Source organism: Acanthopagrus latus, chromosome 2, assembly GCF_904848185.1.
Source record: "Acanthopagrus latus isolate v.2019 chromosome 2, fAcaLat1.1, whole genome shotgun sequence".
In the NCBI taxonomy this organism is placed as follows: domain Eukaryota; kingdom Metazoa; phylum Chordata; class Actinopteri; order Spariformes; family Sparidae; genus Acanthopagrus; species Acanthopagrus latus.
Window position 1 is genome coordinate 13734278 of NC_051040.1, and position 117743 is coordinate 13852020.

The 117743-nt window shown below is 44.1% G+C and overlaps 3 protein-coding genes and 1 long non-coding RNA gene across 6 annotated transcripts; 2 read left to right on the plus strand and 2 right to left on the minus strand.

The window, feature by feature from the left end:
• The first annotated feature begins 3695 nt into the window (after positions 1-3695).
• Positions 3696-71705, plus strand: npas1 (neuronal PAS domain protein 1). Of its 2 annotated transcripts, XM_037086080.1 has the most exons (13): positions 3696-5687; positions 5787-5927; positions 42630-42800; positions 44233-44471; positions 56650-56717; positions 58573-58662; positions 65933-66107; positions 66197-66309; positions 66732-66928; positions 67346-67452; positions 68424-68571; positions 70076-70188; positions 70283-71705. In XM_037086080.1, the coding sequence occupies exons 3-13, from the start codon at positions 42706-42708 to the stop codon at positions 71353-71355; spliced, it is 2418 nt and encodes an 805-aa protein (XP_036941975.1). In that variant the 5' UTR covers positions 3696-5687; positions 5787-5927; positions 42630-42705; the 3' UTR covers positions 71356-71705. The 2 variants fall into 2 exon arrangements, with proteins under 2 accessions (XP_036941975.1, XP_036941983.1); XM_037086088.1 differs by lacking the exons at positions 3696-5687; positions 5787-5927 and adding an exon at positions 31304-32014 and having other exon boundaries at positions 70283-71355.
• Positions 71706-71854: 149 nt separating this feature from the next.
• On the minus strand, positions 71855-77499 carry LOC119012354. The gene is made up of 2 exons (XR_005072446.1): positions 77259-77499; positions 71855-75681 (listed from the first exon to the last, which is right to left on the minus strand). It is a non-coding gene; the product is annotated as an uncharacterized LOC119012354 (long non-coding RNA).
• A 539-nt stretch (positions 77500-78038) lies between these two features.
• On the minus strand, positions 78039-82512 carry tmem160 (transmembrane protein 160). Its single transcript, XM_037086406.1, has 4 exons — positions 82173-82512; positions 82033-82057; positions 80059-80151; positions 78039-79319 (listed from the first exon to the last, which is right to left on the minus strand). Exons 1-4 carry the CDS (start codon positions 82389-82391, stop codon positions 78988-78990), a joined length of 669 nt encoding a protein of 222 aa, XP_036942301.1. The 5' UTR covers positions 82392-82512; the 3' UTR covers positions 78039-78987.
• Positions 82513-93445: 10933 nt separating this feature from the next.
• egln2 (egl-9 family hypoxia-inducible factor 2) lies at positions 93446-110384 on the plus strand. Of its 2 annotated transcripts, XM_037071991.1 has the most exons (7): positions 93446-94188; positions 94342-94438; positions 94715-96186; positions 105662-105781; positions 106050-106186; positions 107988-108055; positions 108160-110384. In XM_037071991.1, exons 3-7 carry the CDS (start codon positions 94939-94941, stop codon positions 108210-108212), a joined length of 1626 nt encoding a protein of 541 aa, XP_036927886.1. In that variant the 5' UTR covers positions 93446-94188; positions 94342-94438; positions 94715-94938; the 3' UTR covers positions 108213-110384. The 2 variants fall into 2 exon arrangements, with proteins under 2 accessions (XP_036927886.1, XP_036927879.1); XM_037071984.1 differs by lacking the exon at positions 94342-94438.
• The last annotated feature ends 7359 nt before the right edge of the window (positions 110385-117743 follow it).

Consider the following 117743-nt stretch of genomic DNA (forward strand, 5'->3'; position numbering starts at 1 on the left):
GAGCAAACGCTTGTTCCAGATTTCCAGAACACATTTTTAAAATCGAGAAATCATGGACAGATTATGAGAGAGCATGCCGCTGGAAACATACATAAACAATTTCACTTCTTCTTTAGAGGAGCAAACCAAAATTGAAAGACACAGCATCTGTTTGTAGTCATTTTATCTCTCTTTGTAATAGCTGTGTCTTTTGTTTTGTAGTTGTATCATGTCTTTGTGGCAGGTGTGTGTCCCTTCTCAGTACCCCCGTAGTTACTTACAACTGAAGAGGCCTGTCAGATGAAATGTCTTGAAAAGAAATTGAAAGGAGTCCAGATGCCGATGTTACAGCACTTTAAAGTTACCTTGACCTGGATGATTGAACCTTCATCAGTGTCCCTTTTCAGTTGTTTTGTTTCTCAGAACAGTTGTTTTCTTTTAATCTTCTTGTGGTAGTTGTGTGTCTCTGTTGTTGTTTGCTGTGTCTTTGTGTTCATTTTGAGTTTCTACACTTCAACCAGAGGCTCTGGCCCAGGTGCCCCCGGACACATCTGGGCCCTGTGCCCAGTAGACCCGTTCGATAATCCATCCATGCAGGTAACGCAGGTCTATATCAGTGTTTCCCAACCCTTTAAACATGCGGCACCAGAAAATGAAGAGATGTCTATTCATCCTTGATTTGCCTGTTAAAAAAAAGATTTTAGATGCTTAAAGAGGTCAGTTTAACCAGTTGCTAGAACTGAAAGATCAGAGGGGGGTTCTGGTAAAATATAATTAAGAATTAGTTGTTATTGATTAAGTTCCTGTCTATCTTCTTGAATTGCAACACCTTGCCCCTGCAACACCTTATTGGATACCGACCCCCTCATGTTTAAGAACCACTGGTGTTCACTCACTAGAAAAGATGAACATGAGGGGATATGATGTGTAAAAGAAGGTGCAAACAACATGAATAAAATAGATTTAAGTTGGAATATATCACACATGGTATTTGGTGGATTTTGAGTTGAGACTTCAGAGACCACAGACCGGTTTTTCATTGTATATTCACCTGAACTCGTTGACTCACCTTGTAAGCTATATTACATTAATTTTGCAGCTGTTTGGGGCTCTATGTCTTGCTCAAGGACACTTGGACATGTGTAGGAGGAAACTGGGATCCTTACAAACCGTACGATTGATAGCCAATCTGCTCTACCAGCAGAGACACAGCTAGCCTGGATGCAGTTTTTAGGTGGAGGAGAAAAATACCACAGCAGTCCTGATCCGTTTTCACAGAAAGCAACACTACAACACCAGCTCTTCAAACACATACTGTAAGAAAAGATGGGAAACAGCAATTTCCAATGAAATAGGGCGACAAGCGCACATGAATTTCCTCTGCGGCGCTTTAAAAAAGTTTCGCTCCACACGACATATGACAGACTTTGCAGCCCAGATTATTCCTCTGTTCTTTTCTGCACGCTGCTGAGGGGACGCTGAAGCCACAGGGGGACCAAACGAGGTCATGGGGGCTCACGGGACCCTCCTGGTTCTGGTGAGGGCGGCCCCAGAGGGACTCGGGCCTGTGCCATTTTCAGGGTGATGCAAGGACTCTGGTCCCTGTGAGGGCGATGTGAAGGCCTCACTGCCATTTCGTGGTGCCCTCATCTGACCTTTTCATAGAGTCAAACCAAAGGAAATCCATGTCCATGACCTTTGTGGTGCATCCCTCCACTCTGGCACAGGAAGAAAAAAAAAAAAGGGAGTGAGAGAGAGACTGGCGGCTGATTGGGAGTGAAAAGGGCAGGACTGTGTGCACACAGGACGCGCGACCCTTGAACTCTAACCTTTAAGGAGTGTCGCGAGGGACAGAGCGGCGCGCGGTTTGATTGGAAGTCAAATATGGGCAGCGTCAACATCGCTCGGCCGAATATGGAGATGAGGGCGAGGGTGAGGGATTTTTGCGCACTTTGCAAAGTGAAACAAATGACTGCGGCTCGTGTGAGCTTTTTTTTTTTTTTTTTTTTATTTTATTTTTTTTAACACACCACTATCATCTAATATTCTCCCCTTCTGTCTTAAACGAAACGTTTTCTCCACAGGACTACTCTTAGCTCCGTGTGCGTGTACGCGAACGCACCACTAGGAGGCCGACTTGCCCCGCAGTAGCCCCTCGCACGCTGCCCGGGAAGCGGCACCGCTCTCTGCTGTATCCGGGTAAAGGAGGCAAACGCAGAGCACGGACCTAATTGATTGGGTCAAGGTTTGGGGTGTCAACAGCGAGACGACGTTTTAATCCGGCGCTCACAGCCAGATGAATGCCTGAGACGAGCATCTGAAGACTCCTCTCATTGATGTGGGAGCTGCACTTCCCCTCTCACAGTTTGAAGTTGAAGGAGGAAATAGGTTTGACTAAACTCCAGAGATGGTGCAGGGGGGAGGAGGAGGGAGGAGGAGGAAGCATAAGCCGCGGAATAAAGACAAAGAAGTTAATTTGAAGTCGTTGCTGCTGTGTGTTTGAGGTGCTTCTTTACTGAGAGGCATGACCGGGAAAGAAAAAAAAAAGTTGGAGGTAGACAGAGGAGGAGGAGGAGGAGGAGGAGGAGGGGACATGTATGTAGAAGAAGAGACCGGTCTTATGATGAGTCGAGGCACGTATCTCCGCTCAACCGTGTCTTTCTGGGCTTCGAGCTCGCAGCTGCGGCGGCGGGTATTGAATTCAGATGCGGGGCCTGTCTGCGCGCTCCGGGGCCGCTACAGGTGGAGATGCTCTTATCAATACGCACTGTCCGAGCCTGACCGCGGCCCGATCCGTCTCATTGATGATTTTAGGTGCCCCTGCCCTCCTCTCTCCTCCCCGAGGAGCCCCATTGATTAATGTCTGGGTCACACCGGTATTTCCATATTGATACCTCGATTGATGACGGCGCTCCAGGAACAGCCGTATTGAGCGGCTCGGGAAAGTGATACGTTTCAAAGTGTTGGGCGGATGTATTTACGCATAATGGGCATAATGAGGGTTATAGATACACGTGGAGGAGGCAGGCAGGCAGGTGGAGGAGGAGGTGGAGGTGAGAGCATCACTAATCCTACAGCAACAACAACAACCTGTTATTATAGCTGTAACTATTACTACTGATGGTGTGTATTAATAACATATAGTGTGATGATTAGGAGATGAGATTACATTTATTGACACATTTATTGATCACCCAGGGGAAAATAAGGTTTTAAAAAGCAGCAGTGGAATGTAACTATAAGTAAATTTACTCAAGTACTGCACTTAATTGCACTTAATTGTAATTTAATATTTCCATCTCCTGCTGCTTTGTAAGTGATAATGGCAAATATTTTACTTTTTACTCCACCACTTTAGGTGATTACTTTAATTACTAGTTACTTTGCAGATCACATGCTGCATCAAGTAGAGAATTTTTAAATGCATTTATCGGTGAAACCTAATTCTGACAATCAGTCATGTAATTATATGAATCATTAACTTTTACTCGCACTTTTGATACCTAATTACATTTAACATCGAATACCTCAAGATTTTTAGTGGAGTAAAAGTACAATATTTGCCTCCAACATGTGGTGGAGTAGCAGTCATTACATGCTGGAGGCAAATATTGTACCTTTACACCACTACATGTATTTGATAACTTATAACATTTACTAGTTACTTTGCAGATTACACGCTGCACCAGAGCCAAACATCAACATCAGCCGAGCCACAGTGCGCAGTATAGACTTACATGTAAATATATGTATAACTGACTTTGTCTTGTACTTTTGATACTTAAGTCTTTTACTTGAGTTTGGCTTTTGGGATTTTTTCTCTCAGTTTAGCACAAACATTCAACATCTGGAGATAAGTAGGTTTCACCGGCCAGGAAGGTAATCTGAAAAGCAATTAGTAACTAAAACTGAGACAAATGTAGTGGAGTCAAAGTATAACGTTCAGTAAAGTAAAGCACCTTGAATTTTACTTAATTATTTATCATGTACTAAGTTACTTTGTAGTTGAAAAACACTGATAATGTAGTGAAGAAAGAAAAATAGAATACAGGGTAATTTCCTCAGTTACACAAAGAACTTTGGCTGTTTCCGCTGATGAAATTTGACAGAGTACATTTACTCAAGTAATTCACTTACTTACAGCTTTTACTTTCATTTCCTGCTGATTTATTATTATTTGATTACTTTAGTTTCTAGTTACTTTCCAGATTACATGTTGCATGAGAGCTAAATATGGATAGAATTTACTTTTGATATTTAAGTACATTTACTGTCAAAGTACTAGTTGTCAAATAGTCAAATACTGTTGGTCTGGGTGACTTTCACTTTCACCAAAGTAATATTTTAACACAATATCTTTAAGTGAGTTTAAATTTCACCTGCAGGACTTCAAACAGCAGCTAATAGAAACCAGTCAGAGAGGAGAATCCTTAATCTTCTGTTGAACTTCTCATCATATCATCATCTACAGAAGGGGTTTAAAGGATCACAAGCCAAACATTTTGGGAACCAGCATGCAGTTTGCCAACCTTGTGAGGTTTTTGTAAAATAAATACCTTGAAAATATAAACGAGAATGAGCACAAGGGCCGGAAGGATCACACAAACTCCACATGAGAGGAAAGTGACGGTACCTGACAGTCGGCTCTCTGATAAATGAGTTTTTAAAGCAAGATAACACCCCTAACAGAGCTACAAATAAGCCAAATCATGTGTGCTCGACTTGCAGGTGCATTAATAAAGAACATGTTCAATTACTACCAGTCCTGAAAACCACGGCAAAACCAGAAAAAACAAAAAAGAGGACTCGCTTTCATAAAGATGCGGTATGATGATGTTTCAGTGCTCAGGGTTACACAAAATGACTTGTAACCTCTGTAGCTATGTTTGTAACACTGATTTTATGATGTCTTTGTATGTTTTTTTTTTTCTCAGCTCTTTACAACTATGTGATCATATTGCTGTGTTATTTCCACGCCGTCTCTCTGAACGTGGCTGTTTTTTGTTTTTTTCCCCCCCCTCGTCGGGTCAAGTGCACACGCTGCATAATGCAGAACAACTCCACAGAGAGCCCGGAGTTGTGAACCCAATTTTGCAGACACCCTAATTTAAAGGACAGGGAGACAACAACATGATTCTGTGGGACTTGTTCTGCTTGTTGTGGAGATTACTTTGGAGGCAGAGGGCATTGTGTGGAGATGATAGTCAGGGAGGAAAAAAATAAAGCGTTGAGCGGAACTGATCCCACTTTACACTTTTAGGGTCAGTGGTCGAAATGGGCTCTCGGCCTGCAGGTCCCAGCGACAGGGATCAGGGGCCCAAACGTATATCTGCTGATTACATCTCCTGAAGTGGAAAACATGCAAATAATAAATGTATGAGCAACGTGCTTGTTTTTTTGCTTGATTAATTATGCCGTTTAATTCCGGATCCACCACGCCGCTCCACCGTATAATTTCCCAGTGGTCTTGGCTGTTTCTTCTCTCACATGCGCTCTCTCCTTTTTTTTTTTCTCTTCCTCATTGCAAAATGAATCATGGATCCAACCGTCTGTACCCGGGGGAGAGCGGCGAGCTGGCGAATGGGCTGACCAATCATGAGCATCGGAGGCAGACACACAGACGGAGGGAGCCTTTTGTTGTGCGCTGCACTCATCAAGTTAGGAGACAACTACCGATTTGGCCTGAGGAAAAAATGAAAAGATGGAGTGTAAGGAGACAAAATAACCAACTTCATCTGTGTTTATCTGTTTTTTTTGTCTCTTTCTAGTTACATTAAACCTCCTCTTCCCTCCTCTTTGCCCTGCAGATTATCCAATCAGACTGGCCAGTGTGTGTTTATCCGAGTGGGTGGCAGAGTTTCAGTGCCATTCATAATGTCAAGTGGGACCATGACTGCTCTGCTATTCCCAGCCTGGCCAGCCCTCTCTCAGCCTCCTGACAGTTCCAGGTTAGCCTTCTCTCCTCCCTCCCTTGGCCCTACTCTTCTCTCTCCTCCAGCTTTCCTCTCCAGCTCTCCCAGGGGCCCCCACTGAGAATACTGCTCAGATCCAGGCCTCTGAGCCCCAAAGCCGGCCCTAATCCTCCGCATCGATCGCCCTGAGAATTTCCTCCCCCAGCACAGCAGGTCCCGCTTCCCGGCGCTCACACTCCTCAACCCTGAGCAGCCAGCACTTCTCAGTTAGAGAGACGGAGAAAAAACAGGGTCAGGCACATTACCTGTGTCATCTCAACAGATGGGTCTGGTTGATGCGATGTGTGTTATTATACGGTCATGGCAGGCGGCGTGTTGCTCGTGAGAGTGTTGGTGCTGCTGCCTCACCAAATGCAGCCACACTTGGCTGTGACGGGCTCGATGAATGTCTCTCAGTGTTTCAAACTGAGCAATCTTTTTCTAACATAAGCTGTAGTCAGATTACCGGTCTAGATCAGTTTGCCATTGTATTCCTCCACAAACAAGCTGTACTTATCCTGGGACGTACTTATGCGACTGCCACTTGGAAAGGTGGAGGTAACAGCTCGACTAATTGTTGGGTTGTAATTAAGAATGCGGGTAAAATCGTTAGCAAGCATGCTGGGAAGTCTAAACACTTGAGCTTAATGTAATGGATAAATGGTTTGAATAGTTAGCAGTTGCTAAGTGATCAAAATGGCGGAAACAGTTAGCTGGAAATAAAAGCGAAATGTAAAGATAAATGTTTGAAATAGTCAGTGAGAAGTGATGAAAAAGGCTGACATTTCTTAAAGTAATGGACAGTTCATGCTTTTAGCTAAAATGAATGTAAAGCTTCCAAAAGTCATATAGAAATGGTTAAAATCATTATCTAAAAGTTATGTAAACAGGATTATGTAAATCTGTGAGAATAATGGATGCATGTTTAAAAAGTCAGCTTTAAGTAATGGATCAAGGTATGAATATCCCGGCTTCTGCTATTTATGATGTAAACTTGAGGAATAGTAGCCTAAACACTGACGTTTCTGTTGCAGGAAGAACTGTTACATTATCCACTTTTATATTATCAATAGAGTTAAATAACCTCCATTGTGTCAGTTCAAACCTGGTGGGGTCAATAAAGGGGCACTTCGGCTTATCTAGCAGGGTTGTTGTGTATCAGACAAAAAAGATTGGTAACCCCATGATCTACTGTTTAAAGCACCAGATAAGTTTGAAATATACAGTTCATTGTTGAAAACAGCCACCCTCCGAGAGATCTAAAACACAGATCTGCTGGTATGAGGATAGGCCACATTTTCATCCATCATACTGATGAAGACGGATTAATGGAAGGTGGTGTATGGGGTACAGCTCTGCTGGAGGATGAGAAAGCATCATTACTAGAGTCCTCCTGGGAAAGCTCCCAACCAACAGTCTATCCCGTGTAACATACTTGTTCATAATTTATTAACGTGGCAAGCGTCCCCCGGACTCCGCTGTGTGCTTTACTGCAAGTGTGGAGGTATTCGAGAGGTATTTTCCTCGATCTCTGTCTGCTTGCGAACAAGACCAGCAAAGCTCTGTATCCAGTACAATGGTAGATGATTAAACCTCATACTTTATTAACACTTTGGCTGTGTGGTTGGCATGCTAAGTTCACCCCAGTCATGAATGAGACTGGGAACATTTGGCCCTGTCAGAATGCTGCTCTGTGGGCCAGTTAGAGCGTCTCCGTCTATACTGGCATTTTAAGAGCCAGTACAGATGGTAATGTATCAATACTCTCTGTTTAAACAGGGCTCGGAGCCACATTTCTAAATCAGCCCCAGAGATGTTTCTGGCAAAATCTGTTTCCAATCCTTCATCGGGTGAATTTTGCAAATTTGCTTGACTTGTGGCTCGTTGTATCGTCACGATATACTGCGGGATGCATCTTTTATATGCATTTTTACTGCTACGGACGAATTCAATACTCATGCACCTTATACTCTCTCTGCGCATCTTCTTCAGCCTCTCTATACTTCTCATTCATCAGCTTTTTTTTTTCTACCTGAGCTGACCACACACACTTAGCCTTCACACACACGCACACACACGTACACACTCCATTTTTGCAGCTTTCCCCTCCATCCCCTCCCTCCCAGCTCTCCATACTTCAGTGCGTCGCTCTCTCCTCTCATACCTCCCCTTCCCTGCCCTTACCTCACGCTTGCTTCCTTCCACCCCTCGCTCTCTCTTCCCATTTTACCCTTGCTCTGCCTGCTCTCCTCTTGTCCGCTCCCTCCCTCCCTCCCTCCCTCCTTCCCTCCCTCCTTCCTTCCCTCCCTCCCTCTTTCTCTTTATTAATTTATTGGGTTGTTATTCTCCTTGCCTGGCTCTGCTAATGAAGGCAGGATGCAGATGAGGGCGAAGGTCGTCTCCGTAGCGATCGACCCCACCGCCCCGCAGCATGGCACTCTGACTGGCACAGGTCAGTGGCAGCTGTCAATCAAAACACACACACACACACACACACACACACACACACACACACACTTACACATACACACACAAGCGCGTACACACATGCACCCACATTCACCACTGTACCACAAAAAGGATTTCACACACAATGATATGAGCTATTTTGTATTACAATTAACAAGTTATAATTAGCCGCACCAATTCAGATGCTTCGGAGCACACTGAAAGCGGTGGCTCCCAGCCTTTTTTCTTGTAATGAAGCATGCGGTGGTAATGTCTGACCACGGCGACTTTTCCCCATTAGATTTTAAAGGGGTGTAAAACTGTCCAGAATTTCACAAGAAAAAAAGCAAAGATTGGAGAAAAGTTCAACAAAAAAGAAATCTGAGTGGAGGAAATTAACTTAAGGATTGCCTTTATTTACTCTCTTTGGTGTACATATACAGAGTGGACATTGAGACAGCATGGCGTGCTATAACACACAGGACGAGCCATATATTTGCTGTACTGTTCAACAACACCGCAAACTGCAGCCTTTAAAAATGGGCATTAAGTTGCATCAACACATTTCTGAAACATCAGACCCTTCATGAATGTAGGATTTATTGCAGAGCCGTTGTGTTGGACTGGCTGGTTTTTGTGAATTGGTAACTGAGGGTGTTACGTAATGTTGGTGTGTTTTGCACAGGCCGTCATGGTGCCCAGAGAGTGAATACTGCAGACTTCAGTGATCCCCTGACCTTTCCTCAAGTGCCACCAAGAAGTTTTGATATTTTAATCAGTCCATTAATTTGGTTTTACCTACCTGCAAAACTGACTTTCCCAATAGCCTCAGCTGTACTTTGTACTAAGTAGGGATAAGGGATTTTTTTTGTATTTACTTTACTTTTTTGTATCTTGACTCTTTTTATCACGATTCCTAAGTCAAATCTGTAAGCTTGATGCTGACACACAATGGGAACTCCCATTATCATGCTATTAAAAGTAACCACTGCAATAAACTATATTTTCATATTACCTAACACAACATGTCTGCTCATATTTTCAGGAATATACAGTATTGAATTGAAGTATTGAACTGCTGACACTGAGCAGCTACGGGTACCTCAAAGGGTCTCAAAACTGAAATAAAAGTCAGAAAAACTTAGTAGAATATGTCTTTAGAAGTGTATGATTGAACTTTTTTCCATGGACTAGTATCAAAAAAGAAACCAAAATCACAATAAATTGGATCACTGGATGTAAATACCGCAATACGTATCAAATCGCCCCTCAAGTATCTTGATCATATCGCACCAACACATACGCGTATCGTCCCACCTCTAGCGTTTAGTGTTAATTAGCAGCTGTGAGCATGCTTAAATGCTTACGTTCTCAAACAGTGTTTCTTAAACACCTTGGTAATGTTTTCTTGGTCTTGTTAATCATATTACGACCCTTTAGTGCTTCCCGACCCCCAAGATGGGAACCACTCCCATAGAGAACATCTAATGTGAGTGGGAGGCATCACCCCAACACGCACACACACCCAATAAACGTGCCAGACAATCTTTCATTTAGCACATTAACATATGCCTTCCTGCATCCGCTGCTTGAAGTGTTATGGCAAAGTGTCTAACCCCTGCCATGTCGCTCATTGGCCTCGACATGGTGAAGACCTGAGGATCACTCCTCCCTACGTCCCGTATCTCAGCACTTGTAGCGTTTACAACCTCTGCTCTTCATCACAGCATGTCAAGAGATTGTGTGTGTGTGTGTGTGTGTGTGTGTGTGTGTGTGTGTGAGAGCGAGTGAGTGAGTGTGTGTGTGTATGTTTGTTGATGCACTCTGCGTTCAGACATTCTCTATGCGTGCCGATTTTGTTCATGGTTATTGTTGTGGGTTTAGTTGTGCGCTCAGCCATGTTCTTGAGTGTGTTCACCTGCATCGGAGTGTCTGTGAATGTGCACGAGCACAAACACACACGCGCACACGCACGCCACACGCGCATGCACACACATCTCTATTAGCAGTATAGTAGTGTTAACAGTGTTATGCCATGCGTGAACCTCCCCACCTTTCCCTCATATCTATGCAAAGCTGAGGTCCTGTCAATCAGTCACCTTGGTGACATAGAGCCCCACCTCCCCAATTAGAGCTGACAGGGCAGGATTAGGAGGGGGGCGGGCCCCCGCCGACCTGCCTACGTGTCAATCACGCGCCGGGCATCCACACGCCTGTTTACTGTCAGATCCCATCTCCGTCTGTCAGACTGCACGGCAACCATCGCCCAGGGAGGAGAGGGGGAGGGTGGGGGAAGGCGGAGAGGGGGGAGGAGGAGATCTGATCGGAATTAACTATGCTTCTCCCCACAGACCGGCCGTGCTTTTAATTCATGAAAGGGATGAGAGGAAAGTGGGAAGAGAGAGGGAGTGATAGAGGGAGGAGAGCATTTAAAACCCAGAGCAGGGCCTTCTTTAGAAGTTTTCAGAGTGATGTTTCTTCTCTCCCTGACAATCACTTTTCTTCTCTTGCTGACTCTCCCGCCTGTCTTTCTCTCTCACTTAGACTTCTTTTCGAAGGTGTGTCTCATGCCGCCTTAAAGCTGCGGCGATTCATCACCGGGGCCCTCCTCTCTCTGAAGTTGTTATTTGACCCTGGTTTTCTAAAGTCGCACAAATATGTATTAGTGTTTTTTTGACTTAGAGAGCTAAGGTCAATTTATTTAGTTCTGCACATGCTCATGCAAATTTGTGTTTCTGTTTCAGTTCCCGTCTGGGGATGAGGGTCCTGCCTACAGACCTACAGTATGTGAATACATAATGCAGTTATGCTCCTCAGACTGTGTGTGTGCGCTCTGAAGCAGTGTCATGTGCGCACAGTTCACGCAATGCTAATGTGTGTGTGTGTGTGTGTGTGTTTGCGTGTGTTTTCGTGGCTCTGCGGTCCCTGGTGTGTGTGCATTTCTTCTTTTTTAGGGCGCTGTGGTGCTGGCCTCACTTTGACCTCGGTGCCCTCACTCTAATCCTTTAGCAAATGAGGGCTGTGTGGGGCTGAAGGGGGTCTTTGGGGGTCTGCGCCAAGACAGAGTTTTAGGATTAGAGGACCAGCGCGAAGGTCCCGGGGTTATGAGGGATGGAGACGAGGGAAACAATAGATTGTACTGGAAGGCGAGGGAAGGATATTCTTAGCATTGTGCTGGTTATCTGTGGTCATGTGCGTCCTGCTGCCTCCACCATGTCTTGCGTCCCCTGATGTGTTTGTTTTTTAGGATCAAAATCTGCGCGACTGATTTCAGTTACATTGGTACAAAGTTAATAATTGTCACTACAGACCCATGTAGATTCCTCAAGACAAATATTTTTTGCCCATCTTTGCCTGAACAGAATACCTATACATCTCATCATCTCATCATCTCGTCATCTTTTGGCACATAATACACATTTTTTTAGACATAACTTGTGTTAAGTTCTCCGCCGTAATTCTTGAACACAGATAAAAATGTGAACATTTGTGTGTCATCCTTAGTTGGCACTTCAGGAAATTATATTTCTAATTGGACTCAACTGATTGGTCGTGGGTCTGACGTCATAGACGTTACAGAATCTGGGTAATGTGATCAAAGAGTTTCTTATACACACATCCAACACTTACAGGGGGAAATCTGTTTAGTCTCTAAGTTCACCAGCTAATTTTTAACCGTCCTGCTGTTTGGTGATAATAACCCAACGAGACAAATGTGGGACCAAGAGTCTAAATCTTCAATATATCATTTAAATGAACATTTCTGTCTTTCACCTTTGCTGTTAACAGGTGCTTTTGGCTGGTACAGTAGTCTGCTGCTTTTGTACCACCACATAACATTTCTGGTTGAGGAAAAAAATCACGAGTGCTGATTTACTCTCACATGGTTCTGACCTGGAGTGCTGCACAGCGTGTTAGATATTAGTTACTCCAGCTGCTAACTGTCCTTTTTTCTTTCATATTCAGACTAAATGCCATCGCACAGCAAAGACAGTGACCTGTATTCTTTTATCAATCCACCTGTATTTTATGTCTGTGTGGTTTGATTGACGTAAAATAAAACACGTTCCAGCGTTGACAGCCTGGTTTCTCTTGACAGACGGGGGATGAAAGCCAGATTTTAGGAAAGTGTGTCATCTATCTGTCCTGCAGTGGTTTGACAAAATACAGGTCCTCATTTCAATATGTTGGACAAGGGATAAATAGTGCCGTGTGATGTACAGTGGGACACCTGGTCAGCCTATGCTGACCAGCCTATGCTGACCAGGTATTGAACAGGGAATAAAACCCAAAACAGTCAAGTTGCAGGACAAACAGACAAACAATGAGGATAAAACTCACTTTACAGCTGGAGGGGAGCTGCAGATCTGCCTGTTCATCACTGTGAGCGGCACATCATTTTCACACCTTTTGTCCCGTTGCACTGACAATATAGATTAAAACCGATTCAGACCCAACTTAAAATCACCTTCACATTTTTCCGTTATTTAGAACGTGTCCGGGCACGAGGTGTGAGCTCTGCTTTTCAGTCTGTCTCTATTCCCTTCTTCCACATCCTCTCTTAAACATGTGTTTTGCATTCTGTCCGCATGATTGTCAAGTTGAATTAATGAATGTGAGTTTATTTTGAAAGAAGGAAAAAGAAAGCGTTTGTCAGCTATCGTGCAGTATGCGGCTGTCAGGCATACATGTACCATGTCATTTCTGCTGATAGCTGTGTGTTGCCTGTATTTGTTGGTACCAGGCATATGCGGGTCGAACATGTTTGTGTGTGTTTGCATTAGAGATGCGTTCCGGGGCTGTGTCTGAGACGCCGCTCAGGTGTCTGTTGGTGTCTGTTGAACGACCTCGCTGCAGGGAACAGGCTATCAGGCTGAGAGGGAGGCTATCATGTTAATTACTTTACACACACCCCGCCAGCCAAGCGTGTAACACAACTGCTGAGCTCACACGCTCACACACACACTCACGCATGCACCTGGGCACACACACACACACACATGCACACACGCAAAAATCCGCTGTCTTTCTTTCATTTTGTCGTTTTTTCTGTCTTCCCCACTCGCGTTTGTTTGAAGGCCTTGGACATCAATTCCCCTTTGCTTTCAAGAAAGATTGTTTTATATTCTAATCAATTCAACTCCGTCCTGTGAAATTAATTGACATTCATTCAATGATTTTTAAATTCCTCCGAGGCTGTTCTTTTGTTTCTGCCTGTCAGTGAGCTGCAAGCGAGATCGGGCTAAATGTTTTGTCATCTCACACTCCAGGGTGAGCCGGCTCCAAAGCGCGAGCCTGAGGTCAGCTTAACCTCCTCCCAATCCCGCCTCTCGTCGTCTATACCGCTTGTGAGAAGGGGGCGGGGGGACAAGACACATTCACGATCAGAAACTCGTGTGAGGCTCATTCTTTCTGTGGCAGCCTTCATGTGTCTCCTCAGGAGGATGTTTTTTTTTTTTTTCCCAGAATCATGTCAGGGGTTTGGACAGCGGGGTCCGGCGCTCTCAGGCCGGCGAAAACAGAGGAGTGGTATTGGCTGGGGCAGGTTGATGCCTTTAGTTAAATGATGCTGGCACGCAGAGGGATTGCTTTGGGAAGTTGTCATCCATCATGATTTTAGAATGACTCAAAGCAGCACTCTTGCTTTTGGGGTTATGGTCTGGGAATCCATGATTGATGTGAGGCGCATGTGTGCGTCGGAGGGAGGAGCGGAATGATGCCGTGTGCTAAACATGAGTAGTTAAACTCTTCCCCTGGAGAAGTTTGCTTAATTTTCTCTCGGCTGTGTTGTTAAGGACGCTAATGGGAGCTCCCTCTGATTAAAGTTACTCCAAATCAGATAATAATGATCCATTTAACACTTTGTGAATCCGACCATGTGGCAAAATGTCTATACCCATTTATCTTTGGGAGGACTGATTTCTCTCACGTTGCTGTGCGCGCGCCTGGTTGCACCCCCATGTGTGCGTTATTGTATTTCTTTAAGCTCAAGCATTTTGTCTCTGCCCGTCTCCGTCTTCCCTTCTTCCCAGGTTCAAGTCTCACCTAAGTTAATTCTTCAATTAGCGTGATCCCGATATTCCAGAGAGATCATGGAGAGGATCCTGCAAATCGATGTCCAATTAGCGAGGCTCCCCAGCCCAGAGAGGAGCCGGGTGGGGGGCTGGGGGTGCGGTGGCTGTGGTCATTTTAGAGAACAGGAAGTCGGGCTTGGGGTCTGGAGCTGAAGGAAGAGGTTTAGAGGAGAGGAGAGGAGGCATGAACGAGAGATGAGAAGCGGTGGAGAAGAAAGCGTCCGAGGTCTGTGTAAGTGGGCGGAGGTGAAAAGGGAGCGTCAGGGGTCTGAGGAGGTGGGGTGCAGATGTTAGATGCTCAATCAAGACGCGTGAGGACAGTGTAATTAATCCATTGAAGATGTCTGATTGCAGATGACTTTGGGAATACCAGAGTGGTAGCCGGGCCTGGTTGGGGGGTCTGGGGGAATTGGGGGGGTGACCGGGGGGGGGGGGGGGGCAAGATGGATGCAGGCATGTGGGGGAGTGGAAAAGCGGAAGGGCAAACAGAGGGAGAGAGTGAGATTAATTGAGACAAGGGAGATACAGTAGCTTTTAAATGAGAAGGATGAGTTTCAGTGACAGTGTGGAAAAAGGAAAGAAAGGGATGGCGGGGGGAAAAAAAAAAGGGAAAGAATTGATCATGTCGGGGTTAGGTCGAAGCATCACTCACAGCACTGTAGCGATAAAGACCTCCACCAGATGTCACATGTATGTAAAGAAAGAATCACGAGGCCTCGCACTGCTAAAACACTCTCCTACCAGACAAATGAGTGTCTATCCTCTTCTAATGCTAATATGCTTTTAAGGCACTATTAGCCGGCGGAGTTTTGCTTTCATTTAATGGACTATTAATTTGTTTGAATGCATTTTGTCTCTGTGGCTACAGTACAGAGTTGGCTCGGCTTTTGCTCAGCATCCTGAAACGGCACATGATTTACTTACCCACAGCTATTTTGCGGCTAAGCCTTTATAATCTAATTAAATTTGATAAAGCAGAGTAATCATCGGAGTATTATGGCGAGTACTCATCGTACTGATATGGTAATTCTGGTCTATCGTGATTGAATGTTTTCATTAAGGTTTTTTTTTCTTTCTGTGTTTTAAGCTGCATTCACTTTGTTGCGGCATGTGGTCGATGGCAGAGCTGATGTTCGTTGTTTTTTTTACGGGAAGAGACAGACAGGAAACAGTGCTGGAGAGTCACAAGGCGCCACCTTTCATGCATGCAGGTGGAGGAAGAAGAAAAAAAAAATGCTGACAAAAGTCGAATTCTCTAAATGTTTGACTTCTTTCATGGCAGAGAAGACAGACTGGATCTTGACAAGTCAAAAAGCACTTTTTCCTCTCTTGACGATTCAAGTCAAATAGGTGCAAACACCTGCACAAAAAGTAGTGGGACAGTGACACGTTTTTGTAGTTTTGGGTCTGTGCTGGTTTTTATTTTTTATTTGTTTATATTTTTATTCTTACGCTGTGGCTGTGTTGGCTCTACGTCTGTCACTTTTATCTACACACAGATATCCGCATATTATTGCAGAATCTGTACGCCAGGGACAAGACTTTGGTATTGGAAGTGTTCTGGTTCCCATCCGAGCAGGCTTTAGGTGCATGCAGGTAAACAGTGTCTGTGGAGAGCAAACGAGTACTGTTCTTAAGTATAGTTTTGAGACACATTACTCAAGTATTTTTCCTTTTTCTGTTACTTTACACTTCCTCTCCACTACATTTATTTGTTAAGTTTAGTGACCAGTCACTTTACAGATTCATATATCACATCGTGTGAGGGGATGTTGTGTCAGAGCCAAAGCAGCACATTTTTAAATGAGTTTCTTTATCGGCAATCTGACGATCACTGATACCGATAATCACAGTTTTGCTCAACAGCAGCCCGATAATCGGTCCTAAAACCTCAACTCAGGGCCCATCAGCTATTGTTGGATGATGATTTAGCTCTTTATTAGCTCTTTAAAAAAATGTATCTGTATTTAAATGCACTGACCTTGCAATAACCCTCTGTTTAAAGAGATTAGCCAAAATGTCGTTTCCCCCCTAGTCTCACTGTAAGCCCCGAAACATTGGCTACTGCACAGGCTAAATCGTTGTCCGACTATAGCCGATGGGTTTGAAGTTTTGATTATTGCGCAGGAACTTGTCCAAAAAAGGTGCTCTATCTAACTTGCTTAATCCAGCAAATTTGATCAAGAATACAATAATAACAATCTAATTAAAGCCATCACTGATGCCTACGTGACAAATGAAATCATGATGTTGGTGTCAGAGACCCTTACAGTAACTAACAACCAAGCAGACACTTGGTATGATCCCAACAGCACTCTGTGTTTGTGTCAATGCATTTTTTTGGGCTATTCAGCCAGTATTTGCCCAAAAAAGCTCCTTTTTTACTCTGTACTGTGTGTATAAAAATGGTGAAGATTCCCCAACTAGTCGCTTAATATGGACGCGAGCCACCCTTGAAAGCTCAAAGCTGAAGGTCGGCGACCTAAACAATGTTAACAGCCGTCCTCCTATTCATACGCTTACACGCTAGATTTGTCCACTTGCCATTTTCCAATAAAGATAAGGTGCTGGATGAACATCTCTTTCAGTAGCGTCTGAGAGGAGAAGGTACAGTCTCGTGTTTTGGCTGCGCTCTTCCATTTTCCATCTTGTGTTCATTTACAGAAGGAATTCCATTTAATAATTGATGCAAAAAAATGCAACCTTTTAATACATTCAATGAATTATTGAGAATGAACACGATACTATTTTAATGGATTGCTTTTTTATGTATCTGCATGCGTGGAGTGGTCAAAGCTTGTGTTTATTAAAATCCCCATGGCAACACGGAGAGAGTGTGCCTTCTGCCCATCCTGCAGCACATGACCCGTGCGTGGCCATGTTTACGTGCGTGCGACTCGATAGCGTAGAGTTGCATTTAAATTCAAATGCAGATTAACCCTCACAATTATATTTACCGATTAAATGGGAAGATCTAATGAGGCGAAATGGATTGTGACACGCCGTCTGTGCAAGCACGTGTCGTGAGTCTCGCTTGTCTGCATATGTATTTATTCGCGCCATGTTATCGATGGATAAAACTGTTACCTCAGATGCAGACGCATAGCTGCCAACATCATCGTGACACGGTGCGTGGCTTCACGACACACCTCCTGGCCATCACGGCTCAAAGTGGTTCGGTTTTGCTCAGGCGCGAAGAGTATGATTTCTAGGGGAGACTGTTTGGGGGGCACGCAAGGTCTCAAATGAAAATAAGGTGAGGAGGGGAGGGAGGGGGGGGGCCCGATATAGAAAATTTGCGGGGGGAGGCCAGATAAACATAAAGATGACAGCGTGAGACAGAGTGATAGGGAGATGCGAGAAGACTGCGGAGAAAAAAAAAATTGTCCAGAGTGGAGAAAAACAGTGACAGGCAGTGGCAGAGTGGAGGCAGAAATGTAACAGACAGACATGGCGAGAGAGAGACAGGCAGAGACAGACAGAGCGAGAGATAGACAGTGACAGAGGGAGAGATAGACGAGCTGTGTGAGGATGCAGAGAGTGTCCCCCTCTCTCGGCTGCTGCCAGAGGCAAACAGACAGCCTCTCTGCTGGTGGAATGCTAATGCAACAAGCTGCTCCTCCCTTGTCTTCCCTCCCTTCTTTACCTTTCTTCTTCTTTAACTCTCCTCTATGCAGAAAGTTTAGAGACTGTAGACAAAAGCGTAGACTTTGATAATGGAGACCGCGGCCGCTTTTGTAGCGTTTTGCACTTTCCAGAAGCGTCTGCTGCCGTCTCATCGGAAAAATAATGATTTTTAATGGGAGATTAGTTGTGTGTAAATGCGTGCGTGTGTGTGTGTCGAGGGGAATCTGAGATGAGTTATTATATGACCTCTCCTCTGCACCCCCCCACCCCCCCATCAGGTCTCATACTGACATCATGTTTGTCTGCAGCTCAGTAGCCATGGCTACCGCTGTGTCAGTGGGGGGTCGCCGTGTCAGGGGGGGCCAATCGCAGGTCAGTCAGTCGACCTTTCTCTGTCTGTGTCGCAGTCGGCTGACCTCTGACCCCCAGCCCCAACAGAGGGACACAAAGCAGTTGTTCTGGGGACGATATACGTCTCTGGGCTCTCTCGTCCTGGCAGGTTGTTAACTTCCATCATTTAAGACATTCACATCACACGGAGAAACGCCCGTGAGTGAAAGACCACGGCTATTTTTCCTCTCGGCGCATCTTCCTGCTGTGGCGACAGTCATCAGTTCTCAACTTCAGGCAGGACATAACCTTGAGTGGAGCAAGCGGGGCTGAGCCCCGTCTCCCACCCATCCACCCACCCAGTCTGTCTGCCTGTCTGTGTGTCTGTGTGTCTGCGTGGAGATGGCAGCTTCTGAGAAATGGCGGCACACTCTGAAGTGTGATCCATTTAGATAGCGGCGAGGTTCTCTCCCTTGTGCACACGCGCACATGCACGCACGCTCCCGCCAAACGCACACGCCGCGCGTGACGAACAAACGCATGCTAACACACAACCCCTGTGTGCACATGGATGCAAAGAAACAGAAACAGATCCCTCACACACAGACACACACACACACGCGGCAGTCTCTTGACATGCACTTGCTTGGTTGACAAGTCATCTCAGATAAGCTTGAGTGACAGGTAGGGAGTGTTGACTACTAGTGTGTGCAGAACTCTCTGCCAGATATCGCCACCCTGTGATTATTGTGTAGTATTTGCTTAATCAGATTTGTATTATTTACTTCTTAAATAACAGCAATCCATTCCTAACAGATATGGGTCAGATTGTTTTTTTCTTTTCTTTTTGCGGAGTTCATCTTGTGTCGTGTATTTCTTTTCCTGTGAAGACGCTGCCTCCCTCTGTTTCATTTTGGTTGTTAATTTCCCTGCCACCTTTTTCTATCTCTCTTCAAACATATTGCTCTGCCTCTGTCATCTAGAGAGAATCTTGTCAGTTTTTTGGCAGCAGATGTATGTTCACGCTATATTTTGAGGATTCAGGCCTTGTATACCCGCTCGCTTACACTCCCTCCCCTCGCTCCCTCTATCCCCAGGCCTCCCCGCGCTCCATTCCTCTATTTTCTTATCTACTTTCTTCTCCTACTTGCTCCTCTATGTCATTGCCAAATCTCTCCTGTCTGCTCTTCTCTGTCTTCTCCTCTCCCTCCCTCCTACCTCTCTCTGTTTCTTTTACACACCCTCTTCTCTCTCTATCAGTCTCTCTATTCTGTGACTGCTCTGGCTGGTCCCCCTGTGGCACACCGTGTCGTGTCCCTAATTTATTTATAATTAGTGCTCTTTGTCGGGATGTGCGGGGAATGTTAAAGTACACGCCACCTCGCTCTGGGTACAAATGGGCTGGTGTTCCTCCATTCTTTTTTCCGCCCGCCCCAACTGCCCAACCGACACGGCCACTGGGATGGACAGAGCTTATATCCCGAGCCCAGACGCGAGACCTTTAAAATTATAACGACTCCTCGGAGAAGACGGGCCGTGCACTGCGAAATTCTCCATCGTATCGAGTAGAACTGAGTCCTAAAGCACTTACTTTGTCAGAACAAGTCCGCGCAAGTTCTTTTGTATTGAATTTTGAAATCATTTTGATCGAAGTGAGCGTCTTCGAAAGGAGAAAGTGCAACTTGATTATGGAAAACACTCAAAATTCCTCCCTCACCTGCAGATTTTTTTTGAAGAGAGTAAGACTTTAAGGCAACAACAACAACTTAATAATAAGGCGAGTTTACACCCTGACTGACACCTGCTGAGATACAGATACACATTGTCAGTGCGCTCACCTGTGCAACGCCTGCATGCAAAACAGAATAACAAGATGGGACAACATGTAATCTGAAAGTGTAATTTATTAAACATCCTGTTGAATTTTAATGGCCATCACTTGTAAAGTTGAGTTGTTTGGGGGATTCGAGCCGTGGCAACAAAAAAAAAAAAAAAGATATTTCTGTATCACACCACATTAATGTCAACGCCATCTTTACACATGATGTACATGACCAGGAATGACGGCGCTGACAGGACTCGCTGTGTGTGTGTGTGTGATCAGCCAGGAAGAGCTTTTGTCCTTGGGCTGAGAGGGCACCTGGCTCCTCTTCCCGTCCTTGTGATCTCTCTGTTCCCCCTCTCTCGTGCCGCTCTATCCCCTCTCTATCTGTCTCTTCCTCTCTTCTCTCAAGCTCCGATCCCTTCATCCCCCCATCTCGCGCTCTCCCTCTCCTCTGCCCAAGGCGATGCCGTCCTGCAGGCTTTGATCAGGGGGCCAGGGAGGAGAGAGGAAGTGGGTCAGAAAGTTGTGCTGGAGACTGCAGGAGAACAAGGCTGGAATATCGAGTAGGTGAGGCTGGGAGAGGGAGCGAGGGAGAGATGGGGTAATCTAGTGAGAAAGTGATAGAATGAGAGAGAGGGTGAGATACTGGGGGGGGGGCAGGGAGGGAGAAGGTAAAGAGGAAGGGGAGGGGGGCGGGGTGAAATGGGGCAACAGCGAGAGGAAGAGGAGGGAGGGCGGGGGCAGACTGAACTAAAAGAGTGGAAGGAGATAAAAAGAAAATGAAGAGAGCAACAGGAGGAGATAGAGGAGAAGGACGTGGGAAAGGAGAGGTGTCTTCATTTACTGAGAGGGGAAAAAAAGACAACACATTTGTCTTGAACGTGACGCTCAGCATTTAAACAGCAGGTTGGAGGATAAGGCCCTGTTTTAACTAATCTGCACGGCGCAGGACAGATAGTTCAGCTCAGTGTGTGCGTTTGCATAGGCCTCTTTGTGTGTGTGTATCCTGGCAGTATAGCGCTCGACTGTGGCTCTTTGTTTCTTTCTTTTTTTTTGTAAAGATCATTAAGATGCATGGTTTATTAATATTCAGATCAAACCATTAATATTCGGCGAGTGTTTCTGCTCTCCTTGTGTCGTCAGCTCACCTGGGACTGGGGAGGGCAGAGGGGGGAAGAATGAATGGAGGAGTGATGTTGGGCAGGGGGGGATGTGGGAGGAGGGGGGCAGAATTAGGAGCAATTTAGCGGGACGAGGGGGAGCAGAAGGTACAGTGGAGGTGGTGGAGGTCCTGTGAGGGGTCGGGTGTATTGTGATGGACAATCTGGCCGTGAAGGGCTGCGGGGCGGGGCTGTGGAAGGTTGGGGTGTTTGAGGGGTCCACCGCTGGGACTGGGAGGTGAGAGGGGTGAGGGATTTTAGGGGGAAGCAGGGATGCAGAGGGGGTTTGGTTCTGGAGTAATTGGGCCAATGGGAGGCTAAACATAAACGTTGCACACACATTATAAAAATAGGAAAACTCACACGCACTTTTTATATGCACACAGTCACAAAAACATCTATATTACAAATTGTTATGAGGCAGAATAACAAACATGCACACTGACAAGATTCTCTGTTAATTCCTACACATATGCAGACACTAATTGCGTATACACAATCGTTCATTAACTCACATTTTTGGGCTGCAACTAATGATAATTTTAATTTTGGGCTGATTTGTTAATTAATTCCCCAATTAAAAATGCCAATCGCAAGGTAACGTCTAGACTGTTCGGTCCGACGGTCCTAAAACTCAAATATATTAAATGTATAGTCATGTATAAGTGATAAAAGGAGGTAATCCTCACATTTGAGATGCCGCTTGACCGACTTGATAACCGACAATGACTCAAAAATTAACTGTCAGTTCATTTTTTTATCCAATTTCGATGATCAAGTCATTGTTTCGACCTCAATGCCTTTTGTATGCATATATGTACCCCCCCAAACACACACTCGCACACACACTCACACGTGCGCACACACACACACACAGCAAGCACTTCAGTCAGCCACAGATACACTCAGGCATGCACAAAAGCGGACAGCAAATTAAAGTGGTAATTACTTTTAAGCCCAGAAAGGTGAAGGATTGTATGGCAGGGAGCAATGGGTCACTGTTGAATAGAGAATAGCGGAGCAGGCAGACAGTGTGAAAGGCAGATATGCATCTCAATGAAATATGGAGGAGCATACTCAACAAAAGGCGAAATGGCTCCTTAATGGCCACATGCCCTCAAAGAATTATTGTCTGATAGATTTGGAATATTATCTGCTCTATTGCAGTTATCTTTAAACACCCCTTTTATACTTATCATCCGTGTGAACGGCTGAGGGGAAGGTGAAGCAAATGTTTTGTTCTTACAGTCTTAAATACTACACTGACAGCTAAAGTATTTCATTTCTTGTCAGTAAAAAGATGCCAGATAAAAAATAAATTATGTTCAGTGTTGCAGAGATGACTGCTACATACCAATATCATTAATAGTTTGTTTAAAAAAAAAACTATTAATGATGATGATAATGGTATTTTTTAAACACATTTGTATCAAGTTGGGTTTCCTTCTCATTTCTGGTTATTTTAGCAGCCTGACCAGATCATACACATCACATAATGCAATTTGATTGTGTCCTCCCAAGACTACTTATTAGATTTCGATGTGGGAAATTATTTGTTCTTCCCCTCTGAGGTTGCTGCTCTGAAAATACTCCAGTTTCTAGTTGACTATCAAGAATTATCTCTTAATTATTCAAGAGTTAGAATAAGATTGGGGAAAATTGCCCTGCTTGAAATTTAGATGATGAGAACGTACAGCAGTCACGTGGTTAATCATTTCTTTAACATTCACTACTGCATGTTGAATGTTATCCAGAGAAACAGTGTTATCCAAATGAAAAAGTATTTCTAAATGCTGGCAGCACTTTTTTTTCTTGTTGGGGGTTTGTACAGTCAGATATGTTAAAATCAAATTTCAATATGTTTATGTCCGATGTTGGCTTGTTTATTTTTGGCAGTATTTCAGCGGAGCAGCTTCATTCTCATTCAGCGCACAAACGCAGTGTTTTAGCTGTAAAGAATCTGCCAGTTTTCACGATTTTATCTTGCTTTGGAAAAAGAGAGTATACTGTGGCAGTTCAGAAGACACATTTTAAATCTGATCAGTCTTTAGGTCAGAAGTTCTCAGCCTTTCTGTGTTTGAGTAAATACCAGTCACCTATGAAACCTTACAGATGGATGTGTATTATTTATTATAATTAATATTTATCACATTCATGTCTGTGCAGGAAACCAAATGGAAAGCTCAGCTCTCTGAATTTTTGTACTATTTGCTTCGAACTGAATCTCTGGTTTGAAGTTTAGTTTCTCTCTTGCTTCTTGTTTACTATTTCAAATATCTGCTTTCTTTCACTGCTCTTCACGTTCACTTTCAGCGAAACAGTTATTGCGAGTGAAAGCTAAGCATTTCCTGATTTTGAAGCTTTGTAGTAAAAGCTTTCACAGAGCTTTGTAATGGGGGACTTTTATTGTTAAGAATTCATGAAATTAAAGGAGCATGTCGCCAAAGTCCAAAGTCCACAAAAGTCCTGTTGCTTATTCAGGTTGTAGGAACAACAAATAATAACTTGACTTGTAGTTGATCATTTGGAATCAGAAATGACTTATATGAAAGGCAAAGGCCTCTAGATTATGCTTATTATAAAAAAATAAAGTTGTGTATCATTCATTGAGTTTTGTCATTTAATTAGGACAGAAAGGTCAGATTTTGCTTGGAGAAAAGTCTTGTGTCTTTAAACGATTCAACCAATCACAGATTCGAGCTCCATCTGTGACAAATACTGTAATTAACACATTCCCAGGTGTGTATAAAAAGAACCCCAGCACACCAGACCTTCATGTGAGGTGCAACCTGACCTCTAACAACATGTCAAAGATTCAACCACGGACCAAAGTGCTGATCATCAAGAGCCTGAAGACCAAGTCTGCTGCTGAGGTGGCAGACATCTTCAGTGTATCCGAATGTCAAGTGGAGAGGATAAAAAAAAGACTTGAAGAAACTGGTGACGTTCGTGACAAGCCCAGGTCAGACAGACCCCGTAAGACAACTGTCAAGAGGACCGCTTGTTGCTTCCACAGTCCACGGCCAGCCCTTTTTCAATTGCAGCAGAGCTACATGAGTACTGGTCACCAGAAACCTCTGTATCTACAAGAACAGTTTGTTGAATTCTCTCATGCAGTGGTCTCCATGGCCGAATTACTGCTCACAAACCAACATTAAACAGAAGACAACAAGACAAGACAAGACAACAAAAGAACTGTGTTGCATTTGCCAAGGCCCACAGCTTGCGGAAAGGATGGACAGTGGAAAAGTGGCAGAAGGTTGACTTTTCCCAATCGCTGCAAATACTGAAGACGGCCTGTTGGAACCTGCATGGACCCAAGATTCACCCAGAAAACAGTCGAGTTTGGTGGAAGAAAAATCATGGTTTGGGGTTACATCCAGCATGAGGGTGTGTACTTTTGGGTGGAGTAAGTACAAAATGTATTCACCTACAACTAAACTGTTGCTATCCAACATTTCGAGGATGCTCCATCTGTGGTGGTCTAGGGTTATCTTTTCACTGACAGGAAAGCTGGAGAACAGGAGGAACTGGAAAGTGAATCCGCACTTCCCATGGATCAGGAGCAGATTCCCTGATTCAGTTGGACACATCACGGCTCGGTCTGGAAGCTGTCCTTGTAGAGGCTGTGCCCTCCACAACAAGCAACAAATTAAAGGTGGCCATCTCCAGGGTACCACCCACTGACAGACTAAGGAGGGGCTTGCCAGACCCCAAAGTGTTCCAAGAGTGACTGCAGACTGCTATGAAGGATTGATAAGTTCTTTGCTTCTCTGATAGTATCTCCAGATGATGCACTTAGATCTTCCCACCAAAGGCTATAATATAAAAGCTCAGATGGGATGTATTGGAAATTGTCTTACCCACCTTGTTCTAACTCTGTTGCAGTCTCTCGCAGTTGTTGCCTTGATCACTCCAGCAAGCATCACTCTGCACCAGACTGATGCTTCCAGGTTTCTGTTTTCACGATGAAAGAGCTCGACAAACTGATGTCCACTTTGACTTGGGCCAGCGTCTAAAATGGCTTCCCCAGTCCCCCTTGTCAGAGGGGTACAGGAAGATATCTCTGCATGCTGGCCATCACTCCAGACCAGATTTTTGGGCCTACAGCCAAACAGACCTTGGAGCATAGTGCACAAGAGAATAAGGTCAGGAAATAGTTTGCTTCCTTATGCCCTGCGCCATGCAGCCAGCACTCAGAGTCGCCTCAGAGCCAGAAGCTCCCCTTGTCAGCAGCGTGACCTCTAGCAAAGTTTCACCACAGCTTTTCTTGTGGACACAAAGGGATAAGGCACCCAGAGACGACATTCCTACCAGACTGCTTTCTGTATGTCTTTCCTTCACTTCCACTACTCATGTTGATACTTCACTGCATGTTCCACTGTAGGCTTGCTACTGAGTTCTTGGAATCAGGCTGTGATCCAGAACACATGAAACATGATCGAGCATCCTAAACTAGGGTGCTGTATATCAACAGGTGGAAACTCTTCAAGTTAGTGCAAGTATCACAGCATTGCTCTGTGATGATACCACTCAAATATTTGTAGATGTTGCTGGTTAAGGGACTCTCCATCACCATTAAGGCGTACCTTGCTGCCGTCTCAACTCAACATGTTTTAGTTGACATTGGAACTGTAGGGTAACATCATCTGCTGGGCTGGTGTCTAAGAGCTGACCTCCAGCTAGGTGCCTTCTTGGGATTTGCCTTTCATCCTTGAGACTCATGTTCCCACTGTTTGAGCCCCTGTAATGAGCTGACCTTTGAAGGCTGTTTGGTAACATGGCCTTTCTGCTCGCTCTTGCATCTGCAAAGCAAGTCGGTAAGCCTAATGCCATGTTCGTTGCCAGGGACCGTTTGCGTTGGAATTCTGGGATAGCCAACTTCTCATTTCTTTCAGGTCTTGTCTGCTCCTTAAGTCCTGCAACTGAGGCACGTTGAGTCCAGGTTTCCTGTGACCTTGTCCGTTTGGGTCATCCAAGTATTACATACCATCTTTGGCAGTCAGGAAGACTGGTGCAGAACCTGGATCACCAAGAATTCTGGATCACTGCCAGAGTCCCTCGTTACTTAGGCTCTTGACGAGAAGATTCTGTCAGAGATGACTGCCCTCTATCAGGTCAATTCCATCACTCAGGTCACACATGTGACATAGCTGGTATGATGTCTTGACCTTCTGTGTGTGCACATAATGCATTTCCAGTCGTAACATACCATCTCTGGCACTGATCCAGAATTAATAGAATCTCATTCTGAATGGATGACTTGTACCTTTTTTATGGTTTTGCTACTTTATTGAAATGGAGGTTCTGAATGTGCCTTTGAGCACTGACCTGTTTGAACAGCTTTTCTGAAAAAGGCTGCTTTCTGTCACTACATCGAACTGACCACAGTCGATAGCATGTGTAGACAGGCGGAGAAACAAGGCCAGACATGGGTGTGACTGTCTTGCTGACTGCAACAGTCGTCACACGCTATTCCACATGCGTGTGCAGAAAAAACACACGCAGAAACACACACACTCACACACCAACTTAAGGGTTTTTACTCTTATTTACCCACTCGATTCAATTACATTTCTCATTCATCAGGCCGGGTTAATTCTGCAGCCTGCGGTTGTGGTTTTTGTTACTTCCAGGAGCACCCTGATTTGTGAAGGGAACACCTGTAATACTGCTCCGCGAGGCAAGCCTCCGGTACTAAACTAAGCCTGTGAGGGCTCAAACACACACTGACACACACACACACAGAGTCAGATATTCCCTGCCAGTCTCCTTCAAGGACGCCTGGGGAAGACTTGGAGGACAAAATCACACACTCCCTCTCCCAGTGTCTCAGACGCGCTGCACTTCTAATGCAGACAGAAAGCCTCCTCCAAAGAGAATAGGCACACACAAACTCCCTCTCCCGCGCAGACACACACTTACACTTAAACACACAAATATCCCTGAAAGGCCCTTCCACCTTCCCATCCATGTGAGAAAAGCAGGACATTTTCTGACTGTGTTGTTTCTCTTATTGTCGCTCTCTCCTGCTCTCAGCTGTTTCAAGCTGTTGAGTGTTATGTGTGTGTGTGTGTGGGTGTTTCGATGTGTGTGTGAAGTGGAGGGGGCTCACTGGGACTCTTTGACGACCTCATTCACTCCCTTCTTCTCCCCCTCGGCCGCGCCATAGCCGACATGCCCAACAATGAGGCGGGAGGGTGGGAGTGGGACAAAAAACACTGAATGCGTCTTCATTTGCCTGAACTTTTCACACGTCTTTTTCCTTTTGTTGCCGGCCGCCCGTTCACTACGGTGCTGTGAGCCGCTCGGCCAGTTTCCGCTGGCAAGACAGCCAACCAAAGCAGCCACTTTTCCTCCCCCCCTTCCTCTGTCACCCCTCTCCGCTCCTTTTCCACAATGTTAAGCCCATTTTTAGCTTGACATAATCTGAAATGGTACTTAAGTGAATTTATGTCTACCTCAGTGCATTAACTTCTGCTATTTCCCCCTTTATGTTGCTGTTTTTTTTTTTTTTTTGCTTTTTTTTTTTTGCAGTGGGTGCAGCAACGGAGGGAGTGAGAGGGAGGGAGAGATTTGAAACTCAGACCACGGAGTAGACAGCCTATCAGTATTCAGTAGAGAAAGTGAGTGATGGAGGGAGAGAGAGACGGAGAGGGAGAGCGAGAGAGAGAAAAAGGAGGAGGGGGTGATGTATCAATATTCTGAGTAGTGTTTGAGGGCAAGGGGAACGAACAGAGGAGAGGGGGAAGGAGGGGGGAGATTGGTGGGAGAGAGAGTACTTGAGTGAGTCTCTGAGTGATTATTTGTTCACGTATACGCTTGCATGTGTGTGTATGTGCATCTGTGATCGTATGTGTTGTTTGCTTTTGTGTATGAGGTTGCGGGTCTGAGCACGCGTTGACCATAGGTTGTACACACAGTACCTTTACTCAATCACTGTACTCAAGTACGATTTTAAGGTACTCGCACTTGACTATTTCAATTTTATCCCGCTTTGTCAAACGTGTCTACAGAACATATGTTAAATACATGAGACCATAAATTTTATGCCGACCAATAAGTTGAATCAGGCTTTTAGACAGGCCACAGTTCACGTATTAATATCAGATGATTACTGAATGTTTCATATACGTTCGCAACAGGGAGTAATGTGGTTTTGTGGTCTCTGCAGATGTGGAGAGAAGCCTTTGAGCACGTGAAACGGCCGAATCCAGGGGCCCGTCTCTGAAAGCATTTTTCATCCTTAGATCTTAACCCAGAGACTTAGCTGGGTTCAGACTACACAATTAATAGTCCGACCCAACAGATGTAGTCGGTCAGGAATGAAAATGGGCGATAGGCGTGATGACTGGATGCTTTATCCTGTGCAGTCGTCGTCCTAAAACAGTGGACGACAACTGGTGCTGTCTCATGATGTCCAAACACAAAGACAAGCACCGTTTGAATTATTTTGCCCTCTGAAACAAATTTCACAGTGGGTGAAATGACAGAGAGACAGAGAACTCCTCAGTTCACAAGTGTGAACACGGCAGAGCAAGAAAAATGTTGTTGGTGCTGTGAGGTGGAACTGTGAAAAAGGGGAAAGATCACTGATTTTTCCAAACAGGAGACATATCACGTGCTCATACACACTGCTTCAGTGAAGTTGGTCAATAGTACCTCCTTCCTGAAAAACCTTGGTTAAGGACCAAAGCATTGCCTGTCGTGTCTCCTGGTCAAAGTCTTGTTCAGAATGAATAACTTTATAATCACCTAATCTGACACAGTGATCAATCTGTTTTAACAATGGGACCTTGGATTATTACTTTGATTATTTTAGTTAAACGTGCCCTGTGTTTGTTCAACAAACAAAAGTCGTGTTTACATTCAGTGTCAATGATCAAAACATTTAAATAAATGTGCTGAATGCATTTCTTTTCTCATAATCCCAGTGTTTTAAATCCAGCATAGTTTACATATATGTTTAGTAATTTACAGTCTTCTTCTGCCCTGCCTTCTTTGATATATTTTGACATCATGAAATGTTTCCACCTGTCGATTAGTGGAACAATGTGAAAGGATGCGTGCGTCCTCGTCCGCAAGACAACCAAAAACTTATACAAAAACAGCTCTGTAGCGCTTGCAGAGGTCAGAAATACCACATCGAACCTTTCAGGTGCTTTTGGGAAAGGGGGCTTTGTTTTGTTGTGACCTTAAAGTGCATTTATATTCATCCAGTGGCGGTGGCGGTAACAAGTAGTGGTGTTGGATGTGAATCCAGAGGGCTGCCAGAGGCATCAGACGAGGGTCTCGGCTGCTGTTTGCTCTGGTAATCAAGTCATTCGCTGAGGTAATCTGGGGTGACGCCGCTTAATACTGCCACTCCTTTACATTGAGAAAGGTGTTGTGCTTTTTACTCAGCTTCATTAATTTTGAGTTACTTCTCAGATCAAGATTCCATCATCTTTTAAAATGTGATGCGCTGTTACAGTATACTGTACAGAGTGGTTGGAATTAACTCCACCTCCACAAGCTAAACCATATAAGTGCTGCTTTAATTTGAATGCATCAGTAATATTAACACAAGATTACGATCTCTGTCTTTTATGGGCATAGTGAGCATTTTTCCCTTTGACTTTACTTTGCTGCAAATAAGTCTGTACTTGTACTTAAGAGCTCACATTGTATTTTTGAATGCAGGAATTGTATTTGTGATTGTCCTTAGAGGTAGTGTCTGTGTGCATTATGTGAGGCTGTTTGTTTGGACTAATCTGTTCACACGGTCACATTATGTGGACTTGTCTTCCGTTAAGGACAAAGACAACTGTCTTCTGAAGAAAAGCGACTACATTTATCATTTGTTAAAATGCCCAATACAACTTTTATGTTTACCTGACAAAGACTCTCTTGTGGCGTTGTGAATTAGGTCTTTTTTTCCCTCAGGGGCAAAGTTCAAAGTAGTGTGGAGTTTTTGGTAATTATGGAAGGATGGGTCAAGAGATGTTTTTATTTTTTAATTTACTATGACCTCCATCTCATGACCTTAACCTTTCTTTATAAAGCAGGCATCGCACCTAAATCCGCCCAAATCTTAACTTCAGCTGTGGCAGTGTTGGTTGTTTTGGATGAGAAAAAACTATAATTTGAAAATGTAAGGATACTGTACGGGTAGATATGGAAGACAGTGTCAAATGCTGGGTTTGTTCATTCTGTTTGGATGACTTGTTGGACATAAATCCGTTTACCACAAGGTGAAGCATTCAATTTTAGTGTTAAAACATGTTTTTCTGCTAAGGTTGAGGTCAGATGAGTCTCCGGGTCTCCGGGAATTAATTTAAGTCAATGTGATGTCCTACTAAGTGACAAAAACAAGTCTCTGTGTGTGTGTGTGTGTGCGTGTGTGTGTGTGTGTGTCTGTGTGTTTGCACGGGACAGGAGTCACAGTTTACAATACGTGTGGATGTGATGGAATCTCCCACTTGTTTCAGTCATCCCTTCCCTCTCCGTCTCTCCCTCTCTCTTTTACTCCGGCTGCTAATCAGCATTTGAAAGGCAGCTTTGACACTGAGAAAGAAAGTGAGGGGAGGGGGGACGCGGGGAGGTGGGGGTAAACGAAAGCATGAGACACAGCGAGCGAGGGAGCGAAGGAGTGAGGGAGGGAGAGCCAGAGAGAGACTGAGGCGAGGGGCTGTACAAGCATGCCTTTTATATTTACTAGTGACTGAGAGAGAGAGAGAGAGAGAGAGAGAGAGAGAGAGAGAGAGAGGGACACAGAGAGAGAGAGAGAGAGCAGCTGAAGGCAGAGACAACTGGTGTGCACGGCTTTCCCAAGAGGAAATGAAAAGAAAGAAGCTCAGCGAGGAGAGTGAATGAGTGAGCGGGAGAGAGGAAGGGTGGGAGGGAGCATGCCGGCTGGATAGAGAGAGAGAGAGAGAGAAAGAGAGAGAGACAGAGAGAGAGAGAGAGAGAGAGAGAGAGCAAGGAAGAGATTCTCACACTGGCTGTGTCCTAATCCGAGTCCATCTCCAAGAAGCAGCGGAGCAGAGTGTTGGTGAAGTGAGTCTGAGAGCCAAGGAGAGCTACATCAGCTTCACACACACACACACACAAACACACACACACTCACACACTCTCTCTCCCTCTCTTTCTCTCTCTCTCACACACACACACACACACACACACACACTCACACACACGCACACATACACTCTTTCTGCAACGGGAGACCACGATGTGTCCGGCTGCACGGTCACGGCTTTTGTGAAAGTGAGGGGATTGACGCTGCCCCCGTCCCAGCCCCCTCGGCTCACACACACACAGTGTTTGTTTGCTGTGTTTAAGCTTGAGGTGCCGGTGGAGGTGCCGCTGCTGCTGGTGCTGGTGGTGGTGCTGCTGCCGCCGCCGCTGCTGCTGCTGCTGCTGCTGCTGCTGCTGGTGGTGGTGGTGGTAGTGTGGTGGTGGTGGTGTGGTGGGGGGGCACTGCCAGGGCAGAGCAAGGGGCTCCGGAGAGGAGGAGGAAGAGAAGAAGAAGAGGAAGAAGAAGGAGAAGAAGAAGAAGAAGAAGAGGAGGAGGAAGAAGAGAGAGACAAAGTGGATCAGATCAACAGCAACAGACTGAGCGCTGGAAATGCCCGTCAGGTGAGTAGATGATGGATCTAACAACTTTATGGTCACACACGCATGCATGAGCGTACACACACTTTCTCACTCTCGGGCTTGTTTTTGTCACACACACACACACGCACGTAAAGTTGTCACCTTTTATCATGCAGATTCTCGCTGTTCTCTCAATATACTGTCAAATCTCAAATAAGGGAAAAAAACGAAAGGCATGTTTGATTATAACTTCCACCTAAAGTAGTGTTTTTTAAAAAAAATTATTCTGTGATAAAATATCAGCATGTGCGCAGCAGAGGGAACTTTTTAGTGAGTGTAATTAAGAGCAGAGCAGAAATGCATCACAATTGTGGCATTTCTTGGAATAAATGTGCACGTAAGGAACCAGTAGAAAGTCAAAAATCATTAGGTAATAAACGAGAAAAAAAAAAGAGATTAGAATGTTTAGGAGTTTATTTTCTAAAACTGACCTCTCCTCTTCTTACTGACATCTCTTTCTTTCTTTCTTTTTTTTTTAACCACATAACAGAATAAATGAATACACAGAATATCCATAGATAAATGTGCATATTTTCGCAAAAAAGGATGCCATATTATAATGTACTATAAAAGATTATTGTTGTTTTATTTGATCAGGTAATATTTGCTCTTCCTTGAAAGCACCGTCACTGCTTTTCCCACAAAGTTTTCTCTGTGCGTTTCATCCATTTAGCGTAACGGATAAAACACTCTCCAATCTTTGCACTTCAGATAAGCCAGATAATTATGTGTGTGGGTAATTATGGCCCAACTCTTTCTGATAAATTTTGCATGCATGCATTAGTGTGTGTGTGTGTGTGTGTGTGTGTGTGTGCGCGCACGCTGGTGTTTGAGATACAGAAGCAGAGAGCAGAGCAGAGAGAGTGAGCGGCTGTGTGTCCGTCTCCACCTGCAGAGGCAGAATTGGACACAGTTTACCGGCTCAGTAGCGTTTGGTGCCTTCAGGGTGTTTTGCAGCAGGTGGTCCAAATTGGCAGAATGACTGTGACAAACGCACAGTGTTCGCCGCCGCCGCCGCAAAGTAAATAACAACATCAAACCATCACGGAGAGATTTCAGGTTTTTCTGCCTTTTTTTTCCTCTCTCTTTCTTTTTCTTTTTTTTTTTTTTTTCTCGCCATAATTTGTCGTTTGTCGTGGCTGAAGGCTCGTCACCTGGAGCAAAACCAAAAGTCAGACTCTCAGAGTGGCGGAGCAGTTATTTCACACAGGAACAAAAAATAAAAAAACAAAACAAATTGTGTGTGCGTATGCATGAGGCGTGTGCAAATGTGCATTTGCTATAAATTCTGCTCTGTTTCGTAAACCGCCAACAGCATCATTTGCACACACACCTGCTGAGAGAGCAGGTGCTCAGATAAATTCAAACCAAATGACTACCTGCAGAGGAGAGCCACTCTCTCAGGTGTCAGGATGAGTGAGAAGAGTTACTGCCCGTGCTCGCATGTTTACCCGGCAGTTTTTAGTGACTCTCCGCAATCTTTATTCTCTGTTAAGATCGCACACAGCAGCAATGTATGCGTGTGGCAAAACCGACAGGAATTGGGGTCAGAGCACGTCCGTTGGTACAGTTTATACAGTTTATACCTCGGCCCACTGAGCCACAGAGCCTCTCCATCCGTTTCTCTTCTCGTATGTGCAGGACGCTTCGGTCGTGACCCACCACTGGGCCTTTTATATTAGACCCAGACGCAGGTTTCTTCTTCGAATTTTTGATTTAGGGATCCGCAGCTCGTGCCAGCAGGCAACTATTTGACAAAGCCCGACGTGGCTTGCTTTGTGAAAGTTAAAAAACAAAGAGTCCCGTTGGAAGATGGCAGACGAAAGTTGAAGTGAATTATTTTAATAGAAGGTATTTGGAGCAGCAGGCAGATGAGCGCCGCTTTTTATTTTTCTGCCAAAAGTCAGAGCTTGGGTGTGTTTTCTGATGCTGCTGGGAGGTTCACATCTGGTTTCCTTTGCCAGATTTCTCTATTAATGTTCCATAAATAAGAAAGAAAGTTAAAATCAGTCGTTTTTTAAAATTTAGTTTGCTTGGCAGACAGGAGCCGACTCACTTTTCGTGACTCCTGGGCAACTTCTCAGGTAGACAGACTCCCTCCCCTCCTCTCTTGATATTTTTGTCTCTCTCTGTTGCTCTCATCGACACACACACACACACAGAGGTGGTCAGCGTCTAGTGTGTTGACAGACAGCAGCACACACACGCCTCGCTCTCGCCGTGCGTGCATGCGTGCGTGTGTGCGTGAAGAGCGTTGACAGACAGTGTGTGGGTCTGTGACAGAGGGTGTCAGCGCAGTGTCAGGGAGATGTGTTTAGTGTCACACTCTGCTGACCTGATCTCCGGTCGGACTGTCCACTCCGGCCCCGCTGTGGCTCCTTACATAACCCCCGCTGTCATTCACACACTGGCCTGAAGGGATCCACCAGGCTGCACACACACACACACAAACACACACAGTCGCACACACACATGCATTTACTTAGTGACGTGCGCACGATGTATAGGCATCCACGGGCTCTAAATTGAACGTCAGATCAGGTGGGAATCTGCCTCATGAGATCTCTTTTTCATGTCGTTTTTTTTTTCCCTTCTTCCTCTCTTCCTTGTAGTCCGTGACATAAAGCAGAAGCCACATAAATTAACACCAAATCTGGAAAAAGTCGAACAAAAGCTCCGAGCACTGTGTGGGAATATAGTATGAGGCCAACGGGTATCCTGTTTTTTTTTCCCCAGCGTGCTTGCGAGACACCTACACAACTTGTGCAACTCTTATCAACAGTTTGACACCGCTCTGAACTCTGACTTCTGCACCATGCTAATTGATGTGTCTGTATTAGCATGTGGACATCTCGGCGCTGGCGTGCAGAACGAGGGTGGTGCTTTCAAATCGCCACGCGTGCACACACACACACACACACACACACACACACAGACGCACATGCTGGTGTGTACGTGCATGTGCTGGCGAGAGTGAGTGACCCTGTGTGCTGTGCTTTGGCCTGTGGTTATTTGGAGGTCAGTGCTGATGTGGTCTCTGCCTGCGGGAGTGGATTTACCATCTTCCGCCTTATAGAGACCTGCATCCACTTAGCGGACTTCTCTCTCCACAGTCGGCGGGAGAACTTTTTCTCTTCTTCTTTCTACCTTTTCTGTTTGTTCACCACTAACTTTTTTTGGGGGGGGGTGGAGCATCTGAACATTAGAAAACGCTGTATATGAATATGATCAGTTTTCTCTCTCACGATGCGAAATAAGAAGCTTTTATCATTGACTTTCCTTCACCTTTAGCCTTGCCTTACATCGAGGTCGTGGTATTTAACCTCGGAATAGATCGCAGCCATTATTTTGACTTGTGCTACTTTATTGACCCGGGATCTTCTCTTTCAAGCGGAGATATGATAAAGGTCAGGCATGGTTAACTCCATGATGGACTGAACGTTTTTTAGAGACCGCATTTCTTTTTATTGACTTTTAGATGTTCTGAACTTTGTGCTCATACGTTTGAGTTCATTTCACGCTGACCGTTGATCCAGAGTCTCTTTGTGCCTTTTTACTCATAGCGAAAACTAACCCCAGGTCGTATCACAGTACTTTTAAAAACTGACATTTTGTAAAATTGTATTGAGTTAACATAATTGTACTCATTATGTGGATCATTTTGTGCATCCAAGTGATAAATAAGAATTCAAAGGGGCACTATGTAGATATGGATAGGAAATTCAAATTTTAATATTTACAATATTAATGAGGTAATACAAACTCAGAAATATCTATTTACTGAATATCCATAACTGAATAAGCTAAACTAAAATCTTCTCTCAAAGGAAAATTAAGGTCCCCTGAACACTGAAGCTAGAAAGGTGGCAGGGTCCGCCACATGTAAACAAAGTTAAACACTATGAAACTGTGTTGTCCTTTAAGGTCAGTTTGTTTATTCAGTTTATTCAGTCATAAAAAATAAAGAGAGTTTGGTTATTCAGTTTGTTTCAGTGACTAAAGATCTTTCTCTTCTGATTCCAGCTATGTAGTGCTCCTTTAAGATGGTAATAGTTGCCAAGAATGTCAGTTTATAGGATAAAGTCAATACGGAGCGAGGCACGACATCAGGGCAACCTTCAGAGAACAGAGCATTTTACTTGGTAAAAACTGTAAATATATATGATTCCGTGCGCTGATGCTCCCAGCTTCATATTTAATACAGTTCAGGTGAAGTGCAGCATTTCTTTTGTGTACACTCCGGCTGAGCTGGATGGTAATTATGACAGGCATGGATTGGATTCTGCGTAGCTCCACGCCCGTGAGGAGTGGACATCAAAGCTCGCTCACCAAAGCCCTCTGTAATAAAAGAAGAGGAGGAGAAAGATATTGATTACCAAGGGTGAACATTAGCAAATCTCTTTCTCTCTCCTTTTTTTTCATGTATGTCTTCATCTGTCCATCATTTCTCTCTCTCTCTCCCTCCATCGCTCGCTCACTGTCTGATTTGCCTCCCTCCGCCTCAACTTATGCTCCCTCCATCCCCCATCCGCTCTCCATCCACCCCTCTAATCATTTATTTATCGCTGATCTCTTTATTCCGTATTCTTTCCAGTTTAGGGACGGTCCGCGCTGCGACCGGTCCGCTCGCGCAAGGCTGTTATCATCATTCCTTTACACCCCTCCCGAACACTCCTCTTCCTCCTCATCACCGCAGAGATACCTGGGGGCGGGCGGGGTCACTCTGGTCCAATCTAACGCCGTATTGATTCCATTAGATAATTAATGACCCAGGCAGGGGCCAGGGAGGAGCAAAGAGGGGGTTAGGAGAGATGTGGGGGGTTAGGATGATGGGAGAGGCGATGGAGGAGGAGGGGGAGGAAGAGGAGGAGGAGGAGGAAGGGGGGGACGCCAAGGCCCTTGAGAGTTGGAGAGAACCTTGGGTCGGGAATGATCCAGAGTCGTCAAGGTCAACCGCAGCCGGGCGCTCCGATATGGAAGCAGAATGCCGAGCGAGTCAGAATATGGAATACTGATAGAGAGCGAATGGGCGGGGGGGGGGGGGGAGAGATCTTCATGTCCAGCAGCTGTCGATTGATCAGCGGCTGAAAAATTGTACATTAAAAAGTCTTTTGACTTCCAAATCCTGAGGTCCAACCAGGGCCGTAATGCATGATAAGTAGTTTTCAGCCCTCCAACCAGAATACCAAACTTCATCTCCCCGTACGCTCCAGACACTCATTTACAACTACTCAACAACATGAAAGGCAAGATAGAAAACTAGCTACATCAAATATTCTGTTCGTGTTATTTCCAACCATGTTTTCTACATCTTCCATGATATTGAGCGTGCTCTATTTGATAAAATATTATTCACAGGAGTATCGCGCACCGCTGTTGTATGTGGACTCGACTCCTACCTTTAGTTGGAGATAATTAAAGACGGGCAGGGGTTTGAAGACGGAGGAGGAAGCTGTGTAGAACTGTTAGCAGCGAGATACGATGACTGCTTTGCACAGTTTGATGTTGGGTGAAAACGCGTGCCAGCTTTGTTAGTGTTTTATTATTTAATTTTTTTTTTGCTCTTACCGAGGTGACAGGAGGCACATTGCAAACGGTGCCTGGCAGGCTGGTGTGTGGGTCCAAACTACACAGTTTTGCTCTGATTTGTGCATCGTGGTGAAATAAACGTGGGAGAAAATTATATTAAATTTCAGTCCGCATGTTGAAAATGAGGTGAAACGCTCCCCAGGGATGTTTGGATCATCGCTTATGCTACCAGACTAACCTCGAGTTCTTCAGGACGCCCCCCTAAAATGTCCACTTCTCATTAAGAAAGCACTCATCCTCGGTTTCACTCTGCTTTATTAAGTTAAGGACAAAGAGTTATAGGGCCGCAGCTCACGATTCTTCCGACTACTGAATAATTAATTGATTATTTTTACGTTATTGGATTAGTTGGTTGGTCCATGAAATGAGAAGAAAATGGTTATGAAATGCTGATCAACCCACAGATATTCAGTTCTCGGTCATAGGCGAAGAAAGGAAGCAGAAAATATTCACATTTAAGAAGCTGGAATCAGAAACATTTTACTTTAATTCCTTTAAAAAACTCAAACTGATTTATCAACTACTTAATTAATCTAGTTCTTAGATCTCATATTATTATTATTATTTCTTTCTTTTTTTTTTTTTTTTTACAAATCCTAGTAACTGGAACTATGGCCCTCTTTCCAAACATTGCACAGGCTTGGTCCTTCTCTTCACCTTTGCATGGTCGCGGCGTGCACGCTGTCTCTAGTGGGCCGTGAGCGCTCCTCTGCCTCCACATTCACAGTCTTGGCCAGCCTCTGTATTGGGCCCCAGGGGTCGGTGAGATGAGGCATAAAACAACCATGTCTCTACCTAGGGGAGCTGGTGGCATGGCACCGGGGCTATTGTCTGTCTGCGTGCTGTTTGACTTAAATGTGTTCATTTGCCTGATGCCCCTGACTCCCTACGGGGGGAGGGGGCGGCTCGGGGAGAGGAGGGGCACGCTAACGAACCTCTGACAGCTGGAGGCCCTAATTAAACGTCCCTGCTGAAAATAAACAGAGCGGCAGCCAAAGCGAGCAGCCAGAGAGAGACGCACGGCAAACAGCGGCTGCGAAACGCTCGCCGCAGTGCCCTCCTCTCTGTTGCTGTTGAGCCCGTGCCAAGAGAGCACGGCTCTATAGGGTAGGGGTCTCAAACACACACTATACACGAAAAATGCACACATACGCACAGCCCACTTATGAATATGTAGCACTGGAGCAACACATTACGAACACCTGCGGTCACACTTGATGCAGGTTGATCCCTACAGCTGTGGGCACGGCAGTAGTATGTTCTTACTCCCTCTCTGTCAGAAGTCACACTTTTTTTTTTCCACTTTTCCCCACACATTTCCCGACATCGCACCCCCACTGAAGGCGTCGACTCAGCTCGATTGTTTTTTTTTTTTTTTTTTTTTTTTTTTTTTTACTGCGCTCGCTGTCTGGATGACACGTCTGACATTCAGCCTGTTGTGCGTTTGCTAGCTAGCCGGAGCATTAGCAGTCAAAGTGGCGGGGTCCATTTGGGTGAGTGCATTAATGGGCCGCCCAACCTGCGACAAGGTTATGAGGCTGATTGAATAATTACTGTGGAGGCCCCTGTCCATTACGCCCCTGTGTCTGCCCAGATAGAGGGAGACGCACACAGAGAGATGGAGAGATAGCTGGAGACAGAAAGATGGAGGGAGAGATTAGATAAGCGCAGATAGGGTCAATTAAGAGATAAACATACAGGTAAAGGAAAGGGGAAAAAAAGGCTGTGTGCATGTGTGTGTGAGTGAGAATCGGAGAGTAAATTGTCTCCCGGCCCCGAGTCGCCTCCTTGATCTCTCCGTCCTACAGTACGCCGCCTAATTCGGCATGTAGTGCGTTTATCCAGGTGAGATAGAGAAGGTGACAAAGGTGAAGTTGTCAGACAGAGGTGCGGCGCCCTCGCCTCGACCCTGTCTCCTCTGCGCCAGACTCTCAGAAAAGAGGCAACTGTCAGTGTTGCAGGCTGGAAGCTTCGAGAGGGGAAAAATATAGGTTTCCTGTAGCGGAGTGAAGCCTTACACGTAAGCCCGGGACAAAATATTCTGTCAATGGAAGTGCCCTGGGAAGAGGTTAAAACCAATCGACCCAGATTGATCAGATTAGCGACTTTGCCACTAAACTCCGAGGATCCCTTATGATAAAACTTTAAAGAGATGAGCTACAACTACTGACATCTACGCGGAAGCAGAACCGCCCAGTCGGCCAATAGTTCAGTAGTGCAGGCTAGATATACTGCACAGAGGTGGCAAATGTCCACACATTATTTACTCAAGTAGAAACACAGACACTTGGAAGACGACTGGTAAAACAACTGATTCAACGTCTTTCCTCAAGTAAAAGTAAAAAGCACAGCTCCAAATGGTTCGCTTTAAATAAGGCCATGGGTGGGGAATGTCTTTTTGGAATCTGCTCCATTGTCACCGGCAGTGTTACCTCAGCTGTTAGCTCAGTTTAATCCATGCCGCTGCTTTTGTCACTACATGCCCCACAGTCCCCACACTAATCTCCCCCTCTGTCTGCTTCCGTCGTGTTGTGTCTCCACGCAACCCCTCAAAACTAAGCGTCAAAACTAAAGTAACGCGCGTGTTTTGAAAATGTAAGGAGTAGAGGGTATGGATACTTGATCCCTGAAATTTACTTAGAGTATACAAGTCAACAGAACAACTTCACGCTGTTCACTTAAATAAGCCGATGGGTGGGGGATGACTGTCTGTCTGTTTTCGTCTTGTTGCTCCTTTTTACACAAAATAAAAATAATCGATAAATCCTCTCGAATGCGTTACAGCTAAAGTAACAAGACAGTTTTGAAAATCTAAGGAGTAGAAAGTACAGATATTTTTGTTCAAATGTAGGGAGTAAAATAAATACTCAAATAGAGTTTAGCAAACAAAATCTATTGAAAGTATTTGCACTACGTTGCTTCCCAGCTCCATCTCTGAAGCTCTGGGCATATTTCCACCTTTTAGCCAAGCTATGGTGATGATGATGATTGCGGTACAGATGTTCCTGCAGCCTCCTGACTTTTAATATCTGTCAAATTATTTGGTTTATGATCAAATACCTGTCAAACAGATGCCATTCCCGCCAGCCTCGAATGCACTTTACATTTACCAAATGATAGCATGCTGTTTTTTCTCAGATGTTTGGCGACGCTGACAAATCCGCCATGTTGTTGGAGGTGCAAACAAGAAGGTCATCACCCGGGTTACCACTCCTAAATATTTCTTTTTTGACAGTGTCGGTGCATAACCCTGGTAATGAAAAATTATTGGATCTCCAGATATGCCTCGTTTAAAATTCCTAAGCGACAAAAAAGAGCATGAAAGAAAAAGCACTGTGGCATCCAAGCAATTTGTAGAGATAATCCTTCAGTCGACAAGGTTCTGAGGTAAACACAGTAGTCAAGTATGGTGGATAACATTGCAGGGAGTTGTTGCTAAACATGAGCGTTGCAGCGTTGTCGTTGTGCGCCTGCTGGGATGGGAACGTTAGCGTTTACCTCACAGAGCTGCTAGCATGGCTGCAGAGTCTTAATGTCGTTGGTGACCACTGAGCTGTGACGTTTTAAGCTCTAGAATATGAATATGAATATGAATGCGCTCAGATCAAACTTTGTACGGCTGAAGGCGATGTCAGGAGGTAATTATTCATACCGTACCTCCTCCTGTACTAGCCACTGAAGCCAATCTCTTTATCACTGACGTGGGACCATGTTAGCTGTAGGAATTGTAAATCTCTGCTTTATCGCTGCCTAAAAGTACTAAAGGTAAGTGGCTGACCCGATCTCCCCTTTCAACAACTCCTCTCTCTGTGTTGAATCCCTCATCGACTCTGCAGCCTCTGAAATTGGTCCAAGAAGTTTTCATGCATACATTCAACGTTGGCTGTTTTAGCCTAGATTTGTGAAATGATATCTGCCAAACCTGCCCAGCTTCGGCTGACCCCTCTTAGCCAAGGTCAGCGTAGCCATGCTCAAACTCGAGACATAATCCATTTTCGACTGCCCCGGCAAAGCTCCGCTGAGTTGATTGTGCTGACCCAGCCGGGCCAAAGAAGAAGCGAGTTAGAGAGTGAGAGGAAGTGAGAGAGAGAGAGAGAAAGAGAGAGAGAGAGAGAGAGAGAGAGAGAGAGAGAGAGAGAGGGCATCTCAGGCCCAAGGGCATGACACCGCGGTGCTCGGGGCCACACTAGCCCTTTAAATGTCAACACAGCACAGAGGGGAGGGAGCGGGGAGAGGAATCGGGAGAGGAGCGGGGCTCTCTTTGAGGACAGAGAAGACTATTGGCAACTTTCAGTACAACAGGGAAGCGCTGGAGACGGGCAGAGAGCAGCGATAGATGTGGAGGAGTGGGCAGTGGAAGGAAGGCATCGTCTTCAGAGATGTGTTGCAGAGAAGTTTAAACATCCTCTCAGGGAGGAGCGGAGACATTTGGAGATCTGTGGTTCCAGTTTAATTGTGACTTAAAAGGAGGCTGCGTGTTTTGTCTTATGTCTATTACCTTGGGAACAGTCGGTGACCTTTATGCTTTATGTGGGGAAGTACATACAGTACCTAATTGCTCTCTGTCAACCTCACCGCTTTCTTTCTTTCTTTCTTCTTCTTTCTTTCTTTCTTTTTCTTTCTTTCGCTCTTTTTCTCTCTCTCTCTTTGCAGAATAAGACCTCCAGCCTAGATGAGCATTTTCAGAAAATGCAATTTTTCAGATGGATGAAGTAAAAAAATCACGAGACAGGTTTTCATCCGAGCAATTTTGATGCAAATTATACTCTATTGAATTAAAAGGGGCTGAATGGAAACTGCAAATGGAGATAAAATGTCATCATTTTTCTTTATTGAAAAACGGCTTCATGCTCACTCCAAGCTGAAAAAGTATTTAGTTGGTGAATGAAATGTGCGATGGCTAATTAGAAAATTAAAGGCTCCCGTAACATGTTAAATTCCGCGTGCGCTGTCCCTGACTCATTTTATCTGCCTCTCTTCCTCCGCTGTCTCTCGTGGATTTCTCCAGGTCTGAATCTGTCACGTCCTCAGCCAATCAGAGCCTTCGTTAACGGCGGCGGCGGCAGCGCGTGATTGGGAGAAGGATGGCGACCATGCCGTTCGTCAGCGAAGGGAAGTGCGTGAGCGTGGAGTGGGATTTCCTGCAAGGACTTCTGGCCAAGCCTCCCACCCTGCCCTGGTGAGACACGACACACACACACACACACACACACACACACACACACACACACACACACACACACACCCTCGCACAGATACTGTATAAGCCTCCGTGCATGCCTGTGAATTAATCTGTGCAAGGTGAAATCCATGCGTTAACAACCTTGCACACACCGGCTGCCCGGAAGAAGAATTTCCTATCAATGAAACACAATCCAGGAGATGTAAGCGTGATCTCCTCGCTGGCTACATATAACCCGCATTGTTGCCCACCTGCCAGTCCTGTCAGAGCTGTGAATCCCCTCCCCTTAGTGGGAGATTAAGTAAATTTGGCCGGAATTATTAATGGGCAGTCATTTACAGGCGGATATAAAAACTAAGCAGAATCAATGTGTGTGTATTGATTGTTCTCGGTGGCTGGGGTCGAGGCGGTATAATAATGAGATGTTACAGAGGCTGGCAGCATGAGTCCACAACACACACACACACAGAAAAGCACACACTGTTTTCACTTATTAGAGAAAAGCAAGGAGAATTACAACAGCTGCGTCAGCTGATTAAGACATAAACATATGTACGCACGCTATGTACAGCCTTTCTCTTTGTTCTTTTTCTTTCTTTTACTCACCCACACACACACACACGCACACACATGCACTCAGCGCTGGTGGTCTTTCTTAGGATGAGAATCAACAACACAGACACGAGGGAGAAAGGCTGGTTCTTCTCTCTCTCTCTCTCACACGCACACACACACACACACACACACACACACACACACATTCACACGTACACACTTTATTCCAGCGCAGCGCCGACACAAATTGTGAAGTGGCTGTGACAACATAATTCCACCACTCAGGCCCCATTGAGGAGAGTCAATACCCAATCAGAGAGACAGGCTACCTGAGCCCCGGCCCCCCTCTGTCACTCCGCCCCTCCCTCTCTTATTGATCCCTCAATCACGGCTTCAGCTCACTAGCCCGGGACCAGATGAGAGAGAGAGGGGAGGGAGGGAGGGAGGGAGAGAGGGGAGGGAGAGAGAGGGAGAGCGCGAGTGAGATAGGCAGCGAGAGATCGTGTATGTGTGTTCACATATGGATTTTGGAGCAAATGGCATTATTAGGACTGTGCTGTGGCAGATAGAAGGAGGGAGTTTGTCTGTAATTACCAGGCCGATCTGCAACGGGTCAGAATGGAGATTGTTTCACTTGAATTGCAGGAGCCATTACCATCACATGTATTTATGAAATGAGTTTTCTGGATTGATGCTCAGGTCTCGTCTGTGCCGAGCACGAATCTATCAACAGGTGCTCTCTGAATGGACACCGTGTGCTACCCCCCTCCCATCCTACACAGTGCTGATTCACGCTGTCTTCTCTGCCCCTGTTTTCTCTCCTCCTTGCTTTTATCTACTGCTTCCATTTTCCTCCCCTCTCTTCACCTCTCAGTCTCCAGAACCTACGTAAAGAGAAGTCTCGCAATGCGGCCCGATCGCGGCGGGGGAAGGAAAATTTCGAGTTCTTTGAGCTGGCCAAGATGCTGCCTCTGCCCGGGGCCATCACCAGCCAGCTGGACAAGGCCTCGGTCATACGGCTGACCATCAGCTACCTGCACATGCGCACCTTTGCCAGCCAGGGAGACCCGCCCTGGAGCCCCCTGAGGGAGGGAGACGGCAACTGCAGCAAAGGTGAGAAAAAAGGGAAACATAAAAGATCGCTGTAGAGAAAGACAAGTCGACCACGTGACTGAATTTGGATCGCATTTGTATCAGGGATGTTCGGTGCGGGTCTATAGGTTCATTTGCAGACAGACCACTAGTCCGAGACATGAAGCACACTAAAAGAAGCTCAATGTCATTCAAGAAAGGCAACAAGGTAATACGTGAATTAAAATGTCGGATGCTACTGTCAGTACAGTTGTGCAACTATCAGTACAACAGTGCCTGCTGCCATTTCCTAGGATCGCGTCTCTGCTAGCCACGAGGAGAATGTGTCTGTGTGTGTGTGTGTGTGCCGGTTTATCGGTGTGGTAAAGGGTTAGGGATTCAACGTTACCTCAAGCCAAAGTACGTCATGACGCCGAGAGCTACAGTGGCTAAACACATGGAGGAGCACATCCAGAAGAAGAATGACGAGCCAAAAGTCAAGCGAGCCAGGACAAAGAAGCTAACGTTAGCGCTGACAGCTCTCACTAACCACATCTAACTTCACAGCAAGCACAATTAGGTGAAACTGGCGTCCCCAATTTTTATGTAACTGCTTTGAACGAACCAAAGAGCACACTGACTGTGTATATTTGCACAAATTTGACCACTGGACTATTCAGGCTTTTCACCAAAAAGAAGGCAATTAGCTCTGAGGTGGCTAACGACAGAACAGACCGGAACACTCTGCTTCTTTCTGTTATTTTCCTCCAGCCTCCGTCCTGTTTCTTCGTGTGTCTAATCCCATCTTTCCATCGACTTTGTATGCAATCACGCCTACGCCGAAATTTGATTTGTGTCCTGTCTGAACACCCAGTTAGTAAGAAACAGAGCCACAGCTTCTACTGAGTCCATACTCCCATGAGGATCTGAGGTTTTAGTAATTTGGGAAGTCAACATTCTGCATTTGCAAACTAAAATTTTTATGGGCTGATTCCAATATATATTTTACACTCAGTGTACTTAGATGTAATTAATTTTAGACAGGGAAATGATTCAGAATCCAGCTTTCCACCAGATTTTCTTCTCTGGATGCCTGGCAAGGGCCTGGATAACAGCATTTAGACCCTCGTTAGATAATTAAATGTTGATATTATTGTAAATATATAAATCAAAATGATAAAAAAAACAAAAAACAATTTGTTGTCTGATCAAAATTTTTGTGGTGGGAGAGTCTTAGACTGGTGACCTCAGTGTTTTTAACACCCCTGATAGGAAATATCATTAGAATGTGTTAATTGTTTGCTCTTTTTAATGCATTCGTGCTGTTTTGATTGTTCAGAAATCAAGTTTGACTAGCGCGCAGCGTTAAGTGAGACGTGGTACTGACAGATCACGTCTCAGCTCAGGATTCATGCTGTTCCGCCTTTAGGAAAATTATACAGCAGAGATAAATATGATGATGTTTGTTGCCAATGCACACAAACCGCCTGAATCCATGCTTCAACCTCGCATGTCTCTTTCAATCCAAAACAGTCCTCAGCAGTCTGATCTGCCCACTTTCTCCCGCCCACAGAGACGCCCCACACCACAAAGATTCAGCCCGGACCACGACAATTATCCGGCCCTCTATTAACTGCCATAATTACTCATGCTGCATGTGAGCGCAGGCACGTGCTCACACACACGCCCGTAAACATACATGCGCATATACAGTAATCGCACAAAGGAGGAGAATTTACGTGTTGTGTGTTTGTGTGTGTGTGTGAGAGAGAGAAAGGGGGAGATAGATGATGCACAAAGAGGGAGGGAACTATTGGTGCGATTTGTAATTACAGAAATTAACTATATAACGAGGACAGTGTAATTATAAAGCCTGTCTAATTGCTACTATTACTGAGGGGAAACGATGCAGCTACAGTACAATTAGAGGTGTGTGTTTGTGTGTCTGTGTTTGTGTCTGTGTGTGTGTGTGTGTGTTCACGCCAGTTCTTTTCTATTTTGAGGAAATGTGAGCAAAGAACAGTCGTGTTAATAGCATGTTTCTGTGAGACTGTGTGTGACTTGCTTTACCACAATATGTACAACACATTCCTGGTGAGATATAATGGTTTCATGGTATAAGATTTTGGGCTAATCAGTAGGGCTGATAACAATTAATACTTTTCTCAAAATCCTTAAAGGAGCATTACGCTGTTTTTACACACTACGGACAGTTTAGTCATCACGTGGAGAATGACCCATTGGATGCATTTGGATTGAAATTGCATATTTATAACAAAAAGCCTGAGTTACTAATTGGCAATGTGGCATTCAAAGGAAATCATATTTATCAGATGAAGAAGAAAGGTGTTAGCTGCGTTATGGGAAATGTAGGCCAACCTTTTTCAGTTTGTCTCTTATGAGGTAAAGGATGGAAGTCTAGTATGAAATCCCTGAATTTCTCCTTTAAGTTAAGAAATCTAAACATGTTTTTATTTATCATAAAAAATGATCCAAACTCTTCGAAGCATTGGTGTTTTGTGCTTCTCAACGCGAGAAAAAACATTTTAAAAAAGTATTAGTATATACATGGATATTACACTGAAAAAAACTCAAATTCTTATGGATTAAGTAATTTCCTGTCAGAAATAGAAACAATCGTGTTCCTTTTTATTTGAACTTATAACAGACAAGACCTACCTTCAATTAATTGTTTTTGACTTATTTTAGAGGTGGCATTTTTTCCAGTGCAGTAGTTGTGACAAAATAAATAAAAGCAGCAAAAACAAATGCTTTCCTCAAGTGTTTAGTTGAATCCATTGTCCCACAATAGATCCACAGCAGACATTTTGGCTTGTCAAAGCGGTAAAAAGCACAGACCAATAATGTTAACGATGGCTCCATTCTATTAAGTGTTTCCCAGTAAGAAGCCACGTCAGTGAGTGAGCATGCACAACACCAGAACCCTGGGAGCAGCTCACCTAAATGAAATGTGGCCATTAATGTTATAAATTCCACTTGTGCTTCCTTCTACTTTGACAAGTGAAAAATGTCTGGCGTGAAAAAAGCACAAAAGAAAATGAGGTGCCACTGAACAAGCAGCCACAAAACAATGCAAGAAATCGCTGGGATTGGTGAGTGAACTCCACAAAGACATTTGGAAAACTGCATAAATTAACTTGTGCACTTTTTTTTCCCTAGACTGCAACATTTATAAGGCTTTACAGCATTCTAGCCTGATTAAACAAGAGGCAGTTTAACTTGTCGCTGCAGGAACGAGACCAACAATGATCTGTTTAATGTTCAACACTTGGACCTTGAAATCAGCCATCAGTCTGTCTATATTTTACACCTGTTGCTTTTCCTACAGTAACATGTCAATGTGCCTTACATTTAAAAGGCCTATTGACGTCCATTATGGCACATACTGTATCATTTTCTCTACATTGATCAGGTGCATTGATTTTCTTTGTATACTAATTGCAAAAGCAGTACAGGACAATGTGACAGCCAGTGTAAGTACACTCTGTGCACAGCACAACCTAATAACATGATTATCTCATCATTGCGGTGCTAAACACTCTTTTCAGTCTGTACTTCAAAGCTGCCGAGGTTCAATACCTGGCCATTTATAGGAACACCTGGCTGTAAACCAAAAGTGTCTCACTCATAAGAATCACACTGTAATGCACACGCGGTGAGCCCCAATCTATAGCCACAGTATCAGAAAATATACATTGTTATGGGCGAATCCATTGGGATCCATCGATATCTAATCCGCCATGCGGCGCGGGGCAATCTGAATGTCTGAGTGATATCCATACGCTCGCTCGCTTTACGCGCAGCCGTGGCCTTGACTGAGCGCCACACGTAGTGAATTGTTTTGCCTCGCCGTTCCAGGCTTTTTTCGGCCTTGATGGAAAATACCTGCTGTTTAGAGAAGTAGCCGCGCTGTCCTGTGCGCCGACTGGAAGTGTGGTGGAAACAGACAAATGTGAGGCGCGCTGCTTGCACTACAACGAGAGGCACGTCTCGTTCAAATGTGAGCCATAACTGTGAGTGTGTATAGAGCGACTGGAAACACAAGGTCATGGAAACACATTTCCCAGCCCACGGTCCGAGATATCCCGAGTGTTTTCTTTCATAGTGTTTTATTAAATGTTTGGAGATTTTTACAAGCAGGTCACACAGCCTCAGCGGGGCAGAGGCTGAAAATGCGATGCTAATTTGGACATCAGTTTGAACAAGTCTACCCACAATGCATTGGCAGGGTTTTAAGTGTGATGCATGACTTTAATTCCGTTAGTGGAATGTGGTCAGAGATCCAGCTGAAAGGGAGAAGAGGACGGAGAAGGAGGGGAAAGGGACAAATGAAGAAGGAATAAAGAGAGAAAGAGGAGAGGAAGGAGAGGAGTGCGGGGAGAGAGAGGAGGTGGAGGAGGGGTGGGTTGCATTCCTCCACTCCCCCCCCCCTGTCCGAGGGTTTCTGGATGGGGCGAGGGCCAGCGGAGAGGGAAGCAAGAGGTGGAGGCTGGAGGAGAGGAGAGAGGAGAGGGATGGAGGGAAGGGGAGGGGCCGATGTGGCTTTTGTCTGCTTCCCACGTTTCAAAGCCAGTCTTGAAAAATGAATAGACAGAGGAAAATCAATTGCATGACCTTCACAGAGAGAAAGAGAGAGATTGAGAGAGCGGGAGAGGGGGAGAGAAGGAGGAGAGAGACAGATTATGGAAGGAAGGAGCAAGCGAAAAGGAAAGGCTGAAGGGAGGAAAAGTAAAATGACCCATGATGTTCATTCCCATTCAGTGTGTGTGTGCGTGCGTGTATGTGTGTGCGCACGAGGGTGTTTGTACCTATTTGCACGGCGCATTGAAGGATAAACCCTTTTATTTCAAATCATTTATATTTCAAAACCTCTCTGTATTGAGTACATTTTGCTTTGGGGATCAGTTTTTTTTTTTTATTTCCCTGCCTTTTTAAATGTCACATTAAAGGATAATTCCGTTTTCTTTTTCTGTTTCTTATTTTGTGTAGCTTGCGATAACAATGTGCTCACTCGGCAAACTAATTGAAGAGCAGCAAGATTGCAGAGAAGCAGTCGGACAACACAGCAGGGTCAGAGGACAGAATGTAAACAAGCTAACAGTTTAGTCAGAATAGTTAAACCACTTTATTCAGCTGGAAGAGCAAAACTGAGAGAACAGTTCGAATACGACTGACTTTTAGGAGTAATTTTTCCATTGAGCTTTGCTTTCTTTTCCAAATAAGTTCTTTGTCTAAAGAGTAACTCAAGTGAGGCTGGAAATTAGTGTTTGACTGCACTGAGCTCAGCTGGAGTTCACGTCTCCATCACAGTGAGGAGATCAGTTGCTGATGATCATGTTGTGATTTGAACCTTTTTTAAAAATCACTCTTTCTTTCCCGAGGTGACATACTGGAGCTATATGGAGTGAGAGCGGTGTTAAATATAACCATACTCTAAAATGGTATTTGAGTATCTTTGTGACAAACTGCCACTTTCTTGACCACTTTTGTTGAAAAACATCATATGTGCAAATAATGGCACAATACAAACAGGATCAAAAAGGTCTTTTCTCTCCCCCCACTGACTTCTGTACAATTTCTTTCCGAATAGTCCAATGGGGTGCATCGGAATGATCGGGCCTTTCTATAAAAAGAAAGACAGCATGACCATTAAGCCATCGCACCCTTGTGGCTGGCTGGTACTGAAACCCATTCTGACACGGGTCGGACTAAAAACTCAAAAGTACACATCAAATACATTTTTCCCAAGGACTTCTGTAGTTTGGGTTGTTCATATCACACTGAAGTCTTTATTCATCTGAAAACTTTGGCTTTAAAGGTGCAATATGTAAGAATTGGTGGACTGCTGTATTCACGATGACTAACGTCTAACTGCTGCTTCGCTGCTACAGCTACTACTATGACTCAGTTAGACATGAAGCTGGCGGCCCGGTGTGGGAGCCCAGAGAACCCCGTTGTTGTTTACAGCACCAGCACAGGAGCCTTGAACCTTGATTGACCAGGGCTAGCTGGGTGTCAGGCAAGATAGCTCTGCCTTACCGTAATGTCACGGCTATTATCGCTCCATATTCTGTCAAATTTTCAGTACATTTTTGAATGTTTTTTAACAAAAAGCCATATCTATTGCACCTTTAATGAGTTGTTTCTTGATACTGTCGTTTTGAGGCAAAACCCTAATATTTCTATTTGGGAGTTTTGCCATCACATGTGGAAACATACTTGATATGGATCTCTTCAATTTGTTAATTAAAGAATTACTAAGATTAACATTTCGGTCCTCTATCGGTTCCTTAAATCAGCTCAAACGTATCTTTGGCATTTCTGTGGTGCAATTTCCTGTTTCGTATTAACATGCACATTAGTTAATATCAGCATGTCCGCGACAAGCTAATATCTACAGTATAATCAATAACATAAGCCTGGCTGATAAATAACTTTGGGTGAGAACAGTCTTATCGAAATGAATAGAAGCTCTGGCCAGAACCAGATTGCGAAAAATTTGAATTTTTCCACAGTTGGTGCATTTTGAATGAAGTTATCTGGGTTATTATAGATTTTTTCACTCAAATTTGTTACATAAATTCTCTCTCCACAAATGGGTAGCAGCTCGGCCTTTAACAGGTGCAACGCAGCAGGTGGAGAACTCAGTCTTTTACAAGGTACAGTACAATGACAACTCACTGCCAGCAACAGGGCCAGCTGAAGTGTTTTACTGTCTCTGTTAGTGAGGTCAAACACACCTCTCTCCTCCCCAGCGTTGGTGACATTGACTTTCATTCAGCCCTCCGCTTGCTCCCTCTCTATCCCACCCCCCACCCCTCCGTTCTTTCATTGCCTCCGTTTCCCTCCCCTCCCTTCTGCCTCCCCCACCTCTTCGCGCTCTCTCCCCGCATCTGCCTCCCCTCTAATTCACGGCGTTTAAAGCAGCCGGGGCTTTTAAGGGAAGTTAATTGCACTCAAATTATGTTCGACCGCAAAAGGAGCGAGGGAGCGACGGAGGAGAGACACAGAGATGGAGGAGAGATGGAGGGAGGGATGGATGTCAGAGTGAGAAGATAATTGCGTCAGAGAAGGGACGCCGCGATTAGGGTCACTCTTTCTCCCTCTCTCTCTCTCTCTCTCTCTCTCTCTCTCTGTCTGTCGAGCGACCGAAACGTCACATTTGGATGGTAGTAAACAACTTGGCAGGTGATCGGGCTCTTGTTTTGAAAGGGTGAAAAAGACGGCAGCGGAGCAAGACTTGAGAGATGAAGACTGATAAGAAAAGAGAGAGAGAGAGAGGAAGATCTGTTTGATTCCCCCATTGTAACATCCTGACCTAAAGTTAAAAAGGTCGACACTGGGGGGGGTGGAAAGGCAGCCTCTGTGTATGTGAATGTAGATGGGATGTATAGGTGTGTGTTCTCGTGTGTGTGTGTGTATGTGTGGCCATCACTCATGGACTTAACTGGGACTAAATTATGTATTAGACAGAGGTATAATGGAAATCATTCAAATGAAATTTCTATCTTTTCTTCTCGTGGAGCGCTGGGGAGACCCCGAGAATTGACCTGCGAGTCAGACTATAATTAACGTGTCCGATCGCGCCCGGTCCCATTCTGCCTCCTATTCCCACAATGAAATTAAACCTCGTGGCAGAGTGCTGGGGAGCTAATAAAATGGGAGTGCGACAGAAAAGGGCCGACCCGGCGAGCTGGGGCTCACACACGGGTCCGCGTCCGGGTCCAGGTGCGCATTATTACATGCATGTACACAAGAACAATTCAAGTCTCACTGTCGAGTTTTACTTAATCAAAGTAATTGCCGACATCTGGGAACAAGGAAACAACAAAGTCAGACGGGGCGAGGAATGAGTCATCAGACAAGCAGACAGGTTATAAACAACAACAGTTTAGCTGATTGTTTGGAGGTAAAACCAAAAGTCGGTGCAGCCAAAAAAAAAAAAAAAAAAATGCTGGCAATAATCCCTTATTGCTGGTGCTTCAATTGGGCCATTAGTCATCAGTGTAAAGTGCTGCCTCATTAGATTTCTCTCCAAATGAGTACCATTACTTACTTCTTGACACTTTTTATTGAATATTGAATACTCGGGGTGTATTTACTGTGAATTGTGAGCCAAATAGGTCTGATTTCTGCGAGCCACGAGAAGGAAAATCTACAGCTGTGTGAGGTTAGCGCTCCACTTAAGTCTTTTCAGAGCCCAGCTGCTAATACGTGTCGATATTAAATGATTTAATTCAACTTTATGTGTCTGCCCTCAAATGGGAGGTGCACTCTATAAGAATTTTAGTTGAATACCAGCTAGCCTCGTCTTGTCCCATTCCAAAGCTCCTAATTCAGTGGGGTGAGCTAGCTGCCATTGGAAGCTTGTTTTGAGCATCAATTCGACAGGTGGCCAATTCTCACATATTTCATCTTTAAAACAATGTTTATATTGATCTGTTCATTTTTTGCGTGAATGCATCTGAGGTATCACCCAGGCCACCAGGTTCCTCGGCTCACCAAGAGTTTGTGCCGTGAAAATGCAAAGAACTACAGCAGTGTGTCATCAAAGGCACCAGAGAAGAAGGCTGAAAGATAGAAAACACAGATTTTACCAGTTAACAGCTTTGTACACAACTTCATTTATGAAATTGGCTTCGCAGTTTTTATTTTAGAGGAAGGACGTTAATTTACCAATCACAGACACACCTGATGCATTCTCAGTCAGTGAATCAGTCAATCTTAATTCGAATTGTGCCACTTTACAAAGTGAAAAATCATCTCCAAACTGAACAGGTCTGAACCTTACTCCTCGATTCATTTATTTATAAAGAACCAACATTTCCCCCACGAGCAAGCACTTGGCGACGGTGGCGAGAACAAAAAAAGTCTTTTAACAGGTAGAAACCTCGGAGCAGAACCGGTGGACAGCCACCTGCCTCGAGTGGTTGGGTTTTGCTGAGATCCATGCCTCCAACAACAGCTTGCACTTACAGTTACGGTAAATGCCACAGGTCCAGTTTGAACCAGGAGGTTCAAGGCTTCATTCGTCTTCCAAAAGAGTTTGACTGCTTTGGATATTTGCTCAGAACTTGTATGATCATCTAACTGCTTCTGTTTCTTGTCCAATCCGAATTAGTCTGAGTGACGACGCAGCATTCGCAGATCTTGGCAGTGAACTCGGTGACAACAGTGAAAGTTTCACCCGTAGGAATGATAACCAAAACTATTGAGAATGCACACTTTTTCATCAAGTGAGGGATCTTATGAACATTTTGGGTTGGGTCTGCATTCTTAGATCCCTGCAGTTCACTTAATGAGGATAATGTCATTCCTGATGGGAACGAGAGCCAGAACTAAAAAAAAAGACCCAACAACATTTTCTTGAAATGATTTTGGATGATTAGGTATTACGATATTACGGCGGTGATAATATATAACAAACAGAATCATGCAGGACCCTTTCACTCACACATACACACATGCACACACACATATAGAAGTAGGGGTTCACAGCACCACTACAGAAGGATCTTTGTTCTCGGGGTGAGATACCAACACCGCTCTCTCTCTTCACATGTGCACACATTCGTGCGTGTGTCTAAACACACACACGCACACACGCACACACACACACACACACACCAGGTCCAGTGTTTTGGTTTCCTGGCTGCCCTATTGTACCCTGGCAGTCTTTAATAAATGGTCCTCTGTGTATTTGTGTGTGTGTCTGTGTGTGTGTGTGAGTGCGTAGACTCATCCGTCAGCCCTGCTGGCCTCATGTCACATCCAGCGTTTCCTCCGCCCCGCTGACACTACTCAGCACTACTGATCACCCACCATCACCTTCACTCCTCCAGGGATCTGTGGCACACACGCTCACACACTATATATGTCTCTTTGGTTGTGAGGCATGCACAAACTATCTTCCTTCTGTGTGTGTGTGTGTGCGTTTGTGTTTGTGTATCCTTTTTGATTCATTCTCATCTGGTCATGATGGGGGTTGCTTCCTCCTCCAGACTCCCCTGCGCTGCAGCTCCATCGCAGCCCCACAAGGGAGCCTGACAGGCAGGCAGAGAGCGAGCCGGGCTCCCCATCCCCCCTCCAGGCAGCGACTGGCGAGGCTGAAGGGTCCCAGCACCAGACCCCCTTTCATAGGCCTGAATGGACCTGCCTTATTTATATTCACACTCCGTCACACAGGGGGACCCCAATCTCACAATGCCACTGTGGCTTTGTCCGGCAACTCTGTATTTATGTGTGTGTGTGTGTGTGTGTGAGAGTTTGTGTGTGCGTGCGGGTATTTGTGTTGTTTAATCGGAGGGCATGTTGCCGCTGTGTAGTCTGTGCATGAGAATTCATTGCTGTGTGTATTCCTGAAGTGTGTGTGTGTGTGTCTATAGCTCTAATGGAATGCCTCCCTCTTCTATTCACCGAACCCACATCACAAGCAGGCAGCTGGGCAATATATACGTGTGTGTGATTGTGTATGTGTGTGCGTGTCTGTCTGTGTGTGTGTGTGTGTGTGTTCCGACCCTCCCTCTGCGTTCAGTTGTAACCCAGAGCAGCGCTTTCATTTTTCTGTCATAACGTGTATTGATTTCCCTCAGCCTTGCAGCGACACAAACACACACTCACACGCACACACCCACACACGCACACACACACACACAAACACGTACACGCACATCCGATGATCCTTAAAGTCACGCACACACATGCACACATTCATATGCTCTTGTGCGCACACATTTTCGCGCGCACGCACACACATAGTTTGTCTCTGTCGGATAAGGAACATTGTGTTCAAAAGCAGCCCTGTTGGGGTGAGATTAGTTCTCACGTATGGTCCCCACTTTTGCAATCACACGCTCGCAGGTGCACACACACACCGTCACATACTCTTTTTGACATAAAACAGTAAATACGGCTGATTGCTAAATTAATCTTCCACGTCACTGCGGCCCCTCATGGCCGGCTTTGCTTGGGAGAAAGTGATCACTCTCGCCTTCCTTAGTGTTTTCTCATTTTCCCGGCCATACCCTCGCTGCTCCTCTCGTACCTATCTTCACCCCCCCTCCCCTACCTAACCACCTCCAACTCTATTTGTATTGTAATTGCCTTGGTAAACAGCACCACTTTGGCACTGAAGCAGCTCTGATAGCTTGTGTTTGGGATGCATTAAGAGAAGCGATGCAGACGCAGTGAATGTGTGTGTGTGTTAAGTTTGTTTGCGTGTCTGGCGGCAGTTGAGCTGTGTGCGTCACACAGCAGCCCCCTCCTTATGCTCACTTTCTTTTCTTTCTTTTTTTTTTTTTTTTCCAGACAGCCGCGACCGTTTCGGTCGATTCTTCTGTTTATCAGACATGATTGGTTCAAGTCTCTCACTTTTCATTTCGGTGCAGAGTCAAAGATGTCACAGAGATGCAGCGTGATTACAAAACCCCCACTGAGTCAAATTTACAGATGATTCTGTATAATCACTAATATGTCATAGCTGCATTCATCTGAAAGCAGGGGAGCTGCCAAGTTCATCAATATCGCCTTACTTATAGTTACAAAACGCAGCTTCACCTGGAGTTCCTTCGCCTCGTGTGGTTAATTTCTTATCCGGAAAAGTGAACTTTAACATTTGAAAGGATGCATCTCAAAGGATGCAATGACTGCTCTTACTCTTTCTGACATGTGTAAGGATACGAACAAATAAAAACAAGCCTTGAAAATGTATTTTTAAGCATTTCTTGCATGTCAGCGCCTCTGTCCCTCATCCTGTTTCCTGTCACTCTTCAGCTGCACTGTCCAATACAGAGCCATGAAAAAGGCCCGAATATATACATTTTTATGCTTTTATTAGTGAGTTGGCTGTAGAGCGATGACATACAATCAGAGGAGAGAGAGATTGGAACAACGCGCAACAAAAGGACTCAAGCTGTGAACTTTGCAGTTAAACCCTGAGAGCACCTCCTTTTACAACATTTAATTTCCATCTTATCGAAATGATTTCATACATATTTTTGATGTAACTGCAAATTTTGCGTCTCTAAAGTACATTATGTGCTAGTTAAACTCTCACTGCCTCAGATTTTCCCTAATATGTAATGATAAAATTTGTATGAGTGGTAAGAGTGACCAGGGATCCTAAAACTTCTTCTCTTATCATGATTGTCAAAAATGTATGTAGGTGTCTGATGAATGTTTGCCTCCTTTCTCTCTGCAGTAAGACGATCATCCCACTCTCTGGCCATGGACATGTTTGAGCAGCACCTAGGGGCGCACCTCCTGCAGGTAAAGACCACCGCATCTCTTTTTCTTCTTCTTCTTCTTCTTCTTCTTCATCATTCAAATTATATAGCATCACAGCTGTTCCGCGACAACCACGTTTCCTAAACTTTTCCACAAGTTCAGAAAAACTTCCCCGTTCTCGAAAAACACATTTTTCAGATGGGGTTTGAATTGGTCTGATAATTTAAGAGGTAGAATTTTCCCAACCCATAAAAGCATGATCTTCATCCCTCCGTTTGTCTGAAAAGTTTAAAATCTGTCGGGTGTATTCCTTGACAGACAAGCTCATTTGTGACTGCCTCGTGCTGCACGTGTGTCGCTCCCCGACTCACGTCTTCTTCCCCTTCGGTCTCTCAGACTTACATTTTCCGAGCAAACACATGCTCTCGCGCTCGCACACATGGACGGGCGCACATCTCATAAACCTCAGATGCTCGGACGATATCGCCGGCTGCCAAAGAATGCCTCCCTTTGCACTGACAGATGAATGGAGCCTGAGGGGGATTCTGGGGCAGGAGGGTCTGCGGGGATGACGAAATGTAGGATGTAGAGACAAAGGCTCAGGGAAGGTGCAGGGAAGGTAACACTGCAGATTGTACTTTAGACAAGGAGAGAGAGTGAGACCTTGAAGGATCTTAATGCCTTTTTATGTAAAGTTTAAAGGCCGCTATACAAATACATTTGCCTTTCCTCGTCTGGGAAGGACACAGGTCGGAAGTGGGAGAGAGGAGACGGGAGAAGGAGCCGAGAGTTTTTCGAAGTGAGGTTGTGGTAAAACAAAGAAACGTTACATATGTCTGCTCTCCGCCGGCATTTTAAAAAGAGGAAGGGGGAGGCTTAGGGAACGGCGCTGATAGAAATCAAATTAACGCTCCAGAAAAACTGTATGATTCTTCCCCTCCCAGCCGTCCTCCCGCCGTAATAGCCTGATAATTGCACTTTAGTTCTCCGACATTCAGGCGGCTGGTTTCTCCTCGCCCGCGACACACGACGCCCCACACCCCGGCCACGCATTTGCATACTGGATGTGTCAGTTGCATAAATTACCACTGCCACTTTAAGCACTGGGCCGCCAAAATAGCAATCATTCTTCTAGAGCAAAGTGGCCCTGGTCTGTGCGCCTGTGTGTGTGTGTGTGAGGCTGTGTCGGCTCACTCCTGGATGCTTGTTATGACGATTAGTATTATTCTCTGAAGCAGTCCTCTCTAATGGTCTGGCTGTATACCTTTCACTTCTCATTAGAATCACTGCAGGCTGTAATGACTCTGGTTCTATCTGTGTCTGCGTCTGTACTGGTGTCTGGGTGTGTGTTTTATATGTGCGTTTACGTGTGTGGCCGGAGAAACCAGGACCAAGCTTTGGTTCTGAGTTTATTATAGCTGATTGAAACAGCTCCGGTCCATGAGCTCAGTTCCTCCTATCTCCTCTGCTCTGTTTGTTTATGTGTGTCTGTATGTGCACACTCATCTGAGTTTATGAATGTGTGTGTGAGTGTACATGTGGAATAGCTCCTGTGCTGCTTTCTGTGTGTTCAGTTATGCACTTCTTGTTGTTGAGCTGTTGTGTGTAGCTGTAGCTCGCATCTATGGGAGTGTTTCATATCTGTTCAATTTATTCGTGTGTGTGTGTGTGTGTGTGTGTGTGTGCACATGTTTGTGTGTGTGTGTGCGCGCTCCCGCGTGCGCTTGTGAATTGAGAGAAGGGGCCGAGGGGTGACGGCTTGTTTGTTCTCTGGCTCATTGTAATTTGTTCGATACACACTAATTGCTCTAATTTGTCTGTCTTGTTTCTGTTTGCCTTTGTGTGTGTGTGTGTGTGTGTGTGTGTGTGTGTGTGTGTGTGTGTTTTTATGTGACAGTCTCTGGATGGCTTTGTGTTCGTGGTCAGTAGCGAGGGACGGTTCCTCTACATCTCAGAGACAGTTTCTATCTACCTGGGACTCTCACAGGTAAGACGACCTCAACGCACACACACACACACACACACACACACACACACTGGAATAATCCTTTGTATACGAGTGCATTTGCACACATGTGCCTGTCTTCTGCTTACACTTTCATATCCCCTCCCAGGAGTGTGTGTGTTTGTGTGTGATGTGTGTGTGAGTGTGAATATCTTTGACTGCACTCTTTGCGCTCATCTCTGGAGTGCAACTCTCTCGGGGGCAATGCTATTCTCTCTCTACCTCTCTCCACCGCCCTCTCTCCCTCTCCAGGTGCTCACCTCTGTTGATTGCCTGTGGCCTCTTGTACTGTGAATGTTAAGTCCTGCCATTTTGCCCAGATGCATAAATAATAACAGTAATTACTGGCCCAGCAATCAAAGTGTCGCCCCAGCGCGCTGGGCCTGTCTAGGGGAACAAATCGATAGGCATCTTAAAAGCCACATTGATTGTAGGGAGGGGGAAAAACACCAAGGGGGATGGGAAGATAGATAGAGACAGCCGGAGAGAGAAAGAGAGGGGGAGGAAAAGGAGGAGAGGTGTGATAAGAGAGAGATGTTTGGAAGTAAGAGGAATCGGTACAGCATGAGAGAGGCAGAAAGAGAGGACAGTTAGTGCTACAATAACACAAGTAACTGAGTGTTTTTTTAAACGTGGACATTTGCTGTGATTGAGGGTCTGCCCTTGGCGACTTTAAAGCTCAGTCTTGGGACAACACGCACACTCTGTATGTACGTTGAATGAGTCATCGGTCACTGTAAACACTGGCTGTGATGAGATGGCTGAGACGGGGGACAAAACCCACCGTCCAATTCTGTGTAAAAATGCACTGTAAAGTAGGGCAGACAAATCAAGCGGGCATCTGCCAAAGTGGCAGCCGTTTTTGGTACGACGCGGCTGTAATGTATGAATATGATACGGGCAGTGCTTCCCTGCCAAGCCACGGCAGAAGGATGCTCGCTGGTAGGTTTGTTTCCAGGACACGACACGGACAAGTGAATACGTTATTTTCAACTGAACTTTGAAAAAATGCCCTCCCTTTCTTCAGCTAAACACAAAGAACTAACTGAAGTCCCAACAGCACCTGACGTAAGCGTAGGTTTCAATTTATATTTCAGCACTGAATTTCACCCATTGATGGCACCAGATGGATGTATTATACAGGCCATATTGTTCTTTAATTATACTGCTCACAGTTACTGTGTTGGCAATCAAGGATATAGAGCAACGATGGGAAGACTCCCATTTCCTCATTACTCAGTAGGAGACTCGTGCCAGTACTGCTCCGTGCAATCACCGTTCTCTCCTCCTTTCACTCGATATGATATAGAGCAGAAACTCATGCAGAGGAAGTTTTCATTGGAGGGCTTTTTGTTTGTTTAGGGTTTCTTTAACTTCCTCAAAGAGTGTGCGGCTAAAAAAGCTCTAGTTTGTGTCCTCTATAGTTGAAAGTTTCATACCTGTTCAATGTTTCTGTCATTGCTTCTTCAGATAAGTTACAGGGTTTGTTCAAAGAGCTCTGGATGAAAAACTGACACCTGCTAACATCCAGCCTCCTCCCTCTTCAGTGGGAAAGATTACAATCTATATTCAGTCAGAGGCTAAATCACTCTGCAGAAGTCACGATAGTCTACTGGCTCCAGCTCCACTCGGCAGTGATGGAAGAATGGCAATTGGCTGCACCCGCTACTTTTGACCCCCTTTGAGCGACGATGCTATGATGCGCGTTGAAGTTAAAGACGGACATTGGCGCGTGAATACTCTGCCATCTGTCTCTGTTCAAGCAGTCCTTGGGCATGAACTCCTTAGCTACTTCCATCATCACCTTTGGAAAAAAATAACGTGTCTAATTCAGAGTGCTGATTGTTATTGATTGTTTAGAGTTTTTAGAGACAACTTTTAATGTCTCCTGGATGCTGCTTTCTTCTGTTCAGTGTTTTTTCCGGTGCATTCGCGACACTGAACATGACACACCAGAAAAAAGCAAACAGGCAGACTCATCTGCTGTCAATAGGATGTGAGTCAGTCGTCTGTTTCTAGCTCGCCTTCATTTTGATGTAAAAATGATGTTAGTGTCGTTGGGCGTGGTCACAGTTGTCCTCTGTATAGCCGCATCCAATAGTGATGTCACGGTCTACTGAAACAACCTGCAGTTCACCTGTACATCAGTGCAGCAAGATGAGATGTTTAGAAAGATTTTCCAGGTTTGTTAAGCTACTCTTTGTAGCTGCCAAAAGCGAGCGGCACGCCGGCCTCAACAGCTTCACATTATGAAGAGCCAGGATAGAGAGGAAAAATGATCACAGTGGCCAGTAACCCTTTAAATGAACATATGGGGGTGCGATTATTGTATTATGTGCAATAATCTCGTTTTTTTTAGCTCGACAAATACATAAATAATGCACACTCAAGCATAAAGATTAAAACACACAAGGGCCAAAAAATAAATAAAAAATTCAAAGATAAGCAGCCGAAACGGACGAGAGGTGAGAGAGATGTTGAAGCCAGGAGACAGGACAGAAAGGGAAGATACAGAGAGACAGAGAGAAACATATAGAACCCGACAGACAATTACAAGAGAGAAAGAAAACAAAGGAGAGCAATGTGGGAGAGAAAGAGAGACAGTGGTAAAGAGGAGAGGGAGAGTCTGAGTGTGTAAATAGAGTTTAAATGTGCAGTAGGAATGAAATTCGCCTTGGGATCGCCTAGGTAAACAAGACAGCCGAGGCTTTTGGTGGAGATGCTAATAAAACAGAGCTGTTCTTATCAGCTGAGCAGATGGCCTAACCCATCACATCTACTCAAACAGGGCCTAAGCCATCAGCATTCTAATGAAATTATTTATGATCGAAGATTACGTTCAAAACCTTGAACATATATCGCCACGTTTACCTTCCAGAGGAGATGAGAGCAGGCGGGTGGAGACAGGAGGGGGGGATCGGAGGGGGGGTTATGATGAGAAAGAGAGGCAACCCGAAAGGGCAGGTGGAGTTAGGAGTTGAGGAGATGAGTTAGGGGGGATATGAGAGTATATAGTGTGTTTATGGACACAAGAGAAACATAGAAAAAGAGAGGAAGAAAAGGTGGGAGGGAGAGGACGAGAGCACATTACTGGAGAGTGGAGTGGAGGCGAGGCGGTCACAGGGGAGAGAGGAAGGACAGACAAACAAACGATGTTCTGAGTGAAAAAGTGTAACTGGTGGTTTGTTTTAGAGGGCAAGTCGCCCCCGTGGACCGCCGTCTCCTGTCCCCCCACTGTCTGACCCCTCTGCCCTGGCTTACACCCTGGGCTTCTCCCCTGACAGGGGGGTTGCTTAGCCGGCTTAGCCCAGGTCAGGCACCTTGACCAAGGGCACAGCCTGCCGCCCACTCCCCTGACGCCTCCAGGTATCATTTTTCTTCACACCGGGTCTCCGGGCCGGAAGCACGGGGATAAACTTGGGAATGCCACATTGCAGATGGGGGGAAGGGGTGAGAAGGGGGGGCGGGGGGCATGGGAGGAAGTAGAGAAGGATGGATGGAGGAGAGGACAAGGAGACAAAAGGCAGGAGAAGGATTGGAAGGATGGAGAAGTAAAGAGTACGAAAAGGGATAAATGGGGTAAAGAGAAGGGAGGAAGGGTGGTAGATTAAGGGAGGAGAGAATTGATCTGGGAATGGTTAGTATGCAGCCTCCGCTCCCCCTCCCCCCTCTCCCCCTCCCTGCCTCTCTCCTCTCCCATCAGTCAGTGAGGGCTGAGGGCTGAGAGTGTGTTGTGGACCACTGCCCGGATGCCTCATACATATTAAAGCCCCCTGCTATTATTTATATCATGTCTCTCCTTCCCCTGCTTGCTGCCCTCCTCCTCCCGCCCTCACCCCCCCTCCTCCCCCACCACCGCACTGCCATACATACATACGTGCACGTGACACACACACCAGAGGTTCACACGGATGCGCTGACAGACAACCGCTCACACAAACAGTGACACACAATGACATGCGGAGGCACAAAAACCGACAGTCTAGTCACATACGCGGAGAAACAGAGGCGCGCCGTGTGCTCGCATATGCACAAACACACACACACAAACACACACACACACACTTGGAGAGATTTGAATGATCTCGGTCTCTCCTCACGTCTCCCTTCGCGCCACATTCTATACCTGTTTTTATGTCTGAGCCTGACTCATCCTCTCAATCGCTCCGTCTCTTTCTCATCTTCTCATTTCTGTCTGATCTTTTTTTCCAATCCCTCCCTCCTGCCCGTGATGGAGAGATATTATACGGATAGGTCTTAAGCCCGGTAAAGCCCATAAGGACCTGTTTGTCTCTCTACCTTGTTTTCCAATACCACAGGGCCAGGGGGATCGTGTCTCTTTCAGATGGCCGGTCCAGTGTTCAGTGAGCAGAGGTAAATGTAGTCCTTGTTTAGAAAGAACCTCAAGAATTCCCCTTAGCAGAAGAATCGCTATTCATAAAACACAACAGACGACTTGACCGCAGACAGACGGACAGATCTCGATATAATCAGTTATAAAAGACGTCTAAAGCAAGGTTCATCTAGAGTTTTAGAAACCAAACCCAGTCCATTTACTTGTCAGATATCCAGCCTCTTAGTGCATAGATGCAAACTCTTAATTTTTAAAACATTAATGAACGCGTCAGTTTTGATGTCAGAATCAAAAGGAATGTGGCAGAAGGGATCCAGCACCTAGTAATTACACTGCCAACGTTATATCTGCATAATGAAGAGAAGAGGGATCAGAAAGAAACACTTATCCTGTACATTCAGGGTGTTGTGAAGCTTTCATATAGCCTCACCCCATTAATACACAGGATATTTAAATTTGAGGCCTTAAACATACATACAAGGATGTTTTGTGGAATTGAAAAAAATATTTGCAGAAATACTTCTTAAGGAGTTACAGTAATAACTTAGTTCCTTTTTTTCATGCAATCTTTTACAACTTTTATAGCGAGTATTAGCGAGTTGTTTAGACTAGCCGTCCGACTCGCAACTGTACAGTTTTGGTTCGCTGTTACTAGCATCATTTTTTGTCTACAATCCTCCTGTAAACTACCTGCTCAGCATCAGACAGACACAGTTAGCGACTAGCTGGTGAACATAGTTGAGCATTTAGTAGCTAAACATTCATACTGTATATCTCGCCCAGAAATTGGTGGAGACCAAAAACAGAGCAAAAACTGGACTTGCATTCATCAGATGGACAGAAAGACGCCCGTATACGAGAGATAATTTAGCTCCATAACTGCCGGTTGGGTAAATAAGGAAAAGTGTGCGACCAAGTTACAATTTCAGTTGTCAAAGTTAAGTGGTTTAAAAAGTCAGCTGTTGCAGACAGATGGAGGCTACATATCCTTAGGTTTTGTAGGCTAATGTATAAAACATTTAAGAGTGAAATTAAATGTGTAGTTTTAAAAGGAATTTAAATAAAACGTTTTCAATGTAAATTGCTTAAAAGTGATTGTTGGTATCCAATGACAACTCAAAGGTTCTCATTTTCTTTTTTTAAAAAGACAAGGGTTTAAAAAAATGTTTTAACTATATTTGAGACCTTTGTGCTGCATCTACTTTAGCAAATTTAGTGCTGATGATGAATAAAGGAGTCTCATAGTGGGGGAATGAAGCTCTGTAGTCTGGTGGCATGGCAGCAGGTACTTCTGTATGTTTTGTCAGATGCTAGCCAACACCTGGGAGAAATGAATACATAACTCTAGACCTCAAACACATTCTGTGGAAATATAAACAACACAAACATGCATATCCTACTATGATATTTTCTCAGCTAGATACTACCACCAAGCTAACAGTCAAGTGTGATCTTAAGTGATGGGCTAGCTTAGCTATAGTCATTCAAAAACTGTACTTGACTTAATTAATTTCACCTCAGATAAAAGTCATCAAAAATATTGTTTTACAGGATAAGAGAGAATTTAATCAAATAAAAACAAAACATATCTATCGTGAACCCAGAGATAAGAGAACAACAATTATCAGGCCCCCTCTGTGCTCAGTATTTGAATTGATTGAAGCATTTAAGAAACTTTCAAGGTTCATTTGCACCTGGGTGCCTTTTCTTCACGTCTTACACATCTATTTCCAATCATCTTATTTGTATTTTGGGCTTTAAAAAGCTCAGTAGGTTGCCGTTTTCACATATTTTTTGAATCTGGTAGAGGCACACTTTTTTCAGTGCCTGGGGTAATTAGTCCATATGGTGCCCATCAAATCTAGTACTTAATAATATGTTTATTACAGGTGGCACAATTATAAAACACAGGGCACCCCCCAGGAGATTTAAACCCCGCCTGGGACTAAGAACCTCTGTCTCTCATCCTCCTTCACTCGGCGGGGTTTCCTCCATCTTTACCCCTTCTGTGTTCACTCATCGTCCACCGCCGCTCTCATTCCTCCGCTCCCGCCTTCCCCCGTTCCCGCTCCTTCCTCTCCCCCGGCTGTGATGTCCTTGAGGGCCTGCTGAAGCTCCCATAAAGCCTGCAGTAAATGGCTCTAATCCGGTAATAAATGGCTGTGTCCTACAGACAAGGGTGTGAGGCTGCTGCAGCCACGGCTTTATCAGATGGAATGGTATTGGCACACACATGCACCGACACACACACACTTTCACACGGATGTAATAGAAGCTGCATGCATGCTCTCTCTCACACACGCTCATTTATACAGCTTCAGATGGAATCATATCTGCTCCAATTGTGCTGCTTTTATGGATGCCATGCAAGAGCTGCGCCACTATTACCTTTAAATGATTAGAGATGCGACTGTGATGCATTATGATGATAGGATCGTATAGAGCTGTAGGAGCTGTTGCATCGCTCTTTATGCCTGCTGGGATAGACTGTAACTGAATGAAGGAGCAGGGAGGGACGTGAGGAATAAGAAGAATAGTAATGTGACCTTTGAAGATACTTGGAGTTCACCTGTTTTTAATCAGCAAATACAATTGATTTTTATCCTCCCCTGGTTTTTATTTGTGTAATACTGGAGTCACTCGGTCCTCTGAGACTGGACTTAAATGTATGTGTGCGTGTATGTGTGTGTGTGTGTTGTGGGAATGTCTTACAACCTCCATAGTCCTTGTTGAGTTGTAACCCAGAGCAGCGTTTTCATTTTCCTGTCATAACGTTTATTGATTTTTCCTCCGTGTGTGTGTGTGTGTGTGTGTGTGTGTGTGTGTGTGTGTGTGTGTGAACTCGCTCGAGGTATATGTGCTCTTCTGTTTCTGATCCGCATGTGTGTTTCTCTTCAGGTGGAGCTGACCGGCAGCAGTGTGTTCGACTACATCCACCCAGCGGACCACGTCGAGATGGCCGAGCGGCTGGGAATCAGGCCGCACCTGAGGGCCGAGGCCGGCTGCCTCACGACTCCAGAGAGCGCTTCCAGCTCCGCGTCCACCTCCTCCCTGGCTGGTACCCCTGAACCAGGTACTATCAATTTATAGAGCGAGAACTGAGAGAGGTAATATATAAGGAGATCATTTTTGTTAAATTCTTCTTTCTCTTATCCTCAACAGCTCCCTCCAGTCCTCATTCTCCTGCTGACGAGCCTCCCGACCGCGGCTTCTTCATCCGCATGAAGTCCACGCTCACCAAAAGAGGCCTGCACGTCAAGTCTTCAGGATACAAGGTACGATCATTCGTCATGATCTGAAAAAAAACATTTTTTATTATTCACACTTTTCCTATTTACTTGCTTGTTCCTGGAAGGATAAAATAACAAGCAGACCTTTTGTCATTTTGTTTGCCGCTGCCAGGGTTTCATAGCTCTGTCAAGTTGGTCGTTTCAGTGTATTTTATGGCGGTGACCTTATTTCACACCGGACCGCTGCTCATAACAGTTTACTGCCATCGCAGCTGTAATGTGATGGCTGCTGCATTCTTTAGCTCAGGATCTGACTTTGTGTTGTTTTTATGTCAGATGTATGTTAATGAATGTTCTGTTTCTGAGTTCCTCTTGCTGTTCCCGTTATTGTCTTCATCCTGGATCGTGCCTCTTGTGACCTTGCCTGAAGTGAACACACACACACACCGTTGTCTTCTGCCCATCAGGTGATCCATGTCACGGGACGAATCCGGTGCCGCCCTTCGCTCGTGCCGGGCTCAGCGCGCTCAGTGCGTCGGCCGATGGGTTTGGTCGCGCTGGCACACACACTCCCGCCCTCCACACTTAATGAAGTCCGCATGGAGAGCCAAATGTTTGTCTTCCGAGTGAACATGGACCTACAGGTCACATATTGTGAGAACAGGTAAGTTGTGAAGTTGTGAAGAGAAAACACAAGAAATGTTTTTAGTCCTCCAGTGAACTCTGATCCTCCACCAGTTACTGTTCAGACTGAACGAGTGTTCTCCTATAAATATTTGGGCGTCTGTGTGGATGATGCTTCATCCTGGAGTGCACATCGGAGACTAACAATAACAGAGCCTGTTACTGTTTTTTCACGCAGTATGGACAGTTTCTCTGTTCTAGCTGTCACATTGAATACATACAAAGGCAGATTTTTTTTTCTTAAATGTGTAAAGTCTCGTATCGCTTTTCCAGTGCTTCCACTTTCATGTTTTTTCATGAGTAGCTGGCAGAGCATCCTGCCAGGTGGTGGATTCGGAAGACACACCTGCTACTGCTTAGACAAACGTGCGTTTTTGTTTTTCCCGTTTCTTCACAGGATCTCAGAATATATGGATCTGACCCCAGCAGAGGTGGTGGGACAAACCTGTTACCACTTCATCCACGTAGAGGACCTGGAAAACCTCCGGCAGAGCCACGAGGACTGTGAGTCACAACATGTGCAAAAGTACCCTAAAGTCATACTTGAGTGGAAGTGAAGACATTGTGTAAAAATATTAATTTGAGTTAGTAAACATAACAATTGTACATATATTTACATGCAACCTTAATCTGTATATGAGGGGTTTTTTCCTGGTCATCGGAATCTGTTTCCTTTTCTTTTCCCCCTTTTTTTTTTTTAATCTGATGCCAACTAAATAAATTAATTTCAAAATGTGCTACCTTGGTTCTGATGCAGTATTCAATCTGAAAAGTAACAGTAGTGGAGTAAACGTACATCACCATCAAAATGTAGCAGAAATCGGAAATACTCAACTCGAGTTTCTGCATATCTGCTGTTTTGTACACTTTGGAGACAAATATTGCACTTTTGTACAGCTCTGTATTTATTTGATAACTGTAGTTACTGGTTACTTTACAGATTACATGCTACATCAGAGTGTACGTTTCACAATTTTACATGGATTCGAGCTATCCTGAAAATGATATCAGATACGATAATCAGTCAATCTATTGTATACAGTAAATATATGTAAAGGTATTTGTACTTGGATTTTACTTGTACTTTTGATATGTGAAGTACATTTTAGCCAGAAAATGTCTGTTTATATTAACGTACAATTAAAATCAGATACTTTAAGACTTTTACTCAAGTACTACTATTCAAATGGGTGACTTTCACTTTTACCAGAGTAATTATTTTATGATACACTGATGTGTAATTTACTAAATTGATCCCCCCTTTTTAGTCCAAAGAAATGTCTGAACTTGAGGGCGGCTTGATGGATGGAAGAGAGCCTGTTGAAACCTCTCTGTCCTGTTGTGATCGGCGCCCTCTGCTGCCGTCACCATGAACTGCCAAACCAACACCTGTCCTCTTCTCTTCCCTCCCCTCAATCATCCGTATCCTGTACCACATCCTTTTCTATTCAACCGTCCACCCCGTCTCCTCCCAGTGCTGAGGAAAGGCCAGGTGGTGACCGGCTACTACCGCTGGCTCCAGAGGAGAGGAGGCTACCTGTGGATCCAGTCCACCGCCACCGTCTCCATCAACCACAAAGCCCCGCACGAACGCAACGTCATCTGGGTCAACTACGTCCTGAGGTCAGTGCAACTGCTGCAGAGCCACACTTTTTTTTATTTTCTTTTTTAACTGGAGGACTGCTGATATGAGCTGAGTTTATATATATGCGGGCACCATACTGTGTACAAAGATCCTTTGAAGGGATAGATGATGAAATGCAGAGGGATTATTGGACGAGTTTCGCTCCCTCCGACATGTGAAAAACTGACGAGGGAACTTTAAAAAAACAGTGACATCAAAGCCGAGCACATTACCAGTTAATGTTAACGGCTAAAAACTTAATAGCTACTTTAGGTTTTGGTATAAATATTGAAGATTTTTATTTAAAATTATAAGATGACAGAAATTTGAGTTATCTTAAGTCATCTCATGTTTTATAGATTTTAGATTAATTTGAGGTATTTCTTGCCCTAAAAACAGATATTTTTTCTCTAGTTAAAATGACAGATTATGATTTATAATTACCATTTTAGTGAGCTAATTCAATTTAGAAACACAACCTAAACCTTTATAAGCATTCACAGTGATCAGTGTTATGACAGACAGTGAGCTCATCTGACTTTTTTCATGAATAACTGTGTTAAATGTTGTTAATTTACAAATTTTGTCAAAATTATGTATCGAACTTGTGTAGAAGTCATCACTCATGCAGAGTCTCCAGTGACAGTATTACAGCATTACTTATGCACCGTCTAGTGTCATTACTCTGAACTGGCAGGCATGATCTTATAAGAAGGCTCTGAGGCTGATTAAAGACAATTGCTTTCTGTTTCAGTTTAAATTACCTGTTAAATGTGGCATTTCTCTTGTTTAAGGCTATATTTATTTACTACACGGGCACAACACCTGCAGTAACCTCGACAAAACATGCTTTTCCCCGTATTTCCTTCTCGTACGTACACACACACACACACACACACACATTCAGGCAGAAACTGATGCAAATATACTCATCGCCCCACACACACACACCACAAACACGGCAGGTAACACAAATACATGCACAGCGAGCAGCAGTCAGACAAAAACAAGAGGAGTAGGCTGAATTTCAATGCTAATTGGACTGAAGCTATATAATTACAACAAATGGATGTCAGAATTTTGGGGCTGAATGGTGTTTTAGTTAATTAGTGCTGTAATTACAAGAGCTCATTAACTTCTCCAGCAGCCTCCTCCTTGTCTGAGCTTAACTGTGTATAGGTGGGCTGCTGAGAGTGTGTATGTGTGTGTGTTTCTGTGTGTGTCTTACAGGGTGGGGTCTACCTACTGTGTGTGTGTGTGTGCGTGCTAGGTGGAGGTTAGAAGGGTGTGAGGCAGTTTGGCTATTGGAGGTTGTTATTAGTCTGATTATATGTTGTTTCCATCTCTAAGTATTCACTCAAATCAGCACGCCACTAGCGTTTTTTTTTTTTTTTTAAGCTGTAAGTGGTTCTAAGTGGTAGATGATCATTTGTGTTTATGGCCACCTTTTTTTCTCCCTCCCTTCCTCCATTTTTACATCCATCCGTCACTCCGTCTGTCCAGTCGAACGGAGCTGCCCGACACTCCTCTGGACCTGCTGCAGCTACCGGAGAACGTGAGAGCAGAGCGGCTTCGGGTCAGCTCGCCCCCCACCAACAGCTCCCCACAGGCCCGAGGTAGGACAGCATGCACTCACCTGAATACCTTCCAACAACGCCCCCAAACCCGCCTGAACCTCTTCCTATCATTAAAATCTCTCTTCCTCCCCAGGTTCGCAGCCAGCGAAGACCTCAGTGGGGAAGAGTGAACCCGACACTAAAGGCAGAGACAAATTCACTGCCTCCGCCATCCCATCAGAGGACAGGAGGAAGCGCCTGCTGAGGTCCGAACCCGAGGGCGCTCCTCCTGAATCCCGTCGCAGGCTGGAGGAGCTCCGTCATGCAGAGGAGAGCGTGTCAGCCTCCTCTGACCTGGCGAGCGAAAGCGAGGGGGAGGAGGAGGAAGAGACAGAGTGGGACCAGGGGGGAGACAGCGACAGACTGAAACAGGAAGACAGTGGGGGAGGAAGTAAGCAGAGTAGGGGGGGAGAAACCCCGACCAGAGGGGAGAGGGGGGGGCGGGTGCACAACGGCCGGGCTGTGATCCAGCAGCTGAAGAGCGTAGTCACCCCGTCTCCCCTGCCCGGCAGCCCCAGCATCAAGACTGAGCACGAAGCCCTGAACAGCGGGGGGCGCTGGGGGTCGCACACACAAACCTCCACCCAGCCCCAACCCTCACATGCACACACGCCCTCCAGCAGCCTCAACGGCGACAGCCCCACCACCCCGATCCCTGACTCCTCTTCCAGCAGCGAGGCCCCCCCGAAAGGTTTGTTCACTCCCCCATCCCCAGCTTTGTCCCCGGCCATGTCCGTGTCCTCCCCGCTGCCCCGTGATGAGAGGTCCGTGTCGGGGGTGGTCAGTCGGAGCAGTGGCGGTGCAGGTGGCGGTCCTGACTTTGAGCTGCTCCAGAGACTGGCTGCAGGCGGCGCAGCGGGGCGGGTCCTTTTCCACCCCCTTGCCCTCGGCCCGCAGGGCCCTCAGAGCCTCTACGCCCCGAGCACTATCCGCTATGCTCCACCTGAGCTGCCCCCCTCCCACCACCACAGCGGAGGACACAGCGATGGCCTGCAGCTACGCTCGGACCACCACAAGGGACCCCCGCCAGCCTTCTTCCCCCACCTACAGCGGTTGGCTGGCCTGCCACCCTTCAGTGGTTTCTCCCCGTCTGACAACCCTTTCTCCTCCGGCCTGCCCTTCTGTATGAATGGACTGAGGGGGGCTGCAGGCTCCGAGGAGGACTGAGACTCAGAGGGGAGGAAGTGAGAGGAGAAGATGAAAATGAAGGACGGAGCAGAGTGACAGACCAGAAAGAGAGACGTTGAAAAGGGCAGGAGAGACAGAAGTGGCAGGACATTAAGCCTCTGAGGACGTTACTAATTGGACAATGAGTTGAATAACTGCGATCTAAAATATGTGACAAGTCGCTGCCGCGGGGAATTACAGCGTCCGCCTGCTGTGGACAAGTGACAGTGACTCTCCGAGAAAACGGGACATGGAAACTTTTGACTGGTCGTCCCTCAAGACTTTCTGTCTCTAGAACAATAATGAACTCCGCTCTGTGTCTTTCTTTAGATGACTGTGTTGATTTCTGTGTCTCTTCCACTCAGAGAAGCCATATTGTACATAGAGACAAAACCATAAAGACCCTCAGCTCACATTCCTCCTCGCTGTCAATCCAATTAACCCAATTAACCCTAAAAGCCAGTAGAAAGAGGTGGACACTCGTACGTAGGAAGGAAAGTGACTTTGGAATATAAATTTTTATTATTGCAGTATTACACAAATCGTCTCTTACACTGCAGGTGATTATAGGGTTTCCCCTTAAAAATAGCTGGAGACAGCCCTCTGGTGTTTTTGTATTGAGATTCAAAGTAATGATAATTATGAAAAAAAATTTAAAAAATCCATGTATACATCAGTCAGCCATACTTAAAGCACACTGTTGGGACAAAAATATGACTAATGTCGTCCCAGACATTCCATTATGTATAAGGGAAGAAAATGCAATGCAGACAGGACTCTACTTCTGTTGTTTGATCATAGGAAGGCCATTTGTTTAACTGAGAATTAATTATAGTATATTATGTATGATGCTGCGGTTGTGTTTGTGTGTGAAAGCCATATTCTTTTTTTTTTAATTTCTTTTTTTATTGATTTTTGATATTTTTCACCAGATAAAAAGGAAGGACGGCGATTGTGTGGAAAAATGTTTCTAGACAGACAGAATAACATTGTTTTACTGGATGTATAATATCATCCAAGTACTTTTTTATTATTCTGAAAAAAAAAAGATATTTCTGAAAATGTTTTTAGGAAGAGGGGGAAAACGGTGCTGGACATGAGTGTTTATTATCATTTAAAGCCTCTGTGTTTTTTCTGAGCACTTACTGAAATTTGTTCTGCTGTGAACTCAAAGCACTTCATCACTTAACACTCCCTGTGTGATCCTGTTAAAACAGAAAACAATGCAAGAGTGGTCACTAATATCATAGCCTGGCCACGGTGTGCTAGAGAAGGATAAACGGTCAGAGAAGTAAACAGACCCCATGTGGTCATTAAAAAGATGACCGTCAGAGGTCAATAAAAACATCGCCCTGAATTGTTCGGATATTGTTTTCAGTTCAGGAAGTTTTAGATTCAGAAGTGGAAACACGAAACACTTTTAATTTCTGCGTAATGCGGATTGATTGGAATTCCTTTCACGACTGAAAAAAATAAAACAAACAAATACAAAACAACTTTTATATGAAAATAATAAAACTGTTTTTTTTTTTTTTTTAAATTACTGATCAGAATATTTTATCTCTCATTTGAACTGAAGTGAGTCACAAACAATAGTGCCGTCTAAAAGATGCTCAAACAGGAGAGAATCTCTGTTACTAAATGTGATATTTAAAGGTGCACAATGTAGTTTTTGGGAAGAACTTTTAAGTCAAAGACAAAGATCTTCTCTGACTGATGTTTTTATGTCTAAACAAACTAAATAAACTCTCTTTGTCTTCATGACTGAATAAACTGAGTAAGCAAACTGACTTATGCAACAACACAATCTCATAGTGTTTACTTCATATGTGGCAGACCCTGACACCTTTCTAGCTTCAAACAGTGTTCTGTGGATCTGATTTCCTTCTGAGAACAGCTTGTTTATTCAGTTATGGAACAAATAACTATTTCTGAATTGATATTGTTACCTCATGTTAAAATTCTTAGTTTTAATTTCTGTTCCAAAACTACGTAGTGCCCCTTTAACATTTGAAAAATTGACCACTTTTTGACAAAATGCCGGTGTCAATACAGCCAAACACACTTTTAAAAAAAAAAATCTAATTTTCACACACACGCACACACACAGAAACGCAATAATAATAATGATCAATGATACAAGTACTCAAAACATCAGATAATTCTCCAGCACTTTGAAATAAAATCCTTCTAACTGATCCAACATTTGGTGAAAATAACACCTACATTTCTTTTAAAGTGATGCCATAATGACAGACACTGTACGTACGCTGTTTTTATTCTGCTCCCAGTTTGAGATTACAGTCGCCTGTCTGACCCGAGGGATGAGTTTACATGAAAATCTATGAAAAAAAAAATTAAAAAGTATTTGTTCAGATACGATGTGCACTACACACCCATACTGTAGCTGTCACACATACTTTTGGGTGTTCAATGATATACTGTGTGCGTGCGCACTGGCTTGTACAAGTGTGTATGCTTTTTTTTGTTTGTTTGTTTTATTTCTGTCTGTTACATTTTGGTTGAATTAAACAGCTAACCCCTTGCCCATCACTGTGAAGCTAACGTTATCCTCCCATCTTTGTGAATACTCCACCCGCTCATCAGATAAAATGAACAAATGTAAAAAAGAAGAACAGTGATACAGATGACAATAACAATAAAATATTCCAGTAGAGGAGCACAACTCAAAGGCTTTGTCATATTCTTTCTTGCATCCGTGCTGCACATCACTTCAGCCATTAAGATGTATGGAATGGCATGATTCAGCGTATGTTTGACGCAGTTAATTAAGTTTTTGTGGGATCATTTGGGACACATATTTTAAGGTAATCAAGTTTGTTCCAAGCCACATTTGCATATGTTTGATTTGTTAGTCTCCTTCACAAAACACCAACTCTTCCGACGTGGAGCAGACATTCATATGACACAAAATTCAACCAACAACACGGCCAAGAGTAGCAAACACAAGGGACGAATCAGCGGCGGAATGAATAAAAGATGTCTGTGTCATCAGCGAAGCAGGTGGGCGATCTTGAATATCCCCGGAGTGGACAAAACACAATAAAACACACAATAAAACACAACAATATTGATCGTTAATAAAAGGGGGAAATGGTGAAGCAGGTGAGAGCGAACACACACTGTGTCTCATTTATGAGAGGCTACATGTGGGCATGCATCAACGTGTGTATGTATGTGCATTGGCAGTTTGCAAGTGTGTCTGTGTATGTGTGTGCATCTCTGTGAATTTGCAAGCGTGTGTGTGTGTGTGTGTGTGTGTGTGTGTTGTCTGAAGCAGCCCCAGGGAGGGGCTCTGACATTGAAGACGGGTTAAATCCTGTTTTACATTCAAGTGGCAGGCCCTAGTTCATTAGAGTGAGGATCATTCCTCCTCAAGACCAAAGGAAGCGCATACTAAACAAGAGCAGTTGTTGGGGAGAAAATGCCATTGTACGTGCAAAACCGTATGTACTGTGTGTGTGTGTGTGTGTGTGTGTGTGTGTGTGTGTGTGTGCGCGCGTGCTGTGAATGGAGCTGCACCTCTGTTTTCCTCTTAATGTCTTCTTTTTCCTGTGGAGTCTTTATACTGCGAAGTAAAGGTGCGGCTTGTGCAGATGAAATCATTGCGCGCTGTTTGTGTCAATGTGGATGTGTGTGTGTGTGTGTGTGTGTGTCTGCGTGTCGTGGCAGCTCTCCTGACTGTCTTTCTACTCAGCCTGTCATTGAGTCACCCATATGCCCTCTCTGTCACCGACTTTGATGGCTTATCTTACCCCCTGAATTGGAGTCGCGCTCCCGGGGGAAATACCTGAGCACATGTAAATGCATTTGAAAGAGTAAAAAAAAATATGGGTGGGAATAATAGAGTGAGGGATGGAGGGAGACACGAAGACAGCTGCACCTCCATAACTCCCTCTGTCCTCCATCCTTCCTCTGCAACCTCCGCTCTTTGTCACTGTTTCACCCCCCCAAAAAATCTCCTCTCAACCAGGAGAAGGCCAATCCATAGTTAATGCAGTTTCTCAAGGCAGATGCTTTGATCCATACGCCTGGCATTTAACACCTGAGCAGATGAGCAAGCTGCTCTCCAAATAAGCAGAGGTTATGGCCCCAGCACTCAGACTGAGGGTGTAGATGTGTACGTTTGTGGAGATGTATGAGGCAAAACCTGGTCGTGGAGCTGTGGCTGGTGTTGTGGCTCCTCGTAGCAGCTCGGGGGTCTGGGGTAGATGGTGTTTGTCAGTGAGGGCGCGTCTCCTGCCTCTGGGCGCCCTGCCCTTTAGACGCGCCAGGCCTCAGGAGCCTCCTGCATGCCAAACAGACCTGTGCAGTCAGAAGGAGAGAAGAAGCGGGGGAGGAGAGGAGGGGAGGGGAGGAGAAGCGAACGTGAGGAGGAGTCCAGAAAGAAAGAGACTCGAGGGCGAAAGGGTAGAAGAGGATCTGAGGGAGGGAGGAGAGGGGCTCGAGGGGAGGAGGAGGAGGAGGAGGTGGTGGTGCGATGCTGGTCACACTGCAGCAGCCATCCAGACACACCCTGCATGTGAAACACAACTGCACTGAAACGCCCTGGGAATCAGCGGGAGGAGAGGTGGGAGGAGAGGAGGAAGAGAGGGTGACTCTGAGGTGAGTCTCAACAGCAACACAGTGTGTCGATGGCCGCGAGATATCACAGACCTTCGCCCCGGCCCAGTCAGTGATAGTTATCACAGACAAAGCCCCCCCATCACCAACACTCCCACACACACACACACACACACACACACTCACAACCACATGCTGCTCCGTTCAGTTCATATATTCATACATGCTTGCAGACGAGCGGCTCATTATAAAAATTATGCATGTACAGCATGCGCGCGTGGACAGTTTGTACATCCTCTGACTCCTACAGCTCGGAGAGTTACTACCGACTCTGACAGCACTTACACATTAAAGCGGGCCATGTTTGCATAATCCAAAAAAATATGACAACTTGTTAAGAGGTTTTGGGTTACAGGTGAAGGTTTTTGATTCCTTTATAATTAAGATCCAGAAAGATATTTTGCACATTTTGTCTCAGTTACAGATGAAAGTGTGTTGAGATATTTAATTATGGAGTGTGCGCTCTCTCCTTTATGTCCCCAGCAGGGCCCCGGCTAATAGAGGGGACACTGAGGTCATGTCCTCTGTACTTTGTCTGGGAACTAATCAGTTTCATTTAACTTAAGGGAGTTCGTATTCCTTCATTTAAAATGTACATGTGGTAGGAATTTTATCAGCTAATTCAACTTCAGACTCGTTACCTTTTCTCCTTCACTTCTAGAGGGGTGTGTTTGTGGGACCGTGGCCGGATTAACCAGTTAGGGGCCCTCCTATTGATCCAAACCTCTGTGTGCATTATACACAGTGGTGGGAAGGTCAATTCTGACATGACAGACAAGTCACCCTGCTGATAATTTAATATGTAATGCAAATATCTTAAAGGAGGAAGGAGATTGCTAACTGCTAAACAGACAGTAAGCTTACTAACACTTACAGTGGCTTTAACTGCTTAATCAAAGTAATTTAACTATATATTTGATTACTTTGTGATTACTTTATGAACTTGGCATGGCAGTGCAATGCTAGTCACACATAAAAAAATAAAAGGTTTCTATAACAATTTATGAGATGCATTGTAATTTAAAGTGCTCAGTTTGCACAAGTTTTCACAACTCGGAGCAGTAATGCTAAGCTAACGCAATCTGAATCACAGACAATAACACCAGGCTGTAACATGCAACCAGCTAAACCTCTGTTAACATGGCCTGACTTGGGAAAAAAAAACAAATAGTGAATTACAACTTTTCTATCACAACCAAACATCAAGCCATGCAAAAACACAAAGACTATAAATTAGCAAGTTAGCTAATATTACTTACTACTCAACAGCAACACGTCCAGCCTGGCATTTATTGGCGCCGTCTTCAGCCAGCCTGAGTTTTTACTTTTGCCTCTCATTGTTTCTTTTTCTCCTCAGATTCCTCCGTCAATGTCGTCTTCAGTCTCTCAGCCTCTGTCACAATGTCTGTAGAGGCTGCTGAGCCGTTTGCTAGCCAGCCAACTTTTGGCTAGTTTCAGAAACAGTTACATGCTGCTTTCAGGAAACTCTGGAAATCACAGAGTTGGAGGGCACCAGAGGCACAACCAGAAGCCCTTTCTTTCTATAAAGTATAATCCAGTCGCCCCGCCCCCCAATAAATAAAAATAATGAACTAATTTATTATGTATTAATTAATACTTGTAACTCCCCAACACTGATAATACAGTATAGGTCGTCTCCACACTCCCATCATGTAAAGGCCACACAGTAGGCCAAAGTGATGCTGGAAAAATACAGCACAAGTTTTATGGTTCAGTTTGTTAAAAAAGAATTGAAACATGCATTAATTGAAGAATATGCAATGTGTAAGAATGACTTAAAAATAATTTCTAAATATATATAAAAATATATAATAATATATTATTTGAAAAGTAAGATCTGGTCATAATTAAGGACCCTATGCAGTAGTGCTTTAGTTGCCCAAATTCCTCGACAATTTGGATTTAATCTAACTACTGAAAAACAAAGGTCTACTTTGGCTGCCTCACCATTTAAAATTAAGCAGATGTGACACCTGAAGAAGTACAGAAATCTAACAAACAAACAACACACACTGAAGTCTGGACAGATTTCTTCTCGCTTTATTACTGTATGTACAGTATGATGCATTGAAAGTGGCGCAAACACAAATAAGAGCAAACAATAGTGAACCAACTATTGTGAACAAACTCCAATATTGTCAACACTATCACTATTTTTTACACCCGTTAAGACGGCATTTGTAGTGATCACAAAATCAAAGTGACATTCACTCAAAAGGTAAAAACGGTTTGTGGTTTACATATAAGTACTGTACATGTATATCAACAATACAGAGCAAAATATACAACCACAGGAAAAAAAACTTTGAAAAATACTCTTTGTTTCCAAAAGTCTAATGAGAAACAAAAACTGACAAAAGTGCTATTGGCTTTACAAAACTAAATAAAAAAATTACTCCACAGGGGAACTTCAACCTCTGTAAAAAATATATTCTGAGCCCACAATGATCTTGTTTGACTGGTTTGTCTTATTTTCCAAGACTTAAATGAAAACTTCAAGTATTTCAATCCCAGTTAATTAATGATAAAATAAATAGCATCCACCAACAGTCGGCAGCGAAACACCACAGAAATGACCCCAAAAATGAAAAATTATTGCATACAGTGCAGTGAAAAGTATAATTGAACAAATATGATGCTTTCAGTGTGTCTATGAATGTGAGGATGTAAAAAAAAAAAAAAAAAGGTTTATAAAAATCAATACATTTTTCTGGCTTACTGATAATGTAAGTGAAGCAGCTTTGAAAATGTCTGATTATAAGAAATCTTAGGAAAGAAATGGATGTGGTGAATGAAGTTGAACTACCAAGATTTCAGCATTTTCTGACCATTTTTCCGAAAAAGTCTAAAAGTCTTTTTCCCCTTTCACAATAATCTTTACATCGATCACACACACTCACACACACACACACGAGGGAAACCCTGAATCAAAGCATCACACACGCTTTCCTGCTCTCCATTCAGCATCTACTTGTTCGCTCCCTTGCCGTCATTGTCCTCGCTGTCATGATGTCTGCTGTCATGGGAGCCGCGGTAGCCCCGGTGCTCACGCCTCTCGCGGCACTCCTGGCACTCCTCCTCATCCTCTCCCTCCTCGTCCTCGTGGATGATCTCCACCTCCAGCCGGCCGATGTAGAGAGATACCGCGCACAGCCAGAAGAGGGCGACGCTGCCGACCGCTGCGCTCTGGAGCAGCAGAGCAGGCACAGACATCAGCATCATCCTCCGCAAAGCAAAGAGGCTGCCGATGTACGAGGCGCCGCCAAACGACACGCAAACGCCTCCCAGGATGAAGAAGGCTGAGGGGAAAACAGATTGATGATGTTACTGTAGAAATCCTATTAATTTTTCTCACAGCTCACTGCAATTACATCTGGGATGGAGGCATGTTGGGTGAAAAGATAAAAAAGAATAAAACAGAGATCTTTACTCGTGTGCCCTTGAATGATCTTCAAAACAGGTGAAACGTGTAAGAAATAAAGTAACACACTTATTCTGACATCAATAATGTTGGCCTCATTTAAAGCCATGGCTGGTAAGTTTTGTTTTTTATGGTTGTTTACACATTAATGCGCATCAAAGTCAATGACTATTTAATGATTTAATGAAGGTCTCGCTTAATAAAACATTCAGACGCTCAAAACTGGTATTTCAGGCAGCCATGACATCTCTTACAACTAGATATCAAAGATCTCAGCTCCTTATTTACTCATTATGATTTAAGTCAATCACAGAAATCCTCGTGAAATTATTCATTATAAAACTGCTGAATAGAAAAAGTTAAATCTACCACAAGGTTACGTTAGAAAAGTGATTGACTTCAGGACAAAAAGAACTGAGGCGTATTGACGGGCTAATAGTTTGAAGAGAATTCTAGTTATTAATTTTCATAATCATTATATTATTTCTCTTAAATCCAGCCATTTTAAAGAATTCAGGACCGCGCTGACTCCTTGATTCTAAACTTGAAACACAAGACACTGTTTGTTAATGCGCAACCACAGAGCTGAAGCTACAAGTGTGCTGGTTTGATCGTACCATATCCTGCTTCTCGCCCCACTTCACTCTGGACAAACGCGATGACTCCGATGCCGGTCGCCAGCAGTCCGTTCCTGAACCACGAGAGGAATCCTGCAAGACAATCACAATCCAGCATAATTTAGATGCATGTGTATGAATTAATATAACTTTATATACAGCGAGTTTAAGCAATGTTGAGAGCTGGAATAGAAATTTTTTTCATGTCCTTTTATGTGCCTTTTCAACGTTCACCATTTATGTTGATGAGACATCCATACAGGGCTCAACATTAAAGTTGTTAAATGTTATTTTTAGATGTCTTTTTAACTTCAGTTCCAAATGTCTAGAGAATGTGTTGTTGTTGTTTACTTCATGTAGCAAAAGCTGCAGGGAGAATTCAAACCCTGAGCCTAAACCTCAGTTGCCTGCATGAGGAATGTACTTTACCAGGAGAGCTATTCATCACCATGTTTGGTCATCCAACCTTGAAATATCAGCCTCCCTGATGAAGGCCGATGAAAACTTTCTATGTCACTGTAGCAGTATTTATAGCAAAACCTTCAGTGAAAAGTTAGGGCCATCTGTTATCTCGTGTAATTCTCTTCTTTGTGGTCTACTATAAAGTATATCTGACGAGTGTGTAACAGTCAATTAATGGCCGTGTAAAGCTACACAGGTGTAATGTGCAGTCCGGTTGTTAACTGGGTGGAATTTTACTACTTCCCCGATCTCTATGAGCTGATAAAAATGAAGCGGATGCGATAAAGGCTTTAAGATGTCAGTGTAAGTTGTCCCACTTTTAAAGTTTAACAGAACTTGCAGGAAAATTATTATAGTCACTGACTCGGGTGTCCCGGCTATTTGTTCCAAATGTTCTTACGCTGCCTGCTCAACACTACACCCACTCCACACCTCTCCTCCCTACCGCCGAGTCCAGAGAGTCACCACCCATCACTGTGACGGACTAAAACCCTGTCAAGTCCAGAAACTGTTCGATCATTCTCTCCACTAGATGATTTACTCTCATCTCTCGCTTCCTGATGGTCACTGAATGTTAGACTAAATGTCTATTTCAGTGCCTTAAAGCCCATGTTTCGAGTTATAAACCAAGCTTTCTGGGGGAACTCTAAAAGTAACCCTATCATCCATAAGACAGATGCATACAATTATAGCAGAAAGGACGCGTTCTCACAGAGAGAGAGAGAATACATCTACGCACTAGGACAAATAGACATAGAAGCGTCTTCATGTATAAAGTCTGCCGAATTAACAAGTAGGCACAAGTAGTCACAAATGTGTTGTGGACTTTTCTTAAAGTTTATACAATTTCTCCTGAAGCATGACATGTCTAAAATTGAGATTTTTTTAAAGGGAGTCTCGGGGACTTTCTCTACTTTCTCCGGACTAGTAGCATTATAGTAATATCTGTTAACTGCATCTGTAAGATTTCACATGTTCACCATCAACAGGTTACATTATTTAATACATGATGTGCAAATTGTGAAATAATTTCAAACAGCTTCAGACACTGACGCAGACAGGGATAACAGACACTTTTTACAAGGAAAGACACATATTAATTTATTATGTTGAATGCCGAATTTACAGGAAGGAAGATATGATTTAGAATTTGCAGTAGCCATTACACGAAGTTTGTTAAGTTTCTCCTCATGATGCCGCAACTCTTAAAATCACGTGATTTGTAAGGGAGTCTCGGATGCTGCGTTACTTCATTACATGGTCACAAGACATGTTCCATCTCTGGCTGCACCAACACAATGATGTCAAAGCAGGCACTTCCACCAGCTGTCACAGGTAAATCACCTGCTGCATTATCACTGAATGTGTCCACAAAGGACACAGACATTGAGGTTTCATCCCAGGGCTGATCTGTTCATGTTGTAAGAATGACACCGCTACACGACAACTGCTGGGCACAGACCAACTTTCATCTAACAGAGTGAAGGTGTGATACAACACATGTCACGTTACCTGTCTCATGAGACTTTCTCAGCATCTGAAAAAAAAAACATGGAAGAAGAAAACTATTAGAAACGTCTTCTACTTCTACTGTTTGAAAAGTCTCACTCCATGTGTTTCTATACGGCGTTTCCCCGCCGGGCTGAACCCACCAGAGCGTCCGCCTTGTCCAGGTCTGAGAGCTGGTACTGCTGCTCCGGCCCCCGGCTCTTCCCCCACGGTCCCTTCTCCACGACCCGCAGCCGCGACGAGCCGTGCAGCCTCCTCAGCGGCGCTCCGGCGCACCGAGGCCGGGCCGGCTTCGCTATCCGGGCGAAGTGGAACGCGGCCGGCAGCAGCTGCCTTCTCAGGAACAAACTCAGGAAAGCCATCACATCGCGAGTCGGTCCCGAGTGGCTAAAAAAACACGAGCTAAAGGCGAAAAAGCACAACACGACCTCCGCATGCCTTGTGAACTCTCACCTTGTCGACGACAACCCGGAAGTGAGTTCTGTGAAGCCGCATGACGCAGTGAAGATTTGAACAGCGCCATCACGCGACTGTCAGTGTATAAACACAGGATTGTTTTTGTTTTTAGATGTAGAGAAAACCCCTTAGTGAGATTATTTTAAATCACAGTTGATTTTTTATGTTTTTTTGTAGCGATATTCCCGCTCTAAATATAGATAAAACTTAATAACCTGCAATTGCACGTTCGTGCCGCACGGTGGCGTCAAAGTACCAGGCTGTGACATTCAAAAAACAGGGGAAAAGTAAATAAAATATGTCTCACTTGATAATATACTCAGAACAACAAAGGCAAAACAGGGAATATAATAAAATGTGATGATGATGATAATAACATTAACAATGATAATAATAATAATTAACTATATATGCATAGCTCCTTTCAAAGCACAGTTCAAAACACAGTAACAAAGTGCTTTACAAATCTGAATGAAACACAAAACAAATAAAATAACACACGTAGGAGAGTGAAACATGCAACAACAAAGCAGACAAAGTCACAGAAATGCAATTTTATACAAATGGGTTTTCAAAAATGATTTAAAAGCTGAACTTTATAAGCACAAATTGGAGCATGACTTTCATCTTGCCATAAAAAATAACATGTGAACGATACAAATAAAATGCATTTTATTTAAGATTAGCAGGTAGTATATTTTGTTTTTACATTTTTATGTTTCATTCACACAGTTTTCCTAGATATCCTAGAAAAAATTGAGAAATCGTGGAAATCTTCCCCACCCAACTATGTGCATGGTGTTACATATTTAACACAATTAGACTAATTAAATGGGCTTTGTTCATTTCTAACTGACTCTGATGTCTGAAGTGACGCTCCACCTGAGGATGTAAAACCCAATGTAGCTACTGGAAGATGAAAAGCAAAGTGGTTTCACTACAGACAGATAATGCCTGTCATGATATATAACAGTGGTGACTTAGAGAGGAACATTATATAGAAAAGCACATGATTTAGCCTACATCAGCATGAATGTCAACTAGAAAACATCTGATGTTATAAACACAGTGACAGCGACAAAGTATAAGCCCGTGTGCAGATACACTGGACCTGTGTGGATGTGTGTGAGGATGAGGATTGAGGATGAGTGGACGGCCTCTTCCTGAGGGCCTTTTGTCTTTTTCTTCCCACTGGGACCCACAAAGACCACGCCTGTCATACCTGATTGTTCAGCGTGAGGAGCACAGAGAGCTGCACAGAAGTCTCACGTGGGAGTATGTATTTGTATTTGTGTGTGTGTTGACAGTGGGGTCTTTAACAGACGGCCAAATCTTTGATGTGATGCGCAGCTGACCTTCTGGTCGCTCTCACGCTACTGTCCCCAACACAATAGGAGACTGATGTTTGTACACACACACACATACACACACACACACACACACACACGCACACACACACGTGCATGCATGGACTCACACAACAGCCATACAGCTTATAACAGTACAATTATTTTTCATACATCAGAATACTCCTGAAAACGTCACCTTCAGTAATAGACACTCATATTCATCTATTTCTATCTATACGTACCTCTGAACTTGTGATGCAGAACCATAGATGCACATCTGTTTTAATAAATTACATATTTTAACATTTATCCAAGGATGTTACAAGTGTGACAAGGGTCCTGACACATGGGAGGTTAGACGAAGGATTTGTCACATTTATTATTATTCCTCGAAACTTAAAAAAAGAAAATGTGTTTCACCAGAGATCACTCATTTGTTTGCTTCTTTTTTCAATATGTCCAAAGCATTTGTTTTTATCATATTGTGGTGATAAGATTACTGCAATACACATACACCCACACACATACACAGGTTCACTGGGTGTGATCCAGGCTTCTCAGGATGCTGTCCGGGACAATTTCCTGATAAAGTAAAGGCCTCTGTGGGCGTGTGTGTGTGTGTGTGTGTGTGTGTGTGTGTGTGTGTGAAGGGTGGGGGAGAATACTAAATGTGAACATGTGGCAGTCTCGGTTCAACCTGCGTCTTGACCAACCTTTAAACAATATATTATTCTGCATCGTCATGCGCCCACTCGAGTGTATCTACAGTTCATGCACGCAAAGATAAAAAGATGCCAGAGACTTTAACTTGACTTTGTTCAGTGTGTTTAGACACGATGTTCTGAATGCACACAGTAAATCAAGTGGTTGTATTTTTATGCATCTGGACAGTGTGCCAGTGTTTCGAGGGACTGGCATATTCTGAACTGGCAGGAGTTCTGTCATCAACTCACCCTTTGATGAACAGACAAGTGTCCACATAACGGGCTGAATGACAGTGGTGGGTTCAGACAAGCTGTTTCTATATGCGCTTTGCATTTGTGCAATGAAAACAAGAAAAAACTGGTTACTTGCTGGTAACCAACAAATGCTTTAGATCTTTTCCGAATCAGTTTCAAGGCAGTATAAAAAGGTTTGCTTAAACCTGCAGGATAAGAAAATATAACAAAAGAAGCAGGTTTGACTCAACACGTGGAACATCACAAGCTGAATGACAGAGGAGGAAACAAGGATGTCGATGGCAGAGGTGGGAAGTAACTAATACTTAGCTGTACTTTCAGGTATCTGTACTTAAGTACTTAAGTATTTATTTTTCTGACCTTTTTTTTTCTTTTCCTCCCCACACATGTTGACACAAATATCTGTACATTTTCCAAATAGTCTTGTCACTTTAGCTTGAGCTGAATTATATATATTTTTATATTTTGCTTCATTGCACGCCTTCACAAGAATGATTTTATCATATCACTGCACATCACTCACATCAGACGGACCGAGATGAAACGACGTAACACGACGGACACAGATAGAGAGGGAGACTTTAGGCCAACCCTGGAAATGAGATTCAGCAATCAACTATCTTTTTTGCGCTTTTAGGAACAGCTCAGATAAATCTTACTGATTCTACTTTTATATTTAATAACCTTTGAATTCTATTAATATGATGTGGCGTAATTTTTTAAAACTAGTCCAGTTTTTTTGTGAATTCACACATGTGGTAGCAGTTAACTAGTTGTCGTATTAAACTGAAAAGAAAAAATACAATTGTTGATGTGTCAGCATAGTAAATAGCAAAGTGAGAGCCTACAAAATTCTTCAAATAGGACCTGAAATAAGGTAATTAGAGTATATACATTAACAATGTGACGTACATGAACATTCTCTATATGAACAATGTGCAATAAGTTACAAAATAGAGCACCAATTAAACACTGTTAAGTATAGAAATACACCTATTTCAAGTGCATAACGATGCTAATATGCTAATGCTAATAATGATGCTTCAGTGACTAAAGTAAAACAGATGTTGGTGCATACGGTGTATTGCACACCACACAAGCAGATGTTGGAATCACATCTGACTGCTATACAGACTCTTTTATAGATCAGTGCTCGCATTGTCATCGTTCTTCCCGCCGGTTCACGGACCGACTGTGTTTCACGCTCACTTTTGATGCTGTAATGAAGTGCAGCGTGGACAGAACGGTTTAGGCATTTTAACTGCAGACAGAAAAGTCCTCTTTATATCTGTGTGAGCTATTTTAAGGAAGGCTAGCGGCACAGTTGATCCTCAAATTCCCCTGCCTTACCACTTCACCAGCCCGTACCACTGTCTGTCCTCGCCCGCTATCACTCACTTTCTTTTCCCTTTGCTCTCATTTCCTCAGTTTTACTCTCCGAACCCTCTTCCCTCTGACTCACTCCTTATAGTGCAGGTCTGGATGACTGGTCTCTATCATGATGATGGGTTTTTTGGTATTTTCCGTTTGATTTTATTTCCCTTATTGATTTTCAGGCAGAGCCTCTATTACTAAAATCTTCATCTCAGATTCTTGTGTTTTGCAAATCCGTCTTTCTGACATTTACTCGATTTTTGACGCTATCCCATTACCCAATTCCTTCTTTTCTTTTTTTTGGTTTTGTTTAGAAAACTCACTGTAGCCCCCTGAATCTCTGCATTTTTCAGGATATGTCCACCACCCACCTTTTACCCAAATCTCCCTTCTCTCTCTACTAAAACATGGTCTTTATGAATAATTAAGAAAAACAAATAGTCCATGATACCCAAGTGCTGCTGTCTATTTTTAAAGTGGTCATCTGACTGGCACGACGGTCGTCATTTGTGTTGTCATGCATCCAGCAGCAGCAGCACCAGCACTCCAATTTTTATTCTCGCCGACACATGTTAAATGTGATATTAGTTTCATGAGCAAACATACATTTAAAACAGATTTGTTGAATGTCTTAAGCTGCACTGGCCTTTAAAAATCTGACCGCTCAGCGAAAGTAAGCCATTCTGCTTATTGGGCCTCAACCGCCCGTTAACTCTTTCTCTGTCGATTCCTGTGGCGTCAACAGAAAAGAGGAAAGAGAGACTGATAGAGCGCAGGAGGAGGAGGAGGAGGAGGAGGAGGAGATGTGTATACGTGCAGAGCAGCACTAGTCTGTGTTGCACAGTCGGGGGGATTCCAGCCAGCTGCGTTGGGAGCGCTGACCTTGGCAAAGAGTACACTGTTTTTCAGTCCCAGGGACAAACAAGTGTTGGATAGAAGTGTCAGCAGACAAATGATTTACTGAGATGAGTTAAAGGAGAGACACTACTGCTTGATAAGTCAGCGAGGAGCATAAAATATGGTTTTAAAACAAGTTAAAAAAAAAACAGTTTAAGACACAGCTGTACATTTACTTAAGTTAAGTTTGTGGTACTTGTCTTTTCTTTTCATGCCACCATCCACATTTACTTCACTGCATTAGAGTGAAATAATGTATGTTTTAATTTACTGCATGTATCTGATTACTTTAGCTATTGAGACTTTTGTGCAGAACAAATGAAGAGCTTATGAAATACTATGTTTTGTCATCAATTAAAGGATGCCTCCACCAAAGTTTCTTTAGAGATCTTGGGAAGTGAATAAAGTAGAATAAAGCCTTTTGTGGCTCCAGAGGAAGCTGCATGTAATCTGTTACACTAACTCCAGTGATGTAATTTAGTGGCTGAGTTGCATTGTGGGTAATGAAGGTTTTGAAAAGCAGTCCGCTGGTCCAACACTGCACACCTATGTAAGTGTTGGACATTGCCTTTCCTATTCAGTGCATCTTTCCTCTTTTCAAAACCTGGCACCTACATTACCCAGAATGCAACTTAAACAATGCAGGGGCACCACTGGAGGCAGGTTATCAAAACTGTTAGATTTTTTTCAGATAGGCAGTAGTGCTCAAAATCTGAAAGCATGCTTTAACGTTTAAAATTAGTGGAGTTACCCTTTAAACTAGAAGAAAATGAATCTGCAACTATGACGATAACAGATTTAATCATTTTAAAAGAGTTGAGCTCCACCTCCACTAACCAAAACAGTGAAATCCTGCATTTACATGAATGCACTATGGTATTTAGGCACGATAGTTGAAGAACATTTTCCTGATTATACTTGAGGTAACATGTTCAACACCAAACTGTAACAGAGTATTTCTCCCGTGCAGTATCAGTACTTGTACTTGGTAAAGAGATTGCTAACTAAAGCGTCTGCATCCCTTTCCACCACTGACACACAAGTATACCACTTGATGTACATTATGTGACAATGTCATACTTCATTACATAAACTGTGCATTGTAAGTTATTTTGAGGGAAATTACCATGATGTACCAACACTACAGGATACAGGATGGGAAGCTGTCGGGGTTATTTAATGTTGCAGGTGTGTGAAAGCGTGTGTTTCCAAGCTTGTTTTTTCCTTTAATTATAGTACAGCTTTCCTTTTGATCCCCTGGTACGTGGCGGCGCTGATTTCTTTTTGAGGCCACTTTGTTTTCATCAGACATTGTTGTGGCCCACATCTCCGGCTAATGGTTTGCACATGTGTGTGCTTGCATGTGTGTTAAATCACCACCTACTGTATGTCTGTTGTAATCAAGTTGGCATTAAGGTCTGTGCCGGTCGTTTATTCTGTGGGCTGTTGGGCAATGCAGGAGTTTGGTAGAAATTCTCCGCCAAACAATGACTCATCGCTCGCTGGTTGCTTGGAAGTGGCAAACTTGGAGTGGTTATGTTATTTCCTGTCAACTGCGTGGGCACAGACTGTGTTACATCAATGATGAACTCATTCTGCCAAAGACCGGTGGTAAGAATTTCCCTTGTCCCTCCAAGCACACTACCTGTCTTTATGTCGTTACACTTAATAAAGGTCAGCCTTTGGCCAGCGGCTTTCTGGAGGAAAAGCTGTCTTTCTGAGTCAATCTAATCTTCCTGGTCACATCTCCTTTTTCTAAGTAAACCTCAATAAAAATGTGCCACATCTCCGTATCAGCAACAATAAAACATACAGAACATGCTGCAAACCCATCGCAGATGAGCTCAGTTACCAATAAAGCGGCAATGAGATGAGCTTTGACCTTTTACTCTGGATTGAATTGCACGCATCAAGGTTACCTGATGAAGTCATTTTGCAGATGTGGTGAAATGATTAACAGAAGCATCATCTACTGACCACAGACGAAACATTTCACAGACAGGTTCCCCTTTCCCTGAAGTGAAACAGTCTCCATGTAAAATATTTGTTCCTGTTTCTTGCACCCACAAACCAAATAGACAACAAATACGGTTTGTTCATTGTTTGTGAGTCATTGTCAACTTAGTCAACATAGTCAACTTTGACTGAGTTGTTCAGGAACCTATTAGCTCATTTCATTCTCAATTTCCATGGGTCAGCATCATCGGTTGCAGACCGAAAGTCCCTCTGCAGTGAAGTCAAAAAGGCAAAACTGATACCAAGGAGCCAGTTAACATGACAGCAGAATATGAATAGCACAAAGCATGGCTGAAACTGAAGCTTGTTTGCCGGCTGAATCATAGTTTAGGAAAGCTAAATTACATTAGTACAAGGAACAGCTGGAATCACGTCCTGCTGCTTTGTTTGTATTGGTGTTGTTACGATACTTCAATTACTAGTAGACCAGTGTCTTTCCATGGCAACGCTGCTGTGGACGCGTTTTGCCAGAAGTCACAAGTTAACACGGCTACTTGTTAATCAGGAACACCGGCAGTGTAGTAGTGCCCTGTCGTCTAACAAGAGTCAGGCTTCTCTAACATGCTGAATGGGAAGGCGCCACTAGAAACTGTTTGTAAAAGGGATGGAAGTTAATAGGACAAACAAACCGTCTATCACCTTCTATATCACAGGCTAATTTCCACCAGCACTAACCAGCAACACTCACCAAAACCTGTAGCTTAAACCTTGTAGAGCTGATGAATGACCCTTTCACATCACTGCTGTTGTCAGTTTGGACAGATTTATTGTGATTTTCATCTTTTTTAGTACCTTATCTGTGCCAGGTTGGCAGCCACGTTGGTGTTGGTGATGTGTGCTAAGTGAAATTATGAAGTTCACTCAGCAGTTTAACACAAAACTAGATGATATTTTTCATACAAAAAAACTGACTGAAACACGAGCTGGCAGGTATGTCTGTTTCCTGGGTTACTTTTAAATGTATTCTATTAGTCAAGATGTTACAGGACTACAAATCTTCACTGGCTGATTTTACACAACCATGTGTCTGTGGTACATCCGCTGAGCTCTGCTGTGCTGTTTACAGCTGTAAATACAGCCTCAGATGAATATTCCCTTGCTGTTAAATTATCTAGTTATTATGAAGAGAACATGATCTCCAACCCTCTGAAGGACAATTAAACCTAGAATTATATTTTGATCTCTTGGAATGCGAAGTGTCTTTTGCTCAGTTGAGTTCAATGACTCAGGAAGTGTGTGGTCAGACACAATCGATCCAAATCCTGATGGGCCCTTTTATAAACCTCAACTTGTTTAACCCCATCTTCTCCTCAGCTGCACTACTACTCCGTGTTATTTAATAGTAGAATTGTAATAGTTGATGATTGCGTGCTGAGATTTAATTAAGAAGACTGACACCACTTTCAGCGTTGGACAGCAAATATGAAGCTGCAGCTGGCAGTGGGTAAGGTTAGCTTAGCTTATCTTAACTTAGTACAAAGACTGGAAACGGGGGAAACAGCTAACTTGGTTGTGACCAAAGATGACAAATCTGCCTACTAGCACCCCTGAAGCTCTCTTGTTGATGACTTTTTCTTGTATAAATAATATGAACAAATACTCAAGTGTAAAACTGACAATATTTGAGGTCTCACTGGTCTCCTGCCACCATATTAGTAACGACAAGATGTCAGTGCAGGCAAGACAGTCGCCTCAAGCTTGTGTATCTAACTCAATTAACTTGTATGTACTACACGTTGTTATGCGTGTACTGTATATATCCCAATGCATACAGTGTAAATCCCAGTGAATGCTATGTTTATGGTCTGTTATGTGCTCCTGAGCCTCACTGCTTATGCTAAAGACGATGACCTCTAAATCTGTATTTCAATTAACTTGCCATTCTGTGTGTGTGTGTGTGTGTGTTTGCATGCGCATTTGCATAAACAGCATACTTGAATGCATAGCAGATGATGCATGGTAGGGTGCCAGGACTACATATGGCTGCTCTCCAGGTTCATGCATAGGTTGAGACTGGGCTGCACTGGAAGCAACAGATGGATGTGGCACGCCAGTGTTGTGTCAATACACTCTGCCCCTAATCCCTCCGGGTGAGGCGCTAATCCAGCACCCTAACCCCAGGCTTGGCTTTGTAGCAGCACATGACCTCACTTCCTCCTGCTTTACAAATATGTAGGTGGACAATAATGTCAAACTTAAGCAGAGTTAATCGGGCAGGTTAGGTCAGATGGTTTAGTGCTGAGGGTGGTTCAGCAACGTCAAAACTCACTGACTACCAACACTGTTGTAAATGACGACAAACTATACAAAGGTTAACTGTTATTGTCTTCTTATGAATACATCCTGTAGTGAAAATGACCCAATGTATCATGAGACAACAGACATTTGTCCACTGTAAACGAATTTACTACCAAGGTGGTTATCATTTAAATATGTTGTTTTAGGCCATCGTGTGTAATGCTGTAAATAAATGATGTCTGATGTATTGCAGTGTTGAATTAAGAGGTTTTTTGCTTCATAACGCTTTAATATAAAAATACTTATACTGTTAGTCTGTATGTTGTTCTATTAAATAGTTTAACAAAGAATAATACAGACAAAAAAATGTTACATAATGACCAGAGAAGACTAAAAAACCTTCATGTCCCCATTGGGCAATTTGCTTAAAAGACAGGAGTCAAACACAAATACATAACACATCAACCACACACACCAGACAATATCCACATCACTCACTCCATTACAATAGATCATGGAGGTTGTGGTTTGTTTAAAAGGTCAATAGCCGATGGAATAAAAGATCATCTGTATCAGTTCTTGCTGCCCTTAGGAAGACTAAACCTCTGCCCTGATGGAAGCATCTGGAGCTCAGCGTGTAAAGGATGCAGACGGTCCAAACAATAGTCTTTGCCTTAGAGATGGCTGTTACTTGATACAGATGCTAAAGGTCATTAAAGGGTTGTTCTTGATTTCTCAGACTCAGACCACCACACCAGCAAACCAGAGGAAAAGAAAGAACAGACTCAATAAAAGCAGCACTAGTGTGATTTCCACATTACAAGTTTGCAGCCCAGGTTATACAAAAATTCTGGTTAAAACAAGTTTGTCATGTTTTATCTGCCATAGAAAAATCCACGAGGGAACTTTCACAGCATGTTTTTGAACAGGAGTTGTTCAACAAGTAGGTGGCTGGTTGGATTGTCAGCAGTATTTCACAAAAACTCCTGAACAGATTTCCATGAAACTTAGATAGTGGATGAGTCTCTGCCTTGAACAGACCCCGCTGACTTTTTGTGGGGATCTGGGTAAATAAAAGGAACATACCCAAGTATTTTTTTTTTCCGTTTCTGCCATCTTTATACATTTCTCAGGGATAATGCATGTATATAAATGGAAAAAAAATCAGAGATATTTAGGTGGCTGTATCTATATGTGAGCACAGTTTAATGCAGATCCAAATAAAAATCTGGATCTGGTGGATTTGAATATGTTCATTTTGAAATTTGGACATCTGGTTTCCACATGGGCCCTTGTTTTGGAAAAACTTCATCAAGTAGAGAATGGAGAGTAACAAATATTTTTTTGATCCCACTTGAAAGGTACCATGAGTTACACATATGATATTTGACAATTCGAAAGCTCATTTCCTAGCTCGCAGTTTGTCATAAGACTCATGAAATATAAAACTGTGAAAACACGCAATTAATCATTACAGCTCTTTATTTTGCAAACAATCAGACAGCGAACTGGGCAGAGATGATGACACTTGGGTGTTGGCGGTATACACCCTGGCTAAATCGCCAGGTTTAATCAATAACAATTAATGAAGATCCTTTTGCATTAAGTGCCTCTCTTGCGAGCTGACATGCGCACCAGCAGCACCTCGACTCTGTTTGTGACGACCCTCCTGTTTTGTCTCAAAATGGCTGCTGTGGAAAAAGGTCTATTAGGTCTGCACGCGCCAGGAAAGGACAGCAAGTTTTTCTCAAGTTAACAAAAGCTTTTATGAAAAAGTAACTTTTATTTCATTTTTACAAAATACAAAATGTGAATATATTATGAAATATAAATGTGCGGCAATAACTTAAGATATGTAACATTTGCTCACTATATGTATGTATGTAACAGGTCATGTATATCATATCATACGCTATGTATGTGCATGTGTATGTGTGCTAGCGTATGTATGTACGTAGATGTGTGTGCATATAGGTATGTATAGAGCACATATGTGTACATGCATACGGCTGTGTATGAAAAATATTCAAAATCAAAATCTATCTATCTATCTATCTATCTATCTATCTATCTATCTATCTATCTATCTATCTATCTATGTTCAGGAGTGGAAGTAAATTGATTATGATTACTGTCTGAGTTGGATTACTTCTTCCTGCTCCTTTTAAAGGCATGTCAATGCTTGTTCATGGAATTTACTTTTATGATACATACTTTTTTGTCGAACTAATCTAACTTTCTGTCTTGGTCTTGTTTACGTTACTCGTTACAACACAAAAAGTAATCTGCGTGAAATGAACCTGCAGATTATTCACTCACGGGAAAGTATGATAATAACATACAATACAATAAATACGATAGTGTTTTTTTTTTTTTAAGTTTTGTTCCTATATGACACGGCGTCGCTCTCTGTGTGCAGGGCGGCTCCTCTCAGTGCAGTTGCGGTTGTCTGTAGCGGCGGCTGGTCACATGGCCCACGTGCATGTAAATGACAGGAGGGAGTGGAGAAGCAGAGGAGGAGGAGCGGGTGTTGTGGGGGGAGACAGAGGGAAAGTGAGGGGCACTCGCTGACACAACGGAGGGAGCGCTTTTTTTTTTTTTTTTTTTTTTTACGAGGTGCCTTGAAGGGGACCCTGCGTGGCTCCCACCGTCCCGTCTGTGCGCTCGGACGGTATCGGGGAGCCGTCGGTCGCGTTCGCGCTCTCGGATATTATTTATAACCGCCTAGAAAATTGGATGACACACACACACACACACACACACACACACACACACACACACACGGGCAAGAGAATCCCGGAAATAACATGCGTACTCTCAGCCTGTCACGTACGCTCGCTGTGGATTTGCATTGCTGTCGGCTGCCGTAGGTAAGCAGCGGACTGTGGTCTCCTGGAGGCACGCTTGTATATTCTCTCTCTCTTTTTAAAGACATTGCAGCTTCACGTTTTATGTTTTTGAAATGTGTGTTTTTAAGCGGATCCATGCATTTGGTGTGTGTGTGTTATTTCTTTATTTTAAAGCAGGGACGTGAACATGAGGCTGCTAAGTTCAGAAATCAGCAGTCGGAATATAAGTCGTAAAAAAAATGGTGTTTCAGTCCAATATGAGTGAGTTAAAGTGAGTTTATTTTTCTGTTTTGCCCCTCGTTAATGGTTAAAACTTATGAGGCGCAGATATAATGCTCTTGTTATTTTGTGTGATTGTGATTACATAGGCTACAAATTCCCTGTTGGCACTGTTTTTCTCGCCCCCAGTTAACAGCAGGCCTATAAATACCTCTATAGAAATTTGTTGCAACATATAAATGCTGTAGATTTATGAAGTCCAGCTCTGTGGCAAGTGATCTGCGCTGTGCTATTAATAGGACTAAAGTGTATCATTTACTCTCCGCAGACACCCAACACAGCCCCACAATGTGTATAAGAGGGATACAAACGCATTTGAAGAGCATTAAATGAGAGGATAATGGGTGAAATAAAGGCAGGAGGAAGAGGGTCGGGGCATGAAACTTCTCGCAGCTGTGGCAGAGCTCCTCTCCATCAGAGACAGCAGTGGCTCAGCTAGAAAATGAAGCGAGGACGTGAGCTACGTGCGCATCCAGCCGATGACGAGATGAAATGGAGAGCTTGGGACACACGGACCTTATAAACCCAAGCTCTTCCCGCGGACCCGTCGCTTTTTCACCCACACACGAGAGAGGGACGAGCGGGCAGCAGCAGCTCGTCGGTGCAGCCGCGGACATTCACCGAGCGGACATGGGTCTGAACGGCTTCTGCGCGGCGCCGGTCGGCAGTCCGACCGCCGAGGAGTTGCTGGCGGGTCTGGCTTCGCAGACCGACTCCCCCGCGATCACAACCCCGACGAAGCAGTCCAAGACCGGCGTGCCGCTCTACAGCGGCGGGGTGGTGTCTCCGTCCGCCACCGTGGAAGGCAGCCACGCCGGAGCTCTGGCCCACACGCCGAACGGTTACCCGGCGCAGATGAAGGGGCAGGCGGGGGTGACAGGCGGCCCCATGTACCCCCCAACCAGCAGAGCCTGTCTGGTGGAGAACGGGGACCGGACTGCTCATGAGAAGTGCCCCTCGGTGATGAGGAGGATCAATGGTGACCTGAAAGCCAGACAGGTCCAACAGCAGAAGCGGAGAGGTGGGGAGAACCGGGACATGGGGTCAGGTAGCCTTACTGGGCTCGTGGTCGGGTCATCCGGGTCGGGGAGTTCTGTGGACCCGGGGGACTCGGACTCTAAACGGAGAAGGCTGGCTGATGGAAGTGTCGCTCACAAATCTTCAGAAGCCTCCAGAGCGGGCCGAGTAGTCGCCTCGCTCACAGTCCCAGTCAGCAGCTCCCAAATGACCATTGGCCATGTGCATTTTGTCACCCCTCAATCTCCCTTCACCCCTCCTGCCCCTCATACTAACCAGCACAAGGGACTCAAAGTGGCCCCTCTGGGCCCACCAGCTGCCTCCAGCCAGACCTCCCCAGTCGAGGCTGACAGCATCCCGACCCCGCCGCCTCCTGCAGGGGCCGGCTGGTCAGCAGAGCGGATAGCCCTGCAGTACATCGTCCCCTGCATGAAATACTATGGCATCTGTGTGAAGGACAACTTCCTGGGCCCTCAGCTGGGCGACAGGGTCCTGGAGGAGGTGGAGCTCCTAAACCGGAGCGGGAAGTTTCGTGGCGGGCAGCTGGTGAGCCAGAAGAGCATACCTTCTCGGAGCATCCGGGGCGACCAGATCGCCTGGGTGGAGGGACGGGAGCCCGGTTGCATGAGCATCGGGATGCTGATGGCTCACATTGACGAGGCCGTCATGTACAGCGCTGCCAATGGACAGCTGGGGGACTGTGTCATCAATGGACGCACTAAGGTGAGGAAACGGGGTGGGGGAAAGGTGGGGCATGTTTTTTCCATCCACAACAGAAAAACAGAGGCTATAAAAAAAAAAAAAAAAAGCTGACAAAGGAGTGATGACATTAAGTTTGGAGTAAGTGGTTGGTTGTGTCATGTCTGCTCTGCTCTGCCTTCACACCACAATGGGAGAGTGAGCTCAGAGTCAGGTAGGACAGTCAGGATGAGCCCTGCGGTGTTTCTGGCACACGCAAGCTCGATAAGGAGGCACTGCAGGCTGAGCCTTCCCTCTAAGCTGGCCCTGTGCCCGGCTTCAGGCCTGCCTAAGTTTGTCCCTGCCTCTGGTACCCAGAAGAAAAATAAAACCTCTCTGTGGCTGTATCTCCTCTGTCATCAGTCTCTCTCTGCCTTTGAAGACAACTTCTCCTATCACCACTTTCACCCATGCAAAACATGGTGCCGTCGTGGTGGGAGTGTTGTTCTTGGCCCCCTGTTTTCTCTTTATTTCGCCGCGACTGCTCTGCATGCCTCGGTTTCCCTTTCCCACCGATAGTTTTCAAATGCTCAGCTGCCTTTAACTGTTTTGATTCCTCTTCATCGCAGTCTCAAGCCGGCCAGGCAGCCAGTCGATTTCTCTGTCCTCCGCACAGCTGTCGTGGACATTGCGTGAAAGACAGAGAAACCCACCCTCCCCCCACCTCTCCTCCCTGTAGTGACGCAGTCGTGGGTTATCTGAGCCAGGCGATGTCAGTGACCCTTTGTGATTGCAGCCTGGCCTGTTCTCCATTCTGAAACTAGACGATGCTCTCCACAATCTTGGCTGAATCTCCTGGTGTTAAACATTATGGTAACGCCGCGCCACAGAGTGAAAAACACTCACATTAAGTAACACGAGTGACCTTCCTGTCCGTCACTCTGCGCTGTAACTACGACTGGTTTTTCCCCTATCAGCCGTGAGTTAACCATTATGTGCCGGTCTAGACTGTTACCCAACACGCTCTCGGTGTCCCAGCAGCCGCCGTGTTCAGTACAGCCAAAATACAAGCACCGCAGTGCTCACGGACAACGCCGGTCCGACAGCGTTACACATGTTAACTGTGTCAAACTGCTGGAAATCCAAAAATAAATCTCGGTACATGGTCTGACCTGATCCTGAAAAGTAGTCACAGCACTACGGTTAAATTAGGCTGAAAAGCTGTTACCTGGCAACCGCAGGTTAACTTCTGCAGTGCTTAATCGACAGCGATAAACAACTATAAATGAAACAGTGCTATAATCGTATTTGGTCTTCACCCCTCGCGTCTCTCAGTCAGTCGCACCCCCACGTGCACCTTGTCGTTGACATAAGCACGAGCTTGTATTTGAGCAGCAATTGGTTGGGCATACCTCGCACCAGCAGCCTTTGCTCTCTCACGTACGACCAAGCTGCTGTCAGGTCAAAGTCGTGCAGGAGAGAGAAATGTCTGAAGATTGTTTTTATGCTTCGGCGCCAAATCTGCAGCTCGGAACACTGCTGAGTTTCATCCATACGTGCATTCACGCCGTCTCACTTTGGAAAAGAAAATAACACCCCCCCCCCCCGTCATTTCTTGATCCTTCGAGAAGAGAAGCCTAAAGAGGATTTAATTGGTGAAATCAACACAGTCGCTTTATTTGCTTGTGGTTATGCCGTCCATCAGCGCATGCTTCAGTGAAGCGAACCAGGGCTGCACAACCAACCGAGACATCAGTGCTATATCCACGTGTGCCGAGACAGCTGTCCTACAAATCTCGCTCTCCAGATGTTAGAAACCGCATTTGTTTGGGACATACAAACGTGACATCAGTCATCATCATTAATCACCCAAAATTATAAAATCCATCAAAGAAAATAGCAACACTATTATTGTTTTTTTTTTTTTTTTTTGTGTTACCATTTTGTTCAGCCCCAAAGTGAATATGAAACTGATTGATAGGCACGTTTCTTTTATTCAATCACTTGAATTAGAACTCAAAAGGGGCTTGAGAAAAAAGTCAAGAGAAGTTGTCTGTCATGTCTGTGACATGTCCGTCTGTACCTTCCAGCAGCTTATCGTTCGGTATTGTTATCTTTAATTGTTCCTTGCTAAGTTGTCCACTTATTTGGCTAACTGGAGTGTTTCTCTGGCAAAGGGTGCATAATCCAAACTGGTCTTTGCTTACTATCTCTCTATTTGCCCTTGGTACATAACAAAAAGTTCAGTGCTGCACAGAACAGAATGTCCTGGCCGACAGAGGACTGCGGGAGGCAGCGTAGTGATAGATACGATGATGGAGTCTGTATGAGGGAGGGGAAGTGATGGTAATATAAAAAGGAAGATCAGGGAGGAGTACATCCAGATAGAAGGTCACTGCGTCAGTTCCGACCTCTCCTTTTTCTCCCCAATAACCTGATTTCATTCCGCCCCGTTCCTTCATTTAGTCACTTTCCATCTTCTCCTCTATTCTGACCTCCCTTTCCTTCCCCCTGTCCTTTACTTCACCCTCTTTCTCCTTCATCTTATCAACCCCTCTACGGCACTCGGACAAAATATTTCCCAGCCGTTACCTTGGTAACAGGCCCATACAGAGTCGGAGCACTGCATTGTGTATGAGGGCGATGGAGAGAGAAGGAGAGGGGCTGGCAGCGCCCGAAATAATGCCTCACCAGCAGCGGCGTAATATCGCTGCAACCTGACTAACAGTTAGTCAGCAGGAGCCCGGCTCCGCTGCCCGTTAGATCATCAGCGGGAAGGATTACGGCGTTAACAATGAAAGGACAATTCGGTTAATACGCCCGAAGGAGATGCTGGGAAAAGTCTTGCATTGTGGGGTAGAAGAGAGAGAACAACTCAGGGCAGGGTAACAAGACACATGAGGAGGGGAGGGGATAGACTGGAAGTGAGAGTGTTAGGAGGAGTGGGAGGATTTGCGTTGAGCGAGCGAGGAGGGACGATGCAGTAGAAGCTCCGGCATAATGAGAATGTCTGCTGCAGCAGCGTGTCCTCAGATGCCCCTCCTCGAGCTCAACAGTGCCACCACACAGGCAGGAGCTAGAAGTCAAACACTCACACACTCAGCGCAGCTGCATACGCCGGCGCTAGCGTGAGCAGATGGATGATGGACGGCAGAGAAAATGTGCCCTTTTGGTATTAATGTAGCCTACATTCACTACTAGTTAATGAATATTTTTATATGATGGGAACAGCGCCTCAGTTTTCATGTGCACAGCACTTTGCGACCTTCAAATCAAAAATGTAATTAATGAAGTAGTCCTGTTGGTGATTAAGTTCACCAGCTAGTTGAATGAATAAAATTTAGAAAATCAAGATCCATGCTTTATTCCCCGATGAAATTGTAAAATATAACTAAAAAGGCCATATCTCGCATTGTTAATGAAAGCGGAAAAAATCTCTGGACCTGTCCTTTAATCCGGATCCACACCAGCACTTGATCAGGTCTATTCTGGGCCTACCCTTTATGCAAGTGTCATGGAAATCTCTACAGCAGTTTTTTTGTGTAATCCTGCTGACAAACCAACCACCGACCAGACACAAGTGAAAACACATTTAGTCTCATTCGGTATTTGTCACAACACATGTATAGCATATGTATAATATAAAGCATTTTATTATTCATCGTTATTTCATACATGCATATACACACACAGAATCACACACACAGAGTTTTTCCATCCTAATGTTCAGCGGTGACTCATTCTTAATGAGTGCCGTTGGGGCCATAGCAGGATTGACTCATGAGGGCTGCGCACACTTTAGCACTTTGTCTTTCTCTTTGTTTATGTTCACATAATAACCAGTGTGATATTAACACTAAATAACACAATGAATATTTGATCATGCTTACAATTCTTCTATCTGTCAAAGCATCTTCTCCAGATATGGTCCCTCCCACCAATAACAGCAGTGCGGTGAATTGGATCACGACCTCTGGACATTACAGAAACACGCACACACACACACGCACACGCACACGCACACGCACACACACACACACACACACACACACACACACACACAAGCCGATATCACGTCAGCCGGTGCTGTGTGGACGTGACTCAGCATCAGCTATAAGAGGCTGATACTTGGTAACCGTAGTGATGAAACCAAGCACACAAACCTTCAAAACACACACACATAGACCAGTTTTTCCTGTAAGTAGGAGGCAAGATTTTAATAGATAACACCACGAAACTTCCCCAGCAGCTATTTTTGTATTTCAAGTTTTCTGAGAAAGTGTGTTTAAGTGTGCATATTAGGCGTTATCTGATTAAATACGCACTAATTTGGATACTTCTGAGCTAAACGTGCGGTTTGGACATTTTCCTTCCACTAGTCTGAAACAAGACCTGACGATGAGGCAAAATAGTTGAAAATCTTGAAATTAAAAAAGGCCGGTCGAGCGTTGCTGTTTGAGTCGATGCAAGTCCATAAATCTATTAAGAGGCTGGTTATTACTTCCTCAGAAAAAAATTACGGATCCATAGTCCAACCTCTGACCTTCAAAGTCTGTGTCTGAATAATGAGTCATGATATGATCTGGGCGAGGACGGCATGCATATGAGGTTGGATTGACGCTGCAGCTCACCACGATTCACTTTATTTAACTCTCAAGTCCTGTGTGATTAAAAAACAAACAAACAACAACAAAAATAACAGCTGATCCAAATTTAAACCACACCCTATGTCGCTTAGCTGTTCCAGCCCAGCCCAAGATTGCAAACATCTGTGGTACGACAGTGTCCTTGAGCAAGACCCCTGGCCCCGCTCCCAAACATTCAGAGTGACTCACAGATTTCGATGCTGGTTTCTAAGGCACGGTGCTGTCCTATTGTGTAATTTGGAAAAGCTTATGGACTCTCGCAAGGCCAACTTAATCAGAAATTTGTAATGTAGCGCTCTAGTTCATGGTCGTGTTGATGTCCAACCTCCTGTTACTGTCACAGTTTTGTTGATTAAAGTCCGTGAGGGTTCTGTGCTGAAGGTTTCAGTTGGACACTAGTCTGGTGAATCTTTGCATTTCATACATTAGGAGGATTGTCTTCTCGACTTATCGCGCCTGCAGCGCTCATCAGGGGAAGCGCACATGATCTACATTTAATCTGGTATCTTGGTGAATGCCATTTCAAAGTTAATTGTTTCTGCTATCAGCTACAGTAATTAAGTCACGGCGGGCTGCCCACTCATTCTTTTTAGCACCCCAGCAATACCGGGCTTCGTGTAACCTTGCACAAAAATGATCTGCGTGGGTTGACGATAACGTGGGGAAAAAAATGTCTGTCAGATTTGAGATTAGAAGATGAAGTTTTGTTTTTTTGAGAGAGGAGATGAAGTGACGGCTCCTTCTGTCGTCTCCCTGGATCGCCTGACCCTGTATGCACAAACAGGACCAGTTCAGCTCACTGAAGAAGGTGTCTCTACTAGTTATCCACGTGTCGGTTCTTTTTAAAGCTGTGCACAGTCCTGAAGCAGCGCACTAGAGTGGAAGTCACCCAGTGCTGCCTTTGCATGACTGCAACTGTTTGATCTGGCATCCATTTGTAGGGCTGTGGTTATTATTTTCATTGTCTTTTAAGACGCTGTTTGGTCCATAAAATGTATCAGACACTGGTAGATGAATGCTGATCTTTTTGTCCTAAACCCAAGGGTATTCAGTTTAGCATCACAGAGGACCAAAGACCAGCAAATATGGTAAATCTTACATAATCAGTCTCTCTCCCTGACGAGCAGTAATGGAGGTATTTTGTTCAAGGCCTATCTGCCCCCTCTCACCACGATCATTCCTCTTATCAGAATCTGCGTGCAGCATTTGGAGTTTTATTTTGGTTCTCGTCCAGAACGGCCTGTTCCAACTGCCCAGCCATCACCTAGACAGCCGGCTATCTACCCAGTTATGCCATTAGGGGCCACTAATGCTGGTGCCTGGCAGACAGGTGGTCGGTGCCAATTAGTGCTCACTGTGGGCGCAGAGATGAAGGAGCCAGGATGGAAGAAAAGGGCAGATAGGATCGAGACGTGCCGTGTCCTGCTGTGTGTCTAAATGTTTTTTTTTGCGTGTGTGTGTGTCTGCTGACAGGCAGAGAGGGAAGTCATGTGGATGTATGTGAAACAAGTTGAAATACTCCTGATGTGTGATTAATTCAAATCTTTTTTTTTTTTTTTTTTTAAATAATGTAACTCTCCTCTTAGATTAGATGCCTGTCTTGCGTCAGCTCTGGCGTAGATGTTGTGTATTTTTATGTGTGCATGTTTGTGTGTGTGATGTGTTTATGCTGCAGGCTAGGGCAGAGCTGTCTGGTGTGGCATATTACATGCAAATTGTGGTTAATTACAGCTGTTAAGGCTGTTGCCAGTTTGGGGGAAAAAAAAAAAAAAAAGCTTTGCTATGCTCGCTGGGAAAATAATCACTCTCATCCTTATACGTACATAGAGAAAATCCACCGTTGAGCTCAGTTTATTTTGAATATATTTCATAACCATTGCTGTCATCAAAATAAAAAATAAACCCTAGTATTGACGGTAGTGACAATAACTTCATGAGAAAGTTGTATTTACATGACAATTTCGTGGTAAGAGGGTGGATATTATTCCTGTTGTTTCAAAACATATATGTACGTTAACGTCATTCTTAAATAAGATCACCTGTGTACATTTTTAAAACAAACAAACAAAACAAACAAGGAAATTGTCAGAGCAAGACCCGTCCCACCTCCCCCTACAAGACGGAGTGTCAGGTGGAGTCAGCTTGGTACGAGAAGTGCGACAGCGGGTCATATGTTGAACCTGACACTGACAGCAGTGTGCTAAAAGAAGACTTCTCTCTGCAGGCCTTTTTTTTTTTTTTTTCACATGGCGATAAGTGGTGATAATCTCGCTGGGTGAGCAAATAGGGGTACTATGGGGTAATTCATATCTGTCATCAGAAATTCTGGTTCGACAGGTTTGAACACTGGAAAACAAAGTCTAATTGAAGTTGCACCCTGTGGAGGTTTTTTTATGCTTTTTTTTTTTTTTTTTTTTTTTTTTTTTTTTAGTAAAAGAGTCTGTTTCCACTGAGCATTTCTCACCGAATGCAATACGTGCTTCCTTGAGTTTGTTTTTCTTACTCGCGGTCTTTCCCAGCTGTCAGTCAGTGGAATAATGTGAAACAATAGTCTGGACTGTCTGTGCATGTGCGTTCCTGTGGCACAGGACCCACCCTTTAAAAACACTGCTCTATAACAAATCATGACTGCCCATTTCATTAGTCCAATATATTAAATGTTAAAAAGAAAATCTAATGCCATGAGTATTGTGAAAATGATGGACCTCCGCTAAGAAGGTTACTGGTGTAGTTCTGCCCGAAAGTTCTACATTCTGGTATCACGTCATTCATAGCTCCGACTCCCAGTGGAAAAATGGAAACATAAAATGGTTTGTCAGCAGGATTACACAAAAACTGCTGAACAGATTTCCGCCAAACTTTGGTGGCGGATGGGTCTCAGCCCAGAGTGAACCCATTTAACTGTTGGTGCAGATCTGGATGAAGGAAACTCTTCTCGCTTTCTTTAACGATGCGAGATGGGGCGTTTTCTCCCTGACATTTCTGTTAATATCTCAATAGTGTATGGATCTCGATGAATAAAACCGAGATTATATTTTATTTAGGTGGCTTGTATCTGTGAGTGAATACAAAAGAGGATTGTTGGGCGTTGGCTGAGGTGGACGCTCTGAGTGCCAGTCCAGTTTATAAGTGTGTTGGCTGATGTAAATGACTCCCAGCTTTCCATCCTTATAAAAAAACGTTAAGGAAACGTCAGAAAGCTTCGATTCTCCTCATCACCGGGCTCACCAGTGCCGAGGCTTAATTATAACTTGGCTTGAAAGCTGAGTAACTCCAAATGTTTTTGGGATTTGACATTTAGACATCTTAATATAGTTCAGATGTTAAAAAGAACAAGTATAGACAATTGAATGGGATTGTAGAGGAAGACTGACCGCACTAAAATACACACATGCACACAGAAATGAACTCAAAGGCCTAAATTGACAGCCTTAATAAGCACATCATTAGCTAAACAGATCCCTCATAACAAGATAAGCTTCTCTCCCATGACTGACGAGCTGTAATAACTCATATCACATTTATCTTTCTAATGATCGCTGCGTGCATGCACACATTTCTCTTTCTCTCTGCGCACATTTGATATGTTCATTTTGACGCAGCAGGTCTGGTTGTCAGTTGGAGCCCGGAGCGAAAAGGTCCGGAGGTTAATGAGCTCCGACTGTGGGCCGTTTGTCGCTAATGAGAGCTGACAATGACGGCGATGGCAGCTGAACAGAGTCGTACACAACCGGACTCGCCTGGCTGTGAATGACGATTAAAACACCACAGTGAGGAGTCGGAGGGGAGCGACCGGAGCCCTCCTACGCAAAAAACCAAAACAAAACAAACCTGCCCTTGCTTTTGTTTAAGTTGCATAAGCGACACAAGAACACGTTGTAGAAGTCCATGAGAGTTCTGTTTCGAAACCCTCCGGGTTGAGGCTCTCGCACTGAGCTTAAGTGTCAGGTCGATACTGCAGCTGTGCCAAACCTGTTACTCATGAGTGATAGAGGGCCGGGATGCAGCTGAAGCGATGTGGCGACTCTGATGCTGAAACTCTTCCCATGCAGAACAATATAAGTCAAGACAGTGACAGGATCTGTCTTTTTACGTCAGCCCGGGGAGATAATACTGAAGCTATTACTCGACGTGCTGCCAACTATCATCATCTGAAATCTCCCCCTGCCAGTAAAGGCTGATGTCAGTCGGCCTGCGAATCAGCTGAAAAGACTTGTGTGGAAACTGTTTGCACAGCTGAAACATGAGCTTCTCTCTCTGGTGGTGCAGGCTGACGCTTCATAGTAACACAGGCCGTGCTGCAGCGCATTTACAGTCACGTGGACCTGTAGTGGCCCTGGTCTGGAATGCGCATTGACTGAAGAGCTCTCACGCAGGTCTCGGTTCCTCTCGGGCTCCCCGGAGAGAGCGGCGCTCTCCTTCTCCGCGGCCTACAAAACACAGAGACGTCATGCAGGGGAAATACCAGCGCGAGACCATTGTTTGAACGTGGATACTCTAATCTTCAGATCATTCTGTAGCTGGGAACAACGGCTGAACTCTGACACATTTCTCCGCTCCTTTCCCCTCTCGTGACACAAATTACGTCAGGAAATCTAACATTAATGATCGTAATGGTCCAACTGGAGAATAGCTTAGTACGGAGTAGTGGATGGAGGGCAGACTCTCGAAGTTTTACGTTGATTCCACGAATTGATTTATTGGCTCATTGTTGCAGCTCAGGACAAAATTCACTTCACAAGAAAAATAATCTAGTTTATCGGATAAGGAAGATAAATACCTTAAGTCACTGCTGTCTCACCTTGTTATTGTTTTGACACTGCATCATGTGAACTTTTTGCTCAACTAACGATCCCATTCCTTCTGGTTTTCAGGCCATGGTTGCCTGTTACCCAGGCAACGGGGCAGGTTACGTCCGCCATGTTGACAACCCAAACGGCGACGGACGCTGCATCACGTGCATCTACTATCTGAACAAGAACTGGGATGTCAAGGTACATTTCAAGTGTGAATATGCATTTAAAAGGGGGGAATAGAAAGATTTTCATTGATTGATCTGAATTTGTATTATTACCTTAATAACATTGTGAATATTACCATTCTCAGTTTTCTTTCCCAAATCTACATAGTGCACCTTTTATTTATCTAGTGCTTGAAAGTCTCTCAGTGTGACTTTCTCAAAGCAAAATTTCCAGTTCTTTGGATTCTTGTACACCGAGTTGCTTGTGTGACTGTGGCTGTGCTCTCTGTGTGTGTTTGTAGAAACAAGGAGGGATGCTGCAGATCTACCCCGAGGGCAAAAGTGTGGTAGCCAACATCGAACCTCTGTTTGACCGGCTGCTCATCTTCTGGTCTGACCGCAGGAACCCACACGAAGTCAAGCCAGCCTACGCCACTCGGTCAGTACGCACTACAAACGAGTCCACTCGCACACAGACTCGTATAAAGTTATGCCAGGATTTTATTTCTGTATGGGAAGAGGCAGGGCACGCTGCCAGGACTGCCAGTTGTGTAAATCTAGCATATTTTAGTTCACTCTCCTGTGTAAATACACACAATATAATTAATGATGTGTTGGTTATAATGGGAATAAACTGCAAATGAGTGTTTAAATAATTTAACACTGTTTGCACTGAAAACAAAATTACATTAATTATACATTTTTGTAATATAGCCCAGCAGGTTAAATAGCACAAAGACACACAAACACACACGTGCAGACACACACAGACGAGGAAAGAGTCTTTTCTTTTCTGTTTCCTCTTTCCAGCTCTCCTCAGGTCAGGAACTGATTTTTCTCAGGAACTTAAATCAGTTAAAAAGTGACAAAAAAATATATATAATTGTGAAGAACAGAAACCAAGATCCACATCTGCTGAACTTTATTTGATGCTCTTATGAGATAGGCACACTTAAATGCTTGAACGCACCTGCACACACACACACACGCACGCCGCTTTTTAAATCGCATCAGTGGATAGTTGCGTCCTCAACACATACCTTTCCACTCCTGCATTTCCTCCCCTCCTCTTCTCCTCTCTCCTCTCCTCTCCATCTGACTGCTGGGGGGCGAGGTGGAGCCGGAGGCAGGAAGTATGTGTTTCCTGAGGGGGTCGGCGGGAGGAAGAGGGGAGGAAGGTTCGATTGCAGGACTCGTGCTGGAGAGGCACAGACATGAGAGACAGGAATAAACAACACAGCCCCACAGGAGAGACTAGAAGCTGGAGACATTAACCCTCTGCTGCTCCACACATCTGCTACCCTGGACAGCCAGATAACCCTTCACCAGTGAAGACATTTCAAGACTAGATTTTTTATGTCACACAAGACATTTTCATCTGTCCTCAAAAGAGTATCTTTCTAAGATCAGTTTTTACCCTTTTGAGCTGATATTTTTCAGGCAGGTTCATCCTTATCACACATAGTTGCATGGCCTTTAAAGGGACACATTTGACCAGGCTGAAGTGGAACTGATCTCATCATTTATTTATTCACGATTGTTTTTTACCGACAGCCTCAAGCCCGTCAGTTCACACCTGACATTAAGAAGTCATGAGTGTCTTCATGATTACATCTCACTTGCGCACTCTATGTGCAAATACACACCTACATCAAACCATTTTTATACACAAGATAATACATATCTTCATGTGTTATGTTTGCTGAATTAACAGCAAGGTCCAAACAGTTACAAATGTGTTGCAGACAGCGCTTCACCACATTTAGACAGTTTCTCCGCAAGTCTCAAAATCCAGGTTGACTCAGAAGGATCATTCAATAGTTAATGTTTACTGTATTTATACATTTAGACATGTTTACCATCAGTACGTAATATTCTTTGGTGAATGGGGAAGCAGTTGAAACTGTGCGTTGGGAGGCAGAAAACAGGGAAGCAGACATGAACACCGGCTGGCAAAGAGATGCTACAAACAAACGCTACAAGTGATTTAGAATTTGCCATAGCCGTTTCTCAAAATTCATTATGTTTATCCTCATGCAGCTACTCTTAAAACCAGACAATTTGTTAAGGGAGTATGGGGACATTGCTGTTACTTGTTAGTTGAAACAGACGTCTGCTGCCGCAACCCTAAGGGAGCCCCAACACGCAATTTACAGATCAGATCCCTCAGGACGCATGTTGATACCAGGTCTGAACAGCCAGTCTCATTAAAATCTCTTTGTCCTCCTTGTGTCTCACAGCTACGCCATCACAGTCTGGTACTTTGATGCCAAAGAGAGAGCTGAAGCTAAAGAGAAGTACAAACTGGGTAAGCTTCTTCACTGTCCTAGCTTTTTCGATGCACTGTTACACGTCTGGTCAAATTTGTTAATATTGTACGTGGCTAATATGCTCTTATCTGTGTGTCCCCAGCAACGGGGCAGAAAGGTGTTCAAGTGCCTGTCACTCAGAACAGCAGGACATAAATCTCATCTAATCACTGGAGATGTGCCTTCCTGAACTGCTAATGGACGCCGAGATCATAAAGGGAGACACTGTTAGACTGTCAGTTATCTCGGCAGCGACCGTGCCACTTTTTTACGGTGTCAGCTGTACATCACTGGCTGTGTGATGTAATGTTTTCCTGCCATGTGATTGGGCTGCAGATCAAAGAGGTGGCAGATAAAGAGCACAATGGACTGGATTATGTGGGGGAGGAGAGATCGGAATTGCGTACCGTGTCAAAAAAAAAAAAAAAAAAAACGGAAGAAGGAGAAGAAGAAAAAGGACTTCGACCTCTCACTGAATCATGTATGAAGACAAGACAGCTGAAAACACGGACTCCTTTATTTGATTTTGTTGCAGTTTTGCCTGTTCAGTTATCAGTGACATTGTGGTATAGTGAGAAATCATTGTTTTACTCTTCTCTGGTGTCGGTTTCATTTCAAGGAGAGGGATGGTGAATCGGTGGACGGACAGTGGGGGGTTGGGGGTAAAGGGGCGCAGGTCTGTGATGTGGTCCCCTTGTCTCATGATGTGGGAGAGTGTGTATGAGTGGTCAGTTGTAAAAGACAGGGGCTCAGAAAATCGGGGCATCAAGTGGTTGTCGACCGCGATGCAGTCCTCCATGTCAGTCCCGGCACAAGCACTAAACCTAAACATTACAGGGACGCACTCGAGGGCAATTCTAAGCTGTAGTTTCATTCTATGTAGCACACAATTAGAGTTCAGGAAGTGACCCAGGACTTCAGTTCAATGTCTGGCTGATATATATATATTTTTTTTTAAAATGACGTCACAAAATGATTAATTCCTCCCCTTTTTCTGTAGTTTCATTGTATGAAACAGATTTTGAAGACTGCCCCTGCATTAAAAAATAGTTTGCCTTGACTCAAAATATTTTGATTACATGAACATTTACCATCAAATTTTATTACATATGTTCAGTGTCAAGTGTCAGATTTAAAGATGCAAAATGTAAGAATTGCTGTCGAATTTGTTCTCAAAAGACATACAGGGCAGCACATCACCAGAGTGACCACTAGCTGCTGCTAACTGCAGTTGCTGCTAGCTAGTTAGCTCAGTTTGCAGTTCAGGCTGGGAGCTCGGAGACCAGGTGACTGTCATGTCCAATTTTCCACCAACACTGGAATATGAGGAAATAAGACATTATGCTAAAGTTAGCATGCTAACAAGCTAGCCCCCAACCCATCCTGTTTCGTTATATATACGCCTACTCTGAACCGCTAGCTGCATGGCTAACTGAGCTGACTAGCAAATGGCAGCTGCAGTCAGCTGCAGTCAGCAGCAGTCAGCGGATACTCTAGTGTTGTGCTGCCCCCTATTTGTTTGGAGTGGCCTTGGACAGATCTCTAAATGTGACCCTTTACATTGAACTTATGTAAAAGAATTAGATGGAAAATGAACATGTAGTTGAAATAATGAGAGTCACTATTTTAGGAAAATTATTTTTATGAGCATAGAGAACACAAAGCTTTTCTTCATAACCGTGGAGTGGTGCTCTTTGTAGGACTAAAGTACATGACTCACACTTGAGACAAGAGGCGAGCTGTGCAGAGACATGGGGTCAAAACAGGGTTTGATGAAACAGAGTGTGTTTTCTGTGTCGCCGTGTGTGTGTTTGTGTGTATGCTCATTAGCTTCTCTTATCTGTTCTTAACAAGATAAAAAACAGCATGTATCACCAGAGTGGACGCTATAACACAAACCTTCTGCCCAAACGAACACACACCTGTACACTTAAGACCATTTACAGTCTAAAGCACAGCGTTTAAGCATACACTGTATGTGAACTGCAGGGTCAAACTACTGTCTGCTCGTGTGTGGGATCGAGTGTCTGTGTGTAAAAATGTGTGTGACGATTGCCACTGTCTAGGAGCGTCGCAGGTGTTTTCTCAGTGTGTTTAAAGAGATGGTTATTTTTTTTGAAAAAAGCACTTTATTGTTTGGAAATACCATGCGTGAATGATAGAAAAAAAACTATAACTGAAAATGTAGATTAATGCCTTTATGCTGTGGATAATATGGTCATTCAAATGCAATAGAAACTAAAACAATGAGAACAAATGGAAATTGTTTGCCTTATTCTTTTGTTTTTATTTTGCAGTATTTAATTAAAACCCTTCTGTTTTTGTACACCAAGAATTTGTAATTGATTTAGTGGGAACAAGTCTGAGCTGAATCCCAGTTTTTATTCAACTGAGAGAGATGAGAACAAGAGGGCAGCACCTGACACAATCTGAAGATTAAATGCAGTTGATCGCAATCATGTACACCAGGCACCAGTGTGTTGGTGCTTTTGACTGACAAAGACAAATATAATGTCCGTATATATGAAAATGTGTATTGTGTGATAACCATACATTTTCATATATGGTATATCATTACACCGGTGTACCAGTGCAACCCTATATTCGGCTAAAATAAACATTAAGACTGCCCCTTAAAGGAGAAGTTTATAATTTTATTGTGGGATACTACTAGCATAGGTTTACATGCTTTAATGTGAAAAAATCAAAACAAAAAAAAAAAACAAGACACATCGGTCTTCTCATTCTCTCCATTGCTACAGCTCTGTATACCTCCCTCTCTGAAACGCTCTGTTTTAGCTCCCGTCTCTTTAAGGCCCCTCCCCCTAAATACCCAGTCTCCTCTGATTGGTCAGCTCACACATGCCTGAGCCAGCAATTCTAACAACCACAGAGCAGGCGTTCAAATCTAACGCGCCACACTAGCTGCTAGGCATAAATAATGCAAATATGTGGTGTGGTGTTGTAGTGTGATGTCAAAAAGTCACAGAATTAAAGGCTGGACTTCTGACGAGGCATTTAAGGAGCAGTTTTCTGTGGGAGAGAAGAGCTTTTGTTGGTGCAGACTTTATAACTTTCAAGATCTTTTGCATGAACATATATGAGGAATGTATATAAAACACCAAAGGAAAGGAAAACATTGAAACCATAATAGGTCTTTAGAAGTCTGTCAGAAGACCAAAGCTTACAAAGCTGGTGAACCATTTAATTTTCAATCATGTTCTAGTCTTACTGTGAAGTACCCCCAAGCTCCTGTGTAATTAAGGTCTATTTTAAGAGACAAAAAGTGAAAACAAATCAAAGCAGCAAATTAGTCTTTAATTACAGCATTCAACCTGGATAATGCTGTGAAGAAGAGTGATTGTCTCCATGGCTATTAATAAACCATGTGCTTTATGTTGCACAAGACACACAGACAATTAGCAGAAGACATATTAAACATTGTAATCAAATACTGGGTTAAAAAGATGATGTTGTTTCTAGTTAAAATGGATTCGTCACAGTGTTGAAGTCTTCCAAGACCATTCAGAAACAGCCTTGTCTGGTACATCTAAGTAATGTGGATATTCCCGAGGTCTTAAGCAGACAAAGCACCTGTTATATCTGCCAACAAGTAGAGTTAAATTTGGCCTCATGAGTCATACTGTAAATGGTAACTAAGAGCTTGCCAAGCACTGTGTCACAGACTAAATGATTTACGCTGGACCATCAAACTGAGCACGTCGGATTCAAGGAAGTTGACAAAACACAGACTGCTGTGGTTTATGTTCAGCTTATCAGTGAGAGATCTATGAAGAGAAAGCACAATGTCATTCTAAGACACGCTTCTCATTGCTTCTCTTACTGTGCTTTTGTTCCCTTGAGCCTAATAAGTTGGAAGATAAAAACCAATATAAAGACATTCAAGTACAAGAATGCTTTGGGTTTCTCACCAACCACATACATTGGCCAGTTCGGAGTTGGACACAACATAGGACATGTTTTCATGGGATTTTGTTGGATTCAAGGTCAAATAAAAATGGTAAACCAAAGGTGTTGGATGGAGCTTATGCAGGCCAACCATTTACTGCAAGTATTGTGAGGGGTCTGTGAACTGGACATGGAGGGTTATCATTCAGCACGATTGCAAAGTATTAGAAAAAACAGACTCACCATAAAATCAGACAAATATAAAACCCTGCCACCTTTCTAGCTTCAAATAGTTGGCAGGGGACCTTATTTTCCTTTTAGAACAGCTTGTTTATTCAGTTGTGGAAAAAAGTTGAGCTAATTTCCAAGTTTGTATTAAAACCTCATTGATTTTGTTTAATAATTATAATCATGAGTGAGTCACCAGAGCACCACAGAAAGATAACTTAAGGCCATCAAAGCTTCTTTAACAGAGGTCTGATCATTAGGGGGCAGAAGAGCTTAAAAAAATATAAATACAAGTTAAGCAGCCCATTTAAAGTTGTCATGAAGTTGTTTTAGCTAGCAATAACTTGTTAGCTAAAGAAACATTATCACACAGGAATCGTCATTTTTGCCACCCGATGAACATAAGTCCAATATTCACTTGTTTGATCTCTGTTTTGGTCTCCACCGACAAAATATCAGGGTCTCCGGCCAGTTAAGCTAGCTGCTTCTTCACCAGCCGCCTTACTTGTTTCTGGCAAAGTTTTGTAAGCGTTTGGTGCTCGGCAGGTAATTTCACATTACATCACAAACACAGTGTGTTTATCCTACTGTATATGAGAGTTTATTTGTTGGAAAACAATAAACCAAAAGCTGCTGTTGGATTGCAACCTTCTCAATGCGGTTAATTCACTCAGTTGAACATGGTTTTGCAGTTCACTCTAGTAGTCATATTGACAAGCGAAACACACTGTACATAGAATCAGTGGGGTCAGAGTGACACAATGCACCCTGAGACTCTGGCTGCTGTTTTGGAGCACTCTCCCAACTTCCTCCTCTCCTCTGCACACTCCCGGAGCCTCACCGGAAGTATGACCTGTACAAGATCCTTCGTCATGGTCCAAGGGGAAAACAAATGTCACCTGCAGGACTAATATGCTTCTGTTTGATGGTTGGTCTTAGTTCCTATGTGATGTGGCCCTTTGTGTGAGGTGGCATATCACTAGTTCTGATATGATAATCTACTTTTTCTGATTACTTGCATCATACATTTTTTTTCTGTCAGACTACTCAAATGATAATTACTTTCTCATAACAAGAGCCACACCTTATTAAATTGGTCTAACATGGGCTGAAGCTTCTAAATCTACTCTACTATAGCTCAGCAGTTTAAGAAACCAAGTGCCAGGAGCACCAACAGAACACTGAGCCAGCCCTAATCATGGGTCTTTATCCATCATGTTGTTCAGTCAAAATGTACCCAGTCGAGCCCGCGAAAAATGTGCTGAGCGAACATCCTAATGATTACACCCCTGACTTCTCAGAAAACCGCCTTTCTGCCTTGTCTTTTATATAAACAGTGAGGTCAGTATTAAACTGTATTGACTCACTCCAGACTACCGTTTTGACAACATTAGCATTATTTTTAATGGGACATGTATCTGACTGATGATTGTTCTTCTCATGGACAAAAAACAGAACAGAGTGACTGTTAGGTGATTCATCTTTGCCCAAGTGGCAGCAGAGATCCTGACAGCTTCATGGCAAGTAGTAGAGTTTGTTGCGGTCACCTCCCTCCACCTCGTGGTGGATCTCCTTCACAGCAGTTCATGTCAGGTTTGTCCTGCAGTGTCACGTGAAACCAGCAGAGGTCAGGACGTGACAAGTCTTCATGTGTTCTCTTTGTGGAGTCTGGCCTGATGTAAGACTTGCTGGTAATTTCTGTCTGGCATTCTCTCTCTCTGCTGGATTGTACAGATTGTGATGCAGAACACACACACACACACGCACACACACACACACACACACACACACACACACACACACACACATTCGGTCCTACTGAAAACACAACCAGCATGTGAGCGATGCACTGGAGGTGTTAGCAGGTGCAGTCCATGTAATGGAAACACAGCCCTCACCTGCTTTGGAGCACTAAAACTCCTGTGATGCATGTGACATTTCTGACATCCTACTGTCAGAAGTAAATGATTGTTTTAATTGAGCTCTTAGATTTTATTTTGGCAGTCTAGTCACAATGATGCAATCCTTCCATGCTGTTACTCTTACTATTAATAGGTATACTACCGTGTCGTTCGGTGTCTGGCTATGTAAGTAGTGACTGCTGGCACAGAGTGTGTCCCTGTCCTCTCCGTCTGTCCTCAGCTCTCATCTCTCATACAAGTTCTCTTTGACTCCTCCAGTCAATTTTCCCGACAATTTGAAATGTTTTTCTTTCTCTTTTGTAAGTTTCAGAATGTCTTATTTGGACTCCTCACTGTTTTCTTGTAGTCGGATGATCTCAGTGTTCCATTGCTTCTACGCACCAATATCCCAGAACCTTTTCCTTCCCTTTTTTAAGTTTCAGTATGTCCTGTTCTGGCTGGCCTTTGTCCATATTTTGTCCCCATTTGGCCCTTTTTAGACACTGAAAACTCTGAAAAGTCTGATAAATGTTGTGAGAGGTTCTCGTTTTCCGGTTCTTGACGAGCCGCTGTTTAGAACACATAACAAGTAATCTGTCAAAACTGATGTGAGCTCAACTGAACAATGAGGTGTGTGCGATATACACTATATTACCAAAAGTATTCGCTCACCTGCCTTTACTCATTCTATGAACTGAAGTGCCATCCCATTCCTAACTCATAGAATTCAATATGATGTCGGTCCACCTTTTGCAGCTATTACAGCTTCAACTCTTCTGGGAAGACTGTCCACAAGGTTGAGGAGAGTGTTTATAGGAATTTTTGACCATTCTTCCAAAAGCGCATTGGTGAGGTCACACACTGATGTTGGTCGAGAAGGCCTGGCTCTCAGTCTCCGCTCTAATTCATCCCAAAGGTGTTCTATTGGGTTCAGGTCAGGACTCTGTGCAGGCCAGTCAAGTTCATCCACACCAGACTCTGTCATCCACGTCTTTATGGACCTTGCTTTGTGCACTGGTGCACAGTCATGTTGGAAGAGGAAGGGGCCCGCTCCAAACTGTTCCCACAAGGTTGGGAGCATGGAATTGTCCAAAATGTTTTGGTATCCTGAAGCATTCAATGTTCCTTTCACTGGAACTAAGGGGCCAAGCCCAGCTCCTGAAAAACAACCCCATACCATAATTCCTCCTCCACCAAATTTCACAGTTGGCACAATGCAATCTGAAATGTACCGTTCTCCTGGCAACCTCCAAACCCAGACTCGTCCATCAGATTGCCAGATGGAAAAGCGTGATTCATCACTCCAGAGAACGCGTCTCCACTGCTCTAGAGGCCAGTGACGGCGTGCTTTACACCATTGCATCCGACGCCTTGCATTGCACTTGGTGATGTGTGGCTTGGCTGCAGCTGCTCGGCCATGGAAACCCATTCCATGAAGCTCTCTGCGTACTGTACTTGGGCTAATCTGAAGGTCACATGAAGTTTGTAGCTCTCTAGCAATTGACTGTGCAGAAAGTCGGCGACCTCTTTGCACTATGCGCTTCAGCATCCGCTGACCCCTCTCCGTCACTTTACGTGGCCTACCACTTCGTGGCTGAGTTGCTGTTGTTCCCAAACGCTTCCATTTTGTTATAATAGAGCTGACAGTTGACTGTGGAATATTTAGGAGCGAGGAAATTTCACGACTGGATTTGTTGCACAAGTGGCATCCTATGACAGTTCCACGCTGGAATTCACTGAGCTCCTGAGAGCGGCCCATTCTTTCACAAATGTCTTGTTTCACAGTCTGCATGCCTGAGTGCTTGAATTTATACACCTGGGGCCAGGCCAAGTGATTAGAACACCTGATTCTGATCATTTGAATGGGTGAGCGAATACTTTTGGTAATATAGTGTATATCACAAAATGAAAGCAGTGCACGGGCTATGGAAGTGTTGAAGGTGCAAAACAAACGAAAGTGATGAGGGGTGGAAGAGCCTTTGGGAAACAGAGGCAGGAGATAGACTGTCAACCACTGGTTGGCCATGACAGCCTCCAATGCAGAAAAAGGACAAAGGCATAACAGTGACATAATTTAATAGAAGATAGCTCTCAGCCTGACACAGATGTCCACATCATAGTTGAATGGCTGTCACATCAACACAGCACCCATCATCTACTGCCACCCCGGAATCCTGTGAGCCCGAGGTCCTTGGTGCACAGCTGTTTCTGAAATCAAATACTTCATATTAAATGCTTCATATGGTACAAATGTGGTTCTTGCATGAACAAAGAAAAGTAAAGAGTACGGCCAGCATAAACAAAAAAAATCTTAACAATCTCTGCACGCAAAATGACAAATGAACAAAGTTCACAAAACTCCAGCCACCAAATATGCACAAAAATTGAATTGCCACATGAGCACTAAACCAAAGTAACACACCAAAAGATTCCTCTGAATCAAAGGTTCACTAAGAAATTGAGGAAACCTTGCTACAAAGTTTGAACAAGAAACCAAACAAAGCGCAAGCTGCAGCACTACTACTACTACTACTTCCTCACCGCAGTTATTTTAGTTCCTCACCTACAAAACACAGACCTTGTATCTCTACACTGTATATGATATGTATGGCATCTTCGTCAACAAGCAGATTGCATCATATGGAAGTACATTTTTTTTCTTTATTGGTCTCTTAGGTTTATTTCTGCCGTCTGCTCGCAATGATGCAATCCTTCCAAACCATTACACTTCCTATTAATAGTTATACGACTGTTTAGAGTCCGGGTGTGCAAGCAGTGACTGCCGGCTCAGTGTGTGTGCCTCGCTCTTTCCTCAGCTCTGACCTCTTAGACAGGTTTTGCATGCCTCCTTTATCCTTCACACCGATTATTTTGGTGGTTGTTTCTTTTTCTCTCGTTTGAGTTTCAGAATGTCGTGGCTGTTTTCTTGTAGCCTCGCTGTTTCAAACAGTGATTTAGATGTTCCAACTCATCTGCACAATATTTACCCAGAGCAGTTTCCGTCCTCTTTGTAAGTTTCAGTATGTCTTGTTTTGGCTGTCTTCTTAAAACCTTTTTATTTCTCATCATGCTGCCTCTGGGTCCAGTCTAAATTACATTTCTTTGCGATTACTTCCTCAATACAGTCTCAATACAGTATTGCAGATGTTGTAATGGCAACAAGAAAAAACAGATATAGGAAGTGAGCTGTTATCTCCACATGGCCTCTCTAATTCATGATAAATGTTACTCAGAAGATGTCCAAAAGTTGAAGTATGAGAAAAAAGAACAAACCCTTCTTACAGCAGACATGTGGTGACTACATTAACGATGGCTTTATTCCATTTAGTTGAGCTTGTTCTACTGTGTCCAGTATCGTGCATGCTCGCTCACTGACATGACTTACTGGGACACTTAAAGGAATGGAGCCATCGTCAACATTACTGGTCACACCTGTGCTTTTCCTGCTTTGACAGCAAGAATGTCTGTCTACTGTGTGAGCTATAGATCTACACACCCACATGCACACCCACACATACACACACACACACACAAGCCATCTCTGCCTGGTTGTCCTTTCCTATGGGTCTTGCCCCTGAATATTCTTCAGACTTGTGTGAGTGTGTGATTGGTTCTTTTTTTTTGGATCAATCTGAATTCTTGTCTTTAT

Bases quoted from the DNA above. Each gene is read 5' to 3' on its own strand.
- npas1 (XM_037086080.1), top strand. From the start codon at position 42,706: ATGGCGACCATGCCGTTCGTCAGCGAAGGGAAGTGCGTGAGCGTGGAG. The intron at 56,718-58,572 runs GTAAAGACCACC...TTTATGTGACAG, and splicing joins TAGGGGCGCACCTCCTGCAG to TCTCTGGATGGCTTTGTGTT. The intron at 66,929-67,345 runs GTAAGTTGTGAA...GTTTCTTCACAG, and splicing joins GTCACATATTGTGAGAACAG to GATCTCAGAATATATGGATC.
- tmem160 (XM_037086406.1), bottom strand. From the start codon at position 82,391: ATGGCTTTCCTGAGTTTGTTCCTGAGAAGGCAGCTGCTGCCGGCCGCG. The intron at 82,058-82,172 runs GTGGGTTCAGCC...TTTTTTTTTCAG, and splicing joins TGGACAAGGCGGACGCTCTG to ATGCTGAGAAAGTCTCATGA. The intron at 79,320-80,058 runs GTACGATCAAAC...TTTTCCCCTCAG, and splicing joins GGGGCGAGAAGCAGGATATG to CCTTCTTCATCCTGGGAGGC.
- egln2 (XM_037071991.1), top strand. From the start codon at position 94,939: ATGGAGAGCTTGGGACACACGGACCTTATAAACCCAAGCTCTTCCCGC. The intron at 105,782-106,049 runs GTACATTTCAAG...GTGTGTTTGTAG, and splicing joins ACAAGAACTGGGATGTCAAG to AAACAAGGAGGGATGCTGCA. The intron at 106,187-107,987 runs GTCAGTACGCAC...TGTGTCTCACAG, and splicing joins AAGCCAGCCTACGCCACTCG to CTACGCCATCACAGTCTGGT.